We start from the raw sequence: 121,597 nt of genomic DNA, 5'->3' as shown, positions 1-121,597 counted from the left end.
GCTATGAGTGCAGAACCCGCTTTGGATCCTCTGTTCCCTCTCTCTCTGCCCCTACTCCATTCATACATGTTGCATGCTCTCTCTTCTTCTGTCTCTCTCTCTCTTTCTCTCTTGCTCTCTCTCTCTCTCTCTAAAATAAATAAACACTGGGGCGCCTGGGTGGCTCAGTCGGTTGAGCGTCCGACTTTGACTCGGGTCATGATCTCACGGTCCGGGAGTTCAAGCCCCGCGTCGGGCCCTGTGTTGACAGCTCAGAGCCTGGACCTGTTTCAGATTCTGTCTCTCTCTCTCTCTCTCTGCCCCTCCCCTACTCGTGCTCTGTCTCTCCCAGTCTCAAAAATAAATAAACGTTAAAAAAAAAATTAAAATAAATAAACACTTTAAAAAGAAAAATTTAGGGGCACCTGGGTGGCTCAGTCTGTTAAGCATCTGACTTCAGCTCAGGTCATGATCTCATGGTTTGTGAGTTCTGGCCCCGTATGGGACTCTGTGCTGACAGCTCAGAGCCTGGAGACTACTTCGCATCCTGTGTCTCCCTCTCTTTCTGCTCCTCCCCCGCTCATGTTCTGTCTCTCAAAAATAAATAAACTTTAAAAAAATTTTAAAAGAAGACTTTGATGAAGGAAGTAACTGCAGATGTGGAGGGAATAGCAAGAGAGCCAGAATGAGAGGAGGGGCCTGAACGGGTGACTAAATTGCTGCCATCTCATGATCAAGCTAACGAATGAGGATATGTTCTTGATGGATGAATAAAGAATGTGTTTTGTTTGAAATGGAAGCTACTCCTGGTGAAGCTTTAAAGATTGTTGGATTGACAACAAAAGATTTAGAACAGTACATAAACATAGGTGATAAAGCTGCAGCAGGTTTTGTGAAGATTGATTCCAATTTGGAAAGTTCTACTGTGGGTAAATGCTAATGAACAGCATCACGTGTGACAGGGAGATCACTACTGAAAGAGTCTATCGATGCAGCAAATGTCATTGTTGTCTTAATTTAAGAAATTGCCATAGCCACCCCAGCCTTCAGCACAGCACCCTGATCAGTCAGAAGCCATGAACACTGAGACAAGAATCCACCAGCAAAAAGATTATGACTCGTTGAAAGTTGAGATGATGGTTAGCATTTTTTAGCAATAAAGTATTTTTATTATTATTTTTTAATATTTAGTTTATTTTGCTTTATTGCAATATTCAATTCATTACTGTGGTCTGGAACTGCACCCACAATGTCTCTGAGGTGTCCCTATAATTAACTTTGAAGGAGATCTATCCTTGCAATGCAAATAAAGCCTGCTGAAAACAGGGCTAAACAGGTGCATGGTAGAGACTCTCTTCTGTACCTTGGATCTTGGGCCCGGGCACTGAGAGGTGGCGGCATCTTCAAGGCCATCACAAGGTGGTAGGAAAACAGAGCCAAAGCTGAGTCTGAACCAAACCTCTAGGGAAACCTATTAGGATGGGTTGGGGCTTAGTGGTGTAAACAGCCAAATCTGCCAGCTGGCTGTATCTTATCCTGAATGGTGCCTGTCTTTTGTCATTCTTGAGTTTAGGTATAATTTTGATTAATGCTAGTGTCTGCTCTCCGTGTTCCATAAGGAAGCAAAAGTAGATTTATGTCCATGCTCTGCATGACGTATTAAAAGGGGGAGAAATGCATCCTCACACACAGCATGGTAGTGCCACCAGGGATTTGAACACATTAGCTGTGGTCCTGGAATCATAGGCTGGGATTAGATTGCCGCCAATGGACAGATTTAAGGTTAGATCAGTGTGCTTGATCTGGACTCAGATGCAAATGAATCCTTGAAAAGCAGATTGGGATTATGCGAGCCGTGGTTTTGCTATGAATGAGCCGGCATTTGCTCAAGCTTGTCAGACAGAAGTATAATGTTTGCTTATAACTGAAACTATGACAGATTATCCAATTTGCATTATAGGGAGAAGGAAGATAATATTATACAATTTAGTGTAAAGATACACATACATGGGATTCCATGAGTGTGCACGCGTATGTGTGTGTGTAAATAAACCCAATATTTGTATGTTGAAATCTTATCTCCTAATATTTCAGAAGGTAACTGTACATGGAGACAGGATCTTTGAGGAGGTAATTAACTTAAAATGACGTTGTATCGCCTATGACTGTTAATCTTACAGGAAGAGATTAAGACACTGACATGAGAAAAAAAAATCACGGAGACAATGAATGAATGAAAACTGTCCACCTACAAATGTAGGAGGGAGGCTTCAGGAGAAGTCAACCCTGGCACCACCTTGACTTTAGGCTTCTCATGTCTGGAGCTGTGAGAAAATAATATATATATATATATATTTTTTGTTTAAGCAACCTGTCTGTGGTACTTTGCTATGGCATCCCTAGCAAAACAATACAACCAATATGGCATATATACGTGTGTTTACATGCACATATGTGTTTTCCTGTGGATATATATGTTTAAACATAGTGTAATATATATATATGTATATATATATATATATACATATATATATATGTACAATTTTATTAAGAAGTGCTAAACTTAAAAATAAAACAGTCAATTATTTTAGTTGCAAAATGGGTTTATTCAATGTAGCAGAGAATTGTACTTTGGGCCATGCAAGCTATGGTAAAAAAAAAACATTGGCAAGTCCAGAGAAAGAGGAGAAGGACAACTCTTTTATAAAAGACAGAGAGAGTTGGGAAGGGCTCTTGTAAACAAAAGTCTTTAGGAGTAAGTTGAGAGTTCAAGTATAGTGGTTTTGCATTGCATGAGTTGTGACAGTCCTTGGCTGGCTGGGCTGTAGTCAGGGGAGGAGGAAACCTTTCTTCCTCTTGCTGGGGTAGTAAAGTCTGGAATTCATCCTTTTGGGAATACAAGATACATCTCTTCCTTTTGGTTCTGTTGACCACAAGTGGAAGGACATAAGTGCTCTCCCTGCTGGTCTCTTGATTCCCATCTTAAATGAGTTTCCCTTTATTCAATTTCACAGAAGCAAATGGATGACAGTTTCTGCTTATGTAAAAACTGCTTTGGTGGTGAGTTGACTATGATCTTTATTTACAAATGTCCCAAAATAACAGAAATACACTAATTAATGAAAACAAATCACTTGAATCATAGCTTTTTGTCTGAAGACATTTCCATTAATTTTCATTTCTTTCAATTTAACGTTTAGTGTGAAAAGTATACTTTATTGGCAAACCAGTTTTTACCAAACACTCTTTTCATTGCATCTTTCACATCTTTGTTCCTCAAACTATAGATGATGGGATTCAGCATAGGAATCACAATCGTGTAAAATACTGACACTATCATATCATGATCCAAAGCATAGCTGGAATTAGGTCTCACATACATGAAGAGAACCGTACCGTGAAAAATTGATACTCCAGTTAGGTGAGAGCCACACGTGGAAAAGACCTTCCGCCTCCCTTCAGCGGAATGCATCCTCAGAATGGCCAACAGAATAAAACCATAGGATACCAGGACTATGAGGATAGTGGATATCTCAATAGATCCCGCAAAGTAAAAGACTAGCAGTTGGTTTATGTGAGTGTCAGAACAAGAAATAGCGAGAAGAGGAGGGATGTCACAAAAGACATGTTTAATTTCATTGGATGCGCAGAAGGATAGACTAAAAGTAGCCACGGTGTGTAAAGTAGCATGCAGAAAGCCACCAACATAGCAGGAAATTATGAGCGGCACGTAGACTCTGGGTGACATTCTAACTGAATACAGGAGAGGGTTGTAGATTGCTACATATCGATCATAAGCCATTGCAGCTAAGATAAAACATTCCGTGGTTCCGAAAGTAACAAAGAGAAACATCTGTGCTGCACATCCAAGGAATGAAATGGCTTTATTCTCTGACAAGAAATTGACTAACATTTTTGGGGTGACAGCTGAAGAGTAGCAGGCATCCAGGAATGATAAGACACTCAGAAAATAGTACATAGGGTTATGGAGCCGAGAATCCCCAATGACCAATAAAACCATTCCCAAGTTTCCCATCATCGTAAAAAGATAGATTGCTAGAAATAGGAAAAATAGGAAAACTTGCAGCTTAAAATCATTTGTGAAGCCCATCAATATAAATGTCGTGACTTCAGTCACATTTTCCATCTGAATCCTGTATAAATCTAAATCTGATGGCACTGCTGACATTTCAGATTTTATTTATAGGTTTTAAAGACAATACATCTTTTTTTTTCTTGGAAAATGCAATCTACTCAATCATAGCCTCATGTCTATTTCTTAGAAGGACATATTGATACCTTTGGCAGTCAAGGAATAGGCAGCAATGAAGCAGTTGGGTCCAAGTGGATGCATCACCCTGTTCAAACAAATTAAATAAATTATTTCATTTCATTGTTGGCTCCACTTGCCATGTGAAAAATAGTGGCACTTCTTGTGGTTTGATTCCTAGTTTATTTTCTGCTAAATTTAATGCCCCTTAGTTTCATATTACATCATCTTAAAATTCAGAAAGATAAATAAATATAGGAATTTTGAATACAAAAATATTATAAGACGAAGCACAGAGCTGAGTACTCTGAGTATTGATCCCAGATAGTCTACGGCATGCATGGAATGCCTTTCCTTAATGTGCACAGTTGGTAAAATGGGAGAAAATACACTTACATCACAAGATTGGATTGGGTTTGAATGACAAAATCAATGAAAAAATGTTTCCAGATTACCAGAAAATAGAATAAGTTGGACTTATCCAATTTGTTAGATGAGGCAGCCTTTTCCAAATAACTATTTGATGTTCTGTTTTCTAACTGTTATCTCATTTCATTAGTATTTCTAGAACAGTAGTGAACAGAATGGAAGATCTAATGGAGCTACATGCACTTTGTTTGCAAACAAAACCAGAGCCATGTTGTTGTTGTTTCCTTGTTTGTTTACAGTTTTGTTTCTTGAAACACCTGACGGGAAGTTGCCCAGGTTTGGCTTCCATAGTTTATTTTACTGTTATTGTTTTTCAAATTTTAACTTAATATCAATTCAAGACTTTTCTCGACACGTATAGTTATTATCCCTGCAAAGTCCTGGAGTTGTGTTTTGAGACACATTCCTATGAAAACTAATTCATGGCCATTCCTTTACCATGTTATAGTTGCTTACCTGGAGTCTCTATATTTACTCTAAGATAAATATCAACTGATAATAGATAATAAAATTGTTTATTGAAGCTATTGCTAAGAGAATACAATCACCATGTAAGCCAAAATCCTGTGTTTTATTCCTGCTCTATTTTTCTATGCTGTCAAACTGTTTCTCATTCAGTGAAGTATGAAGAAAGGAAAGTGTAGAACAAACAAAATGTTGAAGAGTCATCAGTATCTGGACTGAAAACCTCCATCACTGAAGCAAAATGAAATAGTGCATCTACCATATTTAGGAGCAAGATTTCAGGATGGTGACTGTTGTTTTTCTTCAGCAAAATTGATAAAGGAGTGAAAAATCTGTGGTGCAAAGGACTAGGTTGAATTCAGTGACCTACAAATGATCTATATTCCTAACATAAAACACACTATATTTTTGTTATGTTGAGACTATATTATATATGATTATATATTATATCAAGAATATATACTGTATAGTATATACAATATACTATATTATATCAAGTAGAGAATGATAAAATTAAAAGTATCATCAGAAGGAAAAGAAATCTAGATTTCTTTATTTTCCCTAAAGAAATTCCTCCCAGATTCATGTGGAAAAATTGCTTAGTACATAGAATGAACAGCTTTTTAAGTGTGGAATTACCAGGGCTGCCTGGGTGGTTCAGTTGATTAAGCATCCGACTTCGGCTCAGGTCATGATCTCATGGTTCATGGGTTCAAGCCCCACATCAGGTTCTGTGCTGACAGCTCAGAGTCTGGAGCCTGCTTCAGATTCTGTGTCTACTCTCTCTGCCCCTCCCCTGTTCATGCTCTGTCTCTCTCTCAAAACTAAATATTAAAAAAAATTAATAAATGTGGGTTTACCAGACCAAATATATATACACACACATATATATACGCATATATATATGCATATATATATACATATATATGTATATATGTATGTATATATATGTGTATATATATATATATATATATGTACTTGATCCTTAGAGAAATAAAGAGCAAAACAATGTAATTAAGTTAAATATTGACTTCTGTGTTAATTCATACAACTCATATATTACTCATGAAAAAACACATATGTAGGAATTAAGCAGATAGAAGCATGGTGAAAAAAAATTAAAATACGCAACCAAATTTAGAAAAATGTACCAGTAGGTGGTCTAGTAAAAGAATCTATTAAAAAATACATGTTGACCTGACGTACATATGGGAAATTCCAACTTTACTACAATTCTAACCTTTACCTATGTGTCTGAAATACCACACTTATGGAAGGTAGAGAACATTATATTTGCTTGGACTCTAAAACCCTGAATTAAAATCTCAGATTTAACACCTAGTAAGACCTTAGACAAGTAACTTTATCCTCCTGACCGAAGAATAACTAAGATTGACCAAAATTTCTGTGGCTGTCTTGTTCAACTACATGAACATGATGTGATTGCAGAGTGCTTATGTATAAGATGCACTAAGATATATTTTATTAAATTCAAGTGTTTGTTATACGTGAGAGATGCATACATATGAAATATGACTTCTAAATTTTATTTAACTACAGAAAAATAGAGAGTTATAAAACCATTTTTTTTTACATTTATTTAGTTTTGAGAAACAAAGTGAGACAAAGCGTGAGTGGGGGAGGGAGAGAGAGAGAGAGAGAGTAGAGACACAGAATCTGAAGCAGGCTCCAGACTCCGAGCTGTCAGCATAGAGCTCGATGTGGGGCTCAGACCCACAGACCGTGAGATCATGACCTGAGCCAAAGTTGGACGCTCAACCGACTGAGCCACCCAAGTGCCCCTATAAAATCATTTTTTATCAAAGCATTGAGCAATGAAAGGATCCTGAGTATTTCTTCTTTTCTTAGGCATATATGTGTTATATGACACTTACATATTAAAATACCATCTCAGGGACGCCTGGGTGGCTCAGTCGGTTGAGTGTCTGACTTCAGCTCAGGTCATGATCTCACAGTTTGCGGGTTCGAGCACCACCTCAGGCTCTGTGCTGACAGCTCAGAGACTGGAGCCTGCTTCAGATTCTGTGTCTTCTCCTCTCTCTGTCCCTCCCATGCTCATGCTCTATCTCTCTCTGTCTCTCAATAATAAATAAACGTTCAGAAAAAAAAATTAAATACCATTCTCATAAGTCTAACCCCAATGAATGCCAATATTCTATGGTATCAGACATCTTAAAATGCATCTCTGCCACTACATTGTTTTTGTTTGTTTGTTTCTTTTAAAGTTTATTTATTTTTGAGAGACAAAGAGCACAAGCAGGGGAAGGGCAGAGAGAGAGAGGGAGACACAGAATCTGAAGCAGGCTCCCCACTCAGAGCTGTCAGCACAGAGCTCCACATGGGGCTCAAATCCATGAAGCATAAGATCATGGCCTGAGCCTAAGTCAGACACTTAACCAACTGAGCCACCCGGGTGCCACTCTGCCACTGCATTCTGACTTTGAGCATATCAGCAAGATAATTGTATGCTGACAATAAATCCCCCTCCCAATTTTGTCCATAATAATTTTCCATAACCCTTGATATCTGATCACATGTGTAGGACAAGTAGGTAGTTTATGAATGAAGTTATATTTTACTCCAAATAATGCTCCATTAGAGCAATTATGTACTTCACCGTAGGGAGCTGGAAGAATGATGGGCAAAAAAATACGAGGTGCATTTACTTCATCCAAGATGGCTCTTCATCAAACAGGCCTTCTGTCAACTATTATTTAAGGAAATAAGAACTGATTGTTTTTACATTTAGCCGATTTCACCTTGAGAGATAGAAGCTTAAAAGACAAAAATATTGATCCCAAATTAAAAAAAAAAAAAGTCAATCTGGGCAACTAAAATCATGCCATGATCTCACTGTTCATGAGATAGAGCCTCAGGTCCAGCTCTGCACGAACAGCACAGAGCTTGCTTGGGATTCTCTCTCTCCCTCTCCCTCCACCACTCCCCTGCTCATGCTCTCCCTCAATCTTGCTCTCTCAAAGTGAATAAATAAACTTAAAAATTGTAGAATCTGGTTTGAGATTTGAGTTCATACCTTCTAAAATATTTTGCAAGTGACGAAAAACTTTTCCTCTTACCTGAGCCGCTCACACAGTTAAGGTATACTATAAATATTAAGCCTTTGGATTTGTATACCTGGTTCTTGAACCTTTCTTGAAGTCCACGGTGATGCCCTAAGGACAAAACACACTAATTCTCTTCTGGGACAGAAAAGTAACAAGATGACTTAATTTTTTTCCATAATTAACAAGTGAATACTTTTGGAGTAATTAACTACATGAGATAGATGATTATATGAATGCACTTTGGCCTCTGGTAAACATCATCCTCAGTGGGAAAAAAAATATATGCCTAGAACTGGAAAGGAAATCAAGTACTACAGGATGTAATCCTGGCTCTGATACTAAATAGCTATGTGCCATTGCGTGGATGACTTACATTCTCTGAATTCCAGTTTCCTTTTTCGGGGAATAACACTTATTTATTTCTCTCAAAATTCTGTAATATGTGCACAATGAACTGATAGGAAGGCACAACCTATAAGAGACTTCGAAATCATTTAATAAAGCTTACTATACTTATTTAATTTTAAATGGTATACCTCTAAGTGGTACAAGAGATATACATGAATAGAAAGTAATTACAAAACATATGGTGGAGTGTGCAGACAGACATCATCTTTTACACAGTATAACATTAGAATATTAGAGATCTGACAGAGATACATGTCGAATTTCTTGCGTTGTTTAATATAACGGTCTTGCATTGTATTGGGGATCCCATATACTAATCTATATATTAGGACCTAGTTCTCTACTTAAAATTTTCTAATTGTAAACAATATATGGATGCCTGAACTGCACACTCAGAGGTTCTAAATTAGTAGTTAATGAATGTTGGCCATGGAATCTGGGTGAGAGAAGGAAAGAAAGAAAGAAGAAAAGAAAGAGAAAGAAAGAAAGAAAGAAAGAAAGAAAGAAAGAAAGAAAGAAAGAGAAAGATGAAGAAAGAAAAGAAGGGAGGGAGTGAGGAAGGAAGGGGAGGAGGAAGGAGGAAGAATTTGTAGGCATTCCAATGGGAAAGATGGTATTTGTAGCCAGCCCAGTTATGAACAAAGGATCTATTAAGTAAATGCAATTCCAAAATATCCACACATTCAATGTAACTCTAATTAAAATGAAAAAGGCATTTTTGCAGAAATGTACAGGGTAATTCTACAATTTACACAAAAAGGCCAAGGAAATCAGGTAGTCAAAACAATTTTGAAAAAGAACAATAGTGTTGGATAGATCAAGATTTATCAAGAAGCCAAACTAATAGACTGTGGCGCTGGTGAAAAGAGAGACATACCCTTGTCTCAAAATAGATCTTAGACCTTAATCTAAAATCTAATACAACATTTGTAGAGAGAGCATAAGACATTTGTGTGACCTGTGTTAGTCACCAATCTGTATATAAAACACGAAATTCATGAACTGTAAGAATGAAAAATGATAAACCGTTCATTACAATTAAATTTTCTGCTTAGTGGAAGACACTGTTGAGGGAATGAACCAGCCACAGACGTGTACAAAATATTCGTTAGACAGCTACCCAAGAAAGGATGTATATCCAGAATATGTAAAGAAGCCTAAAAAACCAATAATTTGAAAACAAAAGAAAAATAAACAATAAAACAGGATATAAACTTAAACACATCATCATAGAAGATATATAGATGTCAACTGAGTGTATGAAAAACTGTTCAACAGCATTTGAGATTAGGGAAATATAATTTAAAACCACAATGTCATCTCATACACCTACTAAAATGACTCTAAATTTTTAGAATGATTAGAATTTTTAAAGTGTCAAAAGAAATGACAAGGGCAAGTACTTACAAGGATACAGAGAAAGTGGAGCTCTTATCCATTGTTAGTAAGAAACAAAATGGAAACAATCTTACAATTTCCAATGAAGTGAAATATACACTTATCATATACCCTGGAAATCTCACTCTGTGTTATTCACCCAAGACCAAAGAAAACATATGGACACACAAAGCCTTATTGCAATATTTATAACAGCTTTATTCACTCTATTCCAATAGTAGAAATAATCCAAATGGCCATCAGCTAGTGAATGGATAAACTGTGTACATCCATTATCCTTACTCATTTCTGAGTTTCTTGTTTTATGCTGGACTTTCTGATATATCCACAGTGGTTCTGTTGCCAATAACAAATGATTTTTTTTATCAAATCTCATATTTAGTGAACTAGTCTACTTCCCCCAACAAATTCACTGGTGAGTAGGGACTGTTGTACTGAACAATAAAGTCTCTCTTGTTTGATAGTTAAGGTCCCCATACTATTTCCTTAAAAAATTCTTGTGAATATCCATGTTCCTTTCCTCCTTTACTTAGCTATCATGTACTTTTTATTCATTTCAAAAAGACATCAGCTATTAAAGAATATTGTATGGTAAGCCTTTGGAGAGTAACCTCTGAATGATTCTAGCTTATATTTTTACAAGTTCTACCATTCTGTAAATGGATGTTGCCTCTTTCTGCAGTCAAATGCTGTCTCCCTGAACTATACCCCCAGGAAGATGTTACCTCTTTTTGATTTAAAATTTAACTTGTAATTAATCTAAGAATAGATTAACAATAGAATCTTCACAAAAAGCTATTGTAGAGGTTTTTCAGTGTGGTGATGTATCTTTTAAGTTTTCCACCCCCTAAAGACTAGCTGAGATGGATGGCCCTTAGGAAAAATTGGGACTAGTTACCTGAGCAAGTTCAGGATTTTTTTTTTTTTTTTTTGCATCTCTTTCTTCTGTTTCCGCTTCTCTTTAGCCTTGTTTTCTGTTTATAGAAATGGTTTGACTATACGGCTGAGTCATATTAGTGACATCCCCAGAGATTTATACCTTATTCTGTACTAATGCAAAAAAATATGGGTGCATCCTTGCTTTTGCAGATAAATAATATGAAGAGAATTTAGTTATATTGCTCAAATATGGAATCACCTGTTCTCTAAGATTTCTTGACTTAACTATTAATTCTTTTGGTGCAGGATATTAATAGAAATTAAAATGAATGTGCTAGAAACTTTCATTGCCTTCATTTTGCCAGGTCTTCCGGGTTAAGAAAGATGATACTTGTGGGGCGCCCGGGGGGCTCAGTCGGTTAAGCGTCCAACTTCGGCTCAGGTCATGATCTCGCGGTTTGTGAGTTCGAGCCCCACATCGGGCTCTGTGCTGACAGCTAGGAGCCTGGAGCCTGCTTGGGATTCTGTGTTTCTTCCTCTCTCTGCCTCTCACCTGCTCATGCTCTGTCTCTCTCTGTCTCTCAATAATAAATAAAAACGGTAAAAAAAAAAAATTTAAGAAAGATGATACTTGAAAAGAGAATCGTTATGGTGTCTAAGCAAATAGCAAGACGTTACCATTAAGAAAACCAAGTTTAGTTTGTTTCTTTGATTGATTGTATTCCTTCAAATGTTTCCCAGTAAATACCAGCTACTCATTTTGATCCATTTTCAATAGTACTGGATTAAGTGATGAGTACTTATTTGAACTAGTTGTTTTTGACACACCTTAATTTATCCATCTGGGTCTTTTAAAATCTAAATAGGTATGATTCTAGAAATACCATCTTACAAAAACAACATAAATGAGTGAAGACAATAATTTAAGAGCTCAGAATGTTAAAAGATAGTAACTGATTGTCAAATGTCTATACATGGTGCCAACCTAGAGAAATAATGGAAGAAAAGCTACCAAGAAAGTGGGTTGGGCGTCCAGCTCTTTATTTCTGCTCAGGTCGATTCCAGAGTCCTCAGATCGAGCCCCACACCTGGCTCCATGCTGAGTATGGGAGTACTTGGGATTCTCTCTCTCTCTCTCTCTCTCTCTCTCTCTCTCTCTCCCCCTCTCTTGCTCATGCACTCTCATGCATGTACATTATCTCTTCTCTTAAAATAAATAAACTTAAAAAAAAGAAAGTGTTCCAGTATTCCAGTGCTACATAAAAAATTACTCCAGACCTTTTAACTTGGAATAACATAACTTTATGGTTTCTCGTAAATGTATTGAGTCAAGAATTCAGGTAGGTCCTATCTAGGTGATTATTTTGTCTCATGACGTATTGACTGTGGCCACTCAGGGGTATTCAGAGGGTGATAAGCCTAACCTAGAATGCATAAAATGACTTGACAAAAATCCAGCTTTGTGTAGCTTTTATTCTATTGTGGAAAAAAAGTTAAAATTAGAAAAACACATTTGTTAAGATCATTTAAGATAAAGTCATGAAATAAATCAAATGCAATCATGTGTGCAAGATTGTACTTGCAATATTGGGCTGGTCTTTAATTGGATAATCAGAGGTTAAAAAAATATTTTTCATCAGAACTGGCACTTTGCATGTCATTTATCTCACCAATGAAACTTTTACCTAGAGAACAGAATTTTACATGTAACTACATTTTTAAAAAGGAAAAGAAATAGAAAAGATAATTAAAAGAGGGGAAGCAACATTCTATTTTTGACATGAGAAATTGATCCCAAACCAGGATTTTTTTTTTTTGAGAGAGAGAGAGAGTGAGTGAGTGGTAGAAAGAGAGGGAGAGAAAGAAAATCCCAAAGTGGGGCTCAAGTTCATCTGATGTGGGGCTTGAAGTCACCAACCGTGAGACCACGACCAGAGCCAAAGTCAGATGCTTAACCAATTGAGTCACCCACGCACACCTCAAGCCAGGATTCTTAAACGACCTCAGTTTTGGAAACCATTGTCTTTTCCAGAATGAAAGCCTAAAAGACACCAACTCTCTTCCTGGCATCTTTCCCACTCCCTCAGTTAGAAAATTTAAATAATTTATTATCCTACCACATGTTTGGTAGTGTTCCCACTTAAAAGTGGGTTCACACTTGAAAAGGAATTAGGGAAAGATGTCAAAATGTTGTACTAAGAAGATATTCCCCCTATCAATACTCATATTGGTTCCAAAATTAATTTTTTAAACCAGGTGTAATACAGCCAACATCTAGCTCTCAGCCTGCCTTGGTGCTCATGAAAAAAAGTCAATAAATTATCAGTGTTATATGTTAAAGTATTATTTGTCATCAGGACATTTATGATTATTACATAGGCAGAACACTGAATATAGATGAAAGGATCTACTACAGCCAAGAGTCTTAAAAAATGGTTCAAAAAAAAAGTGATGGGAGCTAGTTTAATAGAAACAGAAGCTCAGTATGGAGTGTTCCTAGTAGAGTAGGAGTTGGCTGTGTGTCAATTTTGGATGATCCCAAATGATATTGCTCAGCACCGTGTTCATAGGTAAGAAATAAGATTTGTTACACGCTCTATTCCATAGAGAGGCTGAAGAGAAAGTGTTTTGGGTAGAGTGAGAGTTTTTGGAAAAAATAAATGTAGTAAATCACAGAATGCCAAAGTGATGCTTTTAACTAAAACTTTAAGCGTGTCTGCTTGGAGAGATCCAACAGGGTAAACACAACTTTTATTTAAGGAGCATTTTATTTCAGAAAGAACAGAACAATTGAAAGGTAGTTGAATGTTTTTGATGGAATAAGTGATTTCACCTAAAGTAATATAAATATTGAAAACCCTCTACAGTGAGAAAAAAAATCAGCATCATCCTAAATGAGAAAGGTAAATATGTGCTATTTCTTTTTTTTTAAATATGTGCTATTTCATATTTTTATAAGTTTTAGCTCATAATATGCTCAAATTTAAAACCTAATATTTAATATATGATAGCAAATGTGTCATATTAAAACAACTATTATATAGATTATATAGTTCTGATAGTAAATATAATTTACAGTTGAATAATAATATTAAATAGTAATATTAAAACTCTTTGAAATACTGAAAACTTCAATAACTAATATATAAGTATGGTAAATAAATAATAGAGAAAACTTCATTTTGAACCAAGAGCTCGTAAGGAGTACACATTTATTCTTTAAGTTTGGTCTTGGGAATATTTTAATAAGACTTAAAATAAAACAATCCAAGGGCATCTGGGTAGCTAAGTCAATTTCCATACTGACAGCATGGAGCCTGCTTGGGATTCTCTCTCTCCTTCTCTCTCTCTCTGCCCTTCCCCTACTTACGCACACATTCTCTCAACCCCACAAAATAAAATAACCATTTAAAATAAATAAATAAATTGGGGAATCCAGGTCACTCAGTCGGTTAAGCGTCTGACTTCGGTTCAAGTCATGATCTCGCGGTTCATGAGTTCGAGCCCCACATCGGGCTCTGTGTTGACAGCCCGGAGCCTGGAGCCTGCTTCGGATTCTGTGTCTCCCTCTCCCTCTGCCACACTGAGCTTGAGCTCTGTCTCCGTCTCTCAAAAATGAATAAATGTTAAAAAAAAATTAAATAAATAAATAAGTAAAACAATGCAGTTAATAAAATTACAACTTTAGAGGAATCCAATGAATATTTTACTCTTTAAAATAAAGAAACATAAATGTTTTTAAAATTAATTACAAGGTTTAAGCTGCTAATTAATATTAAATATACAAACATAACTTAAGAAGGTATGCAAATTTTGATATGACCAATATCAAACTGATTTAGAATAATATCACCCAGTCTCTCAATCATTTGGATTTTTCCAGGGAACAGAGGCTTGAGTTTTTAAAAAAATAGCTGTATTAGAACATTAAGTTTTATTTTTCTTGTGTAAATACTTAAATATTTACAAGAAAGAAGAATAATATAGATAATTTTGTGAGAGCACACAGAGTGAAAATTTGCTCTTTCTACTTTGTTCCTTTATGAGAATAACATGAGCAAATCCTACATGTTTCATCTTTTACCTTGATGACTGTCAAAAAGTTGGGTTTGTTCAACTAGAAATTATGTTTTATTCAGCACTGGAGGGTGTGACCTTAAAGTCATTAGAGTGAAATTATTTAAACTAAATACTGTCATTCTTCAAAGTGATGCATAAACCTTAGACTCTTTTGGTCTTTCTTGTACTAATTCTCCCTACCACCCCCCCCCCCCACCTTTAAAACTGATTGTTCTATTTAGAATCAGTTCATTGTCGTATCAAATGATGAGACCTATGTTAGGTATATTGTATTTTTGTTAGATCGATATGGATCCCAAGTAAGAAAATAATTACAGCCCTTACTGCTCACATAATTTAGTGTCAGTGAAGGAAAGAAAACGAAAGAAATTTAGCAAATTACATAAGAGAGACATTAAGTCTTGAACAGCGATGTGTCCTGTAGGTAAAAATAACAGCACAAAAAAATATATATTGGCAGAGAATTCACGGAGCATTTACAACTTGAGTGTTGAATGGTTTGGGATTTTTATAATATTTGATGACTGCTTTAAAATCTCATCATGTTTGTATAATAATTGTGTGATAACAGAGAAGGTATTCACAAGGTATTTCTTCAAGTTGTGCAGAACTCGGAGTAAAATTCAGTAGAATAAAACTTCGTTTTTAATTATAAAAATCATCACTAGCACTTGTGTAAACTTGTATAAATGCCAAAAACTTGTATAAATGTATAAATGTGTAAACTTGTATAAAACTGCTTAAAGTTTTTACATATATGAAATGATTTAATTCGCATAACCTGAAGCATTGGGACAGCAACCCCCTCAATTTTAGCTGAGAGAACTGAGAAACTGGCCTGAGGTCACACAAGTAACTTCAATCTCTTCCATCTGTGGAGGACTGTACTCCTTACCTACATCACTGCCCTGATGCTACATTTGGTAGGTAATGTCCAGTCCCATTAGGATGGAGACATGAGAACGGGCTGGGTGGGACTTGTGGTGAGCCAACGGACATGGGGGTACGATATCCAAGGAGACATTCACATGAGATATATCTATACAAGCTCAGGATCATACCTGAGTATGATGGGTCCCCTCTTAAATTCACTCTCTAGAGCCTCCTTCTCTTCACTAGTCCTGGCTCCAATGAAAGAGAAGAATGGACAAAAGTGATCACCAACAAAGGGACACAATAACGCTATTACACATCATTTTGCTAGGCAATGCACTATAACCCTGGAGAGTACAAAGAACAAAATATAATCATAATTGTAATCATTTAATCCTAGCTAATAAGTGATCAGTGTGAGTTGATAGGTAATAACATTATCAATATTGTCCCATTCATTTCTTTAAAAATGAAGCAGCAAATATTAGAAAGTTTAAATAATTGTTTAACATCACGCAGATAATAAGTCATGGAGGGCACCTGGGTGGCTCAGTTGGTTAAGCATCTGACTCTTGATTTGTGCTCCAGTCAAGATCTCAGTCCCTGAGATGAAGCCCCATGTCAGGCTCTGTACTGAAAGCATGGATCCTGCTTGCGATTCTCTCTCTCTCTCTCTCTCTCTCTCTCTCTCTCTCTCTCTCTCTCTCTCTCCTGCTCTCAAATAAATAAACTTTAAAAAGCTTCATGAAAATAGCATTCAGACATAAAAAAAATTGCTAGCTTGCAATCACAAACATTTGTGCAATTGGTCAACTATCTACCTTTTCTGAGATTTGATAGCCTTATCGTTAAAGAATGGTGAGTTTAAAAACAGTGATTGAAGAGTATGTTTTGGAGGAACAACAAAGAGAGTGGAGGGTAAATCTAGACAGCCAACATCTTTTCTCTCTGCGCCCACACACCTTGCATACTACAGGTAACGAACACACTCTTGGTTGTCCCAATTTCCCAGAGTCAACCTGCTTTAAAGTTTTGTTTTGTTTTGTTTTGTTAATCTGAGTCAATGTTTCCAAGTTAATTTTTCTGAATAAAATCCTCTCACGTTTTCCACATAGTAGCCTTCTAAAGGATATTCTTATGGGCACGATAACAATTCTAACATATCTTTAAAAACCATTTAGTGATTTTGGACTGAATAATAAGGACATTTATGCTCAAAATCAGCAAATAAGGACAGAGGAGTGAAAACCTGAAATAGGTAGCTGAAAATATATGTGAAAAGACGCTTTAAGATAAAGTGCTACTGCATGGAGAATTCATGGAATATACAATAGGGTTGTGAAGAAGTGCAGTTAAGTAGAAAACCAAATGTCAAAGTAATAGGTCTGTCCTCAGTGTAGTCAATGTTCCAGAGCCTGTGCTGAGTGGGGTATAATTTTTTTATCCCGGGCTGTGTTCAGAAAGTATCATGGAATGGCTCTGAAGCAAATTTCAAGGGAGTTTGACAGTGATACCACAGGATCTAAACTGGAAGAATGGGACACATATAAATGGTAGCATCCTTAAATTGATAACAACGGCAATGATCATGAAAGCCTATCTGGACATTTTGAGTCAGTCTAAAGAACAAGCAATGTCAAGGCAGGTACAGTAAAAAGCACAGGCTAGATTTCTCCTTCCACAGGTGAAACACCAGGAAAAATGCCCAGACCAAAAATCGAACCAAATTAATGGAATGTGTTCTCTTGGATTTTGCAGCTATCCCCATCTCCAGTGGTTTCTATTTGGATTGTACTTGGTTGTCTATATCATTATGCTGATGGGCAATGTCACCTTAGTTCTGACAGAATTGGACCCTGATCTCAACTCCCATGTAGCCTTATATTTGCTTGGCAGTTTTTCCTTCTTGGAAATCTGCTACACAGTGTTATCTATTACCTTCTCCGAATGCTTATGAATCTTAGGACCCAAATAGAACTTTTTTTTTATAGTTTAGTCATGCAAATCTTTGATCCTAAGTACCTCCATCTATAATATACCATGAAGAAATCAACACTTAATTCAAGAAGATTATTTTAGACTAAATGAGAAATCTTATTGCAAGCACTTGATCAACACAATGATAATTTAGTTAAAATCATTTTTGTCTTTTGTTTTTCCAGACATTATGTAATGGTATAATTGTCTTTTTTTGTTTAAATTTCTATATTGTCCACCTGTATCTCAATACATGAATAGATAATTGAGTCTCTGTAGGTCTCATTAATTCCTCATGATCACAATGTACTTGCTCACTTCTCTGCCTTTGATGTTTCTGGAAACTGTCTCACAATGATATTTTATAATAATCTATAGTGTTCTATTATGATTTTTGTTTTTCAGTTCCGACATATTATTAAAATGAGAATTTTTCAATGAAAGTGACCAATGGCAGTGAGCAAGTCATTTGAGGATAAATTTGCTAGGCAGAATTTCAGAAACCATATTATCCATGTAATTCCTTCAATATTGCCATTATTAATAAGGAATAGTTCAGAAAGCATTTATCAAATATCTACTACATGTTTGGACAAGATAAAGAAAAGATCTTGCATTATAACATCTGATGACCATGTTGTTTATTTTATATTGATAAATAAATGAAACCAGAATGGTTTCAAATAAAGTGAATACACAAACAGTAAGAGCTACAGCTGTGAGGTATGGAATGGAAAGCAAGCTTGTACTTATAAAAAGCCACATGGGGGCATCTAAGTGGCTCAGTTAGTTAAGCGACTTACTCTTGACTTTGCCTCTGGTCATGATCTCACAGCCTTGAGATAGAGCCCTGCCTGGGTCTCCACGTTGGGGCATGGAGCCCACTTAAGATTCTCTTTCTCTTTCCCTTGGCCCCTCCCTACTCATGCTCTTTCTCTCTCTCTCCCTCCCTCTCTCTCTCTCTCTCTCTCTCTCTCTAAAAAAAAAAAGGCTTCCTGGAAGAATTGAGAAGTAACAAAAAAATATATCTCAAAATTTGGTGGTAAAATACCACAAGGAAAAAGTGATGTAAAGGTTTCTGTCTCAGGATTCTGTTTGTCAACATATAAGGGATAAAATGGATTAATTTGCTCTGCACACAAACATACAAAAATTGAAAATTAACGATTCTACAACACATCATTTTCAGTCAAATTCTAACCTTGTATTACATATTAACTATGTTGATATATTTCGAATTTCTCCATTAGTTGTGCTCTTTATGCCCAGGATATAAAAAGCTGGAAATTAATAAACAATAGAAATTTTATGTACTAATTTCCCCTAAGTTCCTTTGGTCCATAAAATTAGAAAACAGCCCCCAAAAGATAAATAACTAATTTCACTATTTTCACAGATGGAGAAAAAAACAGAAGTAAATCTCACTTCAGTGATGGAATTTGTTCTTTTGGGATTTTCTGATATTCCCAATCTTCAAATGTTTCTTTTTGTAATATTTTTCTTTGTCTATGTGATAATTCTGATGGGAAATGGCATCATTGTTCTCATAGCCAGGGTTGACCAGGCTCTTCAGACGCCCATGTATTTTTTCCTTAGTAATTTTTCCTTCTTGGAAATCTGTTTTGTATCTGTCACTCTCCCCAGAATGCTCACAAACCTTTGGACTCAGAAAAGAAATATTTCTTTGTTTGCCTGTGCAACACAAATGAGTTTTGTCCTTACGCTTGGAAACATAGAGTGCCTCCTTCTGACAGTGATGGCCTATGACCGCTACGTGGCCATTTGTAACCCTCTGCACTATCCTTTAGTTATGAACCACAAGGTCTGTGTCCAGATGGTAGTGGCCTGCTGGATCACTGGAGTTCCAGTGGAGACAGTGCAGACATACCAAATTTTCTCTCTGCCATTTTGTGGGTCTAACCAAATCAATCACTTCTTCTGTGACATCCCTCCACTACTCAAGTTGGCCTGTGGGGACACATTCCTGAATGAGATGTTAGTCTTTACAGTCGCTGTGCTGTTTGTTATGATCCCCTTTCTGTTGATACTTGGATCCTACATCAAAATCATCTCCACCATTCTGAGGTTGCCATCAGCAACAGGACGAACCAAAGCTTTCTCCACCTGCTCGTCTCATATCACAGTTGTGGCGATGTTCTTTGGATCTGCAATCATCACATATTTACGGCCCAAATCTAAACATTCTTCCAGAGCAGACAAGTTTCTCTCTCTTTTCTATACCATTGTCACCCCAATGTTTAATCCTATGATATACACTCTGAGAAATAAGGATGCCATGATGGCCTTGAAAAAATTGTTACCTTAATGTTTAATGTATTAGCTTCTGATTTGAGCTCATTTTCTGTTTTCTTATTTAAGTCTGCCATATTGTAATCGAAAATTAATGTTCAGTTTGCTTTCCTACATTACTATACATTGATTATGTTTACTCATTGCTGAGTTTGTTTTATGCTGGACTCTCTGATATCGGGATTGTATCCACATGGTTGCCCTGCTGATAAGAAATTAAGAAGCTAAGTATCCATCCAGCCAATCCCACCAGGCACCACTTTACTTCTCCCCCAAAGTTACTAGTGATAGCACTTTATATTTTTCTATAGCTGACTTGAGCAGTAGTTATAGGATGTTTGCTTTGTAAGGACTCACATGGCTGATAATTTATAAATTTTTCTGTAGGCATAAGATTTAAATCAAACACAACTATGTTTAAAAAGATGGAAGAGGGGCACCTGGGTGGCGCAGTCGGTTAAGCGTCCGACTTCAGCCAGGTCACGATCTCGCGGTCCGTGAGTTCGAGCCCCGCGTCAGGCTCTGGGCTGATGGCTCGGAGCCTGGAGCCTGTTTCCGATTCTGTGTCTCCCTCTCTCTCTGCCCCTCCCCCGTTCATGCTCTGTCTCTCTCTCTGTCCCAAAAATAAATAAAAAACGTTGAAAAAAAAAATAAAAAGATGGAAGAAATACATCAAAATGTTCACACATGAGAGACAGTTTTGTTGTTTTAGTTTTTTCCCTCTTTTGTCTAAATTTTCTTTAGTGAACACATTTTGCTGGTAATGAAAGCAAAAAAAAATACTGCTCTTTATTCTTTTAATGTCATCCTTCTGTTTTAACCTGAAACCAAGCCAGTAAAATCAATCGCCCTTTGCTTCAAAAAATCATAATTGACCAAAAATCGTGTGATCCAACACTGGAGATAACACTGAATTGTTTTGGATAAATGACTCAAACAAGTATAATGGACATACTTAAAACACAGTCACATATGATTTCCAACATTTAAAACAAATAAAAAATAATCTCCATTTCTGGTGATAATGTACATGGTCACAGCAAACCCATTTTCCTGATGAAACCACTAAAAAAATTTGGGTAAACTGTAAAAGTCCTCTTTGGAATGCATCAGATAGCTGTGGAAGGAAAAAAGAATAGATGACAATATCAAAATGAAGGCTCACTAAGTCAGAGTGAGATAACCCACATGATCCCATTTAGTTGGCTTTCTTTTGCAAGTACAATGGTGTTATCAAATTAAAAACTGCCTAAACTCACGGCACCTGGGTGGCTCAGTCAGTTAGGTGTCTGCCCTGTCCCAGTTTATGATCTCAGAGTTGGTGGGTTTGAGCCCCACATGGGCTCTGTGCAGAAAGCTGGAAGCCTGCCTGGGATTCTCTGTCTCTCTGTCTCTGCCTCTGTCTCTGTCTCTGTCTCTGTCTCTCTCTCTCTGCCCCTCCCCTGCTTGCACTCTGTCTCTCTCTGTCTTTCTCTCTCAAAACTAAAATAAACATTATTTTTTTTTTAGACTGTATAAGCTCATACACATGCAAGCTGGTTTGATTCACCATGAACACAACTGAGTTAGGGGTCAATGGCTGGTTCCTGTCCACAGGACTTGTGCATTTCACCTGTACAATCAGTGTAAATAATGTGTTGTCCTAATTGCATAAAACTGTCAAAAGATTTTTTTAATAAACTGAATCTCTACAGTTTAGTTTTTTTTTTCCTTTTTCATAAACAAATTTGACCACCTTCTTATACGGTTAGAAGACGTTTCTTCATCTAGTTGGCCCATTTTTTCTTTTCTGCTGTTTTTTTTTTTTTTTTTTACTTCTTGATATTTGAAATACTGAAAACTTGAATACTTGATGAATTTTTGTCAAATAGTAAATAACGAAAGAGGAAAACTTCATTCAGAGCCAAGATTGTAACAAATAAGCATGATATTTATTCATTTTCCTCTTAATGATATTTCAAGAAGAGACCTAAAATAAAACAATCCAGGGGTGCCTCGGTGGCTCAGTCAGTCTGGCTCTTGGTTTTGACTCAGATCATAATCCCAGGGTCATGGGCTCGAGCCCCATGATGGACTCTGCACTAAGCATGGAGTCTGCTTAAGATTCTCTCTCTCCCTCTGCCCCTCTCCTTTGCTTGGGACCTATCTCTGTCTCTCTCTAAAATAAAAAATAAATTAATCAAAATAAAATAAAACAATCCAGCTAATAAAATCACCAACTCTTAAGAAATCCAAGAAGCATTTATAAAAATAAAATAAAATATTTTATGAAGTTAAATTTGTGTAAAATAGCAAAAGTGAGTTTTCAGTGTAATATTGGTTTTGAAATAAATTCCGAGGTTTCAGTAGCTAATTTATATTAAGTATACATCTTCATAGCTGAAGATTAGGTCCAGATGTGGATAGTGACTAGTATCTAACTGATTTAGAATATTGTTACACATTCTGTTAATTATTTGAGTTTTCCCAGTAATTGATGCTTGAATTTAAAATAGAAATATTAGCTTACTAAATTTTATTTTCCTAGATTAATAAGGACTTCCACATTCAAAAGAAAGAATAGTAATATAGAAAACTTTGTGGCAGCACTCAGGATAAGTTTGCTTTTTCCACCTCATCTTCATGTGGAGAAAAAAATACGCAAATCTTATGTATTTCACGTCATACATTAATACATTAATAATTTGATTACCAAAAGCTGGATACAATTACATTTCATTTAAAGATTTTTTTCTCTCTCTCTTAGAGAGAGTGAGAGAGAGAGCAAGCAGGCAGAGGGAGAGGGGGAGATAGACTCTTTAGCAGGCTTCATGCTATCACCAGAGCCCAAAGTGGGGCTCAATCCCACGAACCATGAGATCATGACCTGAGCTGAAATTAAGAGCCAGATGGTTAGCTGACTAAGCCACCCAGACACCCCATAATTACATATTATTTAGCATCAAACACTATTTTATTTAATTAATGAGTGAAACTATTTACCTTAAATGCTACCATTCCTAAACGTGATCCATCAAATGATTTTTTCTTTTGAATATTAATTTTTTCCCTTTTAAGAACCAGGATTATCAATTTAAGAGACTTTTATTTTAACTCACTTCAGAATCAACCTGAGCATTGTATTAGGTGAAAACATTCACCATATGTACTTTTGACAAGGAATTTGTATCCATAATACGTAAAGAATACTTGCTATCCAATAATACTGACAACCAAGGAGCGGGGAGAAGAGCAAATGGACTGAATGAGCACTTCATCAAAGAAAACCTACAAACAGTCAATAAGAACATAAAAATGGGCACATACTTAGTCACAAGAGAAATGCAAATCAAAACCATAACAAAAGACCACAACCCATCCATTAGTATGGCAAAAAGTGAAAACTTTAATGATGCCAAATGTTGGGGAAGGTCAAGCTATTATCCTTCCCCCACACTGCTGGTGGAAGTGCAAAATGTTGTAACCATTTTGGAAAATATTTTTACAGTTTCTTAAAAGACAACATCACACCTACAACCCAACCCAACAATTTCACTCCTATTATCCCAAATGGAAATATATGCCCTACTCCAAACTTGTTCAGAAATATGCACAACTCTCTATGTGATAGAAACAACTAAAATCCCATCCCCAGATGAATGGATGAACACACTGAAGTGTATTTACCCAAGGGGAATTCAATTCTGCAGCGAAAATCAATGTGGTATATACAACACAGATGAATTGAATCTTAAAGCTTTACACTAAGCAGACTCCAGTAAAAAAACAGAGGACATTCTAATTGATTATGAATGATATAAAGCTACAGAAATCTGATCAGTGGTTCCCTGGAGTTGGAGGTGGAAGGAAAACAGATTGTGAAGCTGCACAATGGAATGTTTCAAGATGATGTGAATGTTCTGTATCTTGATCGTGGTAAGAGTTTCACAAGAGTATATGCTCATCAGATTTCACCAAATTTCAAATTTCATTGAATGTATTTTAGAAGCTGTACTTTATTTTATGTAAACTATGCCCCAATAATGTTGCTAATTTAAGAATAAAATTGGGGTGCTGGGGTAGATCAGTTGATGAAGCATCCGACTTATGATTTCGGCTCTGATCATGATCCCATGGTTCCTGAGATTGAACATTGAGTCTGTTTGGGATTCTTTCCCTCCCTCTTCCTCTAACCCTCCTCCACACTTTCTCTCTCTTTCTCTAACTCACTCATTATCAAAATAAATGAATAAATATTGGAAACAAAGAATAAAATAATATTATATTGGATTAGACATAAAATATATCTTTTTAAAAAGGTAAACTATAGATATGTACCATCAATAATTACTGTTGTGTAAATGTCATGCTAGAACTTCAGTCTAAAGGCTTACATATGGAGGTATCTGGGTGGTTCAGTTGGTTAAGCATCAGACTCTTGATTTTTAGCTCATGTCATGATCTCAGGGTTGTGAGATCAAGCCACACTTTGGGCTCCACACTGAGTGTGGAACCTGTTTAAAATTCTGTCCCTCTCCCTCTGCCTCTCCCCCCTGACTTGCATGTGTGCACTCTCTCTCTCTCACTAAAATAAAAAAAAAAAAAAGATTAAAGGTTTACAAGTTATAGCATGATACAGCACATTGTTAGTGTGAACACTGTGGCAGAGCCTTTCCAAATATATTCCCATTTCTTTGATATATGATAAACAGTATTCCCTAGCCCTCTCATATCTACATTAGACCATGTGATTAGTTTCTACAATAGCACAAGGAGAGAAGTGATGCGATTATTCTGTGTTGAGACTCTTAAGAGTTTATTTGTTTCCTTATTTTCTGTATATCTTTAATTCTCAGCTGTGTGAATACTGAAGATCCAATAGGGAACTCCAAAGATAAACAAATTAGGGGGAAATGGGATTCTTAGATAAAAGGAACCAGCTTCTTCTTTTTATTTTAAGTGTATTTATTTTGAGGGAGAGAGAGAGAGAGAGAGAGAGCAAGTGCATGAACAGGGGAGGGGCAGAGAGAGAGGGAGAGAGAAAATATCAAGCAGACTCCATGCTGTCAGTACAGAGCCCAATGTGGGGCTCAACCTCAGGAACCATGAGATCATGACATGAGCTGAAATCAAGAATCACATGATTAACCAACTGAGCCACCCAGGTGCCCTGAGGAACCAGAGTTCCTTAATTCCTGACTACAAAATTGTACTGTGGTAAGAGTGGAAGATGCTTCTTTATTTTTTTTTAAGCCACTGACATATCTAAGGCATTGTATCAGTTTCAAATTAATTTTTTTGTGTGTGTGATGATGGTATTTAGTTGAATAAAGAAGCGCTCAATTCTCTGTCTTAAGAATAAGACAGGATAGGGATTAAACTGGTCTACTCCAATAGGAGACACAGATTCAATTTGTCCCAGCCTATAAGTAACTGACATCTTATTTGAGGCAAATCATGAATGGACGTCCTATTTGTATATAAACATGAAGTCCCTCAGCTATACCAAATCAGTTGCAATAATAGGTACAGAGATCTTAGCATGTATAAGAAGCATGCCATAGTGAAGATAAGCAGGCTTAAAATACAGAAACAAAATGCAGTTTGGGAAACGTACTATTTTGACAAATAGAAAAGCACTATTTTGACACGTAGTCAAAAAGCTCCGAAAAGGAAGAAACAAACGTAATTGCAAGTACAAGTAGATATTGGATTTGCAACTTTATGCACGATAATTTTATTGTCATACCTACCTAGAAGTAGGTGAAATAAGAAAACGATTTTGAGAGGAAATTTTGATTTTTTTCTCTTTCTTTCCTAAATAATTTTGTTGAAAATGATTATTTTTGAGTTGGATCCCATTTGGAAGTAGCTAGATACTTTCCCTGATGTCTGAGTGGACACCTTAATATGAATCGAACCATCTAGATTTTTGTCAGCAGACAGGACACGCTTCAGTTTCCACAAAACTTAATCCAGGAACCGAGCTCTCCACTCCTAAGAAGGGATCGCACCACGTAATGTATTTAAGAACCAAGCACACCATGGTCACATGATAAAATATATGACAGATTTTTCTAAGGCTGTGGATGATCCAGGTTTGAGTGAGTTATGGGAATAAAGGTAAGAAAAGCAAATCCACACCAATTATGAAGGATCTGAAATGCAATAGATAGAAAGATTTTTTAACTTTTTTTTTCCCTGAAAGTAATACTAAACAAGTAAGTGGAATTTTTCCACCAGGGGACTCCCCCTTAGCGAGGGAGCTTTGTGCCAAGAAGGGTTATCTACAGAGAAGGAAAGAGAAGAAAGGGTTATCTACAGAGAAAGTTAAAAAAAAAAAAAAAAGAACTATAATGACCGCAAAGCAGAAGCAGTCTCCTAGAAATCAAAATGATACACCAGAGATGTCCCCCAGGACGAGCATGACTGCTTTCTATTTAAAAGCACCTAATGTTGGAAGGTAGCAAGAGTACTGGAGAATTACAGCCACTTCTTACTGGCACAAAAGAAGAGCTGAAAACATTTACGGTTTACAAAACACCTAGAGTCACATAAATAGCCTCATGAAAATCCATAAAGGTAAGCTATAATTGTGCTATTAGACTCTTTTATTTAAGGATACTTCTATTTTTTTTGACATTTATTTATTATTGAGAGACAGAGTGTGAGCAGGGGAGGGGCTGAGAGAGAGGAAGACACAGAATGTGAAGCAGGCTCCAGGCTCTGAGCTGTCAGCACAGAGCCAATGTGGGGCTCGAACTCACAAACCACGAGATCATGACCTGAAGGGAAGTGGGGGGCTTAACCGACTGAGCCACCCAGGTGCCCCATTAAGGATCTTTCTAAAGTTGAGGCTCAAGATACAAAGAAAAAAAATAGAAAAGCATAAAATTCTGAGATTTTTATCTGAAAATCAGCTAACTGCTCTTGGAGAGGAAATATCTTCTGTACCCTTCAAGATTCTCCTGGCTGGTCTAAGCATTAAATTAACACGACACAGATTGAAAGAAGAAAATGAAGTTTAATTATGTGTGCACAGAGGCCCAATAAAAAAAATTAAGACTCAAAAAAAAAAAACATAGTCATGTTACTTTTATACATTTTTAAAAATGTTTTACTTTTATTTATTTTAAGAGAGAGAGTGCACACAAGTTGGGGAGGGAGAGAGAGAAAGAGAGGGAGAGAGAGAATCCAAAGCAGGCTCCATGCTGTCAATGTGGAGCTGGATACGGGTCTTGATCCCACAAAGTTTGAGATCATGATCGGAGCTATAATCAAGAGTCAGTCACTTAACAAACTGAGCCACTCAGTTGCCCCATTTTTATACATTTTAGACAAAGGAATTCCAAACAGTATTTGGGCAGGGGTGGTGAATTGCCAAGTGTAACAAGGTTTGTTCAGATAGATTCACTGTGCCCTGAATTTCCTATTTCTGAAGACAGGAATGTCTCTCTAACTTTTTGTGCAAGGAGGGTAGCTTTCACATCAGAAATGTATTTCCTGATGTCTAGAGACAAAAATAGGGGATTTCAGCCAAACTATTAAGGCAAAACATCAGCCAACAAGGATATAAGATGGAGATGGGAGTAGTAGATTTGATGAAGTAGGAAAACACATCATATTTGTTTTCAAAAGTTGGAGAACAAATATCAATAATATGTAACACAATTGTTAAGCAATGTTGACTGCCTGATGTTAGATGACATATTAAGTGAAGTAGGGCTATGTGTGCATATGTGGTGTGTGTGTGTGTGTGTGTGTGTCCTATTATTGTACTCTAGCCATTTGCATGCCCTGAATAAAAAATAATTAGGTTTAACCAAGGTTGCACTTTAATATGTAAAATTAAGAAAATAATATAAAGAAAGGGAATTGCAATTGACTGCAATGCAATTAATGACAGTGGATCATAGACTCTTACTTAGATAAAAAGGAATATATGGAAAATACTGTGAGGAATGGGGGTTACTTTTCTTGATTGAATTAAAGGTTAAGTGATACTTATCATGCATTGCATAGGATGTCTTAATAGGGAAAGTTATGGATGGGATGGGATTAATGCTTTCAGTATTTAGCAGTATTTAATGGGAAAGGTACATAAAGGAGAACAATAACATCATATATATTTGTTCCCACAGGAACAAAGGGTTGGTTTAACTAATTGATTCTCATTAGAATAAAAATGGGAAGACTTAATACTCATTTTGAATAAGAATTAAACAGCCTTTTAAGGGGAAAGGCTTGAATTGAAAGAAGATGGAACAACCCAACCAACACAGGGAAGAAAAAAATGAATCCAGTCAAAAACAATAGAAAAAGCCTGTCTCATAATTCTACTCATAATAGGGGTGTAATAATACATATTATTTCTGCATGACATACTAAAGAATCAGTGCATATTTCTCATTATCTCTATTATTACGTGCAAGTATAAAACATATACATTAGGATTTTCCTTCTTGGATTGATTTTAAGTGCACATCAATTCCTTTTTGAGATTTCACATATCATTTTCTGGAAACAGAGTCAAGAAATAATTTAAGAGATTGCATAAATACATTAATGCATCTACTGCAGTTAACAGGAAGGAAAATATGGTTGGAAAATGTTAATGGACTAACCCTCTTTCATTTACTATGTCTGCAGATGGAGAATCGATTAAAAACAGGAATTTCAAATGTTACTACACTGGTGGAATTTGTTCTCTTGGGGTTTTCTGATATTCCCAATCTCCACTGGACTCTTTTTGGGATATTTTTAGTCATCTACCTAACTATCCTGATGTGCAATAGCATCATAATATTGGTAACAAGAATTGACTCTGCTCTCCAGACCCCCATGTATTTTTTTCTTGGCAATCTCTCCTTCTTAGAAATCTGTTATGTAACAGTCACTATCCCCAGAATGCTCATGGACTTATTGACTCAGAAAGGAAATATTTCTTTCTTTGCCTGTGCTGCACAAATGTGTTTTGTCCTTATGTTTGGAGGCTCAGAGTGTCTTCTCCTGACAGTGATGGCCTATGACCGCTACGTGGCCATTTGTAACCCTCTGCACTATCCTCTAATCATGAACCACAAGGTCTGTGTCCAACTGGTGACTGTCTCCTGGATCAGTGGAGTCCCAGTTGTAATTGGGCAAACGTGCCAGATTTTCTCTCTGCCCTTTTGTGGGTCTAACACAATTAATCATTTCTTCTGTGACCTCCCCCCAGTACTCCAGCTAGCTTGTGGGGACACATTTGTGAATGAGATAGCAGTCTACGTAGTTGCAGTGATATTTGTCATGGCTCCATTTCTGTTGATTGTTGTCTCCTATGGCAAAATTATCTCCAGCATTCTGAAATTGTCGTCAGCCAAAGGGAGGGCTAAAGCCTTCTCCACCTGTTCTTCTCACCTGATAGTTGTCGTCTTATTCTATGGAACGGCTACCATCACGTACTTACAACCCAAACCAAATCAATCTGAAGGAGTTGGGAAATTGATCTCTCTTTTCTACACCGTTTTGATCCCAACTTTGAATCCCATTATATATACTCTGAGGAACAAAGACATCACAGTGGCACTGAGAAAATTACTAACGAAGATTTTAATATGACTCAAACACTTGAAATTGTGGAAAGAACTTGCTTATATGCTTGTCATGCAGAGACAACAGAAACATGTCTTCTAGTTTTATTCCTCAATAATGTTCATTAATAACATCAATGCAACCTCACACTATGTTAAGGAATCTTAGTTTCATAGGATTAACTTAAGGACTTTTGTACAAAGTACAAATTATTCCAACTGCAGCAATCCAATCTGAAGATCCATCTTTCCTCTACTGTGAACTAGTGAGTTAAGAGATTGCCTGAGCAATACGATGATAGTTAACTCGGTGTATCTTATAAACAGGGATTAGAGCCATGTGTTGCGATCAGTTTTTTAACCTTCCCATTTCTCCAGATATATTTGCCTCCCTTCTTTGTACCTGTGTTTGAATTTAGCCAATGACAAACACCAACAGCAGGCAAGATGGAGGAAGCAGGAGTATCTTCATGTTTTCTTTGCATTACTGTTTCTTTCTATCATTTGTCACTGGTCATGCTGCTTTAAGACTACAAGTCCTGAGAATCTCCCCTTTACCATCCCAGTACCCACTGTTTTCTGGTGACATCATTCCCTCCCCTGGTAGCATCAGGTTTTGCTCTGTTAATATCCATTCAGTATTACATTTGTCTGGAATTTTCACTGTAAACTATCAACATTAATGTGTAGCAGGTTGAATGTGGGTCCATCTAAAACATATGGCCATTTAGAATCTGCAAACGTGTCTTCTTTGGAAAAAAAAAAGACTTTGTAGATGTAATTAAATTAAGGAAATGAGATCATCCTGGTGTAATGTGGGCACTATATCCTCTGAGCAGTGTCCTTATGAGACAGAATGCTAAGAGGACGTTTAAAAAATAGATAAAGACACTGAAAATAACATCTTTTAAAGGTGGAGACAGAGGGGCACCTGGGTGGCTCAGTCAGTTGAGCTTCCGACTTCGGCTCAGGTCATGATCTCACTGTCTGTGAGTTCGAGCCCCGCATCGGGCTCTGTGCTGACAGCTCAGAGCCTGGAGCCTGTTTCAGATTCTGTGTCTCCCTCTCTCTCTGACCCTCTCCCATTCATGCTCTGCCTCCCTCTGTCTCAAAAATAAATAAACATTAAAAAAAAAAAGGTGGAGACAGAGACAGGAATGATACAACCAAGAACAAAGAAAGGTCAAGAGCCATTCAACACTGGAAGAAGCAAAGAATGATTCTCAGAGGCCGGAGTGAAGAGAGGCTGACAGCATTGTGACTTTAGACTCTGGATTCTAGAGCTGCGAGAGATTCCGTTTCTGTTGTTTTAAGCCACTCAACTTGTGCTATTTTGTCACAGCTGATCGAGGAGGATAATGCACCACGTAAATAGTCTTTTCATTGAAGTGCTTCTATTTGAATCCTCTGGAAGAAATTGTCCTTCTCAGGCAGTAATTTGGCATTTTTTTTTCTTTTGATAGAAAATTCATAACACTTTCCTTTTTATTTTAAAAACTATATCAATGAAAACTCATCTCATAGAAATATTTGTCCAAGAATGATTATTACCTGTGTTTGTTTAAGAATTTTTATTAACTATGTTTGCGCAAGAGTGTTCTTTTCACAGGGCAAAGAAAGCAGGAAGCAATGGGAAGGCGCTGTCAGTCGGAACATATTAAGACAACGGAACGCATCAACACCATATAATGCAGCACAGCCACTCAAGACGATGTTTTAGAGCCCCTTCACTGACGAAATTCCAAGCTCTCCAGACATGTGAGAAAGAAAGTAAATCTATGTATAAAATGTAGCTAGGCTTAGAAAAGAAATTTTGGCTTCCTGACGGTGTTAGGATTTCAAATGATTTCAGATTTTTAATTATTTTTTTGTAGTTTGGATTTATAACAAAAAGAATATATCACGTAAATTACAAGAAATAATAACTTCTTAGGCAGAAAACATAAATGTTCCCAGTAAAGAACATTCTTGAATCACTCCCTTTCTTATTGTTACCGGATGTCAAATAGAATATGTATCAGCCAGCAGAGAAAGTTCAATATCTGCCAAATCATCTTTTATTTTTGATATGTACGTGATGCATCACTAAATTCTATTGCTGACACTAATAGTACACTATACGTTAACTAACTGGAATTTAAATGAAACATGAAACAAAAAAGAGAAAGAAAAAGAAAGAAGGAAAGAAAGAAAGAATAGATTTTTTGCTATGAACTAAAAGGAATCGTGAGGGGCGCTTGGGTGGCTCAATTGTTTGAAGGTCTGACTTGGGCTCAGGTCATGATCTCAGTGCTCCTGGGTTTGGGGTCTGTGCTCACAGCTCAGATCCTTTGGCATGCTTAGGATTGTGTCTTCCTCTCTCTCTACCCCTCCCCCTGCTCATGGTCTGTCTCTCTCTACCTCAAAATTAAATAACCATTAAAAAGAATAAAAATAAAAGGATTCAGGATATATAATATTTAGAGTAATTTCTTTATAAAACTAACTAAAAGGCCTTGGGACACCTGGGTGGATCACTGGGTTGTTTCCGATTCTAGATTTTGGCTCAGGTCAGGATCTCATGGTTTCTGAGTTTGAGCCCCATGTTGGTCTCCATGCTGATAGTGTGGAGCCTGCTTGGGAGTGTATCTCTCTCTCTCTCTCTCTCTCTCTCTCTCTCTCACCCTCCCCTGGTGTCTCTTTTTCTCAAAGTAAATAAATACACTTTTTAAAAAAAAAACTTATTAAAAATAACTAAAAGGCCTTCAACAATAGACACAAAAATGGATAAATTTAAGATTATAAAAGTGGACATAGTTAAAATGAATGCCTGTCAGTGATTATTGAATGATGATAATCTTCAAAAGCAAAAAGGAAGGAAAGAGAAAAATGTCAATGAGTGTAGAATTAATGAATGGATTCTAGGATGTGACGAATCAGAAAGATAATATAGAATATAAAAAATATGCAAATATTGATGAATAGGATTTTTTTTTGGATTTTTACAAATTAAATTAAAAAAGGAATATGCATGATTATCAGATTTATGTAAATGGTAAATTTATAAATTGGGCATGTCTCTCTTTCAATTCCAAAAAATATGTGTAAAGGTGCTTTTACTTACTTGCTGACAATACTAATCTACAAATTAAAAAATAACAGAATAAAAAAGCAAAAATTTAAACACTTTAAAAAAACACAGAAAATGTTGGAAATTAAATCCCATTAAGTAAGGCTTACATGAAATAAATGAAGATAAATCCAAAGGTAACTGTACTAAAATAAGTAAGTTAATATTCGAAATCTCACCATACTGATCCAATTAAGAAAATATGTATGTCTGAATAGGCCAAATCATTAATCAACTATTTTCTACCTATTAAAAATGTTATTATTAACCCTAAAAGAAAATAAACCCATTTGCATTGTTTTCTCCAGTTTCATTTTGGAAAAATTGATCAGACGCCACAGAATGTGCTTCCACAAGGATTTTATTTAAGGCAACTTAACACAAGTTTATTATTTCACAGTCTCTATTTTTTTGCTTATTTATTTATTTTTGAGAGACAGAGAGAGAAAGAGAGAGTTGAGGAGGGGAAGAGAGAGAGGGAGAGACAAAAAATACCAAGTGGGCTCCACACTGTCAGCATGGAGCCCATCGTGGGGCTCAAACTCACAATCCCTGAGATCATGACCTGAGCTGAAATCAAGAGTCAGAAGCTTAACGGACTAAGCCACCCAGGCGCCCCTATCTCCCAGTTTCTATAGGTCAGAAGCCCAGCATGGTGTGGCTTGTTTTCTCTGCTGAGAGTCTCAGAGGCTGAAATTCAGGTACTACCTGGGTGACATTCTTGTCTGGAGCCTCCAGAGAAAAATATTTGATTCTAAACTCTATTAGGTTACTGGAAAAATCCAGCTTTGGACATTGTGAGTCTCAGGTCCATCTTTCCTTACTGCGTGTCAGCTAGGAACAACTGTCGGTTCCCAGAAGCCAAAGGCAGTTCACACTCTCTTCCTTCTTCCACTTCACTCACCTCGAATCTCTGATATTTTTTTCTGTCTCTGGTTGCTCTACATACTTATATATGTACATGATTTATGTCATTAGGTCAGGCCCAGCTGAGCAACCTCCCTAATTTAAGGTCAAGTAATATTCAACCCCTAATTATATCTGCAAAATGCCTTTACAGTTATTTTAGGGTCTTGATTAGTTTCTTGCAATAATAACACAAAGAAATAGGCAAAAGATTTTATTGAAAAATATTGAAAGTCGGTTGAAACTATATCTTGCTTTCATTTCAAATCTTAGAAACTAGGGGTGCCTGAGTGGCTCAGTCGGTTAAGCGACCGTCTTCGGCTCAGGTCATGATCTCAGGGTTTGTGAGTTTGAGCCCCGTGTCGGGCTCTGTGCTGACAGCTCGGAGCCTGGAGCCTGCTTTGTATTCTGTCTCTCTCTCTCTCTCTGCCCCTCCCTGCTCACACTCTATCCCTGTCCCTCAATAACAAATAAACATTAAAAAAACATATTAAAGTCTTAGAAACTGAGGCAAGCCTGGGGAGTTAGCGAGAGAGTGAGCAATGGGGAAAAAAAAAAAAAAGAAAAGGATCAGTGAACCAAACATTTCATTGCAAATCAGAGTGTGATACAGGGGTAAGTTTGCACATCTCGGTTATAGCTACCAAACAATTTTCACAGGGATTAGGGAAGTAGACTGGAAACAATAGCAGGCACTGTAGGGTTTTCTAATTCCAGTCTGATATATTTTCCTTCTAAAATATTTATTTTGAACATAGATTTGAGGTATTACTTGCAATCGATCCCATTTTGTCTGATGGCAATTTAAAAAATTAATTAATATTCCTTTCAGGATTGTGTTAGTGTTAAAAATTAAAAAAGAAAAAGGAAAATAAGCAGATCGCAATAAAGAAAGCCTGCACGTGTAATGATGATAGATGTCTAGGGGGTTGCTACATTCAAAGTCCCAGGTGGAAGATAGGAGAGAAATCTTAAGGAAAGTGGAGATAGGAAAGGGTCCCACGTGCACTATTTTCTGTTTGGATTTTCTCCAGTAACATTGGTAGACAACGATTGCTGCTTTCTCAAGAGCATTCTTGCTTCCTGTCCAGATCTGATGTGGGAGGGGGGTGAGGTGGATGACCAGGGGACTTGAATTCCATAGGGTGATTGTCCTCAAAGATGTTCCAGAATGTCTGGAAAAACACATAAGAATGAGTGGCAAACAGAAGCATAAAGTTGAGGTGATACATGAAAAAGAAATAAAACCAGTAGAATCAGGGGGATATCTTCATCTGAAGGGAGCTTGCTATTTTTAAAGCATATATTTTGAAATAAATATGACTTTCCATTATGAAAAAATATCAACTTATTTTCTTTTCTCAATGTTTATTTATTCTCAGAGAGAGAAACAGAGACAGAACATGAGTGGGGGAGGGGCAGAGAGAGAGGGAGACACAGAATTGGAAACAGGTTACAGGCTCTAAGCTGTCAGCACAGAGCCCAACGCGGGGCTCGAACCCACGAACATGAGATCATGACTCGAGCCGAAGTCGGATGTTTAATCGACCTGAGCCACCCAGCCCCTCAATCTCTTATTAAAACAAAAGTTTCTTGCACATATGATTATATAATCATTGTATATAGAAATATATGCATATTTATTGTACATAAGCACTTGTACTTACACTGTTCTACAGAGGGAGGAAAAACAGCTATAACACAACCCAGAAGAGAACGCATGAATTATTTTATGTTAATATGATTTTGTGTTAATATTCTTCACTTATTTTAGAACACTGTAAAATTCTCAGAACCAAGATTTGAGCAATAGTCAACATGTACTGAAGAATTTTTTAAGCACAAAATTTGCACTCCCGTCAAAGCCTAGAATTTGTATTTGTCACTTTCATTATGATAAAGAAAACTGAAGCAAAATTGGTAATAAAATACTTTGGAGATCACAGAACACTACATAAGTACAGCATGTTTATGATAATAATCCATGAGATAAATAACTGAAGTATATTGAAAATAAATCCTTTTTAATAAGCAAAGTACTGGTTTATCTTAATATATATGCTTCTATGACTCACTGTAGAAAAAGATGTATGCTCTGTTAAGGGAGATTAAATTTATAATTTTTCCTTAAAGCATATAATTTCTTAGAACTGATTTTCTCATTAAGAACGGTAGAATTAAAATAATAATCTTCAAACATGAGACTTCCCACGTTGAGTTATTAAAAAAATATTTTTCTCCTCATAAGATGGTTCTTTACATCTTAAAAGGAGAACTAAAACTATTTTTTTTAATTTTTATTATTTATTTATTTTTGAGAGAGAGACCTCTCTGACCTGACCTGGGGCAGGTCAGAGAAAGGGACAGAGGATCCCAAGTGTGCTCTGTGCTAACAGCAGAGACCCTGATGCAGGGCTGGAACTCACGAACCGTGAGATCATGACCTGAGCAGAAGTCAGACACTCAACCAGCTGAGCCACCCAGGCAGCCCAGAGAACTAACAACTTTAAGCTAAAACCTCACCATCTGCTGTTTTGGGTCAGTGTCTAATAGTTATATTTTACAATAATTTAGGCTATGAAATTTCCATAAGCTTCATTCCAGATATATTATTAAAATAAGAATTTTTAAATGAGAACAACAAATCACAAATCACAGATAGCAAGACACTTTGAGTTATATGAGGTAGACAGAGTTCCAGAGAGCATATTATCTATACAATTTATTTCATAAAGACATCTTTAATTAACCAACCAATGGTTTGGAAAACATGAATCATGTATCTGTTGTATGGTGGGTTATGGTAAATGAAAGATCTTGAAAGATCTGGTAATAATGATTTTGATTTTGATAGATCAAATAAACAGGAATAAATTTCAAAGCAATGGAACACACACACACGTACTCAACCAGAAGCAAATTTCACTTCAATGATGAAATTGAAAGTTTCAGAATGTTCTCATATTTCCAATATCTGAATGGTTTTTTTTTGTGATATTTATCTTGTCTGTGATAGTCTTTACTGGAAATGTCATCATTGCTCTCATAACTAGAGTTGAGCAGGCTCTTCAGACACCCATGTGTTTTTTCCTTAGTAATTTTTCCTTCCTGAAAATCTTTTATGTATTTGTATTCTTTCTAGCATACTCCTAAACTTTTGGACTCAGAAAAGAAACATTTATTCTTCTACCTGTGCTACAAAAATATTTCTTTCTCTTTATGCTTGCAAACAGAGACGATTTTCTCCTGACAGTGATGGCCTATGATCACCACATGGCCATTTGTCATGTTCTGCATTGTCCTCTAGTTATGATACTTGGATCCTACAGTAAAATTGTCTCCGCCATCTTGAAGTTGCCATTGGGAACAGGACCAGCCAAAGCTGTATCCACCTGCTCATCTCACATCATAGTTGAAGCTTGATTCTGCAGATCCAAAATCATTACATATTTTTCACCCAAATCCAAACATACTTTTCAGAACAAATTTATTTCTCTTCCTTTACCAGTGTCATTCTGATGTTTAACCCCATGGTATACAATCTGAAGAATAAGGATATCATGATGGTCTTGAGAAACTGGCTACCTGAAAGTTTACTGCATTAGCCACTGATTTGAACTCATCTCATCTCTTTTTCCACTTAATTCTGCTGTTGTCTAATCTGAGGTTGTTTTGCAGTTTACTTTCCTGCTTGAATATGAGTTGATTATCTTTACTTATTCACTAACTTTCCATTTTATGCTGGACTTTCTGGTATCAGGATTATATCCTGAGTGACTGTATTTAAAACAAGAGAGTGGAGTACCTGGGTGGCTCAATCAGTTGAGCATCAAACTCTTGATTTCAACTCAGGTCATGATCTCAGTGTTTGCGATATTGAGCACAGAGTTTACTTCAGATCCTCTCCCACTCTCTCTGCCCCTCCCCACCTCTCTGAATAAATAAATAAAATTTTTAAACAAACAAACAAAAAACAATAAAATAATATATTCCACCAGACATAAATGTATCTTTTTAAAAAAGCTAAAATATAGACATGTACCACAAATAATTATTGTTATGTAAATGTCATGCTACATCTCCAGTCTAAAGGTTTACATGTTGGGGCATCTGGGTGGTTCAGTCCTTTAGTGTCAGGCTCTTGATTTTGTCTCAGATCATGACATCAGGGTCATGAGATCAAGCCCCAAGTTGGGCTCCACATGGGCATGTGACCTGTTTAAGATTCTCTCTCTCTCTCTCTCTCTCTCTCTCTCCTCTGAAATCAAAAAGAAGATAAAGATTTACATGTTATAGCATGCTATAAAACACTCTAGTGACTGAAAATGAGCTCTGTGGCAGAGTCTGGCTAGTTGCTCTCCGAATATATTTCCATTTCTTAGACATACAGTAAACAAAATTCCCTAGCACTCCCATATCTACATTAAACCATGTGATTAGTTTCTACAATAGCACAAGGATAGAAGTGATGTGCCTATTCTGTGTTGAGGCTCTTAAGATTGATTTTTTCCCCTTATTTTCTAATTCTCAGCTGTCTGAATTTAGAAGGACTGATAGGGAACTAGAAAGATGAACAAACTAGGGGAAAATGGAATTCTTAGATGAAAGGAACCAGTTTCTTCTTTTTCTTTAAGTTTATTTTCAGAGAGAGAGAAAGAGAGAGCATGAGCAGGGGAGGGGACGAGAGAAGGGGAGAAAAGAAATCCCAAGAAGGCTCCATGCTGTCAGTGCAGAGCCCAATGTGGGGCTCAGTCTCAGGAACCGTGAGATCATGACCTGAGCTGAAATCAAGAATTAGATGGTAAACCAACTGAGCCACCCAGGTGCCCTGAGGAACCAGAGTTCCTTAATTCCTGACCACAAAATTGTACTGTGGTAAGAGTAGAAGATACTTCTTTATTTTGTTAAGCCACTTATATATCTAGGGCATTGTTTCATTTTAAAATTAAATTTGGCTGGGGGAAGGGGGCACCTGGTGGCTCAGTCAGTTAATTGTCAGACTTCAGCTCAGGTCATGATCTCACAGTTTGTGGATTCGAGCCCTGAGTTGGGCTCTGTACTGACAGCTCAGAGCCTGAAGCCTGCTTCGAATTCTGTGTAGCCGTCTTTCTCTGCCCCTACCCCACTTGTGCTCTGTCTCTGTCTCTCTGTCTCTCTGTCTCTCTGTCTCTCTCTCTGTCTCCAAAAATAAATAAATGTAAAAAAAATTTAATTAAATTTGGTTTGGTGATGGTGATATTTAATTAAAAAAGAAGCACTCAATTCTCTGAATTAAGGAGAGGATAGGGTTTCAATCAGTCTACTCCAACGGGGGGTGGACATTCAATTTGTCCCAGCCTATAAGTAACCGACATCTTATTTGAGGCAAATCATGAGTAAAGTTCCTATTTGTATATAAACATGAAGGAAGTCCCTCAGCAATACCAAATCAGTTACAATAACGATGTAAGAAGCATGCTATAGTGAAGATAAGCAGCCTTAAAATACAGAAATGAAATGCAGTTTTGGACACATACTATTTTGACAAATAGAAAAGCACTATTCTGACAAATGGTCAAAGAACTCCAAAGAGAAAGAAGCAAATGTAATTGTAAGTACAAGTAGATACTGGGTTGGCAACTTTATGCCTGATAATTTTATCGCCATACCTACCTAGCAGTAGTTGGAATAGGAAAAAGGATTTCAACAGGAAACCTTCCTTTTCCTTTCTTTCCTAGATAATTATGTGGAAAATGCTTATTGTTCGAAGTGGTTTACATTTGGAATCAGCTCAATACTTGCCTTGATGCCTGAGTGGACACCATAACATGAACAAAAACATCTAGATACTTGTCAGCACACAGGACATGCTTCAGTTTCCACAAAATTTAATCTAGGAACCCAGCTCTCCACTTCTGAAAAGGGATCTCACCACCTAATGGTTAAGAACAAAGCATACATGTTCTTGTGATAAAATATAGGGCAGATTTTTCTAAGGCTGAGGATGATCTAGATTTGAGTGAGGTATGAGAATAAAAATAAGAAAAGCAAATCGACGCTAATTATGAAGGATCGGGAATGCAATAGAAAGATTTTTTTTTAACTTTTTTTTTTCCTGGTAGTAATACGGAACAATTAAGTGTGATTTCTCCACCAGAGGACACCCTCCCACCCCAAGTGCCAAGAAGTGTCTAAAGAGAGGGAACGTTTATCTACAGAGAAAGTTTTTGAAAAAAAGAACTGTAATGACTGCAAAGCAGAAGCAGTCTCTTAAAAATCAAAATGATGCACGAGAGATGTCCCCCAGGACAAGCATGACTACTTCCTATTTAAAAGCACCTAATGTTGGAAGCTAGCAAGAGAACTAGAGAATTACAGCCACTTACTGGCACAGAAGAAGAGCTTAAAACATTTACAGTTTACAAAACATCTACAGTCCCATAAATAGCCTCAGGCAAATCCATAAAGGTAAGCTATAATTGTGCTACCAGACTCTTTTATGTAAGGATACTGTAAATTTGGGGCTCAAGATACAAAAGACAAAATAAAAAAGCATAGAATTCTGAGATCTTTATCTCAAAACCCGTTAACTATTCTTGGAGAGGAAATATTTTTATCTACCCTTCAAGATTCTTCTGGCTGGTCTAAGCATTAAATTAACATGAGACAGACTAAGGTAGAAAATGAAGTTTAATTTTATGTGCACAGAGGTCTGATGAAAAAAAAACAAATTTGAGACTCAAAGAAAACATGGTCACGTTGCTTTTATATATTTTTTAATTGTTTTATTTTTGTATATTTTGAAAGAGAGTGAGAGAGAGGGAGCACACACACACAAGAATCAGAGGGATCAAACAGAGAGAGAGAGAGAAAGAGAGAGAATCCCAAGCAGGCTCCACACGGAAAGAAGTTCACAACAAAACATGAGATCATGACCTGAGCTGAAACCAAGAGCTGGTTGCTTAACCAACTGAGCAACACAGGCACCCTGCTTTTACACATTTTGGACAAAGGAATTCCAAATAGAATTTGGGCTGGGGTAGTAAAATAGCAAAAGGTACAAGGTTTGTTCAAACAGGTTTATTCCACCCCGAATTCTCTATTTCTGAAGATAAGAATGTCTCTCTATCTTCTGGTACAGGGAGGGTCACTTTCACACTGGTAATTTGTTTCCTGTTTCTGGAGAGAAAAGGAGGAAGCGTCAGAGGGTTCTTCTTGCACTGGCTGGTTCTTTTTTTTTTTTTTTTTAATATAACTTATTGTTAAGTTGGCAAACATACAGTGTACACAGGGTGCTCTTGGTTTTGGGGGAGATTCCTGCGATTCATCGCGTAAATGCAATACCCAAAGCTCATCCCAACAAGTGCCTTCCTCAATACCCATCACCCATTTTCCCGTCTCCCCCGCCCCACCCCCACCACCATCAAGCTTAAGTTCCTTCTCTGCACTGAATAGTCTCTCATGGTTTGCCTCCTTCCCTCTCTGTTTGTAACTATTTTTCCCCTTCCCTTCCCTTCCGTGGTCTTTCTGTTAAGTTTCTCAAGTTGCACATACGAATGAAAATATATGATATCTTTCTCTGCCTGACTGATTTCATTTAGCATAATACCCTCCAGTTCGGTGCACATTGCTGCAAATGGCAAGATTTCATTCTTTCTCATAGCCAATTAGTATTCCATTGTATATATAAACCACATCTTCTTTATCCATTCATCAGTTGATGGACATTTAGGTTCTTTCCATAATTTGGCTATTGTTGAAAGCACTGCTGTAAACATTGGGAAACATGTGCCCCTATGTGTCAACACTCCTGTGGCCTTTGGATAAATTCCTAGTAGTGCTATCGCTGGGTCATAGGGTAGTTCTATTTTTAGTTTTTGAGGAAGCTCTACACTGTTTTCCAGAGTGGCTGCATCAGTTTGCATTCCCACTGATAGTGCAAGAGAGTTCCTGTTTTTCTACATCCTCACCAACATCTGTTGTTTCCTGAGTTGTTAATTTTAACCACTCTGACCAGTGTGAGGTGGTATCTCAATGTGGTTTTGATTTGTATTTCCTTAACGATGAGTGATATTGAGCATCTTTTCATGTGTCTGTTGGCCATCTGGATGTCTTCTTTGGAAACGTGTCTATTCATGCCTTCTGCCCATTTCTTCACTGGATTATTTGTTTTTCATGTGTTGAGTTTGGTAAGTTCTTTATAGATTTTGGATACTAACCTGTATCCAATATATCATTTGCAAATATCTTTTCCCATTCCATCAGTTGACCTTTAGTTTTGTCGATTGTTTCCTTTGCAGTGCAGAAGCTTTGTATTTTCATGCAGTCCCAACAGTTCATTTTTGCTTTTATTTCCCTTGCCTTTGGAGAAGTGTCGAGTAAGAAGTTGCTGTGGCTGAGGTCAAAGAGTTGTTACCTGTTTTCTCCTCAAGGTTTTTGATGGTTTTCTGTCTCACATTTAAGTCGTTCAACCATTTTGATTTTATTTTTGTGTATGGTTTAAGAAAGTAGTCCAGTCTCATTCTTCTGCATGTTGCTGTCCAGTTCTCCCATTTGCTAAAGAGACTGTCTTTTTTCCATTGGAGACTCTTTCTTGCTTTGTCAAAGATTAGTTGTCCATACATTTGTGGGTCTAATTCTGGGTTCTCTATTCTATCCCATTGGTCCGTTTGTCTGTTTCTGTGCCAATACCATACTGTCTTGATGACTATAGCTTTGTAGTAGAGGCTAAAGTCTGGGGTTGTGATGCCTCCCACTTTGGTTTTCTTTTTCAACATTACTTTGACTATTCCAGGTCTTTTGTGGTTCCATACAAATCATTCTTTAGGAACTTTAATACAAAATCATCATTTTACCATTGTGGCATGTTTTGAGGCAGCCTGCCCTGAACCCTTGCCCTACTGAACATAATCCATATAGTTCTTGCCTTTCTTAATGATAAAGTAAAGTAAAATTAGACATATGTCAAATAACAATAATATTGATACTTATAATAAAATGATTCACTTAATGTCATTTTGAAAACTATTTCTATTATTAGATTTGATGAAGTAGGAAAACATAATATTTTAGGGGGAAATCTGGAGACCAAACATCTATAAAGTATAGTAGAATTGTTAAGTATTGTTAATTGCCTGATGTTAGACAACAATATTAAATTATATGACAGTGGATCATAAAATCTTACATAGATAAAAAGGATTATATGGAAAGCAGTGTGATGAATGGTTTATTTTTCTAGATTGAATTAAAGGTTAATTGATATTCGTCATGCATTGCATAGGATGTGTTAATAGGGAAGGTTATGGATGGGATAGGATTAATGCTTTCAGTATTTAGCAGGAGTGATGGGAGAGGTACATAAAGTCGAATAATAATAATACATATATTTATTCCCACAGGAACAAAGGGTTGGTTTAAGTAATTGATTCTCATTGAAATATAAATGGGAAGACTTAAAACTCATCTGAATGAGAATTAGACAACATCTTAAAGGAAAAGATTTGATTTTAAACAAGATGGAACACACACACACATACACACACAAATGAACCCAGACAAAAACAATAGAAAAAAGCCTGTATCATAATTCAGTCATAAGAGGGGTTCAATAACTACATATTGTTCCTGCACAATATGCTATAAGTCTCAACGCATACTTCTCATTGTCTCTAGGATTCGTACATGCAACTATAAAATATGTATGTTTGGATTTTCTTTCTTGAATTGATTTTAAGAGATTATATGTTCATTTTTGAGATTTCACATATCATCTCCTAGAAATAGAGCAAAGCAATGGCAGAAATAACTTAAGAGATTACATAAATACATTAATGTATCTACTGAAATTAACAGGAAGGAGAATGTGGTTGGAAAATGTTAATGGACTCTCTTTCATTTACTATGTCTGCAGATGGAGAATCGATTAAAAACAGGAATTTCAAATATTACTACACTGATGGAATTTGTTCTCTTGGGGTTTTCTGATATTCCCAATCTCCACTGGACTCTTTTTGGGATATTTTTAGTCATCTACCTAACTATCCTGATGTGCAATAGCATCATAATATTGGTAACAAGAATTGACTCTGCTCTGCAGACCCCCATGTATTTTTTTCTTGGCAATCTCTCCTTCTTAGAAATCTGTTATGTAACAGTCACAATGCCCAGAATGCTCATGGACCTATTGACCCAGAAAGGAAATATTTCTTTCTTTGCCTGCGCTGCACAAATGTTTTTTTTCCTCACATTTGGAAGCTCAGAGTGTCTTCTCCTGACAGTGATGGCCTATGACCGCTACATGGCCATTTGTGACCCTCTGCACTACCCTCTAATCATGAACCACAAGGTCTGTGTCCAGCTGGTGACTGTCTCCTGGATCAGTGTATTTCCATTTGTAATTGGGCAAACATGCCAGATTTTCTCTCTGCCCTTTTGTGGGTCTAACACAATTAACCATTTCTTCTGTGACATCCCCCCAGTACTCAAGCTAGCTTGTGGGGACACACTTGTGAATGAATTTGTGGTCTATGTAATTGCAGTGGCAATTGTCATGGTTCCATTTCTGTTGATTGTTGTCTCCTATGGCAAAATTATCTCCAGCATTCTGAAATTGTCGTCAGCCAAAGGGAGGGCTAAAGCCTTCTCCACCTGTTCTTCTCACCTGATAGTTGTCGTCTTATTCTATGGAACGGCTACTATCAATTATACACAACTGAAATCAAATCAATCTGAAAGAGTTGGGAAATTAATCTCTCTTTTCTTCACCGTTTTGATCCCAACTTTGAATCCCATTATATATACTCTGAGGAACAAAGACATCACAGTGGCACTAAGAAAACTACTAACGAAGATTTTAATATGATTCAAATACTTGCAACTGCAGAAAGAATTTGCTTATATGCTTGTCATGTAGAGACAACAGAGAAAAGTGTCTCCTAATTTTATTCCCTAATAATGTTCATTAATATCATCATAGCAACCTCACATCGTCTCAAGTAAACTTCATTTCCAATGATTAAGTTGAGAGCTTCTGACAAATCGAAGCGCAAATTATTTCAATTGCAACAATCTCATTTATAATATTAATCTAATTTGTAATTTATAATCTGATACCTGTGTTTGTTTACGAATTTTGAGAAAACAGGTTTCTTCAGACGTGTTTCTTAAAGGTTTCTTCACAGTGCAAAAGAAAGCAGGAAGCAATGGGAAGGTGCTGTCAGTCGGAACATATTAAGACACCGGAGCGCATCAACACCATACAATACAACACAGCCTCTCTAGACCATGTTTTAGAGCCCCTTCACTGAAGAAATTCCAAGCTTTCCTGACATGTGAGAGAGAAAGTAAATGTATGTATAAAATATAACTATTTTTGAAAAACAGAGAAGGTAAGCATTTCGTAATGTCATACAACAGTTTGCATGTGCCAGTGGTAGTGATTGTGATGCCCATTAGCCCACTTAGTATCCAGGAGGCTGTGGAACAGAAGAAAATATTGGCTTCCTGACAGTGTTAGGATTTCAAATGATTCCTGAGTCTTAATCATTTTTTTGCAGTTTGGATTTATTACAAAGAGAATGTATCATGTAACTTACAAAAAAATAATAACTTTGTAGGCAGAAAACATAAAAGTTCACACAAAGAAAATTCTTGCATTACTCCCTTTCTTATTGTTACCGAATGTCTGATAGAATCCAGCAGAGAAATTTCAATATCTGCCAAATCATCTTTTATTTTTGATATGTAAGTGAGGCATCACTAAATTCTATTGCTGAAACTAATAGTACACTGTACGTTAACTGACTGGAATTTAAATGAAACATGAAACAAAAAGGAAAAGAAAGAAAGAACAGATTCTTCTTATGAACCAAAAGGAGTCGGGAGGGGTGCCTGGGTGGCTCAATTGTTTGAATGTCTGACTTGGGCTCAGGTCATGATCTCAGTGCTCCTGGGTTTGGGATCTGTGCTCACAGCTCAGAGCCTTTGGCCTGCTTAGGATTATGTCTCCTTCTCTACCCCTCCCCTTGCTCAAGGTCTGTCTCTCTCTATCTCAAAATTAAATAAAAATTAAAAAATTAAAAATAGAAGGATTCGGGATATATAATATTTATAGTAATTTCTTATAAAACTAATTAAAAGGCCTTGGGGCACCTGGGTGGCTCACTGGGTTACTTCCGATTCTAGATTTTGGTTCAGGTCAGGATCTCATGGTTTCTGAGTTTGAGCCCCACGTTGGTCTCCATGCTGATAGTGTGGAGCCTGCTTGGGAGTGTTTCTCTCTCTCTCTCTCACCCTCCCCTGCTGTCTCTTTCTCTCAAAGTAAATACACTTAAAAAAAACTTATTAAAAAGGCCTTCAACAATAGACACAAAAATGGATAAATTTAAGATTGTAAAAGTGAACAATGTTAAAATAAATGCCTGTCAGTGATTATTGCATGATGATATCTTCAAAAACAAAACCTGTGTCGGTAGTCAGAGGCAGAGATCAATATGTATTTCTTATTCATATCATAATATCACAATGATACACTCATCAAAAAGACAAAAAAAAAAGACTAATCCTATCCCATGTGTAAAATATCTGGAGCCATGGGACCTGTCACCCGACGCTCAGATGCGAATGGGTACACTATTTTGGCAGACAGCTAAAGAATCCTTCTTGGAGAATTGTACCCCTAGGTGTGTACCAGCAAAACTCCAACCGTATGTGTGCCAGGGAACATCTCCAAGAATGCTCATCTTTGGGGCGCCTGAGTGGCTCAGTCGGTTAAACGTCTGACTTTGGGGCAGGTCATGACGTCACGGTTTGTGGGTTTGAACCCCGCATCAGTGCCTTTAGCAACAGCGTCTGTGCTGTTGGCAAGGAGCCTGGAGCCTGCTTCAGAGTCTGTGTCTCCACCTTCCTCTGCCCCTCCTCCACGTGTGCTCTCACCTTCTCTCTCTCAAAAATAAATAAACTTAAAAAAAAAGATGCCCATCTTTGCATCATTCATAGTAGCAAATTCTCATCAAATTAAATTGAGAAGTGATTCTGATTCTTAACACAGAGGTAAACTAGAAAGAGATACAAATGAATAAAACACAATTATATACAATACTGATGAAGGATATTGGGTAAAACCGGTCGTAATCATATTCTACACAACGTTTTAGTTAAGGTTAAAAGACAGTATTTAGGAAGCCCATCATTGTTTTTAATGTTTTTTTTTAAGTTTATTTATTTGTTTATTTTTAAATGCAATTTATTGTCAATTTAGCTATCATAAAGGGTATACTGTGTGGGCTTGGTTTTGGTGGTACATCCCCGTGATTCATCGCTTACATACAATACCCAGTTGACAACAAGTGCCCTCTTCAGGGCCCATCACCATTTTCCCCTCTCCTACACCCCCCTGCATCAACCCTCAGTTTGTTCTCTGTGTTAAGAGCCTCTCATGTTTTGACTCCCTCTCTGTTTGTAACTAATTTTCCCCTTTCCTTCCCCCATCATTGTCTGTTAAGTTTCTCAAGTTCCACATATGAATGAAAGCATATGATATCTGTCTTTCTTTGACTTATTTCACATGGCAGAATACCCTCCAGTTCCATTCACATTGTTGCAAATGGCAAGATTTCCTTCTTTCTCATTGCCAGGTGGTATTCCATTGTATATATAAGTCACATCTTTATCCATTCATCTGTTGATAAACATTTGGGCTCTCTCCATGAGTGGCTATTGTTGAAAGCACTGCCATAAACATTGGGGTACACTTTCCCTTATGAATCAGAATTCCTCTGTCATTTGGATAAATTCCTACTAGTGCTATTGCTGGGTCATAGGGTAGTTCCATTTTTAATTTTTCAGGAACCCCCACACTGTTTTCCATAGTGGCTCTAACATTGTGCATTGCCACCAACAGTGCAAGGGGTTCCCGTTTCTCCACATCCTCACCAACATCTGTTGTTTCCTGAGTGGTTAATTTTAACCACTCTGACTTGTGTGAGGTGGTATCTCGATGTGGTTTTGATTTGTATTTCTCGGATGATGAATGATGTTGAGCATCTTTTAATGTGTCTGTTGGCCATCTGGATGTCTTCTTTGGAAACGTGTCTATTCATGCCTTCTGCCGATTTCTTCACTGGATTATTTGTTTTTCATGTGTTGAGTTTGGTAAGTTCTTTATAGATTTTGTATACTAACCCTGTATCCTGTATGTCATTTGCAAATATCTTTTCCCATTTGTCAGTTGGCTTTTAGTTTTGTCAATTGTTTCCTTTGTTGTGCAGAAGGTTTCTATCTTAATGAGTCCTCAATAGTTCATTTTTGCTTTTATTTCCCTTGCCTTCGGAGATGTGTTGAGTAGAAAGTTGATGAAGCTAAGGTCAAAGAGATTGTTGCCTGTTTTCTTCTCTAGGGTTTTGATGGTTTCCTGTCTCACATTTAGGTCTTTCAACCATTTTGAGTTTATTTTGTGTATGGTTTAAGAAAGTAGTCCAGTTTCATTCTTCTGCATGTTGCTGCCCAGTTCTCCCAGCACCATTTGCTAAAGAGACTGTCTTTTTTCCATTGGAGACTCTTTCTTGCTTTGTCAAAGATTAGTTGGCCATAACATTTGTGGGTCTAATTCTGGGTTCTCCATTCTAGTCCATTGGTCTGTGTGTCTGTTTTTGTGCCAATACCATACTGTCTTGATGATTACAGCTTTGTAGTAGAGGCTAAAGTCTGGGATTGTGATGCCTCCCACTTTGGTTTTCTTTTTCAACATTACTTTGGCTATTCCATGTCTTTTGTGGTTCCATACAAATTGTAGTATTGTTTGTTCTAGCTCTGCAAAGAATGCAGACGCAATTTTCATTGGGATTTCATTGCATGCATAGATCGCTTTGAATAGTATGGATGCTTTAAAAGTATTTGTCCTTCCAATCCATGAGCATGGAAAGTTTTTCCATTTTTTTGTGTCTTCTTCAATTTCTTTCATAAGGTTTTTTTATATAAATTTAAGCACACAAATCTTTTACGTCTTTTGTTATGCATATTTCCTGGTATTTTATGGGTATTGGTGCAATTGTAAATGGGATAGATTTCTTGATTTCTCTTTCTGTTGCTTCATCTTGGTGTATAGAAATGCAACCGATTTCTGTACATTGAATTTATATCCTGTGACTTTGCTGAATTCATGTAGCAGTTCTCACAGGTTTTTGGTGGAATCTTTTGGGTTTTCTATGTTGAGTATCATGTCCTCTGCAAAAAGTGAAAGTTTGCCTTCTTTGCCTATTTGGATGCCTTTTATTTCATTTTGTTGTCTGATTGCTGAGGCTAGGATTTCCATCGCTAAGTTAAACAACAGTGGTGATAGTGGACATCCCTGTTGTGTTCCTGATCACAGGGAAAGCTCTCAGTCTTTCCCCATTGAGGATGATATTAGCTGTGGGCCTTTCATATATAATTTTTATGATGGTAAGATATGTTCCTTCTATCCCGACTGTCTTGACAGTTTTATTAAGAAAGGAGGCTAAGAAAGGAAGCATTTGGCCAAATGCTTCATCTACATCTATTGACAGGATCATGTGGTTCTTTTCCTATCTTCTATCAATGTGATGTATCACATTGATTGATTTGTGAATATTGAACCAGCCCTGTAGCCTAGGAACTAAGAAATAGTCACGAGTAATTAAGAAATAATGTAAATGAGATGCAAAATAAAATGAGGTGCAGTGACATCAAGGATGGAGGAAGCAGAGGGGAGAATAAGTGAAATAGAAGATAAAATTATGGAAAATGATGAAATAGAGATAAGAAAATAGAGAAGAAAGAAGAAGAAGAAAAATAGAGATAAGAAAATACTAGAACATGAGGGAAGAATTAAAGAACTAAGTGATTCAATAAAACATAATATTCATAGGGGCGCCTGGGTGGGTTAGTCGGTTAAGCGTCCGACTTCAGCCAGGTCACGATCTTGCGGTCCGTGAGTTCGAGCCCTGCGTCAGGCTCTGGGCTGATGGCTCGGAGCCTGGAGCCTGTTTCCGATTCTGTGTCTCCCTCTCTCTCTGACCCTCCCCCTTTCATGCTCTGTCTCTCTCTGTCCCCAAAATAAATAAAAAACGATAAATGTTAAAAAAAAACAAACATAATATTCATATAATAGGAATGCCAATAGACGAGAGTGAGAAAAGGACAGAAGTTTTACCTGAACAAATTATAACTGTGAACTTCCCTAATCTGAGGAAGAAGCAGACATCCAAATCCCCGAGCCACAGAGAACTCTATTCAGAATCAACAAGAATAGGTCTCCGCAGTATCTCATAGTGAAACTGGCAAAATACAAAGATAAAGAGAGAATTCTGAAAGCAGCTAGGGAAACAAGGACCTTAAACTACAAGGGTAGACACATAAGGGTAGTAGCAGAACTATCTACTGAAACTTGGAAGCCAGAAGGGAGTGACAGGAAATAGTCTATGTGCTGAATAGGAAAAATATGCAGCCCAGAATCCTTTATCCAGCAAGGCTGTCATTCAGAATAGAAGGAGAGATAAAGGCTTTCCCAGACAAACAAAAACTGAAGGAGTTCATGACCACTCATCCAGCCCTGTAGATCCTAAAGTGGCTCTGTGGGTGGAATGCTGCAAAGACTGGAAAAGCCTAGAGGTATCACCACAACCTCTATACCTACAGATAACACAATGACATTAAGTCTGTATCTTTCAAGAATCGCTCTGAATGTAAAAGGACTAAGTGTCCCAGTAAAAAGTCATAGAGTATCAGAATGGATAAAAAATAAAAAATTAAAAAAAAAAAAACAAGATCCGGGGCACCTGGGTGGCTTGGTCAGTTGAGCATCTGACTTCAGCTCAGGTCATGACCTTGTAGTCCATGAGCCTGCTTCAAACTCTGTGTTTCCCTCTCTCCCTGCCTGCCCCCCCCCCCCCAGCTTGTGCTATGTCTCTCTCTGTCTCAAAAATAAGTAAATATTTAAAAAACCCAAGATCCAAGTATATGCTGTCTGCAAAAGACTCATTTTAGACCTGAGAATACCTTCAAATTGAAAGTGAGAGGGTGGAGAACCACCTATCATGCCACTTGAAGTCAAAGAAAGGTAGAGTAGCCATACTTATATCAGACAAATGAGATTTTAAACTGAAGATTGTAACAAGAGATGAAGAAGAACATTATATCATAATTAAGGCATATATCCATCAAGTAGAGCTAACAACTGTAAATGTTATATATTTAGGGAGCACCCAAATATATAAATCAAGTAATCATATCATACACATACAATGACCATGGTAATTGTAGGTGACTTACAATTACTCCACTTACAGTGGAGTGACTTACTCCACCTACAACAATGAACAGATCTTCTGTGCAGAAAATCATAAAGAAACAGTGGCCTTGAATGATACACTGGACCAGACGGACTTGACAGATATATTCACAATTTTTCATCCAAAAGCAGCAGAATACACATTCCTCTCTAGTGCACATGAACATTCTCCAAGATAGATCACATACCGGGGCACAAAAAAGTCCTCAATAAATATAAAAGAATTGAGATCATACCATGCATATTTTCAGATCCCAATGCTATGAACCTTGAAAACAACCACAAGGAAAAAACTTTGGAAAGTCTCCAAATGCATGGAGGTTAAAGAACATCCTACTGAAGAATGATTGGGTCACCCAGGAAATTAATGAAGAAATTTTAAAATATACAGAAGCAAATGAAAATGTAAGCACAACAGTTCAAAGCCTTCGGGATGCAGAAAAGGCAGTCCTAAGAGGAAAATACGTTGCAATCCAGGACTATCTAAAGAAACAAGAAAAATCCCAAATACAAAACCTAACCTCACACCTAAAGGAACTAGAAGCACACCAGCAAAGAAACTGCAAAAACAGCAGGAGAAAATTGTGAACATTAGAGCAGAAGTAAATAATATAGAATCCAAAAGAACAGTAGAACAGATCAATGAATCAAAGAGCTTATTTTTTAAAAGAATAACAAAATTGATAAGCCCCTAGCCAGACTTCTCAAAAAGAGAAAAGAGAGACCCAAATAGATAAAATCACGAATGAAAGAGGGGAGATCACAACCAACACCACAGAAATACAAACAATTATCAGAGAACACTCTGACAAATTATATGCCAACAAACTGGACAACCTGGAAAATGTGGACACATTCCTAGACACCCACACACTACCAAAACTCAAATGGGTAGAAATAGAAAATTTGTAGAGATCCATACCAGTGAGTACATCGAATCAGTTATCAAAAATCCCCCCAAAAATAAGAGTCTGGGCCAGATGGCTTCCCAGGGGAATTCTACCAGACATTTAAAGCAGAGTTAATATCTATTCTTCTTGAGCTGTTACAAAAAATAGAAATGGGAGGAAAGCTTCAGGACTCATTCTATAAAGCCAGCATTACCTTGATTCCCAAACCAGCCAGAGACCCCACTAAAAAGGAGAACTACAGGCAAATACCCCCAATGAACAGGAATGCAAAACTTCTCAACTACATAATATCAAATTGAATTCAATAGTATATTAAAAGAATTATTCACCATGATTGAGTGGGATTCATTCCTCAGTCAACACTTCTATAAATAGAAAACCAAGCCACGTATAATTTCAAACGCTGAAATCAAATAAATAATTTCCATTCCTATTTAAAATGTGATGGGTCACAGCAGACCAGTCTTGTTTCAAGCCCTGGAAAAAAATGGGTACATTATAAAATTCGTATTTTAGATGCATCATAGAGTTGTGAGAGAAAAAACTAGAGGAAAATATCAAAATTAAGTCTCCTTAAACAGAGGATAATAACTCAGAGACTTATTCACACTTAGGTGGCTTACAGTCTTTTGCAAGTACACACTTGTTGCAATATCATGCTATTGTGTAACTCCATGTATGTACATATATTGCTGATTGATACAAAAAAGAAACACAGTCATGTTGTGGGTCCATGGTGCCCATTTCCTCTCCATAGATCAATGCATAGGGAGATGTCTCTAATTTTTTAAACTAAACCATTATTTAAATTATTTTTTTTCATATATGAATATATATCCTTGCTTAAGGCATGTTTTTTTTTTCCTTTCTTTATTACTTCATCTGTTTAGTATAGTTTTCTAATTATATTTTGGACTTTTTTATTGATATTTAAGAACAAAACAAGAGCACTTCATTTGAGACATCATGTGTAATTATTTTTCTCATTGTATAAATTCTATCTGACTTTACTTTGGGCTCTTGTTTCTTTTATCATGCAGAATTATGTATTTTGATAGGGTTTTTTTTTCTATTTTTGTGTCCTGCATTTTAAAGTTTGAGTCGTGAACTTTCCATTACTCCAAAACATAAGACCTTCTTCTCAGAATGCTCACCTCACTTCACTCTCTTAAGTACTTGAACCTGGGATAGCATTGGGAGTTTTCCTGCTGTAATGCGCTTTTGACAAAAGTTAAACTTTTTTTTCCTCTATGCTGCCCAACTGTTCCAAGAGCATTTATATGCCCATATTTGGCCAATTTGGTAGACTATCTTTACTGAAAGACAAATTATCATTGGCATTTGAGTATTTTTTTTCCCTCAAGATTCTACTTAATGGCATCAGATCTCTACCCATGCCTAGTACTCACCTTGCTGATGATGAGGCTTTGAAGTCCTCAGCAGATGCTTCTTGGATGCACATCCTCAGAAACTCCAGCCTGGACCACCTCTCACTCCCTTGCTGAGCTCTGTCACATCTGGCTCCCCTATACATTCTCTTCCATGACCTTGGGCACCTGCTCCTGATATATCGTAATTATCTTTCCTAATCACTCCCTGTTATCACATTGCTGTAGGAGTTTCTTATCTCAGAAATATTTTGTCTTCCTAATCATCAAGCCCTAGTAATCACTATTTGCTAAATAACAGGAAGCAATATCCTCTTTTTGACATAAGAAATTGATCCCAAGCCAAGACTCTTAAACAGTCCTTTGGGGATGGGGGAATGCCTTTCCCAAAATTGGAGCCTAGAATTCACAGACCATTTGCTCAGAGTCTTTCCCATTATCTCAGCTGAACTTATTTCATATTCTTATTTTATCCTAAGTAAAGCTTGAAAATATTCACACTTTGAAAATGTGACATGAAATTGGGAAAAGACAGTGAGGGATATGCTGCAAAAGAAACAGTTCCCCCAGTTCAGATTAACCTTGGGCTAAAATTTTAATTTTTGAACCATGTGTAATGCATTCAACTGCTAAATCTCAGGTTGCAAAGGTGGCCATGAAGAAGCCAATAGTATAGTAGTTTTGTATGTAATTATAACACTTGTCATCAGAACACTTAATACAATGGTCACATAGGCCAGCCTCTAAGTAGTGACCAAGGAACTTATTCTACAGGAGAACACAAGATAAACAGTTTAAGATCTCAATCTAATAGGAACAGAGGCTCCATACAGAGCATTTATAATAGATCAAGTGAGAATTGGATATGTGTCGATTTTGGGTGGTCTCAGGTGTAATGCTCAGCACCCTGTTCATGTCTAAGAAATCAGATGTGCTCTGCACACTGTTCCAAGGAGCTGTTGAAAAGAAGGTATTCTGGGTAGACTAAGAGCTTTGTGGAAAAAAATAAATATAACAAATCAGAGAATGCCAAAGTGATGCTTCTAATTAGAAATGTAAGTTTTCCAGGTGGAAGAGATCCCTGGGGTAGAGATAACTACTTTTATTTAAAGAGAGTTTGCATTTAGAAAGCACAGAATATTATAAAGGTGGCTTGAGTATCTTTGATGAAACAAGTGATTTTCAACTACAGCAATCGAGTTGAATCATTAAACCCTCTACAGTGAGAAAAGTCAACATCCCAAATAAGAAAGGTAAATGTAAACTAATTTATACTGATATTAGGCTTTAGAACCTACTTTTAAATGTAAAATTAGTATTAAAGTAGCAAATATGTCATTTTATTAGAGTGACTCTTCTATATTTCTAATTCTATTAAATAAAATTTATAATGAAATGATGATAATAAATAATGGTATTCAGTCACTTTGACATACTGAAAACTGTAATAATTGAAGTATTTTCTAGGTACAGATAATATTATAGGAAAATTCATTTTGAGCAAACACATTGTAACAAATAATTTTCACATTTACATATTCAACCTGATATTGTAATCAGAAATGTGAAGCAAAACAATCTATGAAACAATGTTATAACCACTGGGGAATCCAAAGAACATTTATTTTAAGGAAAAAAATGATAAAATTAAGGATTAGTAAAATAATGAAAAAGAGTTTTAAATTCAATATTGTTTTTAAATTAATTTAAGGTTTAAGTTGCTAATTTATATCAAATACATAAATATAGCTGAGACTTGGTCAGCTCCCAATATTTAAATGACCTAGAATATTGTTATACATTTCTTTAATCATTTGGAGTTTTTCAGAGAATAGAGGCTTGGATTTAAATAAAACCATATAACTACATTAAGTTGTATTTTCCCTTTATCAATAATAATGTAAACATTTACAAGAAAGGAAGTATATAATTTTATGAGAACACCCAGAGCAAATCTCTGCTTTTTCTACCTTGTTCCACTCTTGAGAAATACATACACAAATCTTACTATTTCATGTTATGCATAGATGATATCATCACAAAAATGCTGGGTTTGAACAATTAGAAATTGTATTTTACTTAGCACTGAAAGTAATTTTATTCTAATAAGAATCATGGGAAAAAAAGAATCATGAAATAATTTCTTTTAAATATATGCCATTTGTAAAAAGTGACACATGAAGATTGGAATTTTTTCTCTAGTATATTAATCTGTTTCTCCCCTTTAAGAGTAAAGACTTTATCTGAAACATGTTTGCTACCTTAGTTAATTTCAGAATCAAATACTCAGCACCACCATAGGTATACAAGCATTTTGTAAGATTTATATTGATCCTAACTGGGAAAATAGTCACAGTCCTTACTTCTCAAGTCAAGAGTATTAATGAAAGAAAATGCATATGAAAGATATTTAGCCAAATTGCGATGCTTTTGGTTGAATGCTGATATGCATTCTTGGCATTAGGTTCACAGAGCAGAGGTAATAATGTAAACATAAATATTGGCAGAGAATTCATGGAGAATTCACACCTTAAGTGCATGACATTTTTATTACATTCTGTTGATTGCTTTAAGATCTCATTCCATTTCCACATTAGTCATGTGATACATAGAGAAAGTAAATTAGAGAATTTTTTACATGCCGCATAAAACAGAGTACAACTTAGAAGAATACATTTTAATTTTCTTTTTTTTTTTAACTTTTTTTAACGTTTATTCATGTTTGAGAGACAGAGACAGAGCATGAGTTGGAGAGGGGCAGAGAGAGAGAGAGAGAGAGAGACAGAATCTGAAGCAGGCTCCTGGCCCTGAGCTGTCAGCCCTATGGTGAGGCTCAAACCCACAAACTGTGAGATCGTGACCTGACCTGAGTGGAAGTTGGACACGTAACTGACTGAGCCTCCCAGGCATCCCATAGAAGAAATAATTTCAGTGTTTAATAACAGTAATAACTGCAGCCTTTAAAGAGACTTTTACGAGTTCCAGAACTTCAAGTTGTTTGACAGATACGAGATCAATTAATTAATATAAAAATTCTAAGTGTTGGTGCAGTATTTAGCCAATCACAGAGTTGACTGAGCCACAGCGCAAGGAGATTAAGCATCTCTCATGAGGCCACATGGCTCACAGGTGCTGGAGCCGTAATTTAAATCTGGCCCATCTTGGCAGGACTGTATTTTTTATCCATGACACTATATTACGCTGTGTTTGGTGGACAAAGTCTAGACCCACCAGAATGGAGAGGCAAAAGGCAGGGCTGGGACCCATCTTGAGCCAAGAAGTTCCAAGGGCACAGTATCGAAGGAGGCATTCACTTTCTGGATTATGCAGCACAGAATCACCCCTGAGAGTGAGTGAATGCCTCTTAAATTTTGTACCTGAGGAGTCTCACTCACCTTACCTTACTAGTCCTGACCCTGATGAAAGGAAAGAATGAAAACATAGCAGCGATCACCCACAAGTAACTCAATAATTCTAATGAATACCATTTCTCTAAACAACGTGGTACAGTCCTGGGGACTAAAGACTTAAGAGCATAATATCATATTCATAGCATTTTCATGATTACAGTTATAAAACCATAACTAATAAACAATCCAAATAAAATTGTTAGGTAATTTTACCAATATTATTTAATTATGACGAATAAGGAAGCAAACCCTAAAAATTTTGAACAGTTGCTTAATGTCACACAGATAATAAATCACGCAGTCAGGACTCAAACGTAAGCCCAGTAAAAAAAAAAAATAGGCAGTGACTTGTAATCACAAAACCTATGTGCACATGATCAAATTGTCAATCACTGGCAAGTCACGATGTTCTTGCCTTCAAGAGAAGTGAGTTTAGAAACTGTTGCTTGAAGTGTTTTGTGAGGAACAATGGAGACAGTGGAAATACAAGTAGCACACAGAATCGTTTCTCCCCCTGCCCACTCACATACCCACAGGTAATGAACACACTTCACACCATCCCTACTTTCCCGGGGTTCACCGCTTGGCTGTTTCTCAATCTCTATCTACACTCCCAGGCAACTTTTCCCAAATAACCGCGCCCCGCCCCCTGCTCTTTCCACCTTGTTCCACTCTTAATGTTCCCCACTTAGTATCTTACCAAAAGGTATTTGTTGCATTCCCCTATGTGTGATAAAATATTCCTTTTTGGGGGTAATTTGCCTAATAATGTGAAATGTATAATAAGAAAATGCATGATCAGGATCAACAAGTGTTGTAGGGTAACGACAGTGTTCAAGCAGGCAGTTGAAAATATACGAGGAAGACAAAGTCTGATAGAGTACTATTGAATGGTGGTGGAGAATAATCATAGAGAACAATAGGACTGTCAAGGAATGAAATGAAAAGTGGGACCAAATGGCAAAGATGGAGATCTGTCTTCAGTGATCGCCAATTTTTCCACTGTCTGTGCTGAGTAGGGCATAGTTTGGTTTATCCTGGGCTGTATTCAGAAAGTATATAGAAGAATCCTCAAGGACATTTGAAGGGAGTGTATACAGTGATAATCCATAGGACCTAAACTGAGAAAGTGAGAAATACACAAATAGTAACATTATTAAATTAGAAACAATTACAATGGTTAAGAAAATCAATATAGATATCCTAATGCAATTTAGAAAACAGGTATTGATCTGTTAAGGTAAACTAAAAGTAGAAGCTAAATTTGCCCCTTTCACAGATGCAACACAAAGAAAAACCACCAGAAGAAAACCTAACTGAACTGATAGAATTTGTTCTCTTGGACTTTGCTGATGTTCCCCATCTCCGGTGGCTTCTATTTGGATTGTTCTCGGTCATCTATATCGCTATCGTGATGAGTAATGGCATCATATTTCTAATAACAAAATTGGATCCTGCACTTCATGTTCCTATGTACTATTTCCTTGGCAATTTTTCCTTTTTAGAAATCTGCTATGTGTCAGTTACTCTCCCCAGAATGCTTATGAACCTCTGGACCCAGAGAAGAACAATTTCATTAGTTGCCTGTGCCACACAGATGTGCTGTATTCTTGTGTTGGGAGCCACGGAGTGTTTCCTGCTGACAGTGATGGCCTATGACCGCTACGTGGCCATCTGTAACCCTCTGCACTACCCTCTAGTCATGAACCATAAGATCTGTATCCAGCTGGTGGCTGGCTCCTGGATCAGTGGAATTCCAGTCCAGATAGGGCAAACGTTCCAGATTTTCTCTCTGTCCTTTTGTGGCTCCAATTTAATTGACCACTTCTTCTGTGACATCCCCCCAATCCTCAAGCTTGCTTGTGGGGACACATTTGTGAGTGAAATGTTGGTCTACATAGCTGCTGTGTTGATTGTCACCATTCCCTTTCTGTTGATACTTATCTCCTATAGCAAAATCCTCTCCACAGTCCTTCAATTGCCATCAGCCACAAGTCGGGCCAAAGCCTTCTCCACCTGTTCTTCTCATCTAATTGTCGTGGCGTTGTTCTTTGGATCAGCCGTTATCACTTACTTAAGACCCAAACACAGTCACTCAGCAGGAATTGACAAAGTACTTTCTCTTTTCTACACAATTGTGACTCCCATGTTTAATCCCATGATATACAGTCTAAGGAACAAGGATGTCATCATGGCATTGAGAAGATTGCTATGTAAGTAATTCATTTCATTAAAAATGTTATACTTATAGGAATTTATTTATTATATATTGGTATTGAAATTTCAACAGATATTTATATCAAACTGTAATATTTGTCTATACAATGGTAGCTTTTTTCCAAATTAAAAATTACTTGTAATGTGTAATGCATCAAGTCATAATGTATGTATGTGTTATCAAATAAAAAATCATTCTATTGGTAATTTTATAGTTTTATTGTGTTTTATTTTCCTCTCTCAGTAAGAACTCTTGACAAAGATTGATATCATAGACTTAACTGTAATATAGACACAGTTATATCACTTATTGGAACCCATGTCATTCATTTATATAGAATTGTAACAGTCATTTTAAGAACAAGGTTGACAATGAATATTAATACATATATATATATATATATATATATATATATATATATATATATAGCAACGACTCTACAAGAAATAATTTCTTTTTTTTTTAATTTTTTTTAATGTTTATTCATTATTGAGAGATAGAGAGAAACTGAGCATGAACAGGGGAGGGGCAGAGAGAGGGGAAGACACAGAATCTGAAGCAGGCTCAAGGCTCTGAGCTGTCAGCACAGAGCCCGATGCGGGGCTCGAACTCACAGACTGTGAGATCATGACCTGAGCCGAAGTCGGCTGCCCAACCGACTGAGCCACCCAGGCGCCCCAACAAGAAATAATTTCTTAAGGAAAAAGAGCATCTTTCACTGAAAACATAGTTTTATAAATGATTTTGGTTCACTAATACCAGTCAATAGTAAGCATGATATATACTAATATCAGATTAAATATATGTATATAGTATAGTCCTATGATTTGACAAAAGTGAATATTATTATTAAAATGTTTGCTTCTAATTAAAAGAGGGGAGAAAGTCATAAGAATGTATTTTTAATATACTTTTCTAGAGATGATAGTGAGATGGGAAAATTAGGGAAATGGAAATAAAGTTTCGCAAAATATATGTACTATAAAAACACAGACATTGCACATATAACTAGTATGCCACATACACACAGACCCTGCAAATGATCAATAAAAATATGATAACCAGTGTCAACTGTGGATATCTCAGAGAAAAATATTCTATCATTTTCTCCTTCGTTTTACTGACTGTTACAGTTTATTGCAATAAGTTTGTGTTATTTGTGTAATCATGAAAATTATATATGTATTCATAAATATGTATTTATCGTGTATCAAGATAATCATTATGATCTGTTGCTTGTGCTGTTTCTCTGTACTTATACAAATAACTTTATTGACTTTCAATATTTATGCCTATCTAATAAATCCTTTGTAAACGTAGGCAACGGATCTCTAAGGAACCATTACCTGTCAGAAATGCTTCCTTCTGATGAAAAAATATGTGATGAAGCTTGCACCTTCTTAGCCCATAAGTCAAAAAGTCTGTTCTACTCACTTGCATATGAACATATCAAAACTATAAAAATATAATAGAAATGAAATGGAAATTAAAAAAAACAGAAACACAATATCAACAATAAAAAATAATCCCAGGAAAATTTCCAAGCAGAAATCAGATAATTCCTGAAGCTATTATACACAGAATGGAATGAGACAGCTATAAAAAATTCCCTTCATTTTCATTGTCCCTCCTGCCTAATAGAGAAAAAAAAAGTTGAGATAGAAGAGATAACTAACAAGAGGAAAAACATGTAAACCTGTTAACATGCCTAATAGATGTCAACTCATCTAACTTTTATAGAATGGGAAATAAGAGATATGTTCTTGGAGCACCGTGATTATTTTTAGCTAGAAAATGATGTTCTAGGGGCACCTGGGTGGCTCAGTCGGTTGAGCCTCCGACTTCGGCTCAGGTCATGATCTCACGGTTCATGAGTTCGAGCCCCGCGTCGGGCTCTGTGCTGACAGCTCAGACAGAGCCTGGAGCCTGCTTCAGATTCTGTTGTCTCCCTCTCTCTCCCTGCCCCTCCCCCGTTCATGCTTTGTCTGTCTCTGTCTCAAAAATAAATAAACATTAAAAAAAGAAAGAAAGAAAGAAAAAAATAATAAAATGACGTTCTACACTCCACCCCCAATATCTGTGAAAAGTATTAACAATCATATTTTCACATATGAGTCAAGAATCAGTAGAAAAGGAATCAAGGCAAATAATAGAGCCACCAAACAGACACATTTCATTCCGTGATGTATTCCCACAAGCCAGCTTGCTCAATGTGGGGATGTCACTGAAGAAGCGGTTGATTTGATTAGAGCTCAAGAGGAGCAGCGAGAACACCTGGAATGTCTGCCCTATCTCGACTGGAATCCCACCAAGCCAGGCACCAACAGCCAGCTGGAAGCACCTGGCACACAGCTACAGGGTAATGCAGAGGTTACAAAGGGACACAGAGCGGTCATAAGCCATCACTGCCAGAAGAAATGCCTCTGTGCCTCCCAGAACAAGGAAGAAGCACATTTGAGCGGCACAACCCAACAAAGAGATGTTTCTATCCTGAGTACAATGATTAACCAGGATCCTGGGGAGAGTGGCAGACACATAACAGATCCCAGAGAGGAAATATTTGCAAGAAAAAATACATGAGTGTCTGAAGAACACAGTCTACTCTCGCAATCATTATGATAAGACCATTTCCTGTTAAGATGAATAGGTAGATGAGAAAGAAAATTCCAAATGGAAGTCCCTGGAAGTTTGGAAGGTCGGAAAAGCCCAGGAGAACAAATGCCGTGACTGAAGATAAATTGCCTTCTCCTCTTTGGTCTCCAGGTAACACCTGTGAAAATAAGGTCTTGTTTAGTTTTCATCGGGTTTTTTTTTTTTTTTTTTTTTTTTTTTTTTTTGTAGTAGATACGACTTTCCTCGTAAAATGGTATGAGGAAATCATTTTAAGAAGAGTTTGTGAGGGGGGATGCCTGGGTGGCTCCGTTGGTTGGGCGTCCGACTTCGGCTCAGGTCATGATCCCCCAGTTCATGGGTTCGAGCCCTGCGTCGGGCTCTGTGCTGACAGCTCAGAGCCTCCAGCCTGCTTTGTATTGTGCCTCCCACTCTCTCTCTACCCCTCCCCTGCTTGCACTCTCAAAAATAAACAAACATTAAAAAAAAAATTTTAAAGAAGAATTTGTGAGGGATTGGTATTATTATTATCATTACTACTACGACTACTATTATTATTTTATTATTTTTTTTAATTTGGTAGAGTTCATCAGTGAAGCCGCCTGGTCTCTAGCTTTTTGTGCGTGTAGTGGTATTCAAACTGCTAATCCAGTTACTTTAATCATTATAGGTCTGTTTAAATGTTACATTTTATTTTGTGTGTCACCTGGGGTGTTAACTCTTTCTAGAAAGGCTTCCCTCTGTTTCGTCTGTGTCTAATTGGTTGCTATAAGTTGTTCATACCGTCAGTTGTAATTATTTTCCTTTCTTTAGGATTCGTCATGAGCACAAAAATACAGTTTTTAATTATTGTCTTTAACTTTTTTTTAGTTTATTTATTTATTTGGAGAGAGAGACAACATGAGCAGGGGAGGGGTACAGAGAGAGAAAGAGAGAGGGAGAATCCCAAGCAGACTCCACGCTGTCCACACAGAGCCCAATGTGGGCCTTGATCTTACAAAACCTGAGCAGAAACCAAGAGTTGATTACTTAACCCACTGAGCCACTCAGGCACCCCTAATTATTGTTTTTAACCTGTTGTCTTAAAAATTTGTCCCTAAAATGTTTGAAAAGGAAGATAGAAAAAAAATATATAAATTTGTACTATGTTATACAGTTATCTATGCAATCACTCTACTAGGGCATCTGTTAGATGTTTGCGAATTTGTGTCACTCTATGGAAATCTGTGCCATTGATTTTTGGCAAAAATGCAAATGATTTTCAGCGGAAAAAAAAGGTTTGTTTTAACAACACTGGAACAGTTGAACAAACATCTAAAGTACTCGCACCTCAAGTTCATACCTTCTACAATCATTTATTCAAAATGGACTATAGACTTAAATGTAGAATGATAAACTATATAATTATTATAATAAAATATAAGATAAAATCTTTGTGATCTGGGGTTAAGCAAGAGATCTTAAATATGTCATAAAAAAAAACCAGAACCCATTAAAAAAAAAAGCTTGTAAATCAGACTTCTCTGAGATCGACATGTCCAGAGAACTAAAACACAAGCCAAAGATGGAAATACTTGCACATCACACTTCCAAAAAGAAAAAAAAAGGATTGAGAATATACAAAGACCTCCCAAAACTCAATAGTAAGACAAGAAACAGCCAAATTAACAAATGTGCAAAAATTTGAATATATATTTTGCTAAAAGGGATACACAGAACTCAAATAATCATGCAAAAGGTGCTCACCATCCTTAGCCACTATTAAAATGCATCCTAGGGGTGCCTGCTCTCTCTCACTCTCTCTCTCTCTCCCTCTCTCAAAAGTAAAATGAAATTAGATTAAAATTAAAATGCAAGCTAAAACCACAATAAGATTATGCTACACATATATTTTAATGGCTGGAATTGAAATAAAAATATAACTCAAAATTGGTGAATAAATATATAGTCCTTGAAAATACGAGCTTTTATTTTCTTGATGTTTCTTTATTTTTGAGAGAGAGAGAGAGAACATGAGTGGGAGAGGGACAGAGAGAGAGAGGGAGGCACAGAATCTGAAGCAGGTTTGAGGCTTTGAGCTGTTAGCAAAGAGCCCGACACGGCTCGAACCCACAAACCATGAGATCATGACCTGAGCCACAGTCAGACACTTAAAAAAACTGAGCCATCCAGGAGCCCCAGATAAGAGCTTTTCAATGCACAGGACTTGATGTTTCCAAAATCTGTTTTCCATCCCTCTATTCATTAATATTCATAAACATATGAATCTACCACTTCCTTTAGGTGGACCTAATACTCCTTCCAATGTATTTTGTGAATGTGTGTCTATATGTGTTTGTTTGTAGCGGGTGTTATAAAACTTTTTCTCTTGTTTTATAATTACTGCACTGAGAGGAGTCACAATGAAGATATCCTTGGCTGAGAACTGGATGATGTAACTCAGAATTTTAGGTTTTGACAATGGAGGGGAGTTAATGATAGTTAGTCTTAGCTCGTCCCATGGCAGTACCTAGAGAAATATCTTCTAGCTTCTCTTCCAGTTTGGAAAAGGGGTGTCTTATGACTAAATTTGACATAAGGGATTATGCCTGGAAATTCTGCATGGAGTTTTCAGTTTGCAAGTCTAAAAAGGAGTGAGTGCTTACCTCCAGCCCCCTGCCCACCTTCTGCAGTGTGGGAGGAGGTGATGCGGCCTACTTAGCTAACTTGAACATGGAGATGGGAGATTCACGCTGCAGGTGACATAATGGTCCCCACAGCCCTTGACTTCTTACTTCTGAATTTTTATTTTTATTTTTTTAAGTTTATTATTTATTTTGAGAGAGAGAGAGGCAGAGAGAGACAGAGAATTCCAAGCAGGCTCTACACTGAGAGCTTAAGGGCTTGAACTCACAAACCATGAGATCATGACCTGATCTGAAGTCAGGCGCTTAACTGTGTGAGCCACCCAGGCTCCCCTTATGCTTGCGTCTTTATTAGAACATCTTAGTTTATAAGCAATATGTAATTTACTTTATGTAATTAAATAATTATAATTTATAATTTAATAATTTAGTATTACATATTTAAATAAAATTATACTTATATAAATAAATATTTAAAGGAATAAAAATATTTAAATATTTATATAAATAAACGTTTAAATATAAATATTTATATATTTATATAAATAATACTTGAATACAATTATTAAATATTAATGATTTAATAACTTATGTAAATTTCTGATCGTACAATGCTTATATTTCTTAATCATGACAAAAAAAGTAAGAGACATAGAGAATTTAAAGAAAGAGTAATGTGGCCAGATATGCTTCTGGTTATTGTACCAAATTCCTTGAGTGGCAGGCAGAATGGTTTAGTTCAATTAGAAAGTGACATGGGAAAGGAACTGATCCCAAGGGCAAAGAATGAGTCCTCCTTAAAGAGCACTAGGTGTTGTGACAGTAGACATATTTTAGCAAGTGGTTGACTACGGTTTCAAATAAAAGTAAATTACCTGCCAAAACTACAGTTCTCATTCTCTCTCTTTCAGTCAATAAAGGTAAGCGTTATATTTAACCTCAATCCAAACAGGTAAGCATGAATTTTTGTCTGATACTAAGTTCAGTTTTACTAACAATTGTATTTTCGGGGCATCAGCAAACACTGATTTAAGAAAATTTAAAAAGGAATCTTTTTTTTGTTATTGCTACTGTGGTTTAATTACAAAACATTGATGCAGATAGTCTGTTTGCTTTTCTGGCTTTCATTATTGTAATAGAAAGGAAAATGCAAAGTGCTTTGTAACATAATGGACAAATACACCAGAGATTATTGACATTCTATTATCATCAACATAATCATCACTGTTACCATCTTGGATGCCAACATGTAAAACTACTGTGTGTTAAGCATGTATTTAAGTAGTTTGAATGCATTAAACCTGGAAATCATATCCCCTGAAAATTTAATTGTACATAACTAAGGAACGAGATAGTGAATGGACCTTATGGAAATGGGTTTGCATCCTACTGATACCAAAGGTATTCTTTGCTTGTTAAGAGTTAGGTTCCATGATAAATGAATCTGAAGATGCTACAGAGAGATCGGCATGTTTTCACGTTTATCTTTAGAGACTTCTAAAGGAAAAAGCCTTCTGAACTGCATTCACCAAATTCTGATTGTTTATTTCTTACCTCCCATTTGATTTTATAAACTTGTTCTGCATATAAGCATTACATACATTGTAATAATAGTTGTAATTGATATCATGAGCTCTCTATTAAAAAAAAAAAAAGAGTCATTATTTTAGTGGGAAGACCAGAGAAAGAAACAGAAAATGTCTGAATTAAAAACAAAGTTGGCTAGGGGGCTCCTGGGTGGCTCAGTTGGTTCAGTGTCCAACCTTGGCTCAGGTCATGATCTCACGATTCGTGGGTTCCAGCCCCATGTCAGGCTCTGTGCTGACAGCTCAGAGCCTGGAGCCTGCTTCTGATTCTGTGTCTTCCTCTCTCTCTTTCTCTGCCCCTCCCCTGCTCATTCATTCAACAAACAATTTAAATAACTGTTCAAATATTGGATTGGATTTTATGTTGACTGAAACAGGTGAATAAAATATGATTTGTGGTTAAAGGTGTGTAGGATGGCATAGTGAAGACAAACACACACACACACACACACACACACACACACACACACACACACAAACCCTGGCTGTGTCATCTTGTATGCCACCTAACAGCTACTAATTTCTGACCATCTTACAGACTCACCTATAGCGTTTTTACATTCCTTGGAATCAAATTTACATTGGGAGAATTGTATAATAGCAGGGCAAGGTCTACACGCCCTTATCACTTTAAATATGTAGTTTGGAATATTGTAGATTGTAAAAGAAATTATCATTTAATTTTCCTTTTCTCAGCCACAGAAAATCCTCAGTATTGTCGGGTTTTGCATGGACTATTGTTCCTGCCCCATTTCTGCCTACATTTTTGTACTGACATTTTGACTATTGTCCATATTCAATACCCTTAGAGTATGGTTATAGGTGTGTATTTTCTTTGCAACGAGTTAGTCTCTATTGGCTTTCAAATTAGTTAACTCATTATATGGAAGTTATCTAGGACAGATTGAAAACAATGAAACAATTTGCTATTTCTACAAGACTGAATGAAAAGAGTATAATTCACACACACACACACACACACACACACACACACACCACAGAAAACATGCTTAATCTATATATACCAGGAGGGAGAGAGGCAGGGGAAGTCTGCATTTTCGGTAAGAACCCATGCTTACACCGGAGAGGCTATTCCAAAGAAACAACCAATTTGACGCCTTTGTAATTTATTCAAGAAGTTAGTAAATCATATTTTTGGGAAAAAATATACTATGCATTTCATAGAAAAATGTATAGAATATCAAAACAAGCTTATAATCTAGTTATACGAATGACAAAAGTACATAATAAAGATAAGAAATTCACCCCAATACACTTATGTGCATGAACACAGACACATATGTGTGCAAGGAAAAGACAGGATGGATTAAATGGAATCAGCAGAATAATTGCAATTATTGAGGATATGGGTAATTTAGAGAGATCTCAGAGATGAGTTTTGATCGATATTTCTTTTATATGGGAAATGTGTGAGGGGTATACATTGTAATTGGGATTGCTTTTTTGAACAAAAATGCCTCTGAGTATTTCTGAACACATAGACCATTTTAGATCTCCTTTTCTCTCCACTGCAAAATATGAAAAAAAAATATGACTGCTTATTTCGTGGATCTTACACCAAAACACGCATTTTTAAAGATTAAATAACACCCCATAATATTTAGCGGTCAGCTCATCAATTTTGTCTTATAGTAAAACAGCTGAAATATGCAGATTGTCAAAGTTAAACCCACAAGAACCCACTACTTTGAAAAATGAACTACATTCATTCATAAAACCTATTCAGGTGACTTACAAGATACTGACTTGTGAAGTGAAATTAATTTTGAAATTGATATTCACAGAAAACAGATTTGAGAGGAAAACACAATAGAGTGAAAGCATGAAATCATTGTCAGGATTGAAGATAAATTCAGATTTTGCAATTTCGAATGTTCAGATGGAGAGCAAAATTACAATGACATATCTTCAGAAACAAAAAAAAATATGATAATTCATAGCAGAAAAAAAAAGACTAGGGGGATTTTTCTTCTTACAAATACATTTATTTAATAATAATGAAAAATACACCTCACCACACTTTTAGAGCGCTGGAAGTTACAGATTTGTTTTAATAGGTAACTGGGAAACTTGGGAAGCATGCCATCCTCTTTGTGTATCAGAAGAAAACAAGAGCCAAAGGCATCGGAGTGACCTGTACTTCTGATTAAATCATTCCCACAGATGAAATGTGAAGAGGTGAAAGCAGATGATAATACTTCCACCATAAAGCAATTTGTGCTCTTGGGATTTTCTGACCTTCCAAACCTCCAACGGTTACTATTTGGAGTGTTCTCCACTATTTACGTTATTATCTTAATTGGAAATAGCCTCGTAATAACAATAACCAGGCTTGACAAGGCACTACAGAAACCCATGTATTTTTTCCTGGCGCATCTTTCCTCGTTGGAAATCTGTTACGTGTCCGTCACTCTCCCTAGGATTCTGGTGAACCTTTGGACTCAGGATAGAAGCATTTCTATGCTGGGCTGTGCCTCCCAGATGTGCTTCTTCCTCGCGTTGGGAGCCACTGAGTGTTTCCTCCTGGCAGTAATGGCCTATGACCGCTACGTGGCCATTTGTAACCCTCTGCACTATCCTCTAGTCATGAACCAGAAGATGTGTATCCAACTGGCTGTTGGCTCCTGGATCGGTGGAGTCCCAGTCCAGATAGGACAAACATGTCAGATTTTCTCTCTGCATTTCTGTAATTCTAACCAAATCAACCACTTCTTCTGCGACATACCCCCCATCCTCCAGCTAGCCTGTGGGGACCTCTTTGTACATGAGCTATCGGTCTATGTAGCAGCTATGCTGTTTGTCGCACTTCCTTTTGTGTTGATACTTGTCTCTTACAGCAAAATCATTTCCACCATTCTCAAGTTGCCAACCGCCAGGGGACGGGCCAAAGCTTTTTCCACCTGTTCTTCCCACCTGCTGGTCGTGTTTTTATTCTTTGGATCTGCTACCATTACCTACTTAAGGCCCAAGTCCAATCATTCTGCAGGAACTGACAGACTGCTCTCTCTTTTCTATACCACAGTGACGCCAGTGTTTAATCCCCTGATATACAGTCTTAGGAACAAGGATGTGACTGCAGCCCTGAGAAAACTATTACTTAAAAAAATGGTGTGATGAGTTTAGCTGTCCACGTTTTAGCCGCTCGCCACACGGGTATCAGGGAAACATTTCAAATCTCTACGCTCCCTTTAAGGAATTAACCACTTCCAGCTTATGATAGACTTCTAGATGCAGTAAATTGTACCCAGCCTACAATTTATTGTGCTTGGACACATACCAGGCAAATTAATCTGTCTTCAGTGCTCCAAGCCTAAAGAGTAATCCCAACCCAGGAATAAAATAGTAATGTGCACCACAGATTTCATATGAAATTATACCATAAATGAAATTCATATAAAATAGAATTCCATCTTTCAAGATTTTTCACTTGATTACGCTAAACAATGTATGAGATTATTTACCTAAATAATTTCTTCAATCTTCACACTTGTATTTGTTAACATTCTTTGATTCTAGAGGTGCCTGGGTGGCTTAGTTGGTTATAAGTGCCCGACTCTTGATTTTGGTTCAGGTCGTAATCTCATGGTCATGAGCTCGAGCCCTGAGTCTGGCTCCGTGCTGAGAATGGAGCCTGCTTAAGAGTTTCTCTCTTTCTCTGCCCCTCTTCCACGTGCGTGCTCACCGTCTCTCTCTCTCTCTCTCTCTCTCTCTCTCTCTCTCTCTCTCTCTCTCCTCTCTCTCTCTCTCTCACAAAAAAAATAATAAAAGTTAAACAACAATAATGGAAAACTTTCTTTGATTCTATAGTCAGAGACTGGAAATGGCATGTAAACAATAAATGTTGAATGAGTGAATCTACTAAGTGAATAGGTGAATTAATATGGTTGTGATATACCTCAGATTTTTGGCCAAATAAGAGATTTCAGAGCATTAGCGAACATTGAAAGCATATTTATTTAACCTACTATGCAGCAATGTGGAGTCACTCTGATCATAATACCAAAAGAAAATCTTACATTCAGTTCACTTTCTTCCTAGTAACTTCCAGCCAGAAGTTATTGCACATATTTCTTAATGTATATTTACTTTTTAAGAGAGACAGAGTGCAAGTGGGGGAGGGACAGAGAGAAAGGGAGACACAGAATCTGAAGCAGCTTCCAGGCCCCACCCTGTCAGCTCAGAGCCCAACTCGGGGCTTGAACCCACGAACCGTGAGATCATGACCTGAGCCAAATTCAGGTGCTTAACCAACTGAGCCACCCAGGCACCCCTGAACATATTTCTATGTTTAACTCAATAATTTTGGCCTCAAAGTAATTTGCTTTTAATTTTTTCATTTATTCTTTAATAGAACTCTGAACAGCTACTCCTATGCCAATTCATATTTTAAAAGTAAAGTGTCTATGGGGTGCCTGGGTGGCTTAGTCCGTTGGTTCAGCCAGTTAAGAGTCTGACTTTGTCTCAGGTCGTGAGCTCACAGTTCATAAGTTCGGTTGAGCAACCAGCTTCAGTTCAGGTCATGATCTTGCAGTCCGTGAGTTCGAGCCCCGCGTCGGGCTCTGTGCGGACCACTCAGAGCCTGGAGCCTGCTTCAGGTTCTGTGTCTCCCTCTTTCTCTGCCTCTCCCCTGCTCTCTCTCTCTCTCCCTCTCTCTCTCTCAAAAATAAATAAACGTTAAAAATTTTTAAAGAAAATAAAATATCCATGAGTTTGAAAGTGAAGGAATGTGTTACAGGTTATTTCAGATTTATGCAAAGTCCTTACAGTAGCATTTACCTTAGTGTGCCTATTCCTTTATGCCTTCCACCCTTTCTAAAATGTTGGAAATTTTTAAACCTTTGAACTGGTTTTATCAAGGAAAGGGATCACCTGTCAATAGAACCACGAATGCCTGTCTCCCAATCCCAGATCTCAAGCAAGTCACTGGCATGAAGAGATTGTTGAGTGCATCTGTCTCTGAGACTTCTGTTAGTAGTTCTTTGACAATTATTAGGTTCAATAGTTTTAGCTGTAATTGTACATATATTATAAAACAATATTAGCTCCCGTTCTTTATTTTTTAATGTGTTTATTTATTTTTGAGAGAGAGAGACAGCATGAGCAGGGGAGGGGTAGAGGGGGGGCAGAGGATCCGAAGCAGGCTCTGTACTGATAGCAGTGAGTCCGATGCAGGGCTCAAACTTATGAACCATGAGATCATGACCTGAGCCAAGTAGGACACTCGACTGACACAGCCACCCAGGTGCCCCTTGCCTCTTTTTTAGATGGCTATATTTTATGTCATTAACCTTTTACATCTTCTACAATCTAACATAATGTACTACCTTTATTTATTTAGGCATTTTATCCATGAAGTATATGTGTTTATATCCCTCCCCATTAATGTTTTATATACCAATTTTTATATGGTTATGATAAAGCCCATGATGGTGATAATTATGGTGATGATAGTGATGATAAAGATACGAGTGGTGGTGTTTTCTGTTTCTGACATTTAGTAAAGCTCGAATCACAATATGATGGAAATAGTGTTATCCCAAGAGTTCAGACAACTAAATTTTAATCTTTGCTTTACCCATATCTTGAGCAATTCATTTAGCTACTTTTTCATTACATTAAAGAACAGCAATTCAACTGAGTACATCTTAAAGTTATTATTGGCTTTTGTCAGTAATTCATGAATTGGGTAGTATCCAATTCAACAGGTAGGAAGGAGCTCCAAAGAGCTACACAAGGCAAGGGGACTTTATAGGCAGGAAGAAGCAGGAACAAGGAAGTTATGCTAGGCAAAAATTGAATTGGTTACAGCAAAATTACTTTCCTTATAAGGCATGGAGGGATATATCAGGCAGATTACCGAGCTTGATTACCTTGATTGAGTGGTTTTAGATTACATTTTGGGAAAGCCAAAACTGGAGCTAAGTTTTCATTTGGTGATGTGGGGCTTAACATAAGCGACTCTATTTTGGGCCTGATGTCTTGTCTTTAACAATTCACAATAAATAAAATGGGAAAAACACACTATTTTCTATTAACTCCCAGGATTATTATAAGGATCAATATATACCTGGCATGGAGAAGCATTTGGAAGAGTTTAAAGCACCAAAAATGGTAGTGTTGGCTGTTTTTCTCAGGGAAATCACTAGCTGTGTTGTATTTTATATTCAAATACATAGAGATAATCAATATACGGCTATTTTTGAGGGAATGGGATATTCCACAATATGAATTACCTAGGGAATAAAACCTATTTATCTACAAATTAGAATTATTTTCCTATTACTTTATTTATGCTCAGTTTTTAAAAATGTGTTACTTAATTCCTTGCTCATCTAAACAAGGATTATGGAACAGAGCTAAATATACATTAACACTCGAATGAAATATAACATTTATATCATTATGAACTCAGTGTCAATTAAGAATTGTATGATTATGACTTCCTTAACACTTTTACAAAATTCCTTGAAACCTTTGTTTTTTCTCTTTTTGTATCCCTTGACTTCCCAGTCTGTTAATTCACAATGAGACAGACTCTGGAAATTACTACATGGATTCGTTTAATTATATATGATATCCCTTATGGCTAATATAATTGAGGCTGATTGAAATTTATGAGCCACAAACTATATTTAGCTTATAAAATTGATAATCTGACCTTACACATAATTCTCTGACTAATCCATGATTGTTAGTGAGGGCTCCACACATTTTTTTGATATAAAGACCAAGAAATTATTCTCATGCACCTTCCTTTTTTTTCTGATTTTTATATTATACCAGTCTTCTAGATAGTGCCATTTTCTGACTTCTGGCCACTCAACATATGGGGAATGCAGTATATAAGTTGGTGTGCCATTTGCTAAAGATTTACATTGTTATGTCAAAATAGGTGTCAGTATATACATCATCAAGAATATGTATATTTAATGAGAAAGGAAACATGCACATTCCTGTCTAAACTTGTATTGGATGAGTGTTACTATTTGTAGAAGATTGCCTCTTGCCAAGGGCTATTTACACATTGTTTTCTCAACAAAGTGACAACTTTGACATAATGTTCCTCTGAAGAAAACACTATTAAAAAATAAGCAGAGAGACACCTGGGTGGCTCAGTCAGTTAAGCAACTGACTCTTGGTTTCGGCACAGATCATGGTCTCATGGTTCATGGGATTGAGCCCCACATCGGACTCTGCGCTGACAATGCAAAGCCTGCTTGGTATTCTTTCTCCCACTCTCTCTGCCCCTTCCCCTCCTCCTCTCATGTGCGTGCACGCGCGCACACACACACACACACACACACACACACACACGTTCTCTCTCTCTCTCTCTCTCAAAATAAAGCACTTTGAAAAATAAGAATAGTTACCTATAGGAATGTAGTAGTTATATTTTACAAAAGCTTATTTTATCAAGGGATGGTATGACATATGAAAAATATGTGCCTTTACAGGATATATAAAAGATTTTAACATACTGCTTTCAGTCACAAAGTACTACGTGGCCTATTTTCTCTAGTGACTTCTAGAGGCTAAGCATACTACTTGGCTGGCCAATGGCCAGAAAGGAAACAAGTTCTTCAGTCTGAAACGTCAGAAAACTGAATTCTGTTAATAGTCTAATAGAGCAAGGAAATGGAGTACTCACAAGAGCTCCGGAAAGAAGTGCAGCCCTGCCCATACCTTGATTTTTGCTCATTGAGACCCATGTTGCACCTACGATCTATGGAGCTCTAAGATAATAAGTGTGTGTTATTAGGGGCACCCGGGTGGTTCAGTCAGTTAAGCATCTGACTTCATCTCAGGTCATGATCTCCAAGACCCACATCAGGCTCTCTGCTGGCCATGCAGAGACCACTTGGGATCCTCTTTCTTGATCTTTCTCAGCCCCTCCCCCACTTGTGTTTTCTCTCAAAAATAAATAAGCATTAAAAAAAATAAAAGTGAGTTATTACAAGTCAATCCATTTGTGACAATTTATTACAATAGCAGTAGAAAACGAATACAAAGATTCACATATAACGTGGGAGATGTTGTAGCCTGCCTCAGAACATACTGATGTAAATCTTCTATCCTATAACCAGTGTAACTACAGAGTTTGAGGACTTTAAACGCTCAACCTCCCAGCCCCCTTCCAGCTAAGTATGAGTGGATGACTCCATGTTGACTGAGGTGATAAATGTAGATCTCAGCTAGTGGCTCTATCTTTTGCTTCCATTTTCTTTCCTTCCTGAAAGGTTGCAGACATCATATCTAAGAATGGAAAATCAGGAAGATGGGCTTTCTGATATCATGTTAAAAGCCCTGGACTATTTCCCCCATTCCCCAGAAATTTTGATGTGTGAAGCAAATAAATATGTTTTATTGTATATGCCTAAATACAACCCTAAAGGAGAATACACCTACAATATTAATGTTTCGCAATGTTTGGTGGTGAATAGTACCTCTTTCATTTATTCTCGGCTTGTGCAGAAGTCCTTTTTGTGGTAGGCAATGTTTCTCAGAAATGCAATTACTTGGTACTTTTAATGAGTGTGATAAGATTGAACACTTTGGGTGTTTACAGGATGCTTTTCTTCACTTCACGTGTATTTAAGACATCTTGTGTTGTACGGACTTCTGTAGATATAGAAGGTTGGGAATACAAACACATTTTATTAGTACTTGGCAAAAATTTAATACATGCCAAGTATCAATAGGAGAGTAGCAAAAAAAAAAAAAAGTCTAAGAGTGACCCATTGAGATTTCAAAGAAAAGATGTGTGTATTTCTCTAGGTATGGCTCTTCCAATTAAATCATATGCCAGACATTGGATGATTTGGAAGCAGTTCCTTCACAACTCTGTCACATTAAAAGAAATATATTTCACTGTGTCTAATATCAACTTTGCTCCACTCCTGGATGATTTTGGCATTAGAAAAACATTGCTAAATCTGTAGATTTTACAGATATTCTTTATTCCTTGGCTTCCAAAGAATATGATGTCTTCACCATTATTTGAAAGAGTATCCCAAAGTAAGGAAAACTATTTCAAGATCTTATGATTAATAGTACCTCTATCAGGGGCACCTGGGTGGCTCAGTCGGTTAAGCGTCCGACTTCAGCTCAGGTCATGATCTTGCAGTTCATGAGTTCGAGCCCCGCGTCAGGCTCTATGCTGACAGCTCGAAGCCTGGAGCCTGCTTCAGATTCTATGTCTCCCTCTCTCTCTGCCCCTCCCCCACTCACACTCCTTCTCTCTCTCTCTGCCTCTCTCTCTCTATCTCAAAAATAAAGATTAAAATTTTTTTTTAAATAGTACCTGTATCAGTACTGACTTGTGGTTACTTTTTAATCTATGTTTCCTTTGAGCATTCATGCAACCATGATAAGTTCCTATAACTAATATTTCATAATCAAGATAAAGTCTGCTAAATACTGACAAATGGTCTCATAAGGAAGTATGATTTATCGTCTTGACTTGATGGGCTTCAATTTCTTGTATTTGAAATATAAGACAAATTTAACAGTTTGTGCAAATGTTTTAGTAATATTTGTGACATAAAAACCATATGTGCTCTGTTCTATCATTCACCATTGTCTGTGCCCGTTTCTACAGGCTCTGTTGACTACTTGAGAATGTCTGTGACAAACAAAAGTCAGTTCTGGGGAGCAAGAAAGACCTCCTTCCAGTATCTGAGATTATTTTTAAATATGCAGGCTGACATTGGAAAGAGTTTCTTAAATGGAGTTTCCAAGAGAGATTGTTTGTAAAATGGGGTTAAAATATAATCTTTAGACTGGATCAAGGAAATGGAATATACAGCCTCTTAGTGATGCCTTTGTCAACTGGTAGCATTATAAGATTTATTTTTAGTTTACACACAGTAAATTTTAAATTTATATACAAAGTAAAATTCTTTCTTTTCAGTCTAAGTTCTCTGAGGTTTGACACATTCATGGAGGTGTATAATCACTAACATGATTAAGGCTCAGTCCCAGCACTCTCCAAAATTCTCACCTGTTGCCTTTTTGCAGTTGACAATTCCCACCAATGGTATCACCAGGCAACCTTCTTCTGTCCCTATAGCTTTCCGTTTTTCAGAATGTCATATAAATAGAATCAGACAGTAAAATCTTTTAAGTCTGGCTTCTTTCACTTGGCATAAAGCATTTGGCATCTACAATGCTGTTGCATGCATTAATAGAGTCTGTTCATTTTAATTGCTGAGTAGTGTTCCAATGTATGAGGTACTGAAGTTTGTTATCCATTTCCTAGAGGGACAGCATTCATGTTGTTTCCACTTTTTAGTTGTTTTAAACAAAACTATCCTGAATGTTTTGTCTATATAGTGTGTGTGTGTGTGTGTGTGTGTGTGTGTGTGTAAACACAAATTTTCACTTCTCTATGATAAACACCCAACAGTGGGACTTTCGGGTAAATACATAAGGTAAATGTATAGTGAACTTTAATTTCAATTTAATGAAATTCAATTTCTTTTTTTCTTCCTTCATGATTCATGCTTTTGGGGTTGTATTTATGTATTTTTTGCCTAACCCAAGGTCACAGGGTATCTCCTATGTTTATTCTAAAACAGTCACAGTTATACTTTTATATTTACATCTATGATCCATTTTAATGATATTTACAAAAAAACAAGCTTTTTATTTCACTAATTTTCTCTGCTCTTTTTCTGTTTTCAATGTCATTGATTGATGCTCTAATCTTAGTTATTTTCTTTGGTCTGTTTGCTTTGGATTTATTTTTCTCTTGTTTATCTAGTTTCTTATCATGGAAGCCTAGATTATTGGGCATTTTTTTTCTTTTCAAATGTAAGATTTATTTAATTATTTTGTTATAACAGATAAATTTTTATCTTAGTAGGATAATTTTTATTATGGTAGGATTTATATGGCAGCTTTCTGGTGTCATCAGGGAACAGGATTGCAGGAATAAGAAAAGGCAGATGTCTCCATCCCCCTACCAATATTTTAAATTGAGAAAAATTGTAGAATCACATGAATTTATGAGAAATAACACAGGGAGCTCATATTTATAATTTTCCCAGCTTCTTCTCTTGGCATATTTTACAAAATTATAATATAATATCAAAACCAGAATACTGACATGAATACAATATTGGTCTTATTCCAATTTCCCCAGTTTTTAAAGAATTTTTCTTTAACGTTTACTTATTTTTGAGAGACAGAGAGAGTGCAAACAAGGGAGGGACAGAGAGAGAGAGACACACACACAGAATGTGAAGCAGGCTCCAGGCTCTGAGCTGTCAGCACAGAGCCCAACCTGGGGCTCGAACTCACAGACTGTGAGATCATGACCTGAGCCGAAGTCGGATGCTTAACTGACTGAGCTCCCCAGGTGCCCCACACCAATCTCCCCAGTTTTACCTGTACTCAGTTGTGTGTGTGAGCACACACATACACCTGTGCTCCATATTTCCCTCTTATATCATCTCCTTCATTCTGAAGAGCTGCCTCAGTATGTCTTCTGGAGCAGGTGCACTGGTGATAGATTCTAACACTATTCCCTCATCTAAGAACAGTGGGGATGTTTACATCATGGAAATTATCAAATGCTACAAATCAGGGTTTCCTTTTACTTTTCTTTCTTCCTTTCTGGGTATGTCTTTATGTCTCTGTCATCTCTCATCTCTCTCTCTCTCTCTCTCTCTCTCTCTCTCTCTCTCTCCATCGTTATCTTTTCTATTGGTTCTGTTCTGATGGAGACCCCTGTCTAACATACCTTCAAAACTCTCCAACTCCAAATACCATCACATTGATCACAGCTTAAATGTATGCCTTTTTAGGGGTACACAATTTTCTTCATAGTACCCACACATTTAAAATAGTTAAAATATCCCAATGCAAAATAAAATGAGATCCTTAAGGATTTAAATGTATTATACAAGACTTATTTAGAGAAGGGGTGATTATCCCCACTACTTCTCCATCTTAAAGCCTAATTTGACCTGTTTTTAAACTTGGAAATAATGGATGCCATGACATTACCACAGCCTTAATACTGTGCTCCCCCTCTTTAAGGTCCCCATGGGCAATATTATTGAAATTACTTATTCAATCAAACAACTACTGTTAAATATTTTGAAGCTGTAGTTTTGGCTAATATGTTCTGTTTAGTGCCTATTTCGACAGTCTCTTAGAAACAGTTTGCCTTCAACTCTAAAAGGATATAATTCCCTTTGCTTGGCCATCCGTGGGGTATCTCAGTAGCCCGGCCATCACATACAATTTTTTCAGGCAAGATTTTAACAACATCCAACTGTCTCTGCAAACATAGGTATGATATTATGTATAAAGTGTCCTCCTCCAAAGAGATTCATTTGACAGAATAATTTAGGACACACATTTACTAAGGAGCTCATAAACATTTACTAAGGAGCTCATAAAAAGGGGTGGACCATTATCCCTTACACAGTAAAAGACCCCACCAACTCAGTTAAAGCCCTGAAGATTATTTGGTAGACCAGAGATTATCTATCCATGCCACTGTAAAGAAATAGCTATTAATCATGTTAGCACTCACAATATTAAAACACAGATAACATCTTATAGAACTTTGGGGATTCTGGAAGCAATATATGTTTGATTTTACTTAAGACAATTTATGCGCTTACCTGCTCATTGTTAATAGGGCTTCTTTAAAAAAAGTTTCTAAAATCCGTCCCAATCACGATACAACTGGCTGTCCTGTTAGTGCCTCCCAGAGTGTCCTTCATTTAGAGGTTTTAGCAACCTCTTCATTGGTCCTAGAAAGCCTGGATCCCCAATGGTGGCCATAAGTGTCCCAAGGACTTCTGATACAAGAAACTGCCCTCCTCAGCTCCATGCTACGTACCATTAAAGTGGCCACTGTGGGTGCAGAGTTACCTGGGTTTTCACAGGCCCTATTCCCATGTCCTTCTATATTTAGCTGCTCCACTTTGTTTTGTGTCATGGAAACAGTACCCCCACAAGATTAGGGAGGCTGCTGAGGCCTCCCTGCTACAGGATAAAACCAAACTTGGACCCACAGGTATATCCCACTTGCAGGAGTATGGGGCCTCCCGTGCTCAGTCCCTTGGCAGAAACCGTGGTGCTGAGTGAGTTATTTTGGATAACTTAGGGGCAAGTGGAGTCAACTGGATGTACAGGAAAGGGACTTTTTACACTTAGAGACAACATCTCAACCATTGCACATGATGGAGCTCCCCAGAACAGTTGCTACTTGTCCCTTATCAAGACATCCCTGATCACAGATGAGAGCTCAGAATGGGCACAGCTGCTCAGACTTCAGGCAGTCAGTCATCTTAGTACTCTGGCCAATCATCAGTCCCATCTTTACCTTTTTATAAACTCTTGGACCACTGACAATGGTTTGTCCAATCAGCGTAATAGCAAGAAAATTGATTTCTTATCTGAAGTTGCAACTGCTTCTGGCAAATAGCCAACAAGGAAATAGGCCCTTTTATTACCATGGTAAATAAATTAGTTTTGCCAGGAACTTGAATGATCATAAACATAAATCCCTCCCCAGTCATGCCCCAGCTCCAGCCAAGGCTTTTTGTTCACAGCTTTCTGGGGGACCCAGCTAAACCCTGTTCACAATCCTGTCCCAGAGAGACTGTGAGATGGTAAACAGGCACTGACTTAATCTTCTACGTTTCTGGTAATTTGTTATGCAGCAATAGATGAGTAATATAGATATTCTTTTTTTTTTTCAAAATTTTTTTTTCAACGTTTTTTATTTATTTTTGGGACAGAGAGAGACAGAGCATGAACGGGGGAGGGGCAGAGAGAGAGGGAGACACAGAATCGGAAACAGGCTCCAGGCTCCGAGCCATCAGCCCAGAGCCTGACGCGGGGCTCGAACTCATGGACCGCGAGATCGTGACCTGGCTGAAGTCGGACGCTTAACCGACTGCGCCACCCAGGCGCCCCGTAATATAGATATTCTTTATCAGCTTGAGGAAGGCTTCTTTTTCTAATTCATTAAGATAATTTACTTTGAATGTGCATTCAATGTATCACATTGTTGGGGTTATTTTTTCCTCACTTATTGAAATAATCCTCTGGATTTTCTCCTTTAATTTGTTCACACAGCTAAATAAATTGATTTTTAAATGCTCATCAACACTGAATTTCTGAAAGAAACTCTTCTTGGTCATCTTATATTATCTGTGTTAAGTAGCATTGGATTTGATTTACAAATATTTTGTCAAGGGCTTTTTGTATCTATTTCCAAAAGTCATATTATCATATTAGACTATAATATTCTCATTTTTTAAATGTTTATTTGTATTTCAGAAAGAGAGAGAGACAAGCATAAGTGGGAAAGGGGCAGAAAGAGAGAGAGACACAGAATCTGAAGCAGGCTTCAGGCTCTGAGCTGTCAGCACAGAGCCCAATGCGGGGCTTGAACCCACAACCCATGAGATCATGACCTAACCACCTGAAGTCAGATGCTTAATCAGCTGAGTCACTCAAGTGCTCCTATTCTCATTTTTGCAAGTTCTTCTAAGGGTTTTTTTTTTTGAGGGGGGTGTCTTATTTATTTGTTTTGAAAGAGAGAGAAAGCTCAACTGGGGGAGACGCAGAGGGAGAGAAAGAATCTCAAGCAGGCTCTAGGCTCAGTGGACAGCCCAACAGAGGACTTGATCCCATGACTGTGAGATCATGACCTGACTTGAAATCAAGGGTGGACGTTTAATTGACTGAGTCACCCAGATGCCCCTAAGTTCTTCTCAGGTTCCTCATTTTATGGTTATTTTGGTTTCATACAGAAGGTATGAAAGTGTGCTACAGCTTTCTATTTTCTGAACTATTTTGCATAATTTTAAATTATTTCTTGCTAAAATATTTAGAATTCAGCCGATAAGCCCTGTGGGTTGGTAACATTTTTGTAGGAAAGTTTTGAGTGTTATTATTTTCCTGAATTCAGAATAATGGCTTAAATTTTTAAACTTCATCTTTCTAACGTTAGTGTTCTAATGTCTTTTGTCTATTTTATAATTGTTGTTTTGTTGTTGTTTTGTTTCATTTCCTTTTACTTAACTTTTCTATGCCTAGATTTGATTCACTTTGCATTCAGCATATGTTCACCAAGATTATACATCTGAATATCGATGTCACTTATCTATGTTCCTATAGTATTGATTTTTTCTTTCTTTTTAGGGATCACATTTTCCTGCCTCTATACATGTTCCATTATTTTTTTTTAATTTATTTTACACTGGATTTTTTTAAACTTGTTTTACACTGGATATAGAGATTTAAATAGATAATATTTGCCTTCAGAATTATGAACGTTCCTCTGCATAACTGCTAGGATGAGGTGCTAAGTCAATCAAATCTATAGCTGAGCTTGGTTTGGACTTTGCTGCCACTTTAATTAGATTCATTTTCCCACTCTAAATAGTTCTTTTATTTGTATGTAGTACTGTGATTTTTCCTTCTTTAGTGCTCAGTTTGAGAAAAAATAGAATTTCTTGACTATTCTTTGATGCTTTTGTGTAAATTTAAAATAACTTCATTCTTTTATTTCAGTATATTGGATGGTCTGAATATCTTAGGCTGTCATAGTCCCAAAAGAAGAGTCTAGTTTCTTATGAAATACTTGTTCATTCATGTAAACTAGCTTTTCCCAAAGCTTTGACAGTTTTTCCAGGACTCACTTATGAGTTATATTTTATATATTATAAAATATATATTATATTATATTATATTATATTATATTATATTATATTATATTATATTATATTGATTCAATATATTATATTTAATATATTATATATATTTAATATATTTTATATATATTAATATATATTTAATATATTATTATATATTAATTTAATATATTATATTTAATATTATTTATATATATAATATATATTATAAATATATATTTATAAATATATATTATAAATATATATTATAAATATAATATATATTATAGATATATATTATAAATATATATTATAAATATAATATATATAATATATATATTATAAATATATTATAAATATATATATTATATATATTATAAATATATTATAAATATATATATTATATATATTATAAATATATTATAAATATATATTATATATATTATATATATATTTATTAAATATATATTATATATATTATATATATTATAAATATATATAATATATATAATATATATATTATAAATATATATATAATATATATTATATATTAAAAATATATATATTATATATTATATATTATTATAAATATATATTAATTATATATATTTATAATATATAATATATATAAATATAATTTAATATTTATATTAAATTAATATATAATATTAATATACAATATTAATATATAATATAATTAATTATTAAATTGTTAATATTAAATATTAATATTAAATTAATATAATCTATTATATTTTAGCTGCTCTGCCACAAAAATCAGTTCAACCTATTGGGGTATTGATACAAAGGATGGGAAACTATAGAATCAGGATTTACTGTTTGATGATGCTTTATGGAGAGCTGAGGGTCGGAATATCAGGTGCAGAGGGAGAAGAGATATATCTTACCCAAGTAATAGAAATGTTCCTTAAAAGAAAATAACCAGGTCTGAAAAACACTTCCACAGGATGAGAAATCAAATACTGACCAGCCTAATGAAATAACAATTACACCAAAGATCTGTAGAAACTTTGAAACATTAGGAGTCCTTACTACTGAGGTGATTACATACTTGTCTCTGGTGCCATCTAGTGTGTGGAAGATGTAACAACTCTAGATTTTGGGGCAAAAGGAAAGCACTAAATACAAGCACTCCCAAGCAGCCCCAGGGTGAAAGAGACTTGCTGGGGAAGTCTGATTTCTTAAGAGCTGGTTCAAGGTGGGTATTCTAAGTATTTGAGTGACAGAGCATATATTTTTCTGATTACTTTCTCTGCCACATTGGTTTCAGTTTCTAAGCAAAAGATCCTAATATACGCGCACTGACCCTCATCACTTTTCATCCACTTCCGTTACCTAATATTCAATGCACTGCTCATTAAGTTAAATTAGTTCAATAAGTTGATCATTATAAATATATTTTTTCAATCGATTTAATTTTTCTATGGATTCCAATTCCTCAGTGAATTTCTCCACTCCTTTGCCATTTTCCAATTAAATACAATTTTTAAAGCTACTTTTACAATTATTTTAAAGTCCTTACTTGCCAACTCCAATATGTGGTACAATGTGCATTTGTTTTTAGCCTGTTTTTGCCATGTTTGTTGCTCATAATGTCTTGCCTGTTCTCTGTGTTTGTTTATTACTTGCCATATAGTGACTACACAGAAAAATGTTCCAGATGATTTCACCACCAAAGAGTTTTCAATCATTCTTCCAATGAAGTTAAAGCTGAAAATCTCAATGCAATCAGAAACTGATCTGAGTTGATTCTCCCTTACAGTTTTGACAAGATGCAGTGTACCCCCAGTTCACCCCTATTTTTAGGGCATGGCAATCCAGGACTTTTACTTAAGAACTTAAACTCTGTCTCTTCTGCAAGAAGAGAATGAAAAATGTCACTCCTGTGTTTCAGAGATTTCTGGTTTATATCTTTAAATTTTCTACCCCAACCAACTTTAGAATCGGCAAATGCCATGAAAAAAAGATCACTATATGTGTTTGAGCCCACACAAATTTCCAATGTTGTACTAAACCTATGCAATTAACAAAAGTTCTGAAAGTTTTTCTAAGTCCAGCTGAAACACTCTTCCAGGGACCATACCTGTATTCTCAAATGCTTTTGTGTGCCTAGCTTCTCAGATAAACGTGGTTTACGATTGTTAGATCAAATGACAAATCCCAGGGCGCCTGAGTAGCTTCATTGATTAAGTGATGGACTTGGGCTCAGGTCATGATCTCACGGTTCACAAGTTTGAGCCCCACAACCGGCCATCCAGCTCTGTGCTGACAGCTCAGAGCATGGAATCTGCTTCAGATTCTGTGTCTCTTTCTGCCCCTCCCCTTGTCTTCTGTCTGTCTGTCTCTCTCTCTCTCTCTCTTCCCTCAAAAATGAATAAACATTAATTTTCTTAAGTGACAAATCCCTCCAGGGATTTATTTTCAGAACCCAAATTAATAGCAAGTCTTTGTATCCTCAGCACTAAGAAATTGCGAGAAATTCCACTTAGCTTATCCATTTTTTTTTTTTTTAGCGCTTTTGTCTATTACAAGCTAACGCTTTGAATTTAGAAATGGTCTGGAATAGGAAATCTACCATTTGTTTGAGGTTTCTCACATCTTCAGTTTTGATATTCCAGCACTACATAACTGCGAAAAGCTCTGGAAAATCCCATATTCTCAGTATCTTGCCCTGAGTATGCTCAGTCATGCTTGATAAATTTTTATAAGGACATTTGTAAGCTTTCAGCTCACCTTTAAGGTTGATAGTTATAGCCTTTCTTGAAGGTTCTCTAGTCCATAATGATGAGTTTACATATATGATGCAAAAGGTGATTTCCTTAAATATCACCAAAACAAACGGTTGATAACAAAGGTAAGCTTACTGCTCACGTTAGTAAGGGAAGAAAGAATTTATTAAGAAGTGAAAGTTTGGTTTAAAGCAGGGCTTTCAAAGGAAGGATTTGATAGTATTGGCTAGAGGTCAAGAGACAGCAGTTCAGGTTGGGGAGAACAAGGAAAGGATTTTGCATCAAGAGATTGAAAGAATTTAAGGAGTATGCTGTTGATGTTTTCCATTAAAGAGTCTGTGGGTTGTTCTGGAAATTTCTGCAGTGAGCAATCAAAACATTTACTGGGGCAAAAACTTAAATAATTTTTTTTTGCCTTTGTAACAAGTTCCATATTTTTTTTATTTTTTTAATTTACATCCAAGTTAGTTAATTAACGTCCAAGTTAATTTACATTCAAGTTACGTCATAGCGCAACAATGATTTCAGCGATAGATTCCTTAATGTCCCTTACCCATTTAGCCCATACCCCCTCCCTCAACCCCTCCAATAACCCTCTGTTTTTTCTCCATATTTAAGAGTTTTTATGTTTTGTCCCCCTCCCTGTTTTTATATTATTTTTGCTTCCCTTTTCTTATGTTCATCTGTTCTGTGTGTTAAAGTCCTCATATGAGTGAAGTCCTATGATATTTGTCTTTCTCTGACTAATTTCACTCAGCATAATACCCTCTAGTTCCATCCACATAGTTGCAAATGGCAAGATTTCATTTTTTTTATTGCCAAGTAATACTCCATTGTGTGCGTGTGTGTGTGTGTGTGTGTGTGTATATATATATATATATATATATATATATATATATACCACATTTTCTTTATCCATTCATACATCAATGGACATTTGGGCTCTTTCCATACTTTGGCTATTGTTGATAGTGCTTCTATAAACATGGGGGTACATGTATCCCTTGGAACCAGCATACCTATATCCCTTGGATAAATACCTAGTAGTGCAATTGCTGGGTCATAGGGTAGTTCTATTTTTACTTTTTTGAGGAACACCCATACTGTTTTCCAGAGTGGCTGTACCAGCTTGCATTCCCACCAGCAGTGCAAAAGGGTTTCTCTTTCTCTGCATCCTCACCAACATCTGTTGTTGTTGCCTGACTTGTTAATGTTAGCCATTCTGACAAGTGTGAGGTGGTATCTCATTGTGGTTTTGATTTGTATTTCCCTGATGATGAGTGATGTGGAGCATTTTTTCATGTGTCGGTTGGCCATCTGGATGTCTTCTTTGGAGAAGTCTCTCTTCATGTCTTTTGCCCATTTCTTCACTGGATTATTTGTTTTTTGGGTGTTGAGTTTGCTAAGTTCTTTATAGATTTTGGATACTAACCCTTTATGTGATATGTCGTTTGGAAATATCTTCTCCCATTTTGTTGGATGCCTTTTAATTTTGCTGATTGTTTCCTTTGTTATTCAGAAGTTTTTTTTTTTATTTTGATGAGGACCCAATAGTTCAGTTTTGCTTTTGTTTCTCTTGCCTCTAGAGACGTGTTGAATAAGAAGTTTCTGTGGCCAAGATCAAAGAGGTTTTTACCTGCTTTTTTCTCAAGGATTTTGATGGCTTCCTATCTTACATTTAGGTCTTTCATCCATTTTAAGTTTATTTTTGTGTATGGTGTAAGAAAGTGGTCCAGGTTCATTTTTCTGCATGTCGCTGTCCAGTTTTCCCAGCACCACTTGCTGAAGAGACTGTCTTTATTCCATTGGATATTCTTTCCTGCTTTGTCAAACATTAGTTGGCCATACGCTTGTGGGTCCATTTCTGGTTTCTCTAATCTGTTCCATTGATCTGAGTGTCTGTTTTTGTGCCAGTACCATACTGTCATGATGATTACAGCTTTGTAATACATCTTGAAGTCCAGGATTGTGATGCCTCCTAGTTTGGTTTTCTTTTTCAAGATTGCTTTGGTATTTAGGATCTTTTCTGGTTCCATACAAATTTTAGGATTGTTCGTTCTAGTTCTGTGAAGAATGCTGGTGTTATTTTGATAGGGATTGCATTGAATATGTAGATTGCTTTGGGTAGTGTTGACATTTTAACAACATTTGTTCTTCCTATCCAGGAACATGGACTCTTTTTCCATTTTTTGGTGTCTTCTTTAATTTCTTTCATAAGGTTTCTATAGTTTTCAGTGTATAGATTTTTTACCTCTTTGGTTAGATTTATTCCTAGGTATTTTATGGGTTTTGGTGCAACTGTAAATGGGATCGATTCCTTGATTTCTCTTTCTGTCGCTTCATTGTTGGTGTATAGGAATGCAACCGATTTCTGTGCATTGATTTTATATGCTGCAACTTTGCTGAATTCATGAGTCAGTTCTAGAAGTTTTTTGGTGGAATCTTTTGGGTTTTCCATATAGAGTATCATGTCATCTGCACAGAGTGAAAGTTTGACCTCCTCCTGGCCAATTCGGGTGCCTTTTATTTCTTTGTGTTGTCTGATTGCAGAGGTTAAGACTTCCAATACTATGTTGAATAACAGTGGCGAGAGTGGACATCCCTGTCTTGTTCCTGACCTTAGGGGGAAAGCTCTGAGTTTTTCCCCATTGAGGATGATATTAGCGTTGGGTTGTTCATATATGGCTTTTATGATCTTGAGGTATCATCCTACTATACCTACTTTCTTGAGGGTTTTTATCAGGAAAGGATGCTGTATTTTGTCAAATGCTTTCTCTGCGTCTATTGAGAAGATCATATGGTTCTTATCCTTTCCTTTACTGATGTGATGAATCACATTGATTATTTTGCAGATATTGAACCAGCCCTGCATCCCAGGTATAAATCCCACTTGGTCATGATGAATAATTTTTTTAATGTATTGTTGGATCTGGTTGGCTAATATCTTGTTGAGGATTTTTGCATCCATGTTCATCAGGGAAATTGGTCTATAGTTCTCCTTTTTAGTGGGGTCTTTGTCTGGTTTTGGAATCAAGGTAATTCTGGTTTCATAGAAAGAGTTTGGAAGTTTTCCTTCCACTTTTATTTTTTGGAACAGCTTCAAGAGAATAGGTGTTAACTCTTCCTTAAATTTTTGGTAGAATTCCCCTGGAAAGCCATCTGGCCCTGGATTCTTATTTTTTTGGCAGATTTTTTATTACTAATTCGATTTCCTTACTGGTTATGGGTCTGTTCAAATTTTCTATTTCTTCGTGTTTCAGTTTTGGTAGTGTATATGTTTCTAGGAATTTGTCCATTTCTGCCAGATTGCCCATTTTGTTGACATATAAATGCTCATAATATTCTCTTATTATTGTTTTTATTTCTGCTTTGTTGGTTGTGATATCTCCTCTTTCATTCTTGATTTTATTTATTTGGGTCTTTTCCTTTTTCTTTTTGATCAAACTGGCTAGTGGTTTATCAATTTTGTTAATTCTTTTGAAGAACCAGCTTCTGGTTTCATTGATCAGTTCTACTGCTTTTTTTGGTTTTGATAGCATTAATTTCTGCTCTAATCTTTGTTATTTCCTGTCTTCTGCTGGTTTTGGGTTTTTATTTGCTGTTCTTTTTCCACTCTTTAAGGTGTGAGGTTAGGTTGTGTATCTTAGACCTTTCTTCCTTCTTTAGGGAGGCCTGGATTGCTATATATGTTCCTCTTATGACTGCCTTTGCCACGTCCCATTTTGACTTGTGGTATTATTGTTTTCATTGGCTTCCATGTACATTTATTTATTTTTGAGACAGAGAGAGACAGAGCATGAACGGGGGAGGGTCAGAGAGAGGGAGACACAGAATCTGAAACAGTTTCCAGGCTCTGAGCTGCCAGCACAGAGCCTGACGTGGGGCTCAAACTCACGGACCGCGAGATCATGACCTGAGCTGAAGTCGGCCACTTAACCGACTGAGCCACCCAGGTGCCCCTTCCATTTACTTTTTAATTTCCTCCTTAACTTGTTGGTTAGCCCATTCATTCTTTAGTGGGATGTTCTTTAGTCTCCAAGTATTTGTTACCTTTCAAATTTTTTTTCTTTTGGTTGATTTCAAGTTTCATAGCATTCTGGTCTGAAAATATGTACAGTATGATCCCGATCTTTTTGTACTTGTTGAGTGCTGATTTGTGTCCCAGTATGTAGTCTATTCTGGAGAATGTTCCATGTTCACTGGAGAAGAATGTGTATTCCACTGCTTTAGGATGCAATGTTCTGAATATATATGTTAACTCCATCTGGTCCAGTGTGTCATTCAAAACCATTATTTCCTTATTGATTTTCTTATTAGATGATCTGCCCGTTGATGTAAGTGGGGTGCTGAAATCCCCTACTATTATGGTATTATTATCAACGAGTTTCTTTGTATTTGTGATTAATTGATTTATATATTTGGGTGTTTTACATTTGGAGCATAAATATTTACAATTTTTATGTCTTCTTGGTGGATAGACCCCTTAATTATGATATATTGCCCTTCTTCATCACTTGTTACAGTCTATATTTTAAAGTCTAGATTGTCTGATGTAAGCATGGCTACTCCGGCTTTCTTTTGTTGACCATTAGCATGATAGATGGTTCTCCATCCCCTTACTTTCAATCTGAAGGTGTCTTTAGGTCTAAAGTTGGTCTCTTGTAAACAGCACAGAGATGGATCTTGTTTTCTTATCTATTCTGTTATCCTATGTATTTTGGTTTGAGCATTTAGTCCATTGATGTTTAAAGTGAGTACTGAAAGATATTAATTTATTGCCAGGATGTTGCTTGTAGAGCTAGAGTTTCTGGTGGTGTTCTCTGGTCCTTTCTAGTCTTTGTTGCTTTTGGTATTCATTTATTTTTTTCATCTTTTCTTCCCTCAGAGAGTCCCCCTTAAAATTTCTTGCAGATCTGGTTTACTGGTCATGAACTCCTTTAATTTTTGTTTGTGTGGGAAACTTTTAATCTCTCCTTCTATTTTGAATGACAGCATTGCTGGATAAAGAATTCTTGGCTGCGTGTTTTTCTGATTCAGCACATTGAATATACCCTTCCAATCCTTTCTGGCTTGACAAGTTTCTGTGGATAGGTCTGCTGCAAACCTAATCTGTCTCCCCTTGTTGGGTAAGGACTTTTTTTTCCGTTGCTGCTTTAATGATTCTTTCCTTGCCTGAGTATTTTGTGAATTTGACTATGATATGCCTTGTTGATGGTCAGTTTTTGTTGAATCTTATGGGAGTCCTCTGTGCTTCCTGGATTTTGATGTCTGTCTCTTTCCCCAAGTTAGGAAAGTTTTCTGCTATGATTTGCTCCCATAACCCTTCTCCACCTTTTTCTTTCTTTTCATCTTCTGGGACCCCTATGATTCTGATGTTGTTCCTTTTTATTGAGTCACTGATTTCTCTAATTCTTAAATCGTGCTCTTTTGCCTTAGTCTCTCTTTTTTTCTGCTTCATTATTCTCCATAAGTATGTCCTTTATATCACTGATTCTCTGCTCTGCCTCATCCATCCTTGCCGCCGTGGCATCCATTTGAGATTGCAGCTCAGTAATAGCATTTTAAAAAGTTAAAAGTAACAGCCAATATCATACTTGCTCTATATCAGCTGATCTGATGTGAAAAAGTTAAATTTCAACTGCAATCATTTGCTTAAGTGTTTTCCTAGAGCACTTGAATAATGAGTACAATTAACTTATTTTTATTAGAAAGACTCCCCTCATCCCATCTTGCCTTCTATCTCTCCTGAATACGATGGCAAGGACATTTAGAATCATAATAAAGAATGGTGCAAAATCCCAGGAATTATGGAGAGATTCCAAATGTTTGCTACAGAAGCAGTGCTACTGCTACATGTTATAACAATATTAAAGGCTTGGACCTCTGCATATAGGTTCAAATAGATCACTCAATTGGTGCTAGGTTATCACTCTTGGAAATGTAGGAATAGGGAAAGATAATGGGTATTTTTAGCTTTTAAGGGATGAAAGTCCAAATAATTGCAGTTTAAAAATGTAAATCTGTGTATTTAAAAATGTAAATTTGTATATAAAGCATATATGGGAAATTGGTTTTAATAAAATAATTTATTAAATTTTTATTTTTTTTTAATTCATGTTTTTAACTCACAGTGTAGTATGGGTTTCAGGAGTAGAACCCAGTGGTTCATCATTTATATAGAACATCTAGTGCTCATCCGAGCAAGTGCCCTCCTTAATGTCTAGCATCAATTTAACTCATTCCCCGCCCCCATCCAACACCCCTCCAGCAACCCTCAGCTTGTTCTCTGTATTTAAGAGTGTCTTATGGCTTGCCTCTTTCTCTCTTTTTATCTTATCTTATTTTTCCTTCCCTTCCCATATGTTAATGTTCTAACATTAACAACTCAGGCAACAACGGCTATTGGTGATGATGTGGAGAAAGGGAACCATTTTGCACTGTTGGTGGGAATGCAAACTGGTGCAGCTACTATGCAAAACAGTATGAAGATTCCTCAAAATTTTTATTACAATTTTAAAACATTTCTCAATGTTTTTCATTACCATCATTATTATCACAGTAATTTTTTTCAATTTTTAATTTTTTTACAGTATTTTTTTACACTTTTAAATTCTCAGTATGACCATATTATGCTAAAATGACTTCCATTTTTGCTTAAATTGTTATTCCGCAGTCCATCACACCTGCCACTAAACTGTCCACAATCACAAAATAATTTCAGTATGGTTTACATATAGATAGGAGGATCACACTGCAAACAAAGAGGAAAAATAAATTCAGATCTGAGTTCACTATAATGGAGAAATATTTAACTGTTAGAACATCCACAGTGAATTGAAAATGTGAAACTCTGGCCCTTATAAACAATTAAACTGAAGTTGTGTGACCATTTTTCAGTCCTGAATAAGAAGTAGATCTTGGCATTGGATACAAGTTTTAACAAGATTCCCTTAAAGATTCTGCAAATGTAGGAGTCATTTATAAACCCATTTTATACTGTGAAAAAAAATGTAGTTTATAATATAATTAGTGGAGCTCCACTAACTATGACTAGCCCTTAAATATCATTGTTTTAGTAAAACTGTCAGATACTCTGTATGTAAGACTAATTAGCTGATGAAAGCTTGCACTTCTTAACTGGAACGGTTCTGTCATTTTTGATGCTTTCAGCACAAGATACTCACCTAGGAGTCCTTCCATCTACCAAGATGTACAGAAACCTCTACTGTGCTCAGCTTCTGATGACAGGAGAAAGATAATTATCAGTTTTCAGCACTGATAATAATAAGCAACAATGTTTGAGCTTCCATGGGGTTTTTGGAAAAAAAATTAAATGGTTATAGTTAACATTCACAAATATTTGAATTATTTCCAAAGAACCTCCACAATAGAGGATGCTTTGGGATTCCAAGTGTCAGTACAGACAACCCCAATATAACTGAGAGTAAAAACTGCCTATTCAAATTAACACTACCAGAATATCTGTTATAACTACCCATGGGTTTTTAGAAACATGACTCACAATGGCCATGACTTGTTAATTATTCTCTAGGTGCCCCTTGGAAATGAGCACATTTGGAATCCTTCATTTATGAGGTCCCCAATGACATGAGAATGCATGTAAAAGTCATTGGTGCTTCTGGAAAAATTATCGATGCAGGTTATTGGAAAACAGTTCCTTCCTTGGTAAGTGGTTTCTGTGCTTTAATAGAGAAAAGACAGGCTTTTGAGTTTCTGAGAGCAAGAACCACAGAATTGCGTCTAAATGGTTCAGAGACCACATTCATCCATTAGTGTTAGACCCACAAGGTAATCTATTACGTAATGTATCTTGGGTCCTTATTGCTTATATAGCTTCTCCAGGCATCTAAAACACTTTTTGGTTTAAATAAGCTTTTTTGTTACCGATAAGAGAACAGAAGCTTGGCTGCTACCTGATAGATTGAATTAATTTCTTTTCTTTTTTTTTTAATGTTTATTCCTTTGGAGAGAGAGAGAGAGAGAGCAAGTGGGGGAGGGGCAGAAAGAGAAAGAGAGAGAGAGAATCCCAACAGGCCCTGTACTGTCAGCACCAAGCTTGATCACATGAACTGTGAGATAATGACCTAAGCCTAAATCAAAAGTTGATTTAGCTCACTTAACTGACTGAGCTACCCAGGAGCCCCTGAATAAATTTATTGTCTATACCAAGATAGTTTTGTTATAGATTTGGAAATAATTTAGTGAATCACAGTATTTTGATTCAATCTTTGTGCTCATTACCTTTTGAAGCAAGAATCTAACTTTCACTATCTTTTCCTACCTTTACCCTCATTCATGCTGTTCTCTTTTTTTTTTTAATGGAAATGATGACCAATTGGAAGCTCTCAAAACATATGCCCTGCTTTTTCTGTAAACATGTGAGAATTTATTCCCCTTTTCAGCAACCCTCGGCACCTCAGCCTGTCTTACAGTGGCCACCCCCCTTAATATTCCAACCACCTTCATGGTGGCTGTCATGAGCTTTGGCTTGGGACACACCCAGACTTGAGCTACGCCTATAAATGAGTAGCTGAATGACATGGTGTATTACTCTAAACCTCAGTGTTCTTATCCAAAATATGGAATTAATAAGAATGCAGCTTTGTAGAGGGGCACCTGGGTGTCTGAGTTGGTTAAGGGTTCGACTTTGGCTCAGGTCTTGATTCCACAATTCGTCAGTTTGATCCCCCTGTCGGGATCTGTGCTGACAGCTCAGAGCCTGGAGCCGGCTTCTGATTCTGTGTCTCCCGCTCTCACTCAAGCCTTCTCTCTCTCTCTCTCTCTCTCTCTCTCTCTCTCTCTCTCTCTCAAAAATAAATAAACATTACAAAAAATGATTTTAAAAAAAAGTATGCAGCTCTGTAGAGAGCCAAGGCTTGGGAGTCAGAAGCTTGGGATCCAATCTTGTTTCCATCACATCTTACCTGTCAAGCCCTGATCACGTGTGCTTTAGCTTCCTCACCTGCAAAAGAAAGACCGCAGTGAGGGTAACTGCATTGTGATTTTGTTAGTAAATGGTGTGTGTGACCAATTATATATAAAGTGTTTAGACTGTTGCATTGCATGTAGTAACCATTGTATAAATGATAGTCGTTATTAGTAAGACCTTGCCACTTGGCACTGCTTATAAGCCAAGGATGGAAGAGAACAATAGAGAAATTAACACTAATCTTTGCTCTTTATATACCATGTGTCAGTCTCTCTAAACTGTGACCACATAGAAAGGTAAATAAGCAGATAAATGATAGATAGATAGATGATGATAGATGATGATGATAGATTCAGAGACGGACAAATTTTTCTAATACATGCAACAACCTTGTGATATACTTGTCATCTTTACAGTATAGATGATATAGATAGATGATATAGATATAGATATAGATATAGACATAGACATACATATAGACATAGACATAGACATAGACATAGACATAGACATAGACATAGACATAGACAATTGCACTAGGTCACAGCTCACATGGGGCCAATATGAGATTCTAATCAAATTCTTTCCAACCCTGAAATAAAATCTTACCCTTTCCATATATCTTGATGAATTTGAAAACAGACAAAAGAATACATTAATCATATCCCATTATAGTCCTTCATCTCATTCACACTCTGAGGTAATAACATGACAGTATATTAACCCTTCAGTCTCTCTCAGGCTTCTCCGTGCCTGTGTCTTACAGTGTTTGAATGATTCGATGACCTAAACAAATGAAGCTCACACCATTGTCACTGATAGAATATGTTTTACATAAATGAGAAAACAATACAAAACAATTTTGTTCCCTTTTTGGTAACACTACCATAGTTCACCGAAAACTGCTTGCTTGTTTTATATATTTTCAAATACACACTCTAAGATTAAGATAAAACTTTTTGTACTTCAAGTTCAAGTTTATTTTTTTCTACTTCTGGAAAAATTCAGAGACCCCAGAAGCAAGTATTGACGTAATTTTTAGACGCAGCATCCTGAATTAGGCTAGCATAAAAATAAAAGGGAGGTGACTATTTTTGCTTGCACGGAACATATAATGTGTGAGAAGGCCATATAGTATAATATTATTTAATTAGAAATCAACCTACTACTAAATTTTTCCCCACTTTATCCACTTAGTCAGCTAATATTCATCAGGCCTTTTCTAGAAGCCAAGTATTCTAATAAATGCTAAAGCTGAAGAAATGATTTGTTTAATCATTTTGGTTTAGTATCTTGATGGGATTTGTGGAATTACCCTAAACTCTTTCCTGTCAAAAATATACTCAGAACTGATGTTTACTGGCATTTTTCCCCTTTTATTATTATCACTTTGACTTTACATTAAAAAAATTAGCCAGCATATGTTTCATAACACCACTGTATCTGCTCTCTCAACAGTATAGCATACCCCTGTCTATTAAATCCTGGACAGAAAATGCTAATTGGTCTATAGTTACCATTCTAAGGCAGACTCTAAAGTCAAACTGATGTTTAAGAATATGGATATTTTTCTCCTCTTCATATCATCATTAGTCCATTAATCCATTACTTCTTTAATCCTCTACACAGCTATTGTGCTATCCTTGAGTACAAAAAAAGTAAGCAAAACCAGATCCTTACATGCAGAAGCCAACTATCCAATGGAAGAACTCATCAACAATCAAGCAAATACGATAAAACTAGCAACCATGGAATGTGATAGCTACTAAATCCTGAAATATATTTCTCAGGGTTTATTTTTGAAAGGGAGTTTGGGTTTGGTTCTTTATTTGCTTGTTTGTTTCTTTATTCATGGAAACAATCAAATAACCTTGTAATTATATCTGTTTTTCTCTTTCCATCGATATACCATTTTAGGACATTAGAATTCCTGTAGGAAGAAAACAACACAGAATATGGAATTGATAGATGGAAACTACACTTTGGTGACTGAGTTTATTCTTTTAGGGTTTCCGACCCGCCCTGAACTGCAGATTGTCCTATTCCTCATGTTTCTGACACTGTATGGTATGATTTTAACAGGGAATGTTGGACTGATGATATTAATCAGGACTGATTCTCACCTTCAAACCCCCATGTATTTTTTCCTTAGCAACTTATCCTTTGCAGACCTCTGTTACTCCTCAGTCATCGTTCCCAAAATGCTCATCAATTTCCTCTCAGAGAACAAATCTATCTCTTTTTATGGCTGTGCCCTCCAGTTTTATTTTTTCTGTGCTTTTGCCGATACAGAATCCTTTATCTTGGCTGCCATGGCATATGATCGCTACGTCGCCATCTGTAACCCTTTACTGTATATGGTTGTGATGTCTCGGGACATCTGTATATGGTTGATTGTCTTGTCCTACATTGGAGGCAACCTGAGTTCCCTGGTTCATACGTCCTTTGCATTTATTCTGAAATACTGTGATAAAAATGTCATTAATCATTTTTTCTGTGACCTCCCCCCACTGCTTAAGTTATCTTGCACAGACACATCAGTTAATGAGTGGCTTCTCTCTACATATGGCAGCTCAGTGGAAATTATCTGTTTCATCGTCATCATCATCTCCTACTTTTTCATCCTTCGCTCAGTCTTAAAGATCCGTTCTTCCAGTGGGAGGAAGAAAACCTTTTCCACATGTGCCTCTCACCTGACTTCAGTGGCCATCTATCAGGGGACTCTCCTCTTCATTTACTCACGGCCCAGCTATCTATATTCTCCTAATACTGATAAAATTATCTCCGTGTTCTACACCATCATCATCCCAGTGCTGAATCCACTGATTTATAGTTTGAGAAATAAAGATGTCAAAGATGCTGCTAAGAGAGCTGTACGATTAAAGGTAGATGCCTCGTGAGCTATAAAGTTCGGAGATTCATCTAAATCCCCAGTTACAAACTCTGGGAACCTGCAACACATGTACCAGCAGATACACAAGGGATTTTTATCAAACATTTGTTTTTCATACAGCCAAATTTAAATCATAACCCACGATGTAAGAAAACATTTAGAAGTTTCAAAATTGCTGCTAAAGAATAGACTACTGTTCAATGATCGCTAGCTTGGAATTAATACTAAAATGTGTTTTATCAGGCTGTCTTAAGGGATATAGTAAATACCTAAGAAAAGTGAGTGTGCGCGCATGTGTGTCTGTAATATATCTCATTTATATGATAGATTACTGGATGAAGAAGGAGGCCAGATTCTATTGGTTCATATGGAAGCTCTGTACTTGGCTAGTGAGAGGCATTTTGAACAAGTTACTTCATTTTCTTTTTTTTTAAGTTTATTTATTTATTTTGAGAGAGACAGAGAAAGTCTGAGTAGGGAAAGGGCAGAGAGAGAGAGGGAGAGAGAGAGAGACCCCAAGAAGGCTTGTGCTGCCAGTGCAAAGCCTGATGTGGGGCTCAAACTCACCAACCATGAGATCACGACCTCACCCGAAGTCAAGAGCAGGGGGCCTAACCAACTGAGCCACCCAGGTGCCCCAAGTTCATTCATTTTCTATGCCTGTTAACTTATCTGAAAAATGGGGAGAATAAAGTATGCATGTCAGTGATTGTTGGATGAATAACTGAGCAAATGCTGTGAATAACACCTGTAATTTTTAAGTACTTGACAGGTGTTAATTATAAATATTTGTATTATAGCTAACGTTAATTCAAATGTACACTTTATGATGAGATGGTGAGAGGCAGGGATGTCATAGAAGCATTAATACAAAATCAAGTACACTTTCTTAAGTTCAGTTCAATAATACGCTGCTAATCTACCCCCATTCTACTCCAAAGTAATTTGAAAATTTTTTCTAAGTAGCACTTTGAAGAATATAGGTTACTGCAAGGCAAACTTTTTGTCTTCCTATATTTTTCTTTTTTATACACCAAAGTATTACTAGAGGTATGGAAGAAACATCTTTCTCTGTCTTCTCAAAAACAGAATTGGCTCTCCAATATATATCACCTGTATCCTTTTGGGAGATCAACCCATATGCCCTGGTGGGATGTTTGAAGGCTGAAATTGGAGGCATGTATCATGCAAAATGTATTTCAGTAGCTGATGTGGTTTTTTTTTTCTGTATGTTATTTTTATTATTTTTTCTCTACATAATAAATATTTATAAGCTTTGACTCAGAAATATTAAAGTTTATAAGTACATTTAAACCCATGTACTCTTTGTTGTGAAAGTCCACAAGATCCAGCCCAAATCATTCTCAGTTTTAAATTCCTCTAAGAATCGTTTCTTTAGATTTCTGACCAACAATGCTTCTCTTGAGCATGTCTGTTGTTTTATTTGCTAAAAAGAGAGCACAGTCACTCACAGCTACATACCCACCACCATACTCTAATATTAAGTTTATATTTCCTTAGCCAAGGATTACTTGGCCAAGGCTATAGAGAATCACAAAAAGCAGTATTAGATAAATATATCTCAATGGCTTTTCATGTTCACTAAACACTTAACATATGCAAATATCTGGGGCACCTGGGTGACTCAGTCAGTTACATGTCTGACTCTTGATCTTAGCTCAGGTCTTGATCTCAGGGTTGTGAGGATCTTGGGTCCCACGTTGGGTTCCATGCTGGACATAGAGCTTACTTAAAACAAACGTATGCAACTATCTATTAATGATATGTCTACAGCACAATATTACATATCCAGATGCCTGTGAAAATCTTATTTTTCCTACATCACTATGTTTTGGTGCTCAACAGTTATATCACCAAACATTATGCCACTTATGAGAAAATTTAACAGTTTCCAAGTAAAGGAATAACTAAAAATACAGGGTATCAGTATGTTTTCAAGGTCCCCAGAGCTGCTGTTAATTGCTGAGCTTTCTAGATGGCCTACATTGCTTTTCCTACTGGTAACATACAGTATTTCATTACCCATAGGCCACCTGCTAAATCCCCAAGACTGTATGATAGCAAGGCCTGAATTTATATTTCAGACCCGGAATTGTCAAACTTTCCATGGCAACCCATTTAGCTAAGCCTTCCTCTGTGGTTTTTGCTGAAGTCTATGTGGTCCTTGTGCTATTACTGAAGCTGCTTAATCATCATTTCGGTATTAAAAACAGAACCACTGTAAACATTATGGAAACAGGAGATTTATGCCCAACCCTCATGTAAATTCCTATTTTGTACCAATTCCAACCTGAAACAGCATTGAAACAATTTAGAAAATGCATCTATAGACACACTGACACACTGATCCCAAATAATCCACTGCTTTTCAGCATGCCATTCAGGGACTTTCTTATAATCACATTCAGCTTTCAAATAAGACAACAGCAAACACATGCTTGCTTTTAACAGATTCACTCATACAACTGAAAGAAAAAAGAGGCTACACAAAGTTTCATGTGCCATTTTATCCTTACGGGGGTGACCTAGGGTTCTTCTAGCTAAGTCACACACCTTTGACAGCCTATAACTTGTGAAAATTTTGAGATAGAAGTCTAAACCTTCTCACGCTATCTTATGGAAGGAAGTAGGGGAATAGGCGAGGTGGGAATATTAGTTAACATATTTACCTCGAAACAAAAGGAAAACACAATCATAACTCCTACGGTGTTGCTTTCATTACTGGCCACATGATCATCGTTCAAACATAGAATTTCCTTTTCTCTGCAACCTCCTCCAAATTCCCCTTAACTTCAACAAGCACCCTGTTGTCTTGCTTTCTTGCCTTGTAAAGTGGCCCAAACCTATATCCCTCAAGTATAGATATCATTGCTAGTTCTATTTGGGACCGTTATGGTTTTCTATCAACATTCTAATAATGGATTTGAGCATTCTAAAAGGTGCCCCGGAGGCTCTCATGCATTCCAGGAACACTCCCTGCTACCTTAGCTCTATAGTAAACATCACATGTTCCCTTTATATTCAGGAACAATCACCCCAACTGGTAGAGAAACCCCTTTTGCCTGTTCACTAAGGAGCATGAGGGTCTTAAGTGACCAGATAGCTGTCTTGGCATTTGGTTCAATGGAACTAATTTGTGTTACCATTGGAAGAATTACTTTTTTTCTTTTTAAACAAAGAACAAAGACCCTAAAATTACAAAGGAAGGAAGCAAAGTTTTTGTTAATGGACCATTAGGAATAATAAGAGAAGGGCTACATCTTTTTCTCTGCTTTTTTAGAATTATCAGCATCTATGTGAATTTCCTTAGATGCATTATCCTTGTACATAGCAGGTATATTAATAGAAAAAATCCCCAAACCCAAATCTAGTATATTACTAATATTTTCACTTAACCTTCCATTTTAAATAGCCAGAAACACCCAACAATAAATATTTAGAAAGCCATGACTTTTGCAAATCCCTATACTAGATAGTTTAGAACACAAATACAAACACTGGTCTTATTCCTGAAGTCTCAAATGTAGTAGATGAATTTTCATATGAATAAAAGGAACAGAATTTAGTAAAGAATGTACTAAGTGTAGAGAATGTGATGGAATCCTAAAGTCAATGAAATGGTGACTTGCATGTGGTCAGGGGATGGGAAGAAGACCAGGCTCCCTGAGGAAAGCAGCCCGGCAAGCCAAGTACCATGGACAAGAATATTTTTAGCATCGTTGTTCGCAATAGCCAAAACGCGGAAACAACCCAAAATGTCCATCCAACTTATGAATGAATCAACCAATGTATTATATCCATAAAGTGCATCCAACTGATGAATGAATCAACTAATGTATTATATCCAGACAGTGAAGTATTATTCAGTCATAAAATGAAACAAAATTCTGAATCACGCACCAACATGGATGATCCTTAAAAACATTAGGCTGGAGGAAAGAAGCCCATTTCAACACAACACAATCGATGTTGTTTATTTGAGATGTCCGGAGTGGGCAGAGTGGAAAGTGGATTAGTGTTCTGGGAGCTGGGAGAGAGGGCAAGGGCTGTGGCAATTAACAGGTATGGGTTTCTCACAGGTCTGGCGTTAGGTAGTGGTGATGGCTGAACAGCCCTGAAAACATGTTAAAAACCAAAGAACTGCATTCTTTGAAAGGCTGAATTTTACAACGATCAATTATATTTCAATAAAAAGAAAATGTTATCAAATTATGCTAATATGCCTCAATACAGTGGGAAGGAGAATATTTCAAATATGGAAGAAACAAAATGAACAATCAAAAGGAGCTAGAAATGATTAAGGAGGGGTTTACTTGGGTTTTATTAGATTTCCTCTTTGACTGGAGAAGAATGATGCAAATTCTGAGAAGCTGAAGCATACTATAAAAATAATTTGGGGTTTTCTTCCTGGCAGAGATCAACAGTAGTGAAGCATTAAAGTTCAGCCTTTGCTACAGTTGTTTCCGAATTCACAGAGGGAATATACAGAACCAGGAATATAATTAATGATATGTTTGCCTAACATCAAAGCCTAAGGGTAGTAGCTACAGATTTAAGTCCCAAATGCACCTGCTAAAATAAAATGCCCGCTGCCTATTGTTCAACCACCAAAGACCTGCTCATCTCAGGTAGGCTTTTAGGTTGTAATTTAAAGAATATAGGGTTAAAAACTTAAATTTTTAAGAAAAAAAGTTCTTTTTTAAAAAAAGCATCTTTTTGCCTGCTTACTCAATGAAATAAACTCTGCAGTTTAATGGACAAAAATATTTTCTTCTCAAAACTGAATCTGTCTGAGCTTAGTATTCACAATATAACTTTTTAATTATTTTATTTGGATGTTGGTTTACAGGAAAGCTTCTATTACTGTTATTGCTGGGTAAGTATATACATGAATTTAAGCAGTTTTTTTTTTTTGGTTTTACTTAAAAATAATGTAGGCACCACTTTACAAATAACAACATACACAAACGCATCTCCATGTGAACCACATGCCATATTTATTTCAGTCTGAAGAGCAAGTCCATTGTCCACTTTCTATTCTTATGTACGAGAGAGACATATATACACATGCAAATACATGACACACACATAAATACACACACAAGGAAGAGAACCTGTATCACTCAGAAGCGTTTATCATTCTTCATCTTACTTTCGGTTTTTAATATAAAAGTGCATTCAAAATCCAAAGACATGCAAATGTATGTGTTAACTTTTTTTTTTCCCCTTTTCTTTGGTTAAGAGACTCCTCCTTCGCATCAGACCACTCCACAAACAGGTAATGAGTATTTTGGCAAAGCAATAATACATTTCCTGAAAAAAGTCAGTAATTCTTACTCCTTGTCCTAGCAAACACTGAAGACAACTCACCCCGGGATCAGTAATATAATTATTTTCATTGTTATTAGTGTGATATGCTCATTGTTTCTAAAAACTAATATAAAAAAATCTTTTAAGCCGATCATGTTTTTTTTAAAGAATAGAATAAATATACTCATTTTGTGTGTGTGTCCATGGAATACTTTCAAGCAGAGAAAAGGCTTAGTCCTCCATCTTATGGCCTAATATTGGTGCTTCTTCAGGTTATTTTGAAGATGAATGAGATATCAATTCACCCAAATATCATCCTTGATAAAAGGAAGGTGATATTTGGAGGAATTAAAGAGCTTGTTGAAAGTTGCATCCCTCATAAATGACATCTAGATTTATACAGTTTATTTATTTATTTATTTATTTACTTGCTTATTTTGAGAGTGAGAGAGAGAGAGAGAGAGAGATAGCAGGGGGAGGGGCAGAGAAAGAGAGAGAGAAGCCCAAGCCGACTGTGCACTGACAGTGCTCTTCACAATGTGGGGCATGAACTTGCAAACCGTGAGAAACTGAGCTGAAATCCAGAGTTGGACACCTAACGGACTGAGCCACCCAGGTGCCCTAAATGACATCTAGATTTATATCAAAGTTTCTTAACCACCTATCGTAGATATTTTTATTATTGTCATAGAGGTAGCGATGCCTCTTTAAAGAATTGACCAAGTAATTTTATGAGTATAAAAGACAATTGAGGGAAGAAATTGTGTTCTGCCTTACAGGTATTTTGTGGCTGTCGGAAGAGTTACATGTGTATCTATCATCATCTTGGTCATGTTCTCAAAAGTTTAGACAAGGATATAGAAGAATGGATGGAGGAAATTGTTCATCCTTGAGTGATTTCATTTTCTTGGGAATTACCAATAACCCTGGGATGAAAGCAACCCTATTTACAATGTTTCTTGTTATTTATCTCATTAATCTTTTTGCAAACCTCGGAATGATTATTCTAATTAGAATGAATTCTCAGCTGAACACACCAATGTACTTTTTCCTTAGCCACCTCTCTTTCTGTGACCTCTGTTATTCCACAGCAGTTGGGCCCAAAATGTTGGTAGACCTTCTAGCCAAAAACCCATCAATCCCTTTCGTTGGCTGTGCTCTGCAATTCTTGGTCTTCTGTACGTTTGCTGATTCCGAGTGCCTACTGCTGGCGGTGATGGCCTTTGATCGGTACAAAGCCGTTAGCAACCCCTTGCTCTACACGGTCAACATGTCCAGCAGAGTGTGCTTCCTGCTCATGGCCGGGGTTTACGTGCTGGCAACGGCAGATGCTTTGATACACACGACACTAACATTTCGGTTATGTTTCTGTGGATCAAAGGAGATTGATCATTTCTTCTGTGATGTACCTCCTCTCCTATTGCTTTCGTGCACAGATACACAACTCAATGAATTAGCAATATTCACCATTTTTGGCTTCATTGAACTGAGCACCATTTCAGTAGTCCTTGTCTCTTATTGTTATATAATCCTATCCATCCTGAAGATCCACTCTGTTGAGGGGAGGTTCAAAGCTTTCTCCACCTGCACCTCCCACTTAACTGCTATTGCAATTTTCCAGGGAACCATTCTCTTCATGTATTTCCGGCCAAGTTCTTCCTACTCTCTTGATCAAGACAAAATGACCTCCTTGTTTTACACCCTTGTGATTCCCATGTTAAACCCACTGATTTACAGCCTGAGGAACAAAGATGTGAAAGAGACCCTGAAAAAAATAAAAATTAAAAGATGGTTTTAAATATCACATGCACACACACACACACACACACACACACTTTGTGGTTATAGTTTATATAAAATTATATTGCATAACAGAAGAGAAATAAAGTTGTCTCGAAAACTTTAATTGAATAAAATGAGTTTGTTTTGAAGCCCTATCACAATAATATTGCAGTTCCTTATATATATCATACTTTATTCTGCATCTAGATTTTGTATACGGTACTCCTTCTTTGTGGAAAACTTTTCGCACTTTTCTCATTTTGCCAGATTTTTATTTGTTCATTCTTTCATTCATTCAAACATTAATTTATTATACTTAGATTGAGTGTGTGCTTACTAAGTGAACTTGGGTATTTAAGTGCTTTGTATCCCATGGCATATCCAGTAGTTTCTATACTAACGAATCTTGTTATCTACTCAAGGTAACCAACATTACTTAACTAAACACCAAATAATTCATAACTTTCAAATTCATCATGAAGTAAAAAACAGGGGGCTTTATCCACAGAAAATGTCTAAATCTAGTATAAAAGATAGGCTTCATTGGCTGGAGATATTGAGTTTCAAAAGATCTCAAAAGATGCAAGTTGGATCCTGGAGAAGTAAAGATAGTAGGGAGTGTATCTGACAGTTAGAGAGGTCTTGAGGTGGCCAAGTCATGACTTTTCAAAGTAAAGAAGTTGTGGTTGCCAAAACATGGATGGACCTTGAGGGCATTATGCCGAGTGAAATAAGTCAGACAGAGAAAGATAAATATTATATGATCTCACTTGTTTGTGGAATCTAAAAAAGCTGGACTCATAAAAGCAGAGAGTAGAACAGTGGTTGCCAGGAGCTTGGGGAGTGGGCAAAATGGGGACACGTTGGTCAGATAGTACAAACTTTCTGTGATAAGCTGAATAAGTTTTGGGGGACATAGTGTGCAGTATGGTGACTACAATTAACAATACTGTATTGCATAATTGAAATTTGCTAAGAATTTGTTCTTAAACGTTCTCAACACGATATAAAATTGGTAACTATGTAAGGCAACGAATGTGTTTATTAACATTATAGCAATGATGATTTCACCAAGTAGACATATATCAAAACCCACCTTGTACCTTTTTAAAAATTCCCAATGTTATATGTCAATTTGATCCCAAGAAAGTGGGGGAGAAGAAAAGGAGTCAAAATGGTTAGGTTATAAAGAACAGCGGAAAGGGCTTTGGGCATCATTGTGCGTAATTATCAAAAATCAGCTCCTCTACCAATCCTCCAGGGAAATTTCCTTCCTTCCTTTTCTCTTCTCTGTCCTGGATAAATGTCCCTTTTTGTAATACATAGTAAAACCTCTCCCTGAAACACTGTTTTAATATCGTTCCATTTATTAAATAACTGTTTCTAATATGTGGTTGGGAGCATTCTTTGTCAAGAATTGAACACTTTGGGGGCACGTGGGTGGTACCTGGGAGGCCCAGTCAGTTAAGTGTCTGACTTCAGCTCAGGTCATGATCTCATGGTTCATGAGTTGGAGCCCCATTCTGGGGTCTGTGCTGACAGATCAGAGCCTGGAGACTGCTTCAGATTCCCTGTCTCCCTCTCTCTCTGCCCCTCTCCCAATCACACTGTCTCTCTCTCTCAAAAATAAATAGGCATTAAAAAATTTAAAAAAAAAATTTGAACATTTTGTTTGTATTATCCAAAGTACCTGCTTACTGTATGGGACACAAAATGGAAAAAAAAAAAATTAAATGGTATTAAAAACACCAGGCAACATTTTTGAATGTTTATTACAAATTAGTAACACAATTATATAACTGTAAAGTATGTAGCCAGAATATCTATATATATACATATATATATGCAATTTATTATTATACTGTTATGTTATATATTATATTATATTATATTATATTATATTATATTATTATTATATTATATTACATTATATTACATTATATTTTGTTTTCTATAACTTTTAAAGAAGTACATAAAATGATTGTGGATACCAAGATAATGAGTCTGTAAACACCTACATATTAGTTACACTAGAAATAAAGAGCATTTATGTGTGTATGTTCTTGATATTGGTGTATTTGAACTTTCTCTGTTTTAATTTCTAATGACTAAAACAACTTGTTGAAATAGCATGGGAATATTCTTATATTTAAAGAACCATATCAGACCCAAAGACACTCTTAATTATCCATTACAATTGTTGAAGCTAAAAACCACTGAATTTCTTAGATTTTGTAGCTGCTACTTTTAAATAGTTTTGTGAGCAAACATTTTACAGTGGAAAAAACAATCCCTCTCCTTTTTCAGAGGGCATTTGTGGAATCCTGTGACCTGTCACTGGGTGTCATGCTGGAAAAGAAAAACTGTGAAGAAATTTATTTATTAATAAAAGGTTTGAAAGGTTTTCATCTGTACCATATTTTCTCAATGAACACAGGCACTTTTAAAATTAAGAGCAGCAGCATGGAAGAAAACATTGCTTAAAATATTTAAGTCCAAAAAAAGAGAGCGTGAGTGGATTGTTACTTAAAATTAGAGAATTTTAATATGCAATCTGATTAACCAGCATTGCTCCCTTAGGACAGCCACCATATTTTCCAGTATCTGAAGACTGATTTGATCTACATATTAACTGTTTTCTCAGATTTAGTGGGTGTGAACGAAGAAATAGGAACTTCTACACCCCAGAAATGGAATTCCAAAAATAGAATTGACTGACTCAACTAATTTTGGGTTACATCTCCCTAAATTTGAAGCCAGGTAGATAATACCAATTTCAGAGGGCCAAGTATTTGTCAGTGTGACCCTTTTTAGTGGCCAGTTACGCAAATTCAGAATTTCCTAGACACTTCAGAGAGTGGGTATCCAACTTCATTGGTATTCAAGAAAATAAAAATGAATATGTAAATGTAGTATATTCTGATTCACATATAGAACAGCAAAATATGTAAACAATTGAAATGCCAAGTATCGATGACGATATGGAACAATCGTAGCTCTTACACACTGACAGTAGAAAGCAGAATTGGCATTTTACTTTGCAAAACCGTATGCTTATGTCTGCTTGTGTTGGCCATATAAATGTCTTATGACCTAAAAACTCTATTCCCAGATTTATGCTGAGGTGAAATGAGTGAGTATGTCTGCCCAAGACATGTGTGCAAATATTCCTCATTGCATTATTATCATTAGCATCAAACTGAAAACAACTTAGATCAACACAACAGGACAAGAGTTAACAAAAATTTTTCTTAAAGTGTTAAATGCGGCATATTTTAGGGTTTGCAGGCCATAAATTCTTAGTCACAGTCCCTTAGGATTGTCCGTGTATTGCCAAAACAATCCTCGACCATATATAAATAGGAAGTGTCTCAAGTCCAAACAAACTTTGCGCTATAGCTTGCTGACTCCTGCTCTAGAAGAAATAAATTATTTCATGACATGTTAGCACACTGGAAAACGACACAGCAGGGAAGTGAACTCACTGCTTCCATGTGCTACAACACGGAGAAATTTCACAAACATACTGCTCCGCGAAATGAGCAAGGTAAAAAAACGTGTAAAAGCTGTGTATACTTTAAGAACTTAAAACTAACCTAGCTCACTAGAGGTCACCTTGCTGTGGTTCTTGGGACGATTTCTACAGACGCTAGTAACGTTCTCCTTTGGAGTGAAGGAAATTTTTGTTTCTGAAAATAACTGCAGTATACATCCTGAGAAAGTTTCTATAAGTAGATTATACTCTAAATATATTTCCCAAACACATAGTATATTTTCTACTGTATGGTAAGCAACCTCAGCGTTGCTTAACCTAGGTTAACAACCTAGGTTGTTTAACCTAACAGTTCCTTGTACACAGTATGTGTTCTTAATATATCTGTAAAATTGATGTAGTGCCCGTATGTCATAGAATATCTCAATACACATTCTTCACGTTATTAAAAATTCTTTTTTTTTTAATTTTTTTAACGTTTATTTATTTTTGAGACAGAGAGAGACAGAGCATGAACGGGGGAGGGACAGAGAGAGAGGGAGACACAGAATCGGAAGCAGGCTCCAGGCTCTGAGCCATCAGCCCAGAGCCCGACGCGGGGCTCGAACTCACCCACGGCGAGATCGTGACCTGAGTGGAAGTCAGACGCTTAACCGACTTAGCCACCCAGGCGCCCCTCACGTTATTAAAAGTTCTGACTTGCTTGCAGAACGCCTTTATCCACCTGCAGGAACTTCTAGTCTTTCCTCCAGCAGCAGGGAAACTCAGTGTACTTTGGTTCCATCATCATGCCAGGAACCCTTTGTCATAATACTCAATGTGACAGGACAGACAACTATTTTCTGAAGAAGGTGATCTTCTAGGTAGATGGTTGCCTACCTCCTACTACTTGAGTATCACCAGGGTGATCCAGAAACCCCTAATTATACATAAATTTTTCTTGCTTGCCTATAATTGATGTATAGAATTTCTCCTAAAAACATTCTTTTTTCAGTTATTTATAACTCTTTCTCTTTTTTTAAATTTTTATGCTTTATTTTATATTAGAGAGAGAGAGAAAATGGGGGGAGGGGCAGAGAGAGAGGGAGGCACAGAATCCGAAGCAGGATCCAGGCTCTGAGATGTCAGCACAGAGCTCGATGCGGGGCTCAAACCCATGAACCGTGAGATGATGACCTGAGCTAAAGCGGGACGCTGAACTGACTGAGCCACCCAGGCGCCCCTGTAACTCTATTCTTTTAAAAACAATTTAACTAGTTGTTTTTAAGTTTATTTATTTTGAGAGAGAGAGAGAGAGAGAGAGTGAGGGAGGGGCAGAAAGAGAAGGAGAGAGAGAATCCTAAGCAGACTCAACACTGGCAGCACAGAGCCCAACACAGGGCTGGAACTCACGACAAGGGAGATCGTGACCTGAGCCAAAATCAAGAGTCTGATGCTTAACCAACTGAGCCACCCAGGTGTCCCTTTATAACTCCATTTTTAAGAAAACCAAGATCCATTAGGGTACCTAAGTTATAATAATGTGGCTATACAAGCTCATATTTAAATCATGGGAAGGAGGAGAGTGAAGGGAAGTTAGTTTACATGGTCTTGAGGAGAAACCCTGTTTTAGAGGCTAAAGTTAGGTCCTGGTTGAACAAAATGGAACCTGTGGGATTTTCACATCCCTCTACACAGGGGAGCATCTGAGGGAACAATTAATTCGAAAAGAATCAGAAGAAAGGACTGAGGACAATTCCACATCCTCTGAATAAGTACCAAGGAAGTAAACAATGGCAGAAAATATCTTGGGTAACAAAAATGAATCTGTTTCTTAATTTTAACTGGTGGGCAATTAGTAGCAATTAGTTACATGGTTTGAGCCTTGCCTCAACAGTATCTCCCACATGAATACTTTTGTTACCTTAGTACTGGGACCATCACACAAAGAATGACAAAGGAATATATGAAAGCATCAAAAATTGTCACTGAGAATAATTTTTCCAAATTTAAAAGTATACTAATTTCATTGTGGAGAGTTCTAGCTTTATAGAAAGCAAGAAACAAAAACAATACACTAATAAGAGAAAAAAAAAAAAAAGCAGAAGAAATCCTGTGCCCCTGCTAAGTCCCAGATAAAGTTTCTGATTAAACAGGAAAGTACCGGACTACTCAAGAACATAAGCTAGTATATGCCTAACACATCTTAGTTTCTTTCCTCCTCAAGTTTTGCATTTACTGGTTTAGGAGCAATTAAATGAACTGCATTAAAGCTCAGAAAATACAGCTGATGTGCATGATTATTATACATTATCTGGAGACATTTATCAACAGTAGATATTCAATGAATGCATAGCAAGCTGTGATATTTAGGTGTCCTGTCTTGATTAGCATGTTGTAAAATGTCACTCAGAACATGGCCACTAAAGAGAGCATCCCCTGCGGCTACCACAGTGCACAAATTCAGAGGCCACTGATTTTCTTATTATGTATTTGCTCTCTGGAATCCTGCAATGCAGCCACCTTCCACATTACTTTCTCATCACACCAATGTCAGCGATGTTCAAGAGTTCAGCTTAATATAAATTACAGACCACGCTTCCATCTGGTGACCCTCCTTATATGCTGCCTTCAGCCATCAATCACACAGGCTGGAATCCTGATGCATTAGAGAACCAACTTAGAGGACCTTGAAGTTGCTTAGAATCCTGGAAATCTGTCATCCCCGGTTTTGTTCATTTCCAAATGAGACTTTAGGGTAAACACACTTTAGCATTCCCTGAGATTAGCCATGAGAATGATTTCTGGAGAGAGATTTATTTCCTGATGCTGTCGTCAGGAATCTATCGAGAGCGAGGGTATTGCATCCAGAAAAGCCTAGTATCTGTGAGACTCCAGATGCCCATGTCTGCATCCGTATGAGAAGGTTGTTAATAACCAGTTAGAATACATAAGATAGCATATTAAATATATGATATGGTATAGTAGTGAAAGACGTAATATATGACAAAATGGTCTTTCTTTCCTTAAGTTCATTTTGAAGGATTTCCATATAGAAACACAGCATCTGATGAATTATGGATGCACACTTTCATTTATCTCAAGTTATTTATGATATAAAAAATTGCATATAATATGGAAGGGAAAATTTTCCTTACTTCTCTCCCACGTTCTCTGGTCGGTCTAATAATTAAATCGGCCCAAAACAGACTAACAGGAGAAAAATGTGTAATTTCATATGCTTGGAGCTCATAGAAATACAAGACTCAGTGACCAAAGCAGGCAGCTTTTTTACATTCTACACAAAGGAAAAATACAGCGTGAAGAACTGGAAAGTCAAAGAAGTTTGGGCTTCGGGGAGCAAATTAGTAAGGAAGTAATAAAGGTTTCTTTATACAGCCCTTTCTATTCTGACTTTTTCTGGTGATAAAGATGTCTCTGTCCCTTCTGATACAGGGAAGGCACTTTTCACCTGGGACATTTAGTATCTTCTTTCGGGGGGAAAAAGAGAGTCAGTGTGTCCTTTTTGCATCTAAGAAAAATATCACTAGTTCAGTTCTAGATAATAATATATTGCTGTGTTTTTCTTATTTATATTTAATTTTCCCTTAATTTAATTTAATTTTCCCTCAATTTAATTTAAATTTAATGTAATTTTTTTCATAAAAATAAAAATGTTCCCGTCTGGTAAACAAAATTGTGTCATTTATTGTGGAGACAATCTTAATTAACTACACGTTGTTACCACATAGTGAATCAGGACAGACTTTAGAGATGTAAGTCCTAAGGGCTATCAAACAAAAATGGTATATTCTTTTCTTACTCAGTTTCAGAAAGAAATAACACATTATCAGTCATTTTTGTTCAGGTCGACTTTTCGCCAATTAAACACAGATCTATATTCTTTTTATAATAAAGACAGGAACTCAGAATAAGGGTTTTATGGTGATGCTGTATGTATTTAATGCATATTTATAAGTTTTAAAAGCAACCCCCATCTGTTAAATATGGCCAAAAAATATTTTTGACTTGAATTCAGATATATACATATACATTATATATATATATATATATATATATATATATATATATATATATATAAAGAGGGAGAGAGAGAGAGAGGAAAAGAGGGAGAGATATTTATATATCTATCTATATCTATCTATATGTATATATCTATCATCTATCTACATATCTATCTATGTATCATCTCTCTGTCATCTATCTATCTCCCTGTGTGGGTGAGAGAGAGTGATAGAAATGACTATAAAAAGGCTATACCTGCCAATCATTAATCAGCATAGAAAGAATATCCTAACAGTTTCATACATAAACCACATACCATATTCTTTCTTGCTATTTATCTATTTCATCTGTCTCTGCTCTAGCTTCTGAAAATAAAAGCACTGAATCCACTTATTGAGATGCCATATATACAGCATATATTTGAAGGACCATGTAAGACTCAAAGATACTCTTAATTAATCATTTCCATTGTAGAAGTTAAAACCAGTGAATGTCTTCAATTTTTTAGCTGCGATTGCAAAATGCCTTTGTATGAAAACATTTCAGAATGGAAGTAAAGCCCAGGGAGATTCTCAGGTTTTCAAAGGAGCATTTATAGGATGCTGTGACTTCTCACAAAGTATCATGCTGAAAAAATATCTATGGAGAATTTTGTTTTATTTTTTATAAAGCACTTCAAGGGTTTCCACCAGTATGATCTTTTTCCATTTAACACATACTTTTATGGAGCTCTTACTTATAAGTAGCAGCACAGTAGAAAATATTGTTTGAAATAAATTGTTCAAGAAGAATGGGTTGTCACTGGATTACTACTAATTTAGAGTATGTAAACCTATAATCAGATTAACCTATCTCTCTCCCTTATGTCAGCTATATATTATAGCATCTAAAGGCTGATTGATCTATGTATTGGCTGTTTTATCAGATCGAGTGGTTTTTAACTAAAGAATAAGACATTTTAATCCCTAAAAATGGAATTACAAAAATAGAATTGACAGATTCAGTTAATCGTGGGCCTCCTACGTCTGAATATATGAAATTGAACAACACATTCTGGAAAATATTTTTTAAGGAATCGTGACTCAAATAGAAGCTTGGGCAGATGGCCTATAATGACTATCTTGGCATTTTTACATAAATAGGAAACACCACATTAAAAGGCTTTATATATTCTAGCTTGTCTACTTCAACCCTCCTTTTAGTCTCTCTACATCATATCCTTCTCACACATTCCCAAAGACTAAAGGCAAAGCTGCTTCCAAATGCAGTATTATCAGGGCCAAGGGGAAGTCTTTAAATACAGCGACATAAGAGGCTCAACACCCTGCTTCCCACGGACACACCGAATGCATAGCTACACATGGTACAATTCCTTCTGAAAGAAACCAAGAAACTAGCTAAATGGCTCCTGCACATCAATTAGCAAAAAAAAAATACAATTGTGGGTCTTTTGTAAAAATGAAGTGGTACAACACAAATTTACTTTTTTTTCCAAATTTTTATTTAAATTCTAGGTAGTGAATGCATAGTGTAATATCGGCTGCAGGAGTAGAATTGAGTGATTCATCACTTACAGACAACACCCACTGCAAAACACAACAAGTGCCTTCCTTCATACCCACCACCCATTTAGGTCATCCCCCCCACCAACTCCCTGCATCAACCCTTGGTTTGTTCTTTACAGTTAAGAGTATCTTATGGTTTGCTTCTCTCTCTCTCTCTTTCTCCCTTCCCCTATGTTCATCTGTTTTGTTTCTTAAATTCCACATATGAGTGAAATCATGCAGTATTTTGTCTTTCTCTGATGACTTATTTCACTTAGCGTCATACTCTCCAGATCCATCCACATTATTGCAAAGGGCAAGATTTCATTCTTTTTGATGGCCGAGTAATATTACATTGTGTGTGTGTGTGTGTGTGTGTGTGTGTGTGTGTGTGTGTTCACCACACCTTCTTTATCCATTCATTAGTTGATGGACATTTGGGCTCTTTCTATAATTTGCTTATTATTGATGATGCTGCTACAAACATTGGGGTCATGTAGCCCTTTGAACCAGTATTTTTGTATCTTTTGGGTAAATACTTAGTCGTGCATTTGCTGGGTCATAGAGTATTTTTATTTTTAACTTTTTTGAAGAACTTCCATACTGTTTTCCACAGCAGCTGCACCAGTTTGCATTCCCACCAACAGTGTAAAAGGGATTGCTTTTCTTCACATCTTTACCAACATCTGCTGTTTCCTGTGTTCATTTTAGCCAACCTGACAGGTTCATTTTAGCATCTGACAGGTGCTATCTCATTGAGGTTTTGATTTGTGTCTCCCTGAGGATGAGTAATGTTGAGTATCTTTTCATGTGTCTGCTACTCATCTGGATGTCTTCTTTAGAAAAATGTTGTCTATATGTCTTCTGCCCATTTCTTAACTGGTTTATTTATTTTTTGGGTGTAGAGTTTGATAAGTTCTTTATAGATTTTAGATACTAATCCCATGCAAACTTTCAGAAAGCAGGAGAAAACTCCACAATATTACATGTCAATTGTATCTCAGTAAAACTAGGAAATCATACCCTCTTTGAAATACATAAATGAAAACACAAACACAAACACACACAATACACACATATATATAAAAATATAAATGGGATTATTTTACGTACGTTTTAATTTTATTTTCTTAGTGGATAATTTTTCTCCTCATTACTTCATTCCACACATCCATCTCAAGTATGCTACATCTTTTTTTTCTTATTTTCTCATCATGGTCATTCATTAGTGACTATATGATCATCATTTGCTTTCCAGAAAATAGTGTATAATACTGTATAATTCATTGCATGTTAAATTTCCCAATTAACTGTAGTCTTTTGTAAATCCTTCTACACCAATACAAAGGGCACCAATGTATTCCTTTTAATGATTTTATAATGTTGTTAATATATTTATTCCCCTATTTGTGAACATCTCTTTGTTTCTAGTTTTGACTACTATTAACTTCATTAAAATAATTACATTTGTAAAAAGTATACACCGCTTGAAAGCTGGTCCCAGAATGACAATTATTTTTTCCATACTGTATTCATCAAAGCAGTCAAAGTCCAGCCCAATTTAATAGGAAGGGGTAAAGATATCATGTGTCCATGATATCAAATATCAAAGAGTTTGAAATCATCTTTAATTAAACATGACTACCATCGATCAGTTGTAGAACCTTGAAAATTCTCATTTTCTCATTTTTTATTAGTTTTTCATATATTCAAATTAAATACATAAGTGTGTGTGAATGAATTTTTCTTATACTTGCAAGTACACACAGAACAAAATGAACTAATCGAAAAGATAGTTGAGGGGCACCTGGGTGGCTCAGTTGGTTGGGTGTCTGACTTCAGCTCAGGTCATGATCTCACAGTTCATGAGTTTGAGTCATGCATCAGGATCAGTGCTTACAGCTCATAGCCTGGAGCCTGCTTCAGATTCTGTGTCTCCCCCTCTCTCTGCCCCTCCCCTGCTCATGCTCTATCTCTCAAAAATAAATAAACAATTTTTTTTAAAGGAGGGCACTGGTGATGAGCACTGGGTATTTTATATAATTGACAAATCACTGGATTCTCCTCCTGAAACCAATATTGCATTGTATGTTAACCAACTAGAATTTAAAAGAAAATTTGAGAATAAAAAAGGAACAAATAGAACCTTGTTTTTTCCTAAACCTTTTTCATGCACACATGTACTTATGATCTATATTAGCTGAAACAGTCCAAAAGAGCTTCTTTATTCCAACTATTTATCACCCACCAGCCTATCTGCTTAAAATACTTAAGAACAAAGTTTCAGTTTGTACAAGTGCTGGTGCTAGGGCTGCAAGATATACACAAATTAGCCCATTGCAGTTGTTATTATGAAAGAGCTTATAAGGTAGTCAAAGATACATATCTGAATAAAATAAAGATAGTACAAGAAAAAGTAGGCTATGTATAGTGGATGTGATGGTCATAAAATACTTTTTAAGTGTATATATGTCATAGACTCTAAGTCTAAAGTTCTTTCTTGGCCAGTAAGAAAGCAGATGCAGGATTAAAATGCAAGAGATGGCCAATGTCCAGAAAAAGACAAGATCCCCGAATAAAAGTTCTTGTCCTGTTTTTATTAGGATCAGCAGGCTTATAAACATGGTGATGGATGTGCACAAAGAGACAATGAAACTGTGAACATTAACTCATGGATATGAAGGAAAGGGGGGTCTTGGAGACATTCGGGGTTAGGGGTTTTGGTTAATACAAAACAAAATCCTGGCACTGACAGCCGGGCAGAAGGTTGTTTACAGCAAACATGAGGCACCACCTCTCTTTATCTTAGCCAGCCTAGGGGATGAGACAGAGTGAGTAACTTCAGGGTCAACAAGGCACCTTTTCTTTTGCTAATCAGCTCCACTCTGGGCAGATTCACATGCAGCACAGCAGCAGTCTATAGCCCTATTTACCTGTTTACCTAACTTGGTCCTTCCCTCCTGTGAAAGCAATTTTCTGCTATACTACTAAGTTGGGGGACGCTTTTGCCCTGACTACCTAATCTTGCTTACCTCATATACCATTGTATTGGGGGCCTTTGCCCCCCTTCACTATTCTGGAAGCCTTTGTCCCCCCCAACTCTATTCTGGGGCCTTCGCTCCCCTTCTTTATCCTTATTCCCCTAATCTTGTTTACCTAAACTTGGGTGTGAGCATCCTATGGCTTTGTAATTCTTTGTGCCTTTTTTACACATTGGTGCAAGCCCAGGGAATTCCTAAACTTGTTCCTCACATATTTACTTATTTTGAAAGAGAGAGTGCAAACAGCAGGGGAAGGGAGCAGAGAAAGGGAAAGAGAGAGAATCCCAAGCAGGCTCCACACCAGCAGCATGGAGGCCAATATGGGGCTTGAACCCATGAATCATGTAATCATGACCTCAGCCAAAACCAGGAGTCAGACACTTAACTGACTGACACACCCAGACACCCTTAGTCATAAAGTAATTCAAACTTATTAATTTAGTACATTTAATGGAATAGATAGTAACTAACAAAGTAATTAAGTAGGAGGCCTATTTGAGTTTCATTAGAAGTCCGATCTGATTGGAGGAAGATGATATAGACTCAAGGTAACAACGAATCATACTACAAAAATCATTTTACCTTCCTAACGATGACCCGTTTGGTGCAAGAGCAAAGAATTTAAATTCAGCCTTTGTGCAAATTGTTGCAACATTCACGGGAGAAAATACAGAACTAGATATCTAATTGGATGCTTCTGTATAATATAGAAGCATGAGCACAGAGGCCTGAGATATTTAAATCCCAAATGACACTGAGTAAAAATAAAATACAATCTGTCTGCAGCATTCAGCTATCAGGGGCCAGCACAGAAAGGCTTGCCCATCACAGGTAGTTTCTGAGTCACTAAATTTAAATAATCAACAACAACAAAAAAAGTTTATATTTGGGAAAATGAGGAATCAAATATTTTTAAAAGTGTAAATGATTATTTTACTGATTTCCTTTGGTTAATAATCTGCAATCAAATGGCAAAAAAGAGAGGTATTTCTCATTTAAGTAGGGTGAATCCATTCATTTTGAGTAGCAAATAAACAGTTTTACTTATTTGTATCCTAATCAAAATTTATATAGATAAATAGATGTGAGATTTTTTACTCGCTGTGAAAGGGTATATGCAAACTTAAGATTTTTTTCTACTTTTTTTTACCAGTAATAGTTGAGATATCACTACACAAATACTAATTTGTGTAAATTGAACCCATATGAACCACATATGATATTTACTGAAATCTAAAAGAAAATCAGTTATCATCCATATTTCAGTTTTCATATATCAGTAGAAAGACGGGTACATGCATACACACTCACACACACACACGGAAGCCTATAAATCAAAGGTATGTTTATTACTCTTGTTTTCCTCTTTATTTTTAACAAACAAGTCAGTTTTAAAATCCAGAGATGGAAATGTATGTGTTAAATTCTGCTGTATCCACCTGTTTTTAACATTCTTTTTTTACTGGTCAAGATAAATGTCTTTTGGCATGAGACCACTCTTGCATGTAAGTAACATAAACGTGGCAAAGTAGTAATATATAACTAGAGAAAGGTTTATTAAGATATATCTAATGTCTCAGTAAATACTAAAAACAATGTGGGTGGAAATAGTCACAAACATATTGTTCATTATTCTTAAATCAGAGATATGTTCATTGTTTCACACTTAACAAGTCTTAAATAAATCATGGTTTCTTTTTTCTAAATGTTTATTATTTATTTTGAGAGACAGAGAGTGCACACAGGCTCATGAGTGGGGGAGGGGCAGAGAGAGAGAGAGTGAAAGAGAGAAACCCAAGCAATCTCCACTCTCTCCCTATAGAGCCCAACTCTGTGCTCAATCTCAAGACCATGAGATCATGACCTGAGCCAAAAATCAAGAGTCCTATGCTCAACCCACTTAGCCACCTAGATGTCCCAAACAAATTATGATTCTTAGATAATTCAATAAATGTAATCATTTTATGGTCAATTAGGTATTTGGGGTTTTTAAATTTTTTTAAAATATATATATATATATATATAATATATATATATTATATATATATATATATTTTATTTTTGAGAGACAGAGTGTGATCAGGGGAAGGGCAGAAAAAAGAGGGAGACACAGAATCCAAAGCAGAATCCAGGCTCTGAGCTGTCAACACAAAGCCCGATGTGAGACTCAAACTCACAAACTTTGAGACCATGACCTGAGCCAAAGTCAGGCACTTAACCGACTGAGCCACCCAGGCACCCCAATGAGATATTTATTTTTAAAACACAAGAATTCATATTCCAACTTTGTTTTTAATTGAAGTGTTACTTGTGTATTATATTTGATCTGTAATGACTGACTACTGATATAAAGCAACGAAAGTGCACATAAATCATATATCTTATGGACGATACCTAAATTTACAATCAAACTTTCTCTAAATTCTATACCCAAACACTTTAACTTCTGCCAGCAACATAACCATGAAACTTGTCGGGACTACTGTCTCAAGATTAAGACCATAAAGAACATAATGTGTTGAAATAAATCCTTTGTGATTTACAGATGGTATTTTTCTGAGTGTTAAAACTTTTTTTTTGAGTGTTTATTTTTCTGAGTGTTAAAACTGAGAGTTAAAACTTTGTTCTACCATTTCTTGATCATTTCTGTAGCATTTTGGAAGGTAGCATTTTGGAAGAATAAAGAAGAATGGATGGAAAAAAATTGCTCTTCTGTGAATGAATTCCTTCTCCTGGGAATTAGCAATAACCCTGGAATTAAAGTGACCCTATTTATCACATTTCTAGTTGCTTATCTCATCATTCTGGTTGCAGTCCTTGGGATGATCATTTTAATCAGAATGGATTCCCAGCTTCACACACCAGTGTATTTCTTCCTCAGCCACCTCTCCTTCTGTTATTCTACAGCAATTGGACCCCAGATGCTGGTAGGCCTCACTGCAAAGAACAAGTCAATTCCCTTCTATGGCTGTGTTCTGCAATTCTGGATCTTCTGCACCTTTGTAGATTCTGAGTGTCTACGGTTGGCAGTGATGGCCTTTGATCCCTACAAGGTCATTAGCAACCCCTTGCTCTACACGACCAACACGTCCAGCAGAGTGTGCTTTCTGCTCATGGCTGGGGTTTACATGATGGGAATTGTGGATGCTTCTGTAAATACAATATTAATATTTCACTTATGTTTCTGTGAGTCAAATGTGATCAACGACTTCTTCTGTGATGTCCCACCTCTCCTTTTGTTATCTTGCTCAGATACACAAGTTAATGAGTTAGTGATATTCACCATTTTGGGCTTCATTGAGCTGATTACCCTTTCAGGGCTCTTTGAGTCTTACTTTTAGATCATCCTGGCAGTGATAAAGATCCGCTCTGCTGAGGGGAGGTTCAAAGCTTTCTCCACCTGTGCCTCCCACTTAACTGCTGTTGCAATTTTCCAGGGGACCCTGCTCTTTATGTATTTCCGGCCAAGTTCTTCCTACTCTTCCTACTCTGATCAAGACAAAATGACCTCCTTATTTTATACCCTTGTGATTCCCATGTTAAATCCTATGATTTACAGCCTCCGGAACAAAGATGTGAACAAAGCTCTGAAAAAAAATTAAAAATAGACGGTGGTTTCATTGAAAACTTATATGTATGCATTTTTTTTCTCACAATCTTACACTATAAATCATGGAAATCAGAATTGTTTTGGCTATAAGCGTGTGATTCAATAAGTATTTATAACATGTACCAGCCATGCCAAAATGTGTCATTCCCTAAATACTCCAGGTTTCATTTTATACATTGAATTTATGTCGGTACTCCTTATTTGTGTGAAATTTTCAGATTCCAAGTTTGCCAAATTTTTGTCTTCAGTTTTTCATTTGTGTATGAATTTAATTTTCTAAATGCTATTGAGTATTTTCTAAGTACCTTTATGTGCTTTGAATTTCATGGTGAATCCAGCAGTTTATTTACTAATAAATCTCATTGCCTAATGGAAGTTACAATTTTAATTAACACTCAGATTATTTATAAAACTATAATTACCCATAATGTAAAAAAAAAGAAAGAAAGAAATGCTAAACACTATAAAACCAAAGTACATTTTTCAAATACAGTGAAGGAAATTGTTGTTTGAGATGACTTCAAATCCACTTGTTTATGACAAAATAAAATTGTTTTTGAGAGTAAAGTTGTTTTGATATAAGGATATCAAAAGGATATAAGGATATAAGGATGAAATAGGTTTTCCAGGATTTTGTTATCTCATATGTTTTTACTGATAATAACTCAGTAGCTCAACTGATGAAGGGCCCCACTGGGAGCTTATGAATAAACACACATGAAGAATCAACTATGGCAAAGGAGTACTTAGACTCTAAATATTGATTCTTGTGAGGACCACCTAAGAGGGTTCTGTCTGAGCAAGGCTATAATATATATCTCTATGTGTATTGCAGCATTATTTACAATAACCAAGGCATGAAAGCAAGCCGGTGTCCATTAATAAATGAACGGATAAAGAAGGTGTGGTGTATATATACAATGAAATATTATTCAGCTGTAAACTAGAATGAGATCTTGCCACCTGCAGTAACATGGACAGACATAGAGGCCGTTATGCTAAGTGAGGTCACTCAGACAAGGAAAGACAAATACCATATGATTTCATGTATATATGGAATCTCAAAAAACAAGTGAATAAACAGGCAATCAAAAGGCAGACAAGAAACTCATAAATGCAGAGTTTTGTTGTTTGCTAGAGGGGAAGTGGGGGCAGGGGAGGTGTGCAAAATCGGTGAAGGGGATTAAGAGGTACACACTTGCAGTTATAAATAAGTCACAGGGAGGAAAAAATACAGCGTAGGTGATATAGCCATTCATATTGTAGTAACAGTATCGGCAACAGATGATGACTACACTTAGTGCGAGCACTGAGTAATGCACAGAGTAGTCACGTGACTATGCTGCACACCTGAGCCTGATATAACATTGCACATCAACTATATTCAATAGTAAATTTTTTTTTAATTAAATTTAATTAAAATAATATCTCTCCAATGACCTCGGGTCAATAAGCTCCTGCCTGGTAAAGGTGACTCTTCCACTGGCGGTGGCAAAAGCCAATAGCCAGGTAGCAGCAGCCTGTGCAGAAGATCATCCTGCCCATGATGCTCATGATGAGTGATTCTGTCATTCCCTAGCAACGTGCTCTAGCAACAGGGGACTGTTACTTTTGCACTGGCAACCGGATGTCAGCTCAGGATTGGCTGAACCGTCTCTCCTGAGCACCAGCTCCCCTAAAGGTGCACTTCGACTAAATTTGAACTCCATTCCTTTCATCTCTCCCTGCCTGGAGCACTAGTGTGACTAATCTATCATTCACTGGAGTATATTATCCTTTATTGGCTTATTTGGAGACATTATTGTGTATGCTATTGCCTAGTAAAGCTCCCACTGTGAACCTGCGTTAAATACATTGCTGGCAAAGACAAACCAGTCTCTGAGCATTAATTTGCTTCCCAAAGCGAAACAGAAGTTGAAAAGTAATTCTTGCAAATTCAGACAATTAGTCTGGGATCTAAAAGATAAGTAGGAATTAGCTGAGAGATGCACTAGATGGAGAAAGCATTCTATGCAGATAGATCAGCAACTAGAGGGTCCCCAGGGGGACAGGAACACGTCATTTCTGTGGAATTTAAAGAAAACCAGTAAGGCTGGGCTGCAGTGCTACCATTCACCACTCAGTCACTTCCTCCAGGGGCTTTCCTTCCCTCTAGCACTCGCTAAGCTTGGGTCCCACACCACCCTGAGCCTGGGAACTTTGTTGAATCTACTCTGTTTCCTAAATCGTTACCTTCAAGGTGGGGTAAAGAATACTCAGACTTTAAGGACTGGGTATTTTCATCTCTTTACTCAAGCCCCGCTATAGCATCTGGGTAAAGAAAAAATGAAAAAAGATCCAAAAAGTTAATTGTTATTGAATGTTTATTCATGGGAAGTAAAAGAAAAAATCGCTGAGGTCAAGTATGTGCCTTAAGTACGTTTTTGTATCATATACGTAAACACGTAAAGTAGTTGTGGATGCTAAACGTAAGGGAAGCTTAAAGGCATATAAGTTACTTGGGAAAATAATTAAGCCAAAGAACTCTCATCTGGGCGTTCACAAGGTATTTGACAACTTAATTTGGTTCTGCTCCAGTTTGTGCATGATCCCATTGAGACAGGGAATTGGAAGGGACCCCGTGAGAGAAAAAGCTGCTTCTTTTCCAGCTTCCATTCTTGCGAGCACCTGTACCCCACCCCATCTACGCATGCCTTGTAATGTAAATAACATATGTCCTCCTTGTAAGGGACAAAGATATAATGATATCTTTGGAGGCTTC

At 36.6% G+C, this 121,597-nt stretch overlaps 9 protein-coding genes and 1 pseudogene across 9 annotated transcripts; 8 read left to right on the top strand and 2 right to left on the bottom strand.

Annotated features, from left to right (window-relative positions):
* Positions 1 to 3,175: 3,175 nt before the first annotated feature.
* On the bottom strand, positions 3,176 to 4,183 carry LOC131486661 (olfactory receptor 5T1-like). The gene has a single exon (XM_058686553.1). The coding sequence runs from the start codon at positions 4,166 to 4,168 to the stop codon at positions 3,176 to 3,178; it is 993 nt and encodes a 330-aa protein (XP_058542536.1). The 5' UTR covers positions 4,169 to 4,183.
* Positions 4,184 to 19,231: 15,048 nt separating this feature from the next.
* Positions 19,232 to 20,170, top strand: LOC131488823 (olfactory receptor 10AG1-like). Its single transcript, XM_058690666.1, has one exon. The coding sequence runs from the start codon at positions 19,241 to 19,243 to the stop codon at positions 20,168 to 20,170; it is 930 nt and encodes a 309-aa protein (XP_058546649.1). The 5' UTR covers positions 19,232 to 19,240.
* Positions 20,171 to 28,764: 8,594 nt separating this feature from the next.
* On the top strand, positions 28,765 to 29,733 carry LOC131488822 (olfactory receptor 10AG1-like). The gene has a single exon (XM_058690665.1). The coding sequence runs from the start codon at positions 28,783 to 28,785 to the stop codon at positions 29,731 to 29,733; it is 951 nt and encodes a 316-aa protein (XP_058546648.1). The 5' UTR covers positions 28,765 to 28,782.
* A 13,861-nt stretch (positions 29,734 to 43,594) lies between these two features.
* Positions 43,595 to 44,563, top strand: LOC131488821 (olfactory receptor 10AG1-like). The gene has a single exon (XM_058690664.1). The coding sequence runs from the start codon at positions 43,613 to 43,615 to the stop codon at positions 44,561 to 44,563; it is 951 nt and encodes a 316-aa protein (XP_058546647.1). The 5' UTR covers positions 43,595 to 43,612.
* A 13,417-nt stretch (positions 44,564 to 57,980) lies between these two features.
* On the top strand, positions 57,981 to 58,937 carry LOC131488820 (olfactory receptor 10AG1-like). Its single transcript, XM_058690663.1, has one exon. The coding sequence runs from the start codon at positions 57,996 to 57,998 to the stop codon at positions 58,935 to 58,937; it is 942 nt and encodes a 313-aa protein (XP_058546646.1). The 5' UTR covers positions 57,981 to 57,995.
* A 2,112-nt stretch (positions 58,938 to 61,049) lies between these two features.
* LOC131486660 (olfactory receptor 10AG1-like) lies at positions 61,050 to 62,209 on the bottom strand (annotated as a pseudogene).
* Positions 62,210 to 67,920: 5,711 nt separating this feature from the next.
* On the top strand, positions 67,921 to 68,889 carry LOC131488819 (olfactory receptor 10AG1-like). Its single transcript, XM_058690662.1, has one exon. It carries the CDS (start codon positions 67,939 to 67,941, stop codon positions 68,887 to 68,889), a length of 951 nt encoding a protein of 316 aa, XP_058546645.1. The 5' UTR covers positions 67,921 to 67,938.
* A 26,203-nt stretch (positions 68,890 to 95,092) lies between these two features.
* On the top strand, positions 95,093 to 96,037 carry LOC131488818 (olfactory receptor-like protein OLF1). Its single transcript, XM_058690660.1, has one exon. It carries the CDS (start codon positions 95,093 to 95,095, stop codon positions 96,035 to 96,037), a length of 945 nt encoding a protein of 314 aa, XP_058546643.1.
* Positions 96,038 to 102,226: 6,189 nt separating this feature from the next.
* On the top strand, positions 102,227 to 103,159 carry LOC131488817 (olfactory receptor 5W2-like). The gene has a single exon (XM_058690659.1). It carries the CDS (start codon positions 102,227 to 102,229, stop codon positions 103,157 to 103,159), a length of 933 nt encoding a protein of 310 aa, XP_058546642.1.
* A 14,760-nt stretch (positions 103,160 to 117,919) lies between these two features.
* Positions 117,920 to 118,850, top strand: LOC131488816 (olfactory receptor-like protein OLF2). The gene is given in 2 exon segments (XM_058690658.1): positions 117,920 to 118,816; positions 118,818 to 118,850. Coding segments are annotated over 2 exon segments (930 nt in total).
* The last annotated feature ends 2,747 nt before the right edge of the window (positions 118,851 to 121,597 follow it).

Source organism: Neofelis nebulosa, chromosome 10, assembly GCF_028018385.1.
Source record: "Neofelis nebulosa isolate mNeoNeb1 chromosome 10, mNeoNeb1.pri, whole genome shotgun sequence".
NCBI lineage: Eukaryota > Metazoa > Chordata > Mammalia > Carnivora > Felidae > Neofelis > Neofelis nebulosa.
This window is presented reverse-complemented; position numbering and strand designations above follow the sequence as displayed.

Coding starts and splice junctions, on each gene's coding strand:
- LOC131488823 (XM_058690666.1), top strand. CDS start 19,241: ATGGAGAAAAAAACAGAAGTAAATCTCACTTCAGTGATGGAATTTGTT.
- LOC131488817 (XM_058690659.1), top strand. CDS start 102,227: ATGGATGGAGGAAATTGTTCATCCTTGAGTGATTTCATTTTCTTGGGA.
- LOC131486661 (XM_058686553.1), bottom strand. CDS start 4,168: ATGTCAGCAGTGCCATCAGATTTAGATTTATACAGGATTCAGATGGAA.
- LOC131488820 (XM_058690663.1), top strand. CDS start 57,996: ATGCAACACAAAGAAAAACCACCAGAAGAAAACCTAACTGAACTGATA.
- LOC131488821 (XM_058690664.1), top strand. CDS start 43,613: ATGGAGAATCGATTAAAAACAGGAATTTCAAATATTACTACACTGATG.
- LOC131488822 (XM_058690665.1), top strand. CDS start 28,783: ATGGAGAATCGATTAAAAACAGGAATTTCAAATGTTACTACACTGGTG.
- LOC131488818 (XM_058690660.1), top strand. CDS start 95,093: ATGGAATTGATAGATGGAAACTACACTTTGGTGACTGAGTTTATTCTT.
- LOC131488819 (XM_058690662.1), top strand. CDS start 67,939: ATGAAATGTGAAGAGGTGAAAGCAGATGATAATACTTCCACCATAAAG.